General features: G+C 30.5%; 1 protein-coding gene across 1 annotated transcript; it reads left to right on the top strand.

The window, feature by feature from the left end:
* Positions 1–62,708: 62,708 nt before the first annotated feature.
* Positions 62,709–127,755, top strand: LOC119610774 (histone acetyltransferase KAT6A; the record flags this gene model as incomplete). The annotated part of the gene is made up of 4 exons (XM_037966124.1): positions 62,709–62,963; positions 63,033–64,818; positions 124,782–124,933; positions 127,677–127,755. Coding segments are annotated over exons 2-4 (1,707 nt in total), but the record flags the coding sequence as incomplete, so codon positions are not given.
* Between the last annotated feature and the right edge of the window lie 6,207 nt (positions 127,756–133,962).

Below are 133,962 nucleotides of genomic sequence, written 5' to 3'. Positions count from 1 at the left end.
CTATAGATAGACTATAGACTAGACTATAGACTAGGCTATAGACTAGACTATAGACTAGACTATAGACTAGGCTATAGACTAGACTATAGACTATAGACTAGACTATAGAGTAGACTATAGACTAGACTATAGACTATAGACTAGACTATAGAGTAGACTATAGACTAGACTATAGACTAGTCTATAGACTAGACTATAGACTAGACTATAGAGTAGACTATAGACTAGACTATAGACTAGACTATAGACTAGACTATAGACTAGACTATAGACTAGTCTATAGACTAGACTATAGACTAGACTATAGACTAGACTATAGACTAGACTATAGACTAGTCTATAGACTAGACTATAGACTAGACTATAGACTAGACTATAGACTAGACTATAGACTAGACTATAGACTAGACTATAGACTAGACTATAGACTAGACTATAGACTAGACTATAGACTAGACTATAGACTAGACTATAGACTAGACTATAGACTAGAATATAGACTAGACTATAGACTAGACTATAGACTAGACTATAGACTAGACTATAGACTAGACTATAGACTAGACTATAGACTAGACTATAGACTAGACTATAGACTAGACTATAGACTAGACTATAGACTAGACTATAGACTAGACTATAGACTAGACTATAGACTAGACTATAGACTAGACTATAGACTAGACTATAGACTAGACTATAGACTAGACTATAGACTAGACTATAGACTAGACTATAGACTAGACTATAGACTAGACTATAGACTAGACTATAGACTAGACTATAGACTAGACTATAGACTAGACTATAGACTAGACTATAGACTAGACTATAGACTAGACTATAGACTAGACTATAGACTAGACTATAGACTAGACTATAGACTAGACTATAGACTAGACTATAGACTAGACTATAGACTAGACTATAGACTAGACTATAGACTAGACTATAGACTAGACTATAGACTAGACTATAGACTAGACTATAGACTAGACTATAGACTAGACTATAGACTAGACTATAGACTAGACTATAGACTAGACTATAGACTAGACTATAGACTAGACTATAGACTAGACTATAGACTAGACTATAGACTAGACTATAGACTAGACTATAGACTATAGTCTATTCTAGTCTATAGTCTTAAATATAGTCCAAAATCCCATTTATGATTATAATCAAGGCTATAAACTAGAATACAGTCAAAACTTTTAAACGTCAAAAACCTTATCGAAAATGTTTTAAAAAGACTTTTGCCGTGCCCCTCGTTACATAGTTTTAGGCAAAATTCTAACAGGAAATAGTTTTTATTTTCTCTATATTTATGTTAAAAATATTTAAAATTCTTTTATTTAAACCATGTTTAACTTTTGTTTTTTTCTTTGCGCCTTATTTTAAATAAACAAATTAAATTGTTTAACTTTAGTTTTTGTTTTGCAAATAACTGCTTTCTTTAAATCAGTAAATATATACATGATTTTATTTAATGATGTATCGTTAAGTTTAACAACAAACTCATTATAACTATTTGTTATTTGTTTAACTATTTATTTGCCAAAGAAAGCCCTCCTCACCCAGCGTATGGGAAAATGAATTTTGCTCAACCATTAGGTAACACTTTAGATGCTAATTAAATAGTTAGATTTTAAAGACAAAAGTTAAGTAGATATTTTGCTAAAAATTACTAATAATTATTAGTTAAGCATTGATTTGTATTAACTATTTTCGAAGTTATTTAAAAGTACATACTGAGTACAGAAACATGTTTACTTAAGTAGTAATGGAGAAGAAGTTTGAACTATTTTCTTTTGGCTAAATAGCACTTTTGCCAAATTCTGTACTGTCTACTTTTGATTTCTGTTACTGTGTTAGGGTCTTGTAAAATTTAACAAATTTCAATTTCCGGGAACAAATGAAAGTTAAACATGATTATGGCTAATTTGTAGTTAAGAGCTAAACCAACGACCGATCAATTTAAACATCTTACAGATAAGAAAAAGTTCAACAACAGGAAAAATATAAATAAATTAAAAAAAAAACATACATGAAACTAAAAATAACACTTAAGAATCGGCAAAAGTTTATTTACAAAGATTAAAAAAAAAAAAATCAGCTTAAAATAGAAAGTTACGAGATTTGCTAAAAATTTGTCTGTTTTTATTTATTTTTTTTTTTTCAAAACTAATGATTGAACCCATGAATGAATGTTTTAGTCTTTTTTAAATATCTTAAACAATAAAATATTTAACAAAAGACTGCGAAACTTAATCTAAACAGCATCTAATAACAATAGATAACACAAAAAAAAACTACAAAGACATGAAACAAATTGTTACAACGCAAACAAAAATTAAAAATATATTATATATATATATTATATATATATATAATATATATATATATATTATATATATTTACACACCCTAAAGGGGCGATTAAAAATTATGGACAAACGAAGAAGAATTAACTTTTTCTTTAAAAGTTAAAAAAATTGTAACGATTCTTCCGTCGAGGTTTAACTCCTTTTGGGCAGGGCTACCTATTAATTCCGGCCGTGCTCTGGGTTGGGGTGTGTTCTTGCCCAATTAGAGTTACAATCGAATCGAAAACAGAAAAATTTACTTTAGGTAGCAAGAACAGACTATCATAAATTCTACGAAAAGTAATTCTCCATATTAACATAAACAAAATAAAATATAAATAAACATAAATATTAATGAGGACATTTTCCCAATAGAGAGATGGTAACCTCTATTTTATCACTAATCCTCCCACCATGCCGAATTTCATATCAAAGTCAGCCCAAATTACCATACCACCTAGTTTATTTCCATGCTCAGACTTCACCTTTCGTAATTAGTACGCAAAATTATTTAAAATTTCATAATTAATCAACAACAAATTTATTAAACATAAATATGAAAACAAATTAAAACAAGATTATGTTCAAAAATGGATAATATAATGAAATTTGACTAAATATGGTCACCTTATTAAAATGTGACATATGTATGTTATATTAAAGAAATATTTTTGAAAATATAATTTCAAATTTAGAAATTAATATTAAAATTATTTTAATATATGTAATATATGTTTAATTAAGTTAAGTTTATTAGTTTTCTTGTTACTTACAGTTACACTTGCTACTTGTTATCCACAGGCGCCGGAAGATATGAAGCTTGAGTTTTAGCAATTTCAAAATTAAAAGTTTTACGTTATCTGTTTTAACTAATTAAACATATTCTCGATAAATTATCAATGACAATATTAATTAAATTGAAATTATATGTTATTTTAGGTGACCATAACAAACAAATAAATAAATGAGAATTCAACAAAATTAAAACAAATTATTCAAGTATTTTCAATAACTTAATTCGGTTAAATTTAGGTTATTACGTTAAATATAATAATAAAATTAAGAAGATAATTGAATTTAAGTTAAAATATAAAAAAAGTATAAGCTTATTCGATAGCCGTTATTTAAAACAAAAATTGTACTCTTCTTGCTACTTGTCAAGATTTTATCAAAGTTGGGATATTTGACAATAACAGAACGTTGTCAAAATTTGATTTTAAATACGCGATATGAAAATGATTTATTAGACAAAAAGATGATGGTCACTCTAAATTTTGAAGTTTTGAATAATTGGATTAACAAAAAAGTTTGCTCTCAAGGATTTTTCTTTTTTCTTTTATGGTAATTTGTATCCATGAAATATCCTGTTTTAAATTTTGTTCTCCCAAAATGTTCGACTTAGTTGTGCAAAAATTGTTGTTGTAAGTGTTGTATACAATTGAGATCTTTGTTGCACTTCTTCCGAAAAATGTAATTTGGATTCTATTTCTATTCAATCAAATATCTCAATAAAGTCTAAATGACCAATATTCGACAATCTAAAAGAAATGTTAATGATCAATTCAATACAAAATTACCTAATGAAATTATCTGTCTTACCGTTTAATTCAATTATATAAAAATTCTCCTTCGTTATAAAAAAAAAATATACCAAAAATTCTATCTTTATCGAAATTTGATAATTATTTGAAAACGCCTTTCAACTCAACTATATTTTCTTTGAAAATGAAAATTTAATTTTTACATTTTTTAAGTTAGAATGATAAGCCTACTCGATCAAAAGTTGATTTTATTATTTTCCCAATACATTTATCAGCCAAGTTTTCTACACTGAACCAAATTATGGACAACAGTTATGAAGATTAACAAAAATAACATCACAAAGCAGATAAAGTTGATAGATTTTATCGTATAACTTTATCTGAAAAAAAAAAAATATTTCCCGTTAAGGTTCATATCATATTTAGGTCCATATATCTTTTACGTGATATACAGCTATCCTTCCCCCAACTATATCCTGCAATTCATAATTTACTTTACCTATCTTTCTTTTCACTATAGCCTTAATGCCAGTTGGTGCCAGTTTTGCATTGAAGTGGTTAACCAATGAACTTTGAACAAAGTTTCTGCGTATAACCTGCTGTCCAATATTAAATTCCCTATTTTTAGACCTTAAATTGTACGTCCTTGCATTTTTGTCATAGCTTCTTGTATTTTAGTTTTTATTGACTCTCGAAGTATAGCAAAATTATCCTGCCTTTCCAGTTGTGTGTCCGATTCATTTAGTAATTGTAACGTCCTCAATAGTTCAAAATCCTGTCCGTGGTTAATCATTGATTGTCCAAAAACCAGTTCATATGGCGTCCGTCCTGTAGTCTGGTGAACACTTGTCCTTAAAGCGCAGTTAATGCTACTTATGTAAGTATCCCACAATCTTTGATCATTTCTTATATATGACCGTAAAGCCTCATTGATCGATCTATTGACTCTTTCACTCGCATTTGACTGTGGGCTATATGCAGCTGTACATTGGTGTATAATGCCATACTTTTCCAAACAAGCTTCAAACTCCCTACTCTTAAATTGGGACCCATTGTCCGTTACCACAACTTCTGGCACACCAAAACAAGTAAAAATTTCATTTTGCAAATATTCACTAATTGGTCCAGTTACAAATTTCTTTAAGGGTTTGAGGAATGTAAATTTTGAAAAATGGTCTAAAATAATTAAAAGTCCAATGTGTCCTTTACGAGTCCTTGGAAATGGTCCAATTAAATCCAAATAAAGTCTTTGAAATGGTCTCTCTGTCGTAACCATTTCTCCTATTGGTGGTCTTAATGTCTTAGTCGGTGTTTTTGATGTCCTACATAAATCGCAATTTAATACATAGTCTTTTACGTCCGTAACAAGTCTGGGCCAAAAAAAAATTGTCTAATGCGTTGTACTGTCTTCGCTATTCCCCCGTGTGCAGCATTTGGGATATTATGAGCTGCATATATCACATCAGTTCTTAATTCAGTGGGAACTAAAAGTTTCCATGAATCTGAACCATCCAATACGTCCGATGAAAATTTTGTCCGTTTATAAATATATTTTCCTACAACCTTATATTCCGGAAATTCTGTCCTTGAAAATTGTTCCCTCCATTTAGAATACTCCTCACTTTCAAATGTAGATGAATTCAAGTCAACTGCTGGCAAGACTTCTATGTCCAATTCTTCTATAGTATTTGAGTCTTCAAACGCTCGCGATAAAGCGTCGGGAACTACATTTTCCTTCCCTTTACGATGTTCTATGCTAAATACAAACCCTTGCAGCTTTAATGCCCACCTGGCTAATCTACCCGTCAAATCTTTCTGTCGCATTAGCCATTTGAGGCTTGCATGATCGGTGATCACCCTAAATTCTTGACCCTCATATATGCTCGAAACTTCTTTATTGCCAAAATAACTGCCAGACACTCTAATTCGGTAATAGAATAATTACGCTGGGCCTTATTCAGTTTCTGTGACATATAAGCGATCGGTCGTTCATTACCCTCAGCATCAAGTTGTGATAATACAGCACCTACACCCAACATGCTCGCATCACACTGCAAAATAAATGGCTTCGAAAAATCGGCATGTACTAATACAGGAGCTGAAGTTAATTTATCTTTAATCTCGTCAAACGATTTCTGTGCCTCTTCAGTCCAAATAAACTGTTTATGTTTTCTCAATAGTTCTGTCAAGCTAAAAGTTACTGTAGCGTAGTCGTCAATAAATCGGCGATACCATCCGGCCATCCCTAAGAATTGACGTAGTTGACGAACAGATTTCGGCACTGGGAACTCTGATATTGCCTTTATCTTTTCCGAATCGACCTTTAAAGTGCCTTCTCCTACCACGTATCCTAAATACTGTATATTTCTTATAGCAAAATGGCTCTTCCTGACATTTATTGTTAAATTAGCCTTTCTCAATTGAGATGCCACTTCCTTCAAATGTTGTAAATGTTCGTCAAAGTCTTTTGATACTATCAGTAAATCGTCCAGGTATACATAAACATTGGATTTCAAATAATAAGGTATTACAACGTCCATTAGTCTGCACATGGTTTGTGGTGCGTTACACAATCCAAACGGCATCCTATTGAATTGATATAGTGGCCGATTAGGGATTGTGAATGCTGTCTTTGGTTTAGAGGCTTCGTCCAGTTTTATCTGCCAAAAGGCATCTTTAAGATCCACTTTGGAAATAAAAAAAACAGGAGGAAGTCTAGATATAAGTCCGTCTATATTAGGTATTGGGTACGCGTCCTTTATGGTCACGGAATTCAGTCGTCTGCTGTCTAAACAAAAGCGTACTTTACCTGGTTTAACTAATAAAACACCCGGTGATGACCAAGGCGAATTAGGACACTCTTCTATAACTCCCAATCCAATCATGCGATCTATTTCTTCTGTTAGTAGCTTTTCCCTTGCTGGCGATATGGGGTAATATCGTTGTTTAATTGGGGTTGCATCACCAGTGTCAATTCTATGTTCTAATAATGAAGTACAACCTAAACCATCTTTGTCTGAATTTGGAATTGTATCAATTACTGCGTCCAGTTTTCGTTTTTGTTCAGCCGAAAGTGGTATTTGGTTCGAATCCACCCCTATGTCAATTTCACTTAAATTAATTTCGTTACCATAATTTCCTATTAAAATTTTTATCCCAAATTTATGCCAAAAATCCATCCCGCAAATAATTTCCTGCCTAATAGTTGGAATTACGAGAAACTCTATCAATTTAGTCTGATCCTTATACATTATCTCCAAATTTACTGTACCCAAAACTTCCTGACCACGTCCATCAGCAGTTTTAACCTTACCTATACAACGTTTGTACTTCCCATTTTCAATAATTGTCCTTGACAGATCACCTCCGATTACACTTTTATTTGCACCACTGTCCAGTAATGCATAATGGGCCAGATTATCAATCTCCAATAATAAATACGGGCGATTATCGTCATCTTATTTATTATCGATGATATTGTGTACTTTCTAAATAATTTCCGTTTTCCATAAAATTCCTTAATCCTTTTTGAAGCTCTACTTCTCCTCCTACAGAGCTCCTTCAAACTATAATTCTCCAAATCATTATCTTATCGAAATGTTTTATTTTGGTTTTGTCTTTTGTCATATCCGGTATTAAAAATATTTTCCTCGTTATTTAGTTGGTCTGTTGTTTCGGATGTCCGATTTTGGACGTTCGGACACCCTTTATCAAGTTTCCCTTTTTCTTGGAACATGTTGGACAATGTGGCTTATACACATTACTCATTCCACAACCATAACAAAATATAGTACGCTGTTCCAAGCAATCGACAAAATTATGCCCTACTTTTTTACAGTTCCAACATTCATTCCCATCTCTCACCTCACACACTTCCGAACCCTCTCTTCCTCTGTATCTGATTTGTTATCAAAATCTATTTGTGAAACCAAACCTTTTTGAATGGAACGTTTGCCAAAGTTAAAATCTACCATAAACTTTTCATGCCTGCGGACTTCCCTTCTCAATTCCGAAACATGTGTAATATCCAGATGCAATAGTTCATACCTTATTTCCGGTCTTAAATTTCTCAACATTATCTCACATAGCTCCTGATCAGATAATGGCGTTCGAAGTCTATCACACATTAGCATCATTGAATCATAAAATTGATCAAACGTCTCATTTGATTTTTGTCTTCTTCGCCTAATATCATCTTTAATGTCAAAATCTGTATTAAAATCTTTAAACTGTTTCTTTAAAGCATTTGTCAAACTAAACCAATCTATCTCATCTACAGCTCTATGATGGCGCCAGTACCACTGCAACGCTTTTCCATCGAATAATGTATGTGCATGTCTGCACAGAAGATTAAAGTTTCCTCTCAAATGTATGTCCGTTAGTGTTGTTACTCTATATATAAATTCATCTACTGAAATATCTGAAACATCTCCAGAAAACCGAATTCTCCAATTTTTATTATATTCAATATCTTATCTGAGTTATTGTCAAATTCATGATTATCTAAATTTGCAGTTCGATGAGGATTACGATTTTCCTCTGCTGACGAATTTGTAGCTAATAGACGTATACTTTGTATTTCACTAGTTAATATGTTTAACATTTCCTCCCTGAAGTCACACAATGATTCCGTTAGTAAATGTCTCATCCTATTTTCGTCCATATTAGAAGGTTGTCCTGTGTTAGTTACATTACTCGTCTTTGTCTGATTTCTCGTTCTTGGTCTATTAGGTGTCGGTTCTTCTACATTCCTACTTCCCAAATCTTCTGTTGGTTCTCTTATATCTACTGTATTTAAATTCTCTAAACTTCTTGTTATTGGCATTATTATTTATATAAAAAAATATCACTAAACTAAAATTATCAAAAAAAATTATTCAAACTGAAAAAAAAAAAAACAACTAAAAGCTCAACAAAGTATGCAACAATTCAATATTAGTTACTACTTAGTGAAGTCTTTAAGCAATGGAAATAAACTATTGTCAAAAAAAAAAATATAAACTAAATAAATTTTAATATACATATTTCATCGAAAATAGGAATTGTCCAAAATTATCCAGTACAATTTCTCCATAATATCCAATAAAAAAATGTAGTGAATTGAAATCAAAATTAAGAAAATGACCTTTATAATCAGAAAATAGTATAAGGTATCTAATACTATAATAGTCCGAATTACAACCGATCATATCATAAGATAATTGAAAAGGAGAGAAGAAAAACTTTAGATTTCCAAATTATTCTCCTTAAAAAAAAATACATAATGTTTCAGACAACATCGGAATTCTATCCAAAATTAATCCAGAAGAATTTGTAACCTGATATCATCATTGCACATATCAAACTAAAAATCATCAAAACGGTATTGCAACGAATTGTTCCATTAACAAAATTCCTTTAATGAAAACCTTTAGATTGAACTGTCAAACAAAATATGCAAAAAAAAAAAAAACAATAAAAAAATAACAAAAGAATTACCTCCACACCATGGTTCAAAATAAGCATCAGCTACTAGGTTTATAACACGAAAATTTAACAAGTTACGCATGCTGATGCCCCACGTTGGGCGCCAAAATTTCTCTGTAACGATTCTTCCGTCGAGGTTTAACTCCTTTTGGGCAGGGCTACCTATTAATTCCGGCCGTGCTCTGGGTTGGGGTGTGTTCTTGCCCAATTAGAGTTACAATCGAATCGAAAACAGAAAAATTTACTTTAGGTAGCAAGAACAGACTATCATAAATTCTACGAAAAGTAATTCTCCATATTAACATAAACAAAATAAAATATAAATAAACATAAATATTAATGAGGACATTTTCCCAATAGAGAGTGGTAACCTCTATTTTATCACTAATCCTCCCACCATGCCGAATTTCATATCAAAGTCAGCCCAAAATACCATACCACCTAGTTTATTTCCATGCTCAGACTTCACCTTTCGTAATTAGTACGCAAAATTATTTAAAATTTCATAATTAATCAACAACAAATTTATTAAACATAAATATGAAAACAAATTAAAACAAGATTATGTTCAAAAATGGATAATATAATGAAATTTGACTAAATATGGTCACCTTATTAAAATGTGACATATGTATGTTATATTAAAGAAATATTTTTGAAAATATAATTTCAAATTTAGAAATTAATATTAAAATTATTTTAATATATGTAATATATGTTTAATTAAGTTAAGTTTATTAGTTTTCTTGTTACTTACAGTTACACTTGCTACTTGTTATCCACAGGCGCCGGAAGATATGAAGCTTGAGTTTTAGCAATTTCAAAATTAAAAGTTTTACGTTATCTGTTTTAACTAATTAAACATATTCTCGATAAATTATCAATGACAATATTAATTAAATTGAAATTATATGTTATTTTAGGTGACCATAACAAACAAATAAAATAAATGAGAATTCAACAAAATTAAAACAAATTATTCAAGTATTTTCAATAACTTAATTCGGTTAAATTTAGGTTATTACGTTAAATATAATAATAAAATTAAGAAGATAATTGAATTTAAGTTAAAATATAAAAAAAAAGTATAAGCTTATTCGATAGCCGTTATTTAAAACAAAAATTGTACTCTTCTTGCTACTTGTCAAGATTTTATCAAAGTTGGGATATTTGACAATAACAGAACGTTGTCAAAATTTGATTTTAAATACGCGATATGAAAATGATTTATTAGACAAAAAGATGATGGTCACTCTAAATTTTGAAGTTTTGAATAATTGGATTAACAAAAAAGTTTGCTCTCAAGGATTTTTTTTTTTTTTTATGGTAATTTGTATCCATGAAATATCCTGTTTTAAATTTTGTTCTCCCAAAATGTTCGACTTAGTTGTGCAAAAATTGTTGTTGTAAGTGTTGTATACAATTGAGATCTTTGTTGCACTTCTTCCGAAAAATGTAATTTGGATTCTATTTCTATTCAATCAAATATCTCAATAAAGTCTAAATGACCAATATTCGACAATCTAAAAGAAATGTTAATGATCAATTCAATACAAAATTACCTAATGAAATTATCTGTCTTACCGTTTAATTCAATTATATAAAAATTCTCCTTCGTTATAAAAAAAAATATACCAAAAATTCTATCTTTATCGAAATTTGATAATTATTTGAAAACGCCTTTCAACTCAACTATATTTTCTTTGAAAATGAAAATTTAATTTTTACATTTTTTAAGTTAGAATGATAAGCCTACTCGATCAAAAGTTGATTTTATTATTTTCCCAATACATTTATCAGCCAAGTTTTCTACACTGAACCAAATTATGGACAACAGTTATGAAGATTAACAAAAATAACATCACAAAATATAATTGTGATGAGTTTTAAACTAATAATCTGGCTGACTATAGTCAGATAAAGTCTTGACTGTTGTCCAGTCTATAAAGTAGAATTTAACTATATACTAGAGACTCGTCCATAGGTTAGATTATACCTTAGATTATATCCTAGACTAGAGTTAAGACTACGTATTAGACTAGGATCAAGACTATAGACTGGACTACAGTCAAGACTATAGACTCCGCTATAGTCAAGACTATAGACTCCGCTATAGTCAAGACTATAGACTCGGCTATAGTCAAGACTAAAGACTCGGCTATAGTAAAGACTAGACTAGACTCGAATATAGTCAAGACTATAGGCTAGACTATAGACTTGACTATGGACTAGACGATAGACTAGACTTTATTCAATACTATAGACTAGATTATGTCTAATCTATAGTATTGACTATAGTTTAGTCTATAGTTTAGCCTATAGTCTTGACTATAATCTTGACTATTGTCTAGTCTACAGTCTGGACTATAGTTTAGTCTATAGTATTGACTAAGTTTATTTTATAGTCTTGACTATAGTCGGGTTTATAGTCTAGTCTATAGCCTTGACTATAGCCTAGTCTATAGTATTGACTACAGCCTAGTCTATAGTCTTGACTACAGCCTAGTCTATAGTCTTGACTACAGCCTAGTCTATAGTCTTGACTATAGCCTAGTCTATAGTCTTGATTATAGCCTAGTCTATAGTCTTGATTATAGTCTAGTCTATAGTCTTGACTAAAGTCTAGACTATGGTCTAGTCTATAGTCTTGACTATAGTCTAGTCTATAGTCTTGACTATAGTCTAGTCTATAGTCTTGACTATAGTCTAGTCTATAGTCTTGACTATAGTCTAGTCTATAGTCTTGACTATAGTCTAGTCTATAGTCTAGTCTATAGTCTAGTCTATAGTCTTGACTATAGTCTAGTCATAGTCTAGTCTATAGTCTAGTCTATAGTCTAGTCTATAGTCTAGTCTAGAGTCTAGTCTATAGTCTAGTCTATAGTCTAGTCTATAGTCTAGTCTATAGTCTAGTCTATAGTCTATAGTCTAGTCTATAGTCTAGTCTATAGTCTAGTCTATAGTCTAGTCTATAGTCTAGTCTATAGTCTAGTCTATAGTTTTGACTATATTCTAGTCTATAGTCTTGACTATAGTCTAGTCTAGTCTAGTCTATAGTCTAGTCTATAGTCTTGACTATAGTCTAGTCTATAGTCTTGACTATAGTCTAGTCTATAGTCTTGACTATAGTCTAGTCTATAGTCTTGACTATAGTCTAGTCTATAGTCTTGACTATAGTCTAGTCTATAGTCTTGACTATAGTCTAGTCTATAGTCTTGACTATAGTCTAGTCTATAGTCTTGACTATAGTCTATTCTATAGTCTATAGTCTTGACTATAGTCTAGTCTATAGTCTTGACTATAGTCTAGTCTATAGTCTTGACTATATTCTAGTCTATAGTCTTGACTATATTCTAGTCTATAGTCTTGACTATAGTCTAGTCTATAGTCTTGACTATAGTCTATTCTATAGTCTATAGTCTTGACTATAGTCTATTCTATAGTCTTGACTATATTCTAGTCTATAGTCTTGACTATATTCTAGTCTATAGTCTTGACTATAGTCTATTCTATAGTCTATAGTCTTGACTATAGTCTATTCTATAGTCTATAGTCTTGACTATAGTCTATTCTATAGTCTATAGTCTTGACTATAGTCTATTCTATAGTCTATAGTCTTGACTATAGTCTATTCTATAGTCTACAGTCTTGACTATAGTCTAGTCTATAGTCTTGACTATAGTCTAGTCTACAATAGTGCTGATTATAGTATTGGTTAAGTTCAGTCTATAGTCTTGGCTATAGTCAGGTCTATAGTCTTGATATAGTCTTGTCTTTAGTGTTGACTATAGTCTAGCCTATATTCTCGACTAGATTCTAGTCTATAGTCTTAACTATTTTCTTAACTGTAGTCTGGTCTATAGTCTGATCTTGATCTATTCTATAGTCTTGAGTATAGTCTAGTCTATAATCTTGTCCATAGTCTACTCTATAGTCTTGTTTATAGTCTAGTCTATAGTCTTGACCGTAATCTAGTCATATATTAGTACTCATTAGAGATCATTATACAACGGTTTGCGAAACTCTGTCCCAATGTGTTTAAAAAAAGTTTTCCTTCCTCAGTTGTTTTATACAAAAAGCCTTTGAGTTTGGAAAAATGACATTATCCATGTATCCACATCACTTTTAACAACCACACCATGCCATACTACATATAGTTCATTGGGTCAGTTAAAGCGTTTGTATTATCCAAGTCAGTAGTAAAGTCAAAAATGGAAATAGAGCTAAAGAACCAAAAAAAAAAAAAAACAAAAAGTTTCGATTGATGAAGCTTTGTGTGCGTGTGACACTTTGACACATTTGTTTTTTGGTTTTGTTTAACAAAATTTGTTGCATGTTTTGTGGAATCTAAATTTTGCTGAAATGCTTTCCATGCCACTAGCAGAATGTTTAAAGAACGTGGAAATAAAAGCGGCAGCAAAAAAAGACAACAGAAAACTATGGAAACAAATCTTAAATTATTTAATATTAGATTATAGACTAGTCAAAACTATAGAATATAGTGAAGACCCTCCTATATACTAGAAAATCTTCTATAAGTTGTGATATTTAAAAGAAATCGCTTTGCAAAATGTCACTAAAGACAACATTTACATAATTTGATTGATAAATAGTTTTAAATTAAAAATTAAATAAAACTAAACTCTCTTCATATTGTGTGAACTGTAACTAAAGAATTTCTAAAGTACCTCGAAACACTTTAAACAACCCATAAAAGGTGAGAATGGTGTGACCCAATAAAACTGTGGTTTTCTAGTAACAATTTCGCTTAAAGAGCTTCTCTAAACAAGACAATAAAAAAATTACACAGTTACAGTTTTTTTTCCAGTAAGATTTCTTCTAAATATTCAAATACCAAATTTAGTTACACTTTTACTGGGAAATTAAGTACTTTTTTATACCAAAAACAAAAAATAAAAAAAGAAATTTAATAAGATTGTGTGAATTATTAATTTTCTTTACTCTTTTCTATTCAAACTATCTTTAAGTACTTAGTAAAAGTCTGGAGTAGTTTAATCTTAACAAGGGCCTTTTGCATCTAATCTTCAGACTTTGAGTTTGATGTCTCACCACAAAATATTTTTGTGTCTGTTTAGTTTAGTTGGTGGTGGTTAGAAAATCTATTTCTTTTTCTGGTATTTTTCTTCGTTTTGTTTATCTTAATAAAAATTTCTTTATTTATTATGATCATTATTTAAATTATTTTCATCTTTAACATCTTCAAATCATTTGATGGCGAATGATGTTGATCATCATCAGCGTCATTATTAAAAATTTTGTTATTTACGTGGAAAAAGTGTATAATAAATGAAAGTGTTTTTCATGACCTGAATTTTTCTTAAAAAAATATATATTTCTTTCTTATTGTTGGCTTTTTTCGGTTTGTTACAGCAAAAATTGTGAATTGTTTTGCAGTTAGTGGTGCCAAAATGTAAGATACATTTCTAGCCATGTTTTGTATACATTCAATAAACGAACTAAAAATTAAGAAATACTCCAAAAAAACTTAAGAATTATAAAGGGGGTTTAAAGAAGAGGAATATTTGATTTTAATAGTTCTACGTAAAATATTTCAATAAAAATTGTCTTAAAATAGGACTAGCATACAGAGTATTGTCAATTCTATAGTCTAGTCTAGTCTATAGTCTAGTCTATAGTCTAGTCTATAGTCTAGTCTATAGTCTAGTCTATAGTCTAGTCTATAGTCTAGTCTATAGTCTAGTCTATAGTCTAGTCTATAGTCTAGTCTATAGTCTAGTCTATAGTCTAGTCTATAGTGTAGTCTATAGTCTAGTCTATAGACTAGTCTATAGTCTAGTCTATAGTCTAGTCTATAGTCTAGTCTAGTCTTTAGTCTAGTCTAGTTTATAGTCCAGTTTATAATTTAGTTTCTAGAGCAGCTTGTAGTTTCGTCTCTTAACAGGTTATAATTTAGCCAATAGTCCAGTTCATAGTTTAGTGTATAGTCCAGTCTATAGTCTAGTCTATAGGCTAGTCTATAGTCTAGTCTATAGTCTAGTCGATAGTCCAGTCTATAGACTATACTATAGTCTAGTCTATAGTCTAGTTTATAGTCTAGTCTATAGTCTAGTCTATAGTCTAGTCTATAGTCTAGTCGATAGTCTAGTCTATAGTCTAGTCTATACTCTAGTCTATACTCTAGTCTATAGTCTAGTCTATAGTCTAGTCTATACTCTAGTCTATAGTCTAGTCTATAGTCTAGTCTATAGTCTAGTCTATAGTCTAGTCTATATTCTATTCTTTAGTCTATTCTTTAGTCTAGACTATAGTCTAGTCTATAGTCTAGTCTATAGTCTAGTCTATAGTCTAGTCTATAGTCTAGTCTATAGTCTAGTCTATACTCTAGTCTATAGTCTAGTCTATACTCTAGTCTATAGTCTAGTCTATAGTCTAGTCTATAGTCTAGTCTATAGTCTAGTCTATACTCTAGTCTATAGTCTAGTCTATAGTCAAGTCTATAGTCTAGTCTATAGTCTAGTCTATAGTCTAGTCTATAGTCTAGTCTATAGTCTAGTCTATAGTCTAGTATACTCTAGTCTATAGTCTAGTCTATAGTCTAGTCTATAGTCTAGTCTATAGTCTAGTCTATAGTCTAGTCTATAGTCTAGTCTATAGTCTAGTCTATAGTCTAGTCTATAGTCTAGTCTATAGTCTAGTCTATAGTCTAGTCTATAGTCTAGTCTATAGTCTAGTCTATAGTCTAGTCTATAGTCTAGTCTATAGTCTAGTCTATAGTCTAGTCTATAGTCTAGTCTATAGTCTAGTCTATAGTCTAGTCTATAGTCTAGTCTATAGTCTAGTCTATAGTCTAGTCTATAGTCTAGTCTATAGTCTAGTCTATAGTCTAGTCTATAGTCTAGTCTATAGTCTAGTCTATAGTCTAGTCTATAGTCTAGTCTATAGTCTAGTCTATAGTCTAGTCTATAGTCTAGTCTATAGTCTAGTCTATAGTCTAGTCTATAGTCTAGTCTATAGTCTAGTCTATAGTCTAGTCTATAGTCTAGTCTATAGTCTAGTCTATAGTCTAGTCTATAGTCTAGTCTATAGTCTAGTCTATAGTCTAGTCTATAGTCTAGTCTATAGTCTAGTCTATAGTCTAGTCTATAGTCTAGTCTATAGTCTAGTCTATAGTCTCTATAGTCTAGTCTCTAGTCTAGTCTATAGTCTAGTCTATAGTCTAGTCTATAGTCTAGTCTATAGTCTAGTCTATAGTCTAGTCTATAGTCTAGTCTATAGTCTAGTCTATAGTCTAGTCTATAGTCTAGTCTATAGTCTAGTCTATAGTCTAGTCTATAGTCTAGTCTATAGTCTAGTCTATAGTCTAGTCTATAGTCTAGTCTATAGTCTAGTCTATAGTCTAGTCTATAGTCTAGTCTATAGTTTAGTCTATAGTCTAGTCTATAGTCTAGTCTATAGTCTAGTCTATAGTCTAGTCTATAGTCTAGTCTATAGTCTAGTCTATAGTCTAGTCTATAGTCTAGTTTAAAGTTTAGTCTATAGTCTAGTCTAGTCTATAGTCTAGTCTATAGTCTAGTCTATAGTTTAGTCTATAATAGTCTACAGTAGTCTTTAGGCTAGTCTATAGTTTACATTGTAGTCAATTATATAGTCTCGTCTATTTTTCTATTTTTTTTTTAATTGTAAGATTCCAAATAACACCTCCTCGGAAAATAACCCTTTCTTTCTTCAAAACATTAGTACAATTATAAGAAAACAACCTTTTTATTTCGCATGTTTTCAAAACTTTTTCTTGGCTTTAAAAAAAACATTTGAAAAGAGAAAAAAACACAAAAATCCAAAAATAAAAGTTCACATAGGACAACAACACCAAGAAAACTTTTTAAAAGCCCAAAAATTATTTTTTTCAAATGTATGTTATTTTGTTGTTAGTGTTGTATTTTCCTTGGCCATGTTTAGTATTCGAAGTTGTTGTAGTTATTTCTTCAGTTTCTGCAGTTGTTGTTTTTGTTACAGTCGTATACCCACGTTCTTAATTAACTTTTAAAATACACAAATTTTTCGTTTCCAGTTTAAATGTGCATTTTGTAGGATTTTTTTCTTTTGGTTTTTTCTTACACAAAAACATTTTTCTTTTCTGTTTTGCTTCCCTATTACACATTTGTATTGTGTTGTTATTGTTGTTAGGTATGTTGCAAAAACTATCTGTTGGTAACTTTAAGAATTTGTATCTGTTGAATTTGATTTAATCTTTTTGCATGCATTCACTCTTATTCTTTTGGCTTTTATGTCGCACTTGGTTTTCTTCATGCCACAACTTTTGGTGGCAGTTGCAAATGACAAGAAAGAAGTTTTGTGTGACTTTTTCTTTATAGAAGTTAATTACATTCTAAATGTTGTTGCTGCAAGAAGTCTGTGTGACTGTTTTTTCAGAAATCAGTGACAATTGTAGTTAAATGTTGGATAAATATATTGGCCGGGTGGAAACTTATGGTAAAAATAATCACAAAACTATAAACCATAGACTATAGACAAGACTAAAGACTTCATTGTATACTAGACTTTAGACTACACTATAGATTAGACTATAGACTAGACTATAGATTAGACTATAGATTAGACTATAGACTAGACTATAGACTAAACTATAGACTAGACTATAGACTAGACTATAGACTAGACTATAGACTAGACTATAGACTAGACTATAGACTAGACTATAGACTAGACTATAGACTAGACTATAGACTAGACTATAGACTAGACTATAGACTAGACTATAGACTAGACTATAGACTAGACTATAGACTAGACTATAGACTAGACTATAGACTAGACTATAGACTAGACTATAGACTAGACTATAGACTAGACTATAGACTAGACTATAGACTAGACTATAGACTAGACTATAGACTAGACTATAGACTAGACTATAGACTAGACTATAGACTAGACTATAGACTAGACTATAGACTAGACTATAGACTAGACTATAGACTAGACTATAGACTAGACTATAGACTAGACTATAGACTAGACTATAGACTAGACTATAGACTAGACTATAGACTAGACTATAGACTAGACTATAGACTAGACTATAGACTAGACTATAGACTAGACTATAGACTAGACTATAGACTAGACTATAGACTAGACTATAGACTAGACTATAGACTAGACTATAGACTAGACTATAGACTAGACTATAGACTAGACTATAGACTAGACTATAGACTAGACTATAGACTAGACTATAGACTAGACTATAGACTAGACTATAGACTAGACTATAGACTAGACTATAGACTAGACTATAGACTAGACTATAGACTAGACTATAGACTAGACTATAGACTAGACTATAGACTAGACTATAGACTAGACTATAGACTAGACTATAGACTAGACTATAGACTAGACTATAGACTAGACTATAGACTAGACTATAGACTAGACTATAGACTAGACTATAGACTAGACTATAGACTAGACTATAGACTAGACTATAGACTAGACTATAGACTAGACTATAGACTAGACTATAGAGTAGACTATAGACTAGACTATAGACTAGACTATAGAGTAGACTATAGAGTAGACTATAGACTAGACTATAGACTAGACTTTAGACTAGACTATAGACTAGACTATAGACTAGACTATAGACTAGACTATAGACTAGACTATAGACTAGACTATAGACTAGACTATAGACTAGACTTTAGACTAGACTATAGACTAGACTATAGACTAGACTATAGACTAGACTATAGACTAGACTATAGACTAGACTATAGACTAGACTATAGACTAGACTATAGACTAGACTATAGACTAGACTATAGACTAGACTATAGACTAGACTATAGACTAGACTATAGACTAGACTATAGACTAGACTATAGACTAGACTATAGACTAGACTATAGACTAGACTATAGACTAGACTATAGACTAAACTATAGACTAGACTATAGACTAGACTATAGACTAGACTATAGACTAGACTATAGACTAGACTATAGACTAGACTATAGACTAGACTAGACTATAGACTAGACTATAGACTAGATTATAGACTAGACTATAGACTAGACTATAGACTAGACTATAGACTAGACTATAGACTAGACTATAGACTAGACTATAGACTAGACTATAGACTAGACTATAGACTAGACTATAGACTAGACTATAGACTAGACTATAGACTAGACTATAGACTAGACTATAGACTAGACTATAGACTAGACTATAGACTAGACTATAGACTAGACTATAGACTAGACTATAGACTAGACTATAGACTAGACTATAGACTAGACTACAGACTAGACTATAGACTAGACTATAGACTAGACTATAGACTAGACTATAGACTAGACTATAGACTAGACTATAGACTAGACTATAGACTAGACTATAGACTAGACTATAGACTAGACTGTAGACTAGACTATAGACTAGACTATAGACTAGACTATAGACTAGACTAGACTAGACTATAGACTAGACTATAGACTAGACTATAGACTAGACTATAGACTAGACTATAGACTAGACTATAGACTAGACTATAGACTAAACTATAGACTAGACTATAGACTAGGACTATAGACTATAGACTAGACTATAGACTAGACTATAGACTAGACATAGACTAGACTATAGACTAGACTATAGACTAGACTATAGACTAGACTATAGACTAGACTATAGACTAGACTATAGACTAGACTATAGACTAGACTATAGACTAGACTATAGACTAGACTATAGACTAGACTATAGACTAGACTATAGACTAGACTATAGACTAGACTATAGACTAGACTATAGACTAGACTAGTCTAGTCTAGTCTATGTCTAGTCTATCGTCTATAGTCTAGTCTATAGTCTAGTCTATAGCAGAAAATTTATAAAATTTTTAAAAATAAATGGATCTAACACCTGTTTAAGTTTATTCCCTTCACCCAAATTTCCTATTGACCCCTTTTTTAAATATTTAACTTTGTCATTTCATTTATCGTGTCTGGTCCATCTTAAAACACCACAACTAGCCCTTTTTTGCAATTAACTTTCTTCCAGTTACTCATTTAAATACTTTTTGTAAAAATATGTAGTGTGAAAGAATTAAAAAAAAATTAAAGACATTTTTTTCGCTCAACATGTCACGCTTTATTTATTTTTCAATTTCTTTAAAAATTCTTCTTTTTCACTTTACTTAAATAATAAATTTTTATATTATCTAGATTTTGGTTAAAATCTTGTTATTTCTATTCACCAAAAACAAATATTTTTTAAATGATTCGCAGTTTGTTTACACTGTCTGGAAATGAATGAAAGAAAGAATTGGATTTGTAAAATATGAATTTTTAAATTGTTTGTAAAGCGGGTTTTTTTTTTTTTAAAAGCTCTTAAAGCTTCATCTTCAGCAAATTCAAATAAATTATTCTTTGAATTTATAACTGTTATAGGAATTGTTTAATTTTAGTGAGAGTATTATGTTATCTTTTTCCATGTTTGAGTTAATATAAAAAAAAATTAATAAATTTTTTAATTTTGTGGTATTTACGGTTATTGAAGAATTAATTAAGGTTCTTGAGGCAAATGATTTAACATTGTGAAATTTACACTTAATTTAATATCTTAGAGAAGGAAATTTTTTTTAGTGATCGGTCCCTCCATTAACTCGAAAAGAAGAAAATGTTTTCCCATTTAAATAAATCGCCAAAAAGCAATATTGTTTCTTTTGCCATTTGTTGATCACAAAAATGTTACTCTTTCAAAATAGATGTAAAATGTAAATGTCAAGAATTAAAACATTTAACAAGATTAATCCACAAAAAGAAATCTTCTTGTAATAATATTTCATGGTTGTGTAACACAAAACTACTGGTTGGCAACATATGTAATTGTGACAACAAATTAAACATGATGAAAATTACAGAAGCAACTGATAAGGAGTACGAAATTTTTGTCAAAAAAACAGGACCTCATGGAGCTACTTACAAACAAAAGGAAAGAAAGGCAAGCGAAAGGGGGGGACCTGAAAAGAAGAGGAAGAGGAAAAAGCCAGGGGGACAAGGGCAGAGGGGAAAGGCACAACAAAGAGGACGAAAAGGCCGAGGGACAGAAAGGGGGGGAAAAAGGAAAAACGGGCGCAAGAGAGGAAGGGAGCGAAAAGGGGCGAGAAAGAAAAAAGGCGAGCAGCGAGCGAGCGAGCGAGCGAGCGAGCGAGCGAGCGAGCGAGCGAGCGAGCGAGCGAGCGAGCGAGCGAGCGAGCGAGCGAGGAGAGCGAGCGAGCGAGCGAGCGAGCAGCGAGCGAGCGAGCGAGCGAGAGCGAGCGAGCGAGCGAGCGAGCGAGCGAGCGAGCGCGAGCGAGCGAGCGAGCGAGCGAGCGAGCGAGCGAGCGAGGAGCGAGCGAGCGAGCGAGCGAGCGAGCGAGCGAGCGCGAGCGAGCGAGCGAGCGAGCGAGGCGAGCGAGCGAGCGAGCGAGAGAGCGAGCGAGCGAGCGAGCGAGCGAGAGCAGCGAGCGAGGGAGAGAGCGAGCGAGCGATCGAGCGAGCAGCAGCGAGCGAGCGAGCGAGCGAGCGAGCGAGAGAGCGAGCGAGCGAGGAGCAGCTAGCGAGCGATCGAGCGAGCGAGCGAGCGAGCGAGCGAGCGCGAGCGAGCTATCTATCGATCGAGCGATTATCTATCTATATCTATCGATCGAGCTAGCTATATCTATCTCTATCATCTACTATCTATCTATCTATCTATCTATCTATCTATCTATCTATCTACTATCTATCTATCTATCTATCTATCTATCTATCTATCGACCTCTTTAACTTAAATTTTTATCATAAACCAAAATTAAAATTTTCATTTCAATAAACGTCAAAAATCAAAAAGAACAGACAGTCAGTCATATTACCCATTTGATGACAACATTAGCGATGTCTTCGATGACATTCGATGCACTCGTGGAACATGTAATTAATAGAAATGAAAAATGTTAAGCTTTCGCAATTAAATGTAAAATTAAAGAACAATTAAGAGATGACATCAAAACACAACAATAAACAATAGCAACAAAAACTACAAATAACATCATTAGCCAGCCCACACATCAAATTATATTTAGAGAAAAGAAATATGAAAAAAATGCAAACCTAGATACAAACTTGTATGAAGCCAAGGAAATAAATGTAGTGGAAAATAATTTCCGACTTTTATAAAAAAGTTGTATAATACAAACGGTGATGATGGAACTAGTAGGACACTACAGCCAATGAATAATAGGTCTATTTTAAAATTTCTAGTTGATATTAATCAGTCAGAAATCAGATTTCCTTGATGCAGTTGTCTAGCAACACAAACACTTTAACTATTTTTTCGAAAATTAGTTGCCCTGAGGCTTGTAAATCAAATTCTTGCTCTGTGAGACCTGGTTCTTTTTTAAATGTACAAATTAAAATAATTCTTCTCGTTACCAACCTTTTAACTCATTTTTAAATACTTCAATTCAATGCAATGTTCATAAAAAACTATTTATTCTTGCATTTTCATAATTTCAGTTGGGCACAACATTTCCTGAAAGGTGCTGCTTTTTCATAATGTGTTTGTTATTAAAAAAAATTATATAGAGGGGAGAAAAATTGCATTAAAAAAAGTTTTTCTACCAACCAACCAACCAAACCACCAACTAAACAAACAACATCGAATTGCAATGAAAATTTTACTGAAAAAATATAAAAAAACATACAAAGGGACCAAGGCAGACACGACCGCTACTGCTGTAGTTGGTTTATTTAGTTGATGGAATGCCGACAGCATAGTGCTTAAAGGAATGAATTCAAAAAAGTCTTAGAAAATAAATACAATGTGCCAACAGATCCTGTTAGAGCTTTCCCGTTTTTATTTCCTATCTGAACCTTTGCCAGCTTTCGGCTGGGGGTATAGAACTTAAGCCCGTTTAGGCCGAAGGTGATGCTTCGGTGGGCACTGAATCTTTTTTCGAATGCTCCTCTTGCATTATGTTATACACTGAGGAAGCCGGTTTGGTGGTGGACTAAATCTGGACCACCTTGTTGGCACCTGAAGCAGGGGTTTCGACATGATTTGATTCTGTAAGGACCTGGGGAGCCTTTGAGGTATCTGATTTTGAAGAGGGTACCAAGCTCGGTTTCTGATCGCCTACCGGCTTGATCGATTTAGTTTTTAGCGCACTAGTAGCTGATCGACTAGCGGAGCCTGGTGCTTCCACCCTACTAGTCGAGGTCTGTCGCTTACAACGTACTGCAGCCTGATGACCGACGTTGTAAGCAGTTGGGTCTTAGGGATTATTAAGCCATTTACCGAATACGCAGGGTATGTTTTTCTATTGGACATTTTTTAAGTGTTGATAAGTTGCATTTTAAGCCTACTGCCAGGACACTGCTGATGGTCTGCGACTGCCGCTCCACAGGAGACAGGCGCAGACCATCAGCAGCTCAATATGAGTACAGACGCTGATGTATTTCGGAAATTTAGACCGACGGCCACCATTTGCAAACAAAAGCCGTTAACGGCCAACGGACTTTACGTTAGTTAGTCGCTCCAACTAGGAGAAACGGACGCAAACTAATAGGGGGAAAATTCTTAGTTCGTACTCAGTTTAGACATGGGTGGCCCTACCGGTATATACAAGTCTATACCGCAGGCTCATCCAAACCTCTACGCACTTAAGCCCTCGCATCGCGACAAGATGACTTCGCTTTCACAAAAATGTTTCAAAAAATTTTCAAATTTTCTCTTTTTATAGAAACTTTTCAAAATTTTTCTCTCTTCATAGAAAATATTCAAAAAATTAACTTTTTATAAAAAAATTTTCAAAAATATCTCTTTTTATAGAAAATTTTTTATAAAATTTCGCATTTATATATAAGAAAATATTTCATAAATTTTTTTGAAAATATCTCTTTATAAAGAAACTTGTGAAAATTTCTCTCTTTATAGAAAACTTTTCAAATTTTTTTTTCTTTTTATAGAAAATTTTTCAAAAATGTCTCTTTTTATAAAAATTTTTCAAAAATTTCCTTTTTTATAAGAAATTTTTCAAAAATTTCTTTTTTTTTTTATAGAAAAATTTTCAAAAAATTTCTATTTCAAAAATTTTCAAAAAATCTATTTTTTTTATAGTAAATTTTTAAAAAATGTCTCTTTTTATTGAGAATTTTTTAAAAATCTCTTTTTTATAAAAAATTTTCAAAATTCTTTTTTTTATAGAAAATTTAAAAAAAATTTCTCTTTTTATAAAAAATTTTTCAAAAATTTTCATAAAATTTCGCATTTAATAGAAAATATTTCATATTTTTTTTAAATATCTCTTTATAAAAAATCCATTTTTTTATGGTACATTTTTTAAAAAATTTCTCTTTTTTATTGAGAATTTTTCAAAAAATTTTATAGATGATTTTTCAAAAATTTCTCTTTTTATTGAGAATTTTTAAAAAATTTCTCTTTTATAGAAAATTTTTCAAAAATTTCTCTTTTTATAGAACATTTTTAAACAAATTTCTCTTTTATAGAAAAATTTTCTCTTTGGATAGAAAACTTTTCCAAAATGTTTCTTTTTTTAGAAAATTTTTCAAATATTTCTCTTTTTATAGAAAATTTTTTCAGAAAAAATTCTCTTTTTATAGAAAATTTTTAAACAAATTATCTTTTTATAGAACATTTTTTATATTATTTTTTGTATCTAGATTTTTTTTTTCAAATTTTCTCTTTTTATAAAGAATTTTCAATAAATTATCTTTTTTTTTGCAAATTTTCTAAATGTTCTCTTTTTAGAAAAATTTCGAAACTTTCTTATAGAAAAATAAAAAATATTTTTTTATATAATTTGTTTTAAATATCTCTTTATACATAAAATTTTTTAAATTTCCCTTTTTATTTAAAATTTTCTCCTAAAAGAACTCATTCCTCTTCAGCCCTGTTCAAAGCATTAGTACATAGTGTTTACATGAAAAAACAATAATGAAAGAAAGTTAAGGCATGTAAATGATGCGCATTTGTGTAACTATTTTCTTTAACTATATTTTTTTCCTTTTCAACATTGCAATTATGAATGTTTTTTGTGTAATTTTTTCTTCATCACTTTATTTCATCATTGCATTTTGACTTCCATCATCATTCCTGCTGGCTGAAGGCAAGCGAGATTTTTCTCTAGCATTTAGCACGATAAACTTTAGGGCCACAAGTTGGAGAAATTAAAAAAAAGTAGCGATGAACTTAAAAAAATATTTAAGACATCAATCAAATGGAAGGGAGGATGGAAAGAAGGAGAAAAAGTGACACAGCAACCATGACAATGTGTCAAATTGTTGGGGAGCTAAGAAGTTAGAGAGGGTCGGTGAGCTGGCTGCCTGCCAGTGACACAGAAGAAAAAGGCTATTTTATGGGGACAATAAGAAATTAATTTTAATGTATTTTTTTTTTTTTCTATGTCTCGCTTGGTTCGTTCTTAGAGTCCAACTAAAGTATTTGTGTTAATGAATAATGGTATGGGGAAGATGTAGATGTAATTAAGGTCTTATAAGACACAGATATTTTTTGATTTGCTGACATTTTTTTTGCCTTAATGTGGCGTCTTTGATGGTTTTAATTGATATAATATGTTTTATTTTTAGCACAAATATTTTAGGAATTAAGGAAAAAATATGGAATGTGTAAGCAATTCTGGGCCAATATATATAATACTCACAAAAGTTTAAAGTCCACACTTACCTGAAAAGAGAAAAAAAAAAAATATTAAAATTATTAAATTTAATTTTAAGTTTAAAATTCAAATTCTTAAAATTTTACTTCAAAATTCAACCACATATACATATATTCCCTCTCAGAATTTTTTTCAAACAGATCAATAATTTAGGTTATATGGCTATTAACACTGGTTATGAAATTTCATAACTTTGGTAAAATTATTTTTTTTCATAATCAACTTCATTCATCATTATTATGCTCATCATCATCATTATCATCTTTTATTTCCTTTTTAATTACAAACAACAATGTTAAATGGCTTGAAGGCAATATACTTGTATTTCGAAGAAAAGAAAAACCTCTATGAATGTGTTAGATATTGTGTCCAACAACAATAAAATGTTACGGTTTATATTGTCATGTTATTTAATTAAATGTTTTTTTCTATGTTTAACTTGTTGGTGTAGAAGTTGTTTATTGTTCAAGTACTATAAATACAAGTATGACAGACAGACAGATGGACGGACGGACAGACGTTTGGACACACCGCTAGACATACGAAAAGATCACAACACTTTTGAAATTATTACTGTTTGACTGCATGACGAACTGTTAAATATATTTTTTTCTAAAGTTTTTTTTTGTTTTTTGTTGAGATTCATTTCATTTTGTCAAGTTGTCATGTTATGCCATGCAATCATTATCATTTTATTTTTAACAATTATCCATCAAACATCCAATTAATTTTTACACTTTGTTCATTTCCTTATGGTTTTAAATCAAAATTTTATGTTTTTTTCTTTATATTCTCATTTAAATTTATATTCTTTTTTTCTTATTAGCCCGCTATTGTTATTTAATTTTAGGGGTTTTCAACCAGATACATTTCTCGAAAATGTCTTCTTATATAGAAAATTTGATGGCAAATTTGTAATAAACTACACCACTATAGTGGGGAGGGTATTATTATGTTTGTGCTGAGGTTTGTAACACTAAAAAATATTGGTCTTACAACCACCTTATAGTATACCAATCGGCTCGAAATCACTTTCTGAGTCGATTTAGCTCTGTCCGTCCTTCCGTCCGTCTGTCTGTCATGTAAACCTTGTGTGCACTCTACAGATCACAATTTTCAAGATAAAGTATAAGATAAAGGACGAATTCTATTGAAAATGGTTAAAATCGTTCCATTATTTCATATAGCCACCATAGAACGTTTCAAATGTTTGTTTTTTTAATAAAATATTCAAAATTTTTAGAAAATTTTCTTTTTTAATAAAATTTTTTCGAAAATGAAATATTCTCTTTTCTATGAAAATTTTAAGAAATTTTTCTTTTTTTCTTATTTTCTCTTTATAGAAAATTTTTAAATTCTCGTTTTTATATAAAATTTTTGATATTTAATTTTTATATAAAATTTTTAATTTTTTTTTTTATTTTTCTGTTTTCTATAGAAATTTTCAAAATTTTTCTTTTCTACAGAAAATTTTCGATATTTTCTCATTTCTATAGAATGTTTTCGAAGTTTTTTCTTTTCTATATAAAATTTTTGAAATTTCCTTTTTTCTATAGAAAATGTTCGAATCTCTTTTCTATAGAAAATGTTCGATATTTTGTTTTTTTTATAGAAAATTTTCAAAATTTTTTCTTTTCTATAAAAAATGTTTGAAATTTTCACTTTTCTATAGAAAATTTTCTAAATTTTTTTTTTCTATAGAAAATTATCAAAATTTTTTCTTTTCTAAAGAAAATTTTCGAAAATTTATATTTTTTCTCCTTTATAGACATTTTTTCGAAATTTTCTTTTATAGAAAATTTTCGAAATTTTCTTTTATAGAATATTTTCGAAATTTTCTTTTATACAAAAATTTGCGAAATTTTCTTTTATACAAAATTTGCGAAATTTTCTTTTATACAAAATTTGCGAAATTTTCTTTTATACAAAATTTGCGAAATTTTCTTTTATACAAAATTTGCGAAATTTTCTTTTATACAAAATTTGCGAAATTTTTCTTTTATAGAAATAATCAATAATCTGGTGGACTGCTTTGGAAAAAAAATATCAAACTACTACAGGAAGTTCAGCGTACATGCTGCTTGGGTATAAGTGGTCCCATGTGTACTACATATTTAAGAAATGAGGCGGCGCTTACAGCCGAACGGCTCTTTACATTAGGCGAACTGACCTAAGCGGTTATAGGACAGGACAATGTATTTTGGACACATTAGAAGGTTATACACAATCATCGGACGGGATCGCATACCAGACACAGAGTATGTCGAAAACTTTGAAACGCTGATCCCAGATAGAATGTCTTGGTCAAGCGGAACATTAGAACAAATACCAGTAAAGAATCCGTTGTTAGACGGATGTTTCTAAATAAGGGGACAATGTGGGCTTGGGCCTATTAAAGACCCCAGAAACTGAAATATACTACCGTTTTACCTAATCATAACACAAGCTTCCAGGCAAAAGTCCGAGCAATAACGGAATGTGTTAATTGGATTAGAATAAATATGGTGCCCACAGGGCTTAATATATTTACCGACAGCCAGCAGGCAATTTATGGCGATAGCCGCATGGGATTTGTAAGAAAGCTTTAACTGATTATTCTCTTAGAGGTAATCTTCACATCATATGAGTAGCAGGTCACTCGGGAAGTAGTCGGCAACGAAAAAAACGAATGTAATAGCCTTAAAAGAAAGGGAGCTCGAGGTAGATAACCTGGTTGAGAGAATCCCATAAGGCCTTTTAGAATAATGAAATGATGGTAGAACCACAAAGATCCTATGGGGGTAACCCTGACGAGAGCAAAACGAGAAATCTCCTCAAATGTTCTATAAATAGAAATTTTCAATATTTTCTCATTTCTCCTCAAAATGATCGAGGCTGCGGTTAGTGTGATGGTACGTATTGTGAATGGATACACAGGATTACGAGCACATCATACAAGATGGACGTGCGGATTCAGACGAAACTTTGGAGCACTTTCTTTGCCACTATCAGGTATTCGGTGAAGTTAGATCCAAGTTTCTTGAAAGTGATGTAATTCCGGCAAAAGATTTCCATCTGCTAGTTAATAAGGTCGACAAACCCTGTCCGAGAAGTATGATGTCACATAAGAAAAAAACAACAACAGTTATTTATTACTTTTTAAATCAGGTGTAAATTTCCACAGTAGTTTTTTTTTGTTTCAACATTAGTTTCGGCTATTTTTATTCTTATTTAAAAAGTAATAATTTTTATTTATTACAACAAATACAAGTACATCATTTACTTTTTATACATTTACACCAAAGTTCATATGTACTCTTTCTAAAGTCAATAGACTCTACGGCGATTACAGCTAGTTTGTGGTAAATTTTACTGTACTATGAGTTAACTGTCCGATACAACCAGTTTTAAATTATGAAATTGTTTAAAATCGTATGTAATAAACGAAATAAGTTAGATGTTTTTCTGTATTTTTAAGGTTGTTAAACCTTTCTTAAGACATTTTTTTAATTCTTTTTCAAATTCTAGTTTACCCAAGGCTGGGGTCTGGCAGTTACATCATTAGGAAAACTTAAATGAGAAAAGCTAGTAAAGTATCTTCTTTAAAAACAAACAAACAAACATACTCTAGTCTATCAACTTAATTCCGTACATTTAAAACAATTCTATAAATACATTCATTTTTCCACAAGTACTTTTCTTTTTCTTTCTATTTCCATATAATTAACAATTTAAAAACAAGCTGGTATAAAACAACAACTAGATATTGATAGATTTTTATTTTCTTATATTCAGTAACGTCGTTGTTGGCTCATGTTGAGCCAGTTAAAAACCATTTCTAGCCATGGTAAAAAAAAGGCCAATGAAAGAATCCAATAACTTTCAACATGTGTTTAATGTTGCACATTCTTCTTCTGTTGCCGTTCTTGTTTTAAATTTAATTTGTTAAGCAGTTATATAATCAATTTAGTGAAAAAAAAAAGAAAATATCATTGAGAAAAAAAAATATGTATAATAAAAATAACCAACAGTTTTACATGTTGTAAATAGTTTGTAGTTGGACTTGAAACTGTGCAACACTTAAACGTAAATTACACATGTTGCTTTATTACCACACTTTACTACTAACTGTTCAGTCACAAAAGGTATGTATGTGCAACACTAAAAGTCATTGATGTTTGTAATTTAAACAGATTTTTTGAGATTTTTGTGTAAATCTGTTTAGATCGCTTGAGATTTTATAGAAAAATTAATTTGAATTTCTTAAAAATTAAAATTATAAAAAATTTTCAATAAATTTTAAAGAAAATTTGATATCAATGTTTTGTTTTAAAAGAAAAACAGTGATTAATTTTTGAGTTAAAAAAAATTTGCTATTAATTTTCTATTAAAGAAGATTCTACGATCAATTTTCTATTTATAGAGAATTTGCGATAACTTTTTTATTTATAGAGAATTTGCGATGAATTTTCTATTTAAATAGAATTCAATTCAAGGACATTCTGTAATCAGTTTCTACTTATAGAAAATATGAGATCAGTTTTCTATTTATAGAGAATTTGCAATCAATTTTTTTTTTTTTTTTTTTGAAATATGCAATCAATTTTTTTTTTTTTTTGAAAATATGCAATCAATTTTCTTTTTATAAGGATTTTAGATCAATGTTCTATCTACAGATAATTTGCAATAAATTTCTTTTATAGAAACCAAGAAACTAAATAAGAACTAAACTAGAAGTGACTAGACTTAAATGGATTGAACTAGAACTGAATAGAACTGAACTAAAACTGCTCTAGAACTGAACTAGAACTGAACTAGAATTGAACTAGAACTGAACTAAAACTGAACTAAACTGCTCTAGAACTGAACTAGAACTGAACTAGAAACTGAACTAGAACTGAACTAGAACTGAACTAGAACTGAACTAGAACTGAACTAGAACTGAACTAGAACTGAACTAGAACTAAACTAGAACTGAACTAGAACTGAACTAAAACTGAACTAGAACTGAACAAAGAACGTGAACTAGAACTGAACTAGAACTGAACTAGAACTGAACTAGAACTGAACTAGAAACTGAACTAGAACTGAACTAGAACTGAACTAGAAACCGAACTAGAAACTGAACTAGACTGAACTAGAACTGAACTAGAACTGAACTAGAACTGAACTAGAACTGAACTAGAACAGAACTAGAACTGAACTAGAACTGAACTAGAACTGAACTAGAACTGAACTAGAACTGAACTAGAACTGAACTAGAACTGAACTAGAACTGAACTGAACTAGAACTGAACTGAACTAGAACTGAACTGAACTAGAACTGAACTAGAACTGAACTAGAACTGAACTAGAACTGAACTAGAACTGAACTAGAACTGAACTAGAACTGAACTAGAACTGAACTAGAACTGAACTAGAACTGAACTAGAACTGAACTAGAACTGAACTAGAACTGAACTAGAACTGAACTAAACTAGAACTGAACTAGAACTGAACTAGAACTGAACTAGAACTGAACTAGAACTGAACTAGAACTGAACTAGAACTGAACTAGAACTGAACTAGAACTGAACTAGAACTGAACTAGAACTGAACTAGAACTGAACTAGAACTGACTAGAACTGAACTAGAACTGAACTAGAACTGAACTAGAACTGAACTAGAACTGAACTAGAACTGAACTAGAACTGAACTAGAACTGAACTAGAACTGAACTAGAACTGAACTAGAACTGAACTAGAACTGAACTAGAACTGAACTAGAACTGAACTAGAACTGAACTAGAACTGAACTAGAACTGAACTAGAACTGAACTAGAACTGAACTAGAACTGAACTAGAACTGAACTAGAACTGAACTAGAACTGAGAACTGAACTAGAACTGAACTAGAACTGAACTAGAACTGAACTAGAACTGAACTAGAACTGAACTAGAACTGAACTAGAACTGAACTAGAACTGAACTAGAACTGAACTAGAACTGAACTAGAACTGAACTAGAACTGAACTAGAACTGAACTAGAACTGAACTAGAACTGAACTAGAACTGAACTAGAACTGAACTAGAACTGAACTAGAACTGAACTAGAACTGAACTAGAACTGAACTAGAACTGAACTAGAACTGAACTAGAACTGAACTAGAACTGAACTAGAACTGAACTAGAACTGAACTAGAACTGAACTAGAACTGAACTAGAACTGAACTAGAACTGAACTAGAACTGAACTAGAACTGAACTAGAACTGAACTAGAACTGAACTAGAACTGAACTAGAACTGAACTAGAACTGAACTAGAACTGAACTAGAACTGAACTAGAACTGAACTAGAATTGACTAGAACTGAACTAGAACTGAACTAGAACTGAACTAGAACTGAACTAGAACTGAACTAGAACTGAACTAGAACTGAACTAGAACTGAACTAGAACTGAACTAGAACTGAACTAGAACTGAACTAGAACTGAACTAGAACTGAACTAGAACTGAACTAGAACTGAACTAGAACTGAACTAGAACTGAACTAGAACTGAACTAGAACTGAACTAGAACTGAACTAGAACTGAACTGAACTAGAACTCAACTAGAACTGAACTAGAACTGAACTAGAACTGAACTAGAACTGAACTAGAACTGAACTAGAACTGAACTAGAACTGAACTAGAACTGAACTGAACTAGAACTGAACTGAACTAGAACTCAACTAGAACTGAACTAGAACTGAACTAGAACTGAACTAGAACTGAACTAGAACTGAACTAGAACTGAACTAGAACTGAACTAGAACTGAACTAGAACTGAACTAGAACTGAACTAGAACTGAACTAGAACTGAACTAGAACTGAACTAGAACTGAACTAGAACTGAACTAGAACTGAACTAGAACTGAACTAGAACTGAACTAGAACTGAACTAGAACTGAACTAGAACTGAACTAGAACTGAACTAGAACTGAACTAGAACTGAACTAGAACTGAACTAGAACTGAACTAGAACTGAACTAGAACTGAACTAGACTGAACTAGAACTGAACTAGAACTGAACTAGAACTGAACTAGAACTGAACTAGAACTGAACTAGAACTGAACTAGAACTGAACTAGAACTGAACTAGAACTGAACTAGAACTGAACTAGAACTGAACTAGAACTGAACTAGAACTGAACTAGAACTGAACTAGAACTGAACTAGAACTGAACTAGAACCGAACTAGAACTGAACTAGAACTGAACTAGAACTGAACTAGAACTGAACTAGAACTGAACTAGAACAGAACTAGAACTGAACTAGAACTGAACTAGAACTGAACTAGAACTGAACTAGAACTGAACTGAACTAGAACTGAACTAGAACTGAACTAGAACTGAACTAGAACTGAACTAGAACTGAACTAGAACTGAACTAGAACTGAACTAGAAACTGAACTAGAACTGAACTGAACTAGAACTGAACTGAACTAGAACTGAACTAGAACTGAACTAGAACTAACTAGAACTGAACACTAGAACTGAACGAGAACTGAACTAGAACTGAACTAGAACTGAACTAGAACTGAACTAGAACTGAACTAGAACTGAACTAGAACTGAACTAGAACTGAACTAGAACTGAACTAGAACTGAACTAGAACTGAACTAGAACTGAACTGAACTAGAACTGAACTGAACTGAACTAGAACTGAACTAGAACTGAACTAGAACTGAACTAGAACTGAACTAGAACTGAACTAGAACTGAACTAGAACTGAACTAGAACTGAACTAGAACTGAACTAGAACTGAACTAGAACTGAACTAGAACTGAACTAGAACTGAACTAGAACTGAACTAGAACTGAACTAGAACTGAACTAGAACTGAACTAGAACTGAACTAGAACTGAACTAGAACTGAACTAGAACTTAACTAGAACTGAACTAGAACTGAACTAGAACTGAACTAGAACTGAACTAGAACTGAACTAGAACTGAACTAGAACTGAACTAGAACTGAACTAGAACTAAACTAGAACTGAACTAGAACTGAACTAGAACTGAACTAGAACTGAACTAGAACTGAACTAGAACTGAACTAGAACTGAACTAGAACTGAACTAGAACTGAACTAGAACTGAACTAGAACTGATCTAGAACTGAACTAGAACTGAACTAGAACTGAACTAGAACTGAACTAGAACTGAACTAGAACTGAAATAGAACTGAACTAGAACTGAACTAGAACTGAAACAAGAACTGAACTAGAACTGAACTAGAACTGAACTAGAACTGATCTAGAACTGAACTAGAACTGACTAGAACTGAACTAGAACTAGAACTGAACTAGAACTAAACTAGAACTATATATTAGTAAGAAATTTACGATCAATTTCATACTTATAGACAATTTTCTATTTGTAGGAATTAGCTATCAGTTTCATATAAAAATATAAAGTTTGAGATGCAATTTTCTATTATAGAAATTTGAGATCAGTTTTCTGTTCATACAAAACGTATGAGCAATTTATATTTATATAAAATTTGAGATCGTTTCTAGTTGTAGATAATTGGCGATCAATTATCTTTTTATAAGAATTTTTATTTATTAGAATAGTTGTGTTCATTTTCTTTACAGGAAAATTGAAATAAGATTTCTGTTTATAAAAATTTAATGATCAATTCATATTTATAGAAAATTTTAGATCAGTTTATTTTAAAAATAAATTTTGCGATAAATTTTCTTAAAAAGTTGCTATCAGAAATAAGTGATCTTGATTTCTAGCAAATTTTCAATAAATTGTCCACTTAAATAAAAAGGTTTCATTTCAGTGTATTTTTTACAATTGTTTTTCCAAGAAAACTGTAAACAGTTTCCAAATATTTTTCTAATTATCTAAAGAGCTGCAGTACATCATAACCTTCCTTTTTAACTTAAAATCAAATTAAATATACAACTAAGAGAGATAAAGAAAAAGTAGCTATTTGATGAAAAATCATACTTTCTTTTCTTCAAAATAAAATTTTCACATACTTTTGACATCAATTCACCTCAATTTAGCACCAAAAACGAAAACAACTACAAAAGAAACAGCAGCAAATACGAATCACAAAAAAAAATGATTGATATGAAATTGAAATAAAAAGTGGTTGCAATGATAAATTGACTGAAGATGATGGCTACGGTTTTGGTGGAAAGGGGGGTATAAGGAGAACGGAGGGAGTATTAAGAGTAATAAATACAATGGTATGTCAAATTAATGGTAAAAATTGCTCATTTAGAAATTGATGTCATTGTGGTTGATTTTTCTTTTCTCTCTCTTACTCTCCTTAATTTTCTCAACTTCAAGGCCCTTGCTTGGTAAACCAAAACATCTCCCCGCACCCTGAACCTCTTCAACGAATGCCACAAACTCATTATGAATTTTCTCCTTTTTATGGAAAAATTGTGTAGTTTTTTAACGTTTTATGTTATTTTGTTTGGATACATGAAATCAACACCTCATAAATCAGTAAAAAATTACTGTTAGTTGATTTTAATGGTGGTGTTGGGTAGGCAGGCAGGCAGCCTGGCAGTCATTATGACAAACAAATGAAGATGAAACTTCAATTGTGGCACTAAAAACGCAGCAGCAGCAACAATACTGGAAACTAAACACACAGTTTTTTCGAACTTTTTTCATTCATAAATGCAGTGAAAAATTGAGGAGGAAAAATTTTTATGGTCGTACAGTGGGATAGAATTGGAATTTTGGTTAACATAATAAATTTTTGTCCTGAGAAAACGACGTTTTCGAAAATGTTATAAAATATTTTCTTTCGAACTGAACTAGAACTGAACTAGAACTACAACGGAACTAGAACTGAACTAGAACTAACTAGAACTGAACTAGAACTGAACTAGAACGAACTAAAACTGAACTAGAACTGAACTAGAACTGAACTGAACTCGAACTGAACTAGAACTGAACTAGAACTGAACTAGAACTGAACTAGAACTGAACTAGAACTGAACTAGAACTGAACTAGAACTGAACTAGAACTGAACTAGAACTGAACTAGAACTGAACTAGAACTGAACTAGAACTGAACTAGAACTGAACTAGAACTGAACTAGAACTGAACTAGAACTGAACTAGAACTGAACTAGAACTGAACTAGAACTGAACTAGAACTGAAATTAGAATGAACTAGAACTTGAATAGAACTGAACTAGAACTGAACTAGAACTGAACTAGAACTGAACTAGAACTGAACTAGAACTGAAACTAGAACTCGAAACTAGAACTGAACTAGAACTGAACTAGAAACTGAACTAGAACTGAACTAGAACTGAACTAGAACTGAACTAGAACTGAACTAGAACTGAACTAGAACTGAACTAGAACTGAACTAGAACTGAAACTAGAACTGAACTAGAACTGAACTAGAACTGAACTAGCAACTGAACTAGAACTGAACTAAGAACTGAACTAGAACTGAACTAGAACTGAACTAGAACTGAACTAGAACTGAACTAACTGAACTAGAACTGAACTTACTAACTGAACTACAACTGAACTAGAACTGAACTAAACTACAACTGAACTAGAACTGAACTAGAACGAACTAGAACTGAACTAGAACTAGAACTTAACTAAACTGAACTAGAACTGAACTAAAACTGGAACTAGAACTGAACTGAACTGAACTAGAACTAAACTAGAACTGAACTAGAACTGAACTAAACTAGGAACTGAACTAGAACTGAACTAGAACTAAACTAGAACTGAAATAAAACTTAACTAGAACCCAAACTAGAACTGAAAAAGAGAGAATATTTATTATTTAAAAAGAGGAAAATTTATCAAAAAACCAACAAAAATTCCATAATGGCAAATATCAATTAGATAGAAAAAATAACAAAATTTTAAAAATTTCTAAATTAGAGAATTATATGAAAATTCTTTATTACTATATACCTCCTCTAAACCACGGTTTATCAAAAGTTTTTTCATCATTCGAATTTATCATGAGAATCTAATAAGTACTTTGACTAACTTTAGTAAAAGTATCATAAAATTAAAACAAAACAACAACATAAATTTTATAAAATGATGAATAAATGGAGAAAAAACAGAAACAAATCATGCGAATAAGAAATTAATCAAACGTGAAGTTAGTCTGTTTATAATATTTAATATATTTTTTTTTTTTTTTTTGTTATTATTAATTTTTTTGCTTTCTTCAAACTTAATAAATGTCTGGTGGTGTTGGTTGTGATTAAAATCACAGAGAGTGAGTGAGGTGAGCTAAAATGAAGTGAAGTGTAGTAAACTGAGGACGATGATCATTATAATTATTATTTTGCGGCTTTGTTTGAAAGAAGATGATGACGATGATCAAATGTCAAATACAATAAAATCTATAGAAAATATTTTCTTTTTTTACTCATTTTGTTAGAAATGTCTGTGTTAAAATTGTAGTCAACAGCAAAAATTTAAATGTGTTGCTGCCAATGTAGTTACCAACATGCCATAATAAAACCATTGACCCACTTAAGATGATTAACCAAAATAAAAGAAGGAGAAAAAAATATCATTAAACAAACGTGCAAAATAATAGACAACTGGCAGCAATATAAGCAAGAAAATAAGGCGTCGAGAGAGAAATAAGTAGTAAAATAAATAGAAAATAAATTCACACGTTTAGATGCCTTAACTCCACAATTTAAATAAATAAAAAATCAATTATCATTTAAAGAAGTTGATAATGAAGTTGGTAGTAATCCATTCAACTCATCGATTTTCATCTTCTCTAAAATGTCATAAATATTCCAGATGATGTGATCGTGTTGTTTTAATATTATAATATGTAACTCATACAGATCATAATACATATATTCACTCAAATAATCAAGTATTGTATATTTTTTATAAAATAAATTCCTGTCTATTTTTCACACGCACAAATTTCAATTGAATTCCTATATTGATTGATTTATCATGGGAATTGAATTTGATTTGTCACATCATCGCCTAAATATTAGTCGTTATTTAGAGGATTTATTTATCCAAAGTTGTATTTTAGTTCAGTTCTATTCAGTTCTAGTTCAGTTCTAGTTCAGTTCTAGTTTCAGTTCTAGTTCAGTTTCTAGTTCAGTTCTAGTTCAGTTCTAGTTCAGTTCTAGTTCAGTTCTAGTTCAGTTCTAGTTCAGTTCTAGTTCAGTTCTAGTTCAGTTCTAGTTCAGTTCTAGTTCAGTTCTAGTTCAGTTCTAGTTCAGTTCTAGTTCAGTTCTAGTTCAGTTCTAGTTCAGTTCTAGTTCAGTTCTAGTTCAGTTCTAGTTCAGTTCTAGTTCAGTTCTAGTCAGTTCTAGTTCAGTTCTAGTTCAGTTCTAGTTCAGTTCTAGTTCAGTTCTAGTTCAGTTCTAGTTCAGTTCTAGTTCAGTTCTAGTTCAGTTCTAGTTCAGTTCTAGTTCAGTTCTAGTTCACTTCTAGTTCAATTCTAGTTCAATTCTAGTTCAGTTCTAGTTCAGTTCTAGTTCAGTTCTAGTTCAGTTCTAGTTCAGTTCTAGTTCAGTTCTAGTTCAGTTCTAGTTCAGTTCTAGTTCAGTTCTAGTTCAGTTCTAGTTCAGTTCTAGTTCAGTTCTAGTTCAGTTCTAGTTCAGTTCTAGTTCAGTTCTAGTTCAGTTCTAGTTCTAGTTCTAGTTCAGTTCTAGTTCTAGTTCAGTTCTAGTTCAGTTCTAAGATAATTTTCGCGCTTATTTCCTCAAATATTTCAACAATATCCCTGGAATACAAATGCAAAATAACAAATATCATGTATTCAAATACAACTTGCAGTGACCACTAAACTTTTTAAACATTGAAACACCAAGTGAGTTTCAATTAATATCAACTAAATTGTAATGACATTTGTAAAACTTCCGAAAGAACAAATGGCTTCAACTTAAATACAAATGGCCGCTGCTCACTAACTATTAAAAGAATGAACAAAAAAATAAAAATGAATTATTGTTGTTGTAGTATTTCTTCTTGTTGTTGGCATCAGTTAGCCAAGATAAAAGAAATATTGTCTAATGAGCATGTATCAAACGATCAAACAAATCTAAACATAAGATCTTCAATAAAGATCACTATCGTGGCCAAAAAGAGTAAGCTTGTGCAAGCAAGACAAGAGAGCCTGTTTGATCACTGGGGCAATAAGAGTGATTTTATTTTTTCTATTTTTATTTTATGATTTACCACCGTTAGTTACATTGTCACTATTAAAAATATCACATATTTTTTTTTTTTAACCAGATGTTTCAGGTGGTTCATACTGGTCTAGTAGTATGGTGGGAACATGGGAGTTTAAAGAGAGTGTGTGGCTGTATAAATATGTATTTAAAAATGATCATTTTCTGTAGAAGTAGAGGCAGCAAATAAAAATCCAGCAAAAAAAGACATTGCAAAGGAAATAGGTATGATATAGAATTTACTAAGCAATAATATATACTGAAGCGAAGAGAAAAGTACTAAACGAAAGGGATGTCTATAATAAAACAACTAATTTCTGAATTACAAATTCCACCTATTTTCCACTCTAATGGAAGTTCCTTTCTTTCGCTGGGACATTAAAAGTATGTCTATAAGTCAGTATGTCTGGTGGTCTATTACAGCAGGTTCAAAAGAAAATACTTCCATATATTTTACATACTCTACTCCATCTATAGTTTATGCGATCAGCCAGTGTTGCAACAATGACAATTATGAATGTACGTGATCAGTTTTGTTTGTAGATAAAAATAAAGTGCATCGAAGTTTAAAATTTTTTAAGTGTGTATAATAATTTGTCATTTGCATGATTATTGACCATCTAACAATGAGAACGGATCATTAATAAAACAAAAGCAACTGCAAAAAAAATAATAAAAAAATAATTTATACTATTTTGTGGCATATTCGTAATGATGATGGTAATACACATCGCCATCATTATTAACATCATCGTTATCATCTGCCTACTCGAAGCTGCCAAGTGTCAGTAGACCGGAGTAATGAATCCATCATTAAAATTGACTGATATATAAAAACCGGCTATAATTAACAAACAAGAATTTTACATGAAAATGTGACAGGGGGTTGTAATTTTCAACACACTCTTTTAACACATTCTTTCGTTTTCAACAAGTGCAAAAGCGAAAAATTGAAAGAAAAAAATTTCAAACATTTTTCATATTATCAATTGATGTATCATCACCACCACCACATGATATAATTATAGTCACCGTAATTATTTCATTTATTTTTATAATTTTATTGTTTTATATTTGTTAATTAGTTCGTGGCGATCGTGAGGGGTCAGTGATGGACTAACTTAGGTGGATTTCAGATAGACTAGATATATAGATCTGAACTAGAATATAACTTGAATAGAATTAAATGCGAACTAGAACTGAACTGGAACTGAACTAGAACTGAACTAGAACTGAACTAGAACAGAAATAGAACAGAACTAGAAACAGAACTAGAACAGAACTAGAACAGAACTAGAACAGAACTAGAACAGATCTAGAACAGAACTAGAACAGAACTAGAACAGAAACTAGAACAGAACTAGAATAGAACTAGAACAGAACTAGAACAGAACTGAACTAGAACAGAACTAGAACAGAACTAGAACAGAACTAGAACAGAACTAGAACAGAACTAGAACAGAACTAGAACAGAACTAGAACAGAACTAGAACAGAACTAGAACAGAACTAGAACAGAACTAGAACAGAACTAGAACAGAACTAGAACAGAACTGAACTGGAACTGAACTAGAACTGAACTGGAACTGAACTAGAACTGAACTAGAACTGAACTAGAACTGAACTAGAACTGAACTAGAACTGAACTAGAACTGAACTAGAACTGAACTAGAACTGAACTAGAACTGAACTAGAACTGAACTAGAACTGAACTAGAACTGAACTAGAACTGAACTAGAACTGAACTAGAACTGAACTAGAACTGAACTAGAACTGAACTAGAACTGAACTAGAACTGAACTAGAACTGAACTAGAACTGAACTAGAACTGAACTAGAACTGAACTAGAACTGAACTAGAACTGAACTAGAACTGAACTAGAACTGAACTAGAACTGAACTAGAACTGAACTAGAACTGAACTAGAACTGAACTAGAACTGAACTAGAACTGAACTAGAACTGAACTAGAACTGAACTAGAACTGACTAGAACTGAACTAGAACTGAACTAGAACTGAACTAGAACTGAACTAGAACTGAACTAGAACAGAAATAGAACTGAACTAGAACTGAAGTAAAACTGAACTAGAACTGAAGAAAAACTGAACTAGAACTGAACTAGAACTGAACTATATCTGAACTAGAACTGAACTAGAACTGAACAATTTATTATTTTATATTTATAAACTGATGGATTAATGAGACCACAGTGAATTGCCTATAACCATTCTATGATCTACACATTCAAACATAATGAATGAAATTTTTACAAATATCAAACATCAAAAAAAACTGAAAATCTACAACGGGAAATTAGCACTTGTTTATGTATGAGTTTATAAAAAAAACTTATACAAAAAAAAAAGTTCACACGCAACGCATACAATTACTCGTGTTGACAGTTGTAAAATAAACCAAAAATAAAAATGTGTAATAATTCTTTTAATAGTCACAGAAAAAAAAAACTATTTTTTACGATTCTTATTAAGGCGTTTTTATCTCTTTTAATTATATTTCTTTTCTTTTAAACTAAAGAATTTTAGTTGAAGTTTCTTTTAGGTGGCAACGCTGCTAGTTTAGTTTTTATTATTTCATGTGTGTCTTATTGTAAAGTTTTTATGGTTGTTATTTTTGTGTGTTGTTGTTTTAAATTATTTTCTTAACGGCTTTAATTGTTTTGAGATTGTACAATAGTTGCATATGTGTGGAATAATTTTTTTGGTGTACAGTTTTGGTTAAAAAAATAGCAGACTTGCAGACTTACCACTTTATTTAGTTCGGTTCTAATTCTGCTCCAATTCAGTTCTAGTTCAGTTCTAGTTCAGTTCTAATTCAATTCTAGTTCAATTCTAGTCCAATTCTAGTTCAGTTCTAGTTCAGTTCTAGTTCTAGTTCAGTTCTAGTTCAGTTCCAGTTCAGTTCTAGTTCAGTTCTAGTTCAGTTCTAGTTCAGTTCTAGTTCAGTTCTAGCTCAGTTCTAGTTCAGTCCTAGTTCAGTTCTAGTTCAGTTCTAGTTCAGTTCTAGTTCAGTTCTAGTTCAGTTCTAGTTCAGTTCTAGTTCAGTTCTAGTTCAGTTCTAGTTCAGTTCTAGTTCAGTTCTAGTTCAGTTCTAGTTCAGTTCTAGTTCAGTTCTAGTTCAGTTCTAGTTCAGTTCTAGTTCAGTTCTAGTTCAGTTCTAGTTCAGTTCTATTTCAGTTCTAGTTCAGTTCTAGTTCAGTTCTAGTTCAGTTCTAGTTCAGTTCTAGTTCAGTTCTAGTTCAGTTCTAGTTCAGTTCTAGTTCAGTTCTAGTTCAGTTCTAGTTCAGTTCTAGTTCAGTTCTAGTTCAGTTCTAGTTCAGTTCTAGTTCAGTTCTAGCTCAGTTCTAGTTCAGTTCTAGTTCAGTTCTAGTTCAGTTTTAGTTCAGTTCTTGTTCAGTTCTGGTTCAATTCCCGTTCAGTTCTAGTTTCAAAAAATCCATTAAGGTCTTTTAAAGTTAATTTTATCGCATATGACCTTCGTTAAAGAATTAGTTTTATCTTCTCGATTATAGCACAGTCGACGCTTACTTATAAGTCATGTTTGATTTTGCCTATATTAGATACGAAAATTTATTAAAACCCTTAAAGAAAATTCTGTGCTATTCCTCCGACCCTTATTATATTGAAATTTTCGACTGTAGTTAAGTAGTTGTTAATCGCGTGAGTATGTGTCTTATATTTTCAGCGTTATTTTCGTGGTTTTCTTGTATGTCCCTAGAAATGATTTAAGTGTTACGAGTATTATTTCTTTTTATGTAATTTTCCAAAGTTCTTTCAACAAGTTGTACAATTTTTATTATTTGTTGTTCAGGTTTTACTACTATGGGTCATAAAAATTTAGGTTGTTGCACCGTTTTTTCGCTTTAAGCATACTCGTCTATCGTATGTTAATTGTTTGTTGTTATTTTTTCGTAATTTATATCCAAAAAAATAACTAATGTTTTGGGAAAAAAAAACAAGTATGACGACGACTTAAAGAAAGTTCAATGACATGACATTTTCGGTTGTTAAATAAAGGTTTGTGGTAATAATTGTATTTGAACTGATTAAAGTAATGAAATATGATTATGATTTAATTTTCTTACTCTTAGGTTTTCGGGTTGTACTCGCAACATTAGAATTTTTTTTTAGGGTCTTCATTGACATGAAATGTGTTGTGTGTTGCATGGGATGTGTAGGTATCTGTTGTGCTATTGCATGTTTTTGTTATTTAATAATTACAGTTATTGCTTTTTCGAAATTTTCAATTTCAAGTTTAAAATGCTGTAAGCGGTTTTCTTTCTTTGTATTCTTTCGAACATGTTTTTTTTTATTTTTTTATTTTTGCTTCTAACGTTTCTATGAAATAACAAGAAGTCATTGTCTAAGTATGTTTTTCAATAGACTTGAGAAGGATGTGAATGTTGCATGCATCTCTAATTCTAATATGATGCAAATGTATGCAGCATATAGCAATTATAGTGAAGATTTTTTGGTATCGAAATGACTCGTTTGTCATAAACAATGTAAATAGTTTCGGGGGGCTTTCTAAAATGTTTAGACAATAATAATGCTGAAGAAGATATAATTGAAAAGAAATTGAGTGTAATAGAAGAATAACAAAAAAAAAAAAAAAATCACCTGCTTTGAATGGAAATTTTGGTATGTAGAAAATTTTGTTGAATTGCTATTATTAATCTTGACATACATCGATTATTAGCAAATTTTAAGAGAAAATTAAAAAAAAAACTGTATTAATAAAGATTAATTTAACAGAATTTTAAAGCAGTTATTTGATAATGAACTTTTTTTTCAGTTTTAGTTCAATTCTAGTTCAGATCTATTTCAGTTCTAGTTCAGTTCTAGTTCAGATCTAATTCAGTTTCTAGTTCTGGTTCAGTTCTAGTCCAGTTCTAGTTCTAGTTCAGTTCTAGTTCAGTTCTAGCTCAGTTCTAGTTCAGTTCTAGTTCAGTTCTAGTTCAGTTCTAGTTCAGTTCTAGTTCAGTTCTAGTTCAGTTCTAGTTCAGTTCTAGTTCAGTTCTAGTTCAGTTCTAGTTCAGTTCTAGTTCAGTTCTAGTTCAGTTCTAGTTCAGTCCTAGTTCAGTTCTAGTTCATTTCTAGTTCAGTTCTAGTTCAGTTCTAGTTCAGTTCTAGTTCAGTTCTAGTTCAGTTCTAGTTCAGTTCTAGTTCAGTTCTAGTTCAGTTCTAGTTCAGTTCTAGTTCAGTTCTAGTTTCAGTTCTAGTTCAGTTCTAGTTCAGTTCTAGTTCAGTTCTAGTTCAGTTCTAGTTCAGTTCTAGTTCAGTTCTAGTTCAGTTCTAGTTCAGTTCTAGTTCAGTTCTAGTTCAGTTCTAGTTCAGTTCTAGTTCAGTTCTAGTTCAGTTCTAGTTCAGTTCTAGTTCAGTTCTAGTTCAGTTCTAGTTCAGTTCTAGTTCAGTTCTAGTTCAGTTCTAGTTCAGTTCTAGTTCAGTTCTAGTTCAGTTCTAGTTCAGTTCTAGTTCAGTTCTAGTTCAGTTCTAGTTCAGTTCTAGTTCAGTTCTAGTTCAGTTCTAGTTCAGTTCTAGTTCAGTTCTAGTTCAGTTCTAGTTCTAGTTCTCTAGTTCAGTTCTAGTTCAGTTCTAGTTCAGTTCTAGTTCAGTTCTAGTTCAGTCTAGTTCAGTTCTAGTTCAGTTCTAGTTCAGTTCTAGTTCAGTTCTAGTTCAGTTCTAGTTCAGTTCTAGTTCAGTTCTAGTTCAGTTCTAGTTCAGTTCTAGTTCAGTTCTAGTTCAGTTCTAGTTCAGTTCTAGTTCAGTTCTAGTTCTAGTTTAGTTCTAGTTTAGTTCTAGTTCAGTTCTAGTTCAGTTCTAGTTCAGTTCTAGTTCAGTTCTAGTTCAGTTCTAGTTCAGTTCTAGTTCAGTTCTAGTTCAGTTCTAGTTCTAGTTCAGTTCTAGTTCAGTTCTAGCTCAGTTCTAGCTCAGTTCTAGTTCAGTTCTAGTTCAGTTCTAGTTCAGTTCTAGTTCAGTTCTAGTTCAGTTCTAGTTCAGTTCTAGTTCAGTTCTAGTTCAGTTCTAGTTCAGTTCTAGTTCAGTTCTAGTTCAGTTCTAGTTCAGTTCTAGTTCAGTTCTAGTTTAGTTCTAGTTCAGTTCTAGTTCAGTTCTAGTTCAGTTCTAGTTCAGTTCTAGTTCAGTTCTAGTTCAGTTCTAGTTTAGTTCTAGTTCAGTTCTAGTTCAGTTCTAGTTTAGTTCTAGTTCAGTTCTAGTTCAGTTCTAGTTCAGTTCTAGTTCAGTTCTAGTTCAGTTCTAGTTCAGTTCTAGTTCAGTTCTAGTTCAGTTCTAGTTCAGTTCTAGTTCAGTTCTAGTTCAGTTCTAGTTCAGTTCTAGTTCAGTTCTAGTTCAGTTCTAGTTCAGTTCTAGTTCAGTTCTAGTTCAGTTCTAGTTCAGTTCTAGTTCAGTTCTAGTTCAGTTCTAGTTCAGTTCTAGTTCAGTCCTAGTTCAGTTCTAGTTCAGTTCTAGTTCAGTTCTAGTTCAGTTCTAGTTCTAGTTCAGTTCTAGTTCAGTTCTAGTTCAGTTCTAGTTCAGTTCTAGTTCAGTTCTAGTTCAGTTCTAGTTCAGTTCTAGTTCAGTTCTAGTTCAGTTCTAGTTCAGTTCTAGTTCAGTTCTAGTTCTAGTTCAGTTCTAGTTCAGTTCTAGTTCAGTTCTAGTTCAGTTCTAGTTCAGTTCTAGTTCAGTTCTAGTTCAGTTCTAGTTCAGTTCTAGTTCAGTTCTAGTTCAGTTCTAGTTCAGTTCTAGTTCAGTTCTAGTTCAGTTCTAGTTCAGTTCTAGTTCAGTTCTAGTTCAGTTCTAGTTCAGTTCTAGTTCAGTTCTAGTTCAGTTCTAGTTCAGTTCTAGTTCAGTTCTAGTTCAGTTCTAGTTCAGTTCTAGTTCAGTTCTAGTTCAGTTCTAGTTCAGTTCTAGTTCAGTTCTAGTTCAGTTCTAGTTCAGTTCTAGTTCTAGTTTAGTTCTAGTTAGTTCTAGTTCAGTTCTAGTTCAGTTCTAGTTCAGTTCTAGTTCAGTTCTAGTTCAGTTCTAGTTCAGTTCTAGTCAGTTCTAGTTCAGTTCTAGTTCAGTTCTAGTTCTAGTTCAGTTCTAGTTCAGTTCTAGGTCAGTTCTAGCTCAGTTCTAGTTCAGTTCTAGTTCAGTTCTAGTTCAGTTCTAGTTCAGTTCTAGTTCAGTTCTAGTTCAGTTCTAGTTCAGTTCTAGTTCAGTTCTAGTTCAGTTCTAGTTCAGTTCTAGTTCAGTTCTAGTTCAGTTCTAGTTCAGTTCTAGTTCAGTTCTAGTTCAGTTCTAGTTCAGTTCTAGTTCAGTTCTAGTTCAGTTCTAGTTCAGTTCTAGTTCAGTTCTAGTTCAGTTCTAGTTCAGTTCTAGTTCAGTTCTAGTTCAGTTCTAGTTCAGTTCATTCTAGTTTCAGTTCTAGTTCAGTTCTAGTTCAGTTCTAGTTCAGTTCTAGTTCAGTTCTAGTTCAGTTCTAGTTCAGTTCTAGTTCAGTCTAGTTCAGTTCTAGTTCAGTTCTAGTTCAGTTCTAGATTCATTCTAGTTCAGTTCTAGTTTCAGTTCTAGTTCAGTTCTAGTTCAGTTCTAGTTCAGTTCTAGTTCAGTTCTAGTTCAGTTCTAGTTCAGTTCTAGTTCAGTTCTAGTTCAGTTCTAGTTCAGTTCTAGTTCAGTTCTAGTTCAGTTCTAGTTCAGTTCTAGTTCAGTTCTAGTTCAGTTCTAGTTCAGTTCTAGTTCAGTTCTAGTTCAGTTCTAGTTCAGTTCTAGTTCAGTTCTAGTTTCAGTTCTAGTTCAGTTCTAGTTCAGTTCTAGTTCAGTTCTAGTTCAGTTCTAGTTCAGTTCTAGTTCAGTTCTAGTTCAGTTCTAGTTCAGTTCTAGTTCAGTTCTAGTTCAGTTCTAGTTCTAGTTTAGTTCTAGTTCAGTTCTAGTTCAATTTTCTAGTTCAGTTCTAGTCAATTCTAGTTCAGTTCTTAAATTTTTAAATTGTTTTTGTGTTTTTCGAGAAAAAATGTAGTTTTACTGAATTAACATCAAACTTTAGAAAGTTCTCACACAATAATCCCCTTAAGCCTTAAATTCATTTATTATTACTTAAAAGCCCAAAAATAATAGTTCCTCTTAGAATTATGTTGCTTAAATACAATATTGTATGTAATGCCCCCTTAAGGTGCAGCAACATAAAATTTTATTAACCTTTTTCTTAAAGAAAACAAAACTTCACTTGTTTTGTTCTTACAGTTTAAAAAAGAATTTGTTTGGTGCAACATTGTTGCCTCAATCTTGATAACAAAAACTCTTGTTTTTTGTTAAGTTGTATTTATCATTTTCTATTAAGTGCAATTTATAATGGCAACCGGCAAGGAAAGTATTGTTGCGTTACATACAAAATACTTCTAATGGCAAAAAAAAAGGTTTCAACATGCAATTGGAGTACAAATAAAAAAGTACATAATTGATATAGAAACATAATGATTGTGACAATCAATATTTTATAATGGGAAAGAAGAAACCAGAAAAAATATGCAAAAAAAAGTAAAACATTAGAATTAACTTATTATTAATGTGACAAAGAATAAAAATATAATGCTGGCTCAAATCATGACGATCAGATACGATCAGAAATCTTCATTTTAATTTTATTTCGATTGATATTGTAGTCCTAATTGAGGGTTATTGTGGCTTCATTTCAACCCATGTCTATATTAACATAAAAGATCACATAAAGAGACCTGTTGTTATTTTTTTCTACTTTTGGCTTTTTTAAATTCGTTACCTTTATTACCCTTAATAACAACTTAATTATAACACTTCATATACTTTTTTATTACATTAGACAATTACTAATTATGTATTAACATACGTCTAACTTAAATAAAATGTTTTTTTATCTCATTGTATGTAGATTATTTTATAATTTAATTAAATAGGTGTTTTTTTCTCTTTAACATCAAAAATTTCTTTAAAACCCATAAAATTCGCTTTCAATTTATTTATTATGCACTCGCTGTTTTTTTTTTCTTATTTTTTTTAAATTTATGATTCTCGGTGTTTTTTGTGCATCTAAAATTTTATTTTTTTACTTTCTAAAGACTTTTTTGTGAAACTTTTTTTCATACAACCTTTTAAACAACAATAAACTATTGTTGTAATAAATGCATTAGTGTATTGTATTAGTTTTTTTCGGTTTTATTACTTTATTTCTTTCAAGTTTTTATGATTCATTATCCATCGCCTTTAAATTTATAGAAAAAAAGAGATCATGATCTTCATTTGGGTGCATCAAAAAGTCATTATTAGCCAAAAGTGTTTAAGAGTTGCGGCACTCAAGTCACTCACTCTCAAAGTAAAATAAAAACAAACTAAATCAAAATGGCCTTTATTTACAAAAAGATTTGAATGAGGAAAGTTTTTAAAACTAAAATTTAATTTTGGTTATTTATGCACTACACCAAGCAGTTCATCATAAAGAACTGAGTGATCCTAGTCTATAGTCTATAGTCTAGTCTATAGTCTAGTCTATAGCCTAGTCTATAGTCTAGTCTATAGTCTAGTCTATAGTCTAGTCTATAGTCTAGTCTATAGTCTAGTCTATAGTCTAGTCTATAGTCTAGTCTATAGTCTAGTCTATAGTCTAGTCTATAGTCTAGTCTATAGTCTAGTCTATAGTCTAGTCTATAGTCTAGTCTATAGTCTAGTCTATAGTCTAGTCTATAGTCTAGTCTATAGTCTAGTCTATAGTCTAGTCTATAGTCTAGTCTATAGTCTAGTCTATAGTCTAGTCTATAGTCTAGTCTATAGTCTAGTCTATAGTCTAGTCTATAGTCTAGTCTATAGTCTAGTCTATAGTCTAGTCTATAGTCTAGTCTATAGTCTAGTCTATAGTCTAGTCTATAGTCTAGTCTATAGTCTAGTCTATAGTCTAGTCTATAGTCTAGTCTATAGTCTAGTCTATAGTCTAGTCTATAGTCTAGTCTATAGTCTAGTCTATAGTCTAGTCTATAGTCTAGTCTATAGTCTAGTCTATAGTCTAGTCTATAGTCTAGTCTATAGTCTAGTCTATAGTCTAGTCTATAGTCTAGTCTATAGTCTAGTCTATAGTCTAGTCTATAGTCTAGTCTATAGTCTATCTATAGTCTAGTCTATAGTCTAGTCATAGTCTAGTCTATAGTCTAGTCTATAGTCTAGTCTATAGTCTAGTCTATAGTCTAGTCTATAGTCTAGTCTATAGTCTAGTCTATAGTCTAGTCTATAGTCTAGTCTATAGTCTAGTCTATAGTCTAGTCTATAGTCTAGTCTATAGTCTAGTCTATAGTCTAGTCTATAGTCTAGTCTATAGTCTAGTCTATAGTCTAGTCTATAGTCTAGTTTCTATAGTCTAGTCTAGTCTATAGTCTAGTCTATAGTCTAGTCTATAGTCTAGTCTATAGTCTAGTCTATAGTCTAGTCTATAGTCTAGTCTATAGTCTAGTCTATAATCTAGTTTAGTCTAGTCTATATACAAGTCTATGGTCTAGTTTATAGTCTAATCTAGTTCACTCTATAGTATAATGATGTAGCATTTAAAAGTCGTCTGGACCGATTATACATAAATTTAAAGTATTTGGAATAGCAAGAAAAACAAACAACTATTGAAACGAACTTGAACTTTGAAAAAATTTGTTTTTGTTCATCGTCAGCTCCAATGAACAAGTTGTACAAAGAGTCTAATCAGATTTCTTTCGTTAGCTCAAATGGACTTGATATGATAATCTTATACCCAACAAACACAAAGACAACAAACTCCAATTTATAATCAAATATATTTAAAAATTTTAAACGTTTGATATTAATGAGAGAAAAAATTATTCTCAACAATTTCGCTAATACAATCCAAATTGAGAAATATGATTATTTTTAACATTTTATCAAATATATTTATAATTATATCACAAATTTATTGTAAATAGTAGCACGCGAAAACATTGAGAATGTCTTAAGTCTTTAAGAATCACCATTGTATTGTGTTTTTTCTACGTGTCCGTTGGGTTATTGCTGAAGTTAGTTGCTTTTGTAATAAATACTGGCAATAATTTACTAAGTTGTTATTTGTAGTTATTGTTGCAACATTTGCTGTTTTCTAGGCAACATACCAAAAAAACAAAACGTAGATCTCAAACGAATTATCAAGCCATATTTTAAATTGCAACATTTGCATCTTGTTGCTTTTTTTTTGAGTGGCCAGGCAATCAAAATCATTGAACTACTTACTAGTAGTGGTAAGTAGTTTTTTTTTCTTTTTCATTACTAAAAATTTTTACTTTTTATGGCACTTAATGCAGTGAGTTTTGCTATCATTACATTTTTCAAATACATCAGGAAAATGTACAAATAAAAAATTTTAAAAAGAAAATTTTTGATAAAATTGTTGAGAGAAAACAAAATCTGCTTAAAATTCCTTACAGTACATGGGTTAGATTTGTCTTCATATATTTTATTAAACTACCATAGACTAGACTATAGACTAGACTATAGACTAGACTATAGACTAGACTATAGACTAGACTATAGACTAGACTATAGACTAGACTATAGACTAGACTATAGACTAGACTATAGACTAGACTATAGACTAGACTACAGACTAGACTATAGACTAGACTATAGACTAGACTATAGACTAGACTATAGACTAGACTATAGACTAGACTATAGACTAGACTATAGACTAGACTATAGACTAGACTATAGACTAGACTATAGACTAGACTATAGACTAGACTATAGACTAGACTATAGACTAGGCTATAGACTAGACTATAGACTAGACTATAGACTAGACTATAGACTAGACTATAGACTAGACTATAGACTAGACTATAGACTAGACTATAGACTAGACTATAGACTAGACTATAGACTAGACTATAGACTAGACTATAGACTAGACTATAGACTAGACTATAGACTAGACTATAGACTAGACTATAGACTAGACTATAGACTAGACTATAGACTAGACTATAGACTAGACTATAGACTAGACTATAGACTAGACTATAGACTAGACTATAGACTAGACTATAGACTAGACTATAGACTAGACTATAGACTAGACTATAGACTAGACTATAGACTAGACTATAGACTAGACTATAGACTAGACTATAGACTAGACTATAGACTAGACTATAGACTAGACTATAGACTAGACTATAGACTAGACTATAGACTAGACTATAGACTAGACTATAGACTAGACTATAGACTAGACTATAGACTAGACTATAGACTAGACTATAGACTAGACTATAGACTAGACTATAGACTAGACTATAGACTAGACTATAGACTAGACTATAGACTAGACTATAGACTAGACTATAGACTAGACTATAGACTAGACTATAGACTAGACTATAGACTAGACTATAGACTAGACTATAGACTAGACTATAGACTAGACTATAGACTAGACTATAGACTGGACTATAGACTAGACTATAGACTAGACTATAGACTAGACTATAGACTAGACTATAGACTAGACTATAGACTAGACTATAGACTAGACTAGACTATAGACTAGACTATAGACTAGACGACTATAGACTAGACTATAGACTAGACTATAGACTAGACTATAGACTAGACTATAGACTAGACTATAGACTAGACTAGACTATAGACTAGACTAGATAGACTATAGACTAGACTATAGACTAGACTATAGACTAGACTATAGACTAGACTATAGACTAGACTATAGACTAGACTATAGACTAGACTATAGACTAGACTATAGACTAGACTATAGACTAGACTATAGACTAGACTATAGACTAGACTATAGACTAGACTATAGACTAGACTAGACTAGATAGAGATAGACTAGACTAGATAGACATAGACTAGACTATAGACTAGACTATAGACTAGACTATAGACTAGACTATAGACTAGACTATAGACTAGACTATAGACTAGACTATAGACTAGACTAAGACTAGACTATAGACTAGAGATAGACTAGACTATAGACTAGACTATAGACTAGACTATAGACTAGACTATAGACTAGACTATAGACTAGACTATAGACTAGACTATAGACTAGACTATAGACTAGACTATAGACTAGACTAGACTAGACTATAGACTAGACTATAGACTAGACTATAGACTAGACTATAGACTAGACTATAGACTAGACTATAGACTAGACTATAGACTAGACTATAGACTAGACTATAGACTAGACTATAGACTAGACTATAGACTAGACTATAGACTAGACTATAGACTAGACTATAGACTAGACTATAGACTAGACTAGACTAGACTATAGACTAGACTATAGACTAGACTATAGACTAGACTATAGACTAGACTATAGACTAGACTATAGACTAGACTATAGACTAGACTATAGACTAGACTATAGACTAGACTATAGATAGACTATAGACTAGACTATAGACTAGACTATAGACTAGACTATAGACTAGACTATAGACTAGACTATAGACTAGACTATAGACTAGACTATAGACTAGGCTATAGACTAGACTATAGACTAGACTATAGACTAGACTATAGACTAGACTATCGACTAGACTATAACTAGGTATAGACTAGACTATAGACTAGACTATAGACTAGACTAGACTATAGACTAGGACTATAGACTAGACTCGGATAGACTATAGACTAGACTAGACTATAGACTAGACTATAGACTAGACTATAGACTAGACTATAGACTAGACTATAGACTAGACTATAGACTAGACTATAGACTAGACTATAGACTAGACTATAGACTAGACTATAGACTAGACTATAGACTAGACTATAGACTAGACTATAGGACTAGACTATAAACTAGACAATAGACTAGATTATAGACTAGACAATAGACTAGACTATAGACTAGACTATAGACTAGACTATAGACTAGACTATAGACTAGACTATAGACTAGACTATATACTAGACTATAGACTAGACTATAGACAGACTATAGACTAGACTATAGACTAGATTATAGACTAGACTATTACTAGACTGTAAACCAGACTATTACTAGACTGTAAACCAGACTATAAGCCAGACTATGGACTATAATCTATAGTAGAGTAACGAAATTTCATATTTTCTATCCAAAACCTACAGGGTTTTTTGGGAAGAAGTCTTGAAATGTTTCCTTGTTGTTGCTGAACTATGTTTGCAAACTATTTTTCTTACACAAAAAATGTTGTTGTAATACTTACTACGATTGCCTGCCTTGTGGCATTTTATAACATTTTCTAAAGTTGTTTCTGTAAATTTCAATGAATTTGTGGCATTTATTTTGTATTTGTGATTTCTAAATAAAACTCATTCATACACTTGTGTTTGGCCTCATATGCTTAAACGTTTCATTTTTCCTTACATCTTGATATTTATTCTGAAGGAACTTTGGAGGTAATTGTTGGAAAACATTAAATATCGTATAAATGCTAAATTGTTGCTAATGTTGGTTACATCCTCCAAAATGAAGCAGGCAATAATGAACATAATATTCAACATTTTAACATTTGAACACATGTAGTGTATAAGAAGCCGCCTCTAAAGAAATGCATGTTGCCATGTAAGCGAAGTTGTTGGATGCAAATATTTGTGTCTCTGTGGTAAAAAAAAAATATTACAGAGTTTTTTCTTCTACCATTTTAGTTCTCTAGTGAAGTAATTGATGCCAATATATGTTGTATGAGGTAGAGCATCTAATGTGGTAGAAGTTGTGGCAGGCATACTTAATATTTAGCACGGAGTACTGGTGGTAACTAGTAGCAGTTGTTGTAGGTAGCATTATTTAATTCGATTTCTATTCTAAATACTTATTCAGCTGGTGAGAATCTCTATTTACTTAGCTACTTCTGTCCGTCTTTATACATGCCACATAGTTATTCTTTTTAATAATAAAATATTTATGTTGTACGAGAAGGAGTTTGAGTATCATAAAGTTAAATGTAAATTTAGTTTAAAATGTGGTTGGAAATTATGTCGAGATTTTTATTAAGTCAACAACTGTTAAATATTCTACTTTTTTTAGATGAGAATTTTATTAAGATAGCAAATAGTTGAATGAAAATAGAATAGAATAGAATTTTTTTTTAATTTTAATTTAGCAAGAATGTTGCACGCACTTTAATCTAGACTGTACCCAGCAAAATTTTTACTTACCCGGTAAGTAGGCAAGTAATATTGGAGCAAAGTGTAGGTACTTCCTTTTTGGGTGAATAACTACTTATTTTTGTTTGACGATGACCAAAAAATAACTGGTTACAAATGTGCTTACCCGACTTTTCCGGATTTAAAACCGACCTTACAGTTATTTTCTGTGTTTATTAGTATATTCTATTACCCAATGCCCCATTAACAAATTGTTTTATCGTGCTATTTGGAATAGTTTTTACATGAAGGTACAAATCAATATTTCTTCAAAAATCTTCTAATATCGACTTGGCTTAAAACCATTAACCAATTCCTTATTAGACATACCCTCTATACATCTGGCAACAAATCCTACCCAAAAAAAAATTAAATAATTTTATTAATAAAGACCACTCATTACCAAGTAATGTGTGAAATAACTACATTACCTACAATACTCATTACCAAAATTTGAAAATATTTTACTGGGTAAGTTAAATATAACTCGAAATTAATCTTTGTTTGTATTTGTTCTTGGTTTTAAGATCAACATAAAATGTTGATCCATATCGAGGGGAGCCCTTGTTGTTATTGCTCTCCCGGGAAAGAGATGCTACCAGTACCTTTAGTCTACAGAGACTAGAAACTAGAACTTATCTGGTACTATGGGAGTCATATGCCCGTACAGTTCTTCGCGACTAAATCTCGAGACCTCGACCATTAACACCCACTACTGTGATACGCATCTCTCAAGGCTACTTCGGGGAAATGACAAGTAATGCGCAACTATTTTGCAAAAGAATATCAATATTCCCCTAGCTGAGGAATCGAACACGATCGCGGAAAGGGACACAAAGAATCGGATCTCAATTGATCGAATATAACATGTTCCTGGATTTAAATTCTTTAAGACTTCTTAACGAAGTCTTCTGTTTTTAGATTAAAAATGTTAAAGAGAATGTAAAAAATGTTAAGGATCACCGATCGATGTCATTAGAAACAAATTGGTGAGAGAAATATTAATGATCATTAATGACGATCTTATTCTGGACAAAGATGTTAAACTAAAACTATTAATTTTTCTTAAAGAAATGATAGCGATCGAGAAAAAAAATTATCGTTTAAAACTTGAAAGTTGTTGAAGACTTTGAAGTTTTAAAAAGATCGAGTTGATTATTCGCAGATCAACAAAGCCATTGAAAATTTATGAAAATTGGTGTTTTTTTTTCTCGATCACAAGTTTTTTCTTCGAAATTAAGAGCTGTTCATGTAAAATATTCGGTTTTGGAGAGAAATACTAAGAGATCACTTTCTTTATAAAAGTGTTGAAAGTTGAGAAATACGATCACAGATCGACGCCTGTTATCGTGTTCTAATTTACAATTATAATGAGTATACATATTAAGTATAAGTTTTCATTGAAAGTTATTATGAGAAATTTGAATGATCACTGATCATATCAGAAATATGATCACATATATTGATTTTTTAATCATTTGATAACTTTATTTAAAATCGATTTTGATGAAAATATTTTGTGATCACTAAGTGATCGTATTATAAGTTTACATTGAAAGTTATTATGAGAAATTTTGAATGATCACTGATCGAGTTGTTATTTCTTATTTTGAAGGCTTTGAATTTTTATTGAACATATCAATTGCGGATGATCACATGCTGCACTTTTACTCATTTATGGATTTATTTTTTGAGATGTTGTCTTATATTTATTTAAGAATCAATTTCAGTAAAAACTTTTGGTGATCACTAATCGATCGTGTTGTATTATTACTCATTTAATGTTATATATTTCAAATGTTTTGAGAATATTTGAAATGTTGAAATATTTTTATTTAAAAATCGATTTTAATGAAAATATTTGGTGATCACTAATCGATCGTATAATAAATTTATATTAAAAGTTATTATGAGAAATTTTAGTGATCATTGAAGATTTAAAATTTTTATAAATGAGATCAATCACGGATGATCACATGAAGCATTTTTACTCATTTTTTGAATTTATTGTTAATATTTATAATGTTGAAATATTCTTATTAAAAAATCGATTTCGATGAAAATATTTGGTGATCATTAATCGATCGTATTATAAATTTATACTGAAAGTTATAATGAGAAATCTGTTCTGAGTTCGCTGATCGAGTTGATGTTTTTAATAAAAAGTTTAATTTTCGAAATTTTTGAATCTTTATAGAAGATATCAAACACGGATGATCACGTGCATGATCACATAAAAAACTTTTACTCATTTAGGATTTATTTTTGAAAATATTGGTAATATTTGAAATGTTGAAATATTCCTATTAAAAAATCGATTACGATGAAAATATTTGGTGATCACTAATCGATCATATAATGAATTTATATTGAAAGATATACATACATAATGAGAAATTTGAAAGTTTGCTGATCGAGTTGATGTTATTAATAAATAATTTTAATTTTTATAGAAGACTAGCTATACCCAGTGTGCTTTGCTACCCTAAAAGCAATGTAAATTAAAAAACACTATACCAAATGTTCATATTGATTTCAAAGTTTTCGTGCAAAATTTGAGGATTTTTGCTATAATAGTTTCCCAGACATACGATTTTTTCTATTTTATTAATATGGCGGTTCCATTCACCCTAATGAAAGTCCGCTTTTTTCACCAAAATGTTCAGATGGATATAAAAGTTCTTCGTGCAAAATTTGAAGAAGCTAGCTTTATTAGTTTCCCAGATAAACGAATTTTTGTATATTTTATTCATATGGGAAGTGCAACGCCCCCATTGGTAGTCTACCAATTTATTACCCAAAATGTTTAAAATTCTAACTCAAATAGTTTCCCAGATAGGCGAATTTTTGTATTCAATATATATGGGAGGTGCCACGCCCCTACTGCTATTCCGCCCCCTTTTTCCTTAAATAATCACATTGACACTAAAGTGGTTCCGACAAAATTTGAGGACTCTAGCTGTTATATATTCTCAGATATACGGATTTAACATTTTATTCTTATGGAAAGTACCACGCCCACTATAGCCATTCCGCCCATTTTCTCAACAACTATTCTTATGGACTTATGTATTAGTGCAAAATTGTAAGATTTTAACTACAATAGTTTCCCAGGTAAATTAATTTTAGTATTCCTATGGGGGTGCCACGCCCCCTATTGCTAGTCCGCCAGTTTTTTGTCCTAAATATTCCTGTCGATACTAAAGTGGCTCCGAAGACTCTAGCTGTTATACTTTTACAGATATACTAATTTAAGATTTGTTCATATGGGATGTGCCACGCCCACTGTAGCTGGGCTGTTCATTTTGTCAACATGTGTTCATATGGATGTCAAAGTTGTTCATACAAAATTTGAGGCCGTTTAGCAGTCTATAGACTTCAAACAAACCCACAAACAAACAAATAAACACACATTCATTTTTATATATATACATATCAATCACGGATGATCATGTGAATGATCACATGCTGCACGTTTACTCATTTATGGAGTTATTTCTTGAAATGTTGACTTATATTTACTTAAAAATCAATTTCAATCGATCGTGTAACTTATTTACAAAGTTAAGGAAGCTTAAAGCTTATTAAATGAACTTTATTTAGTTCATGTAATATTAATCCGCATTAATTAACTTATATATTACTTTTTAAATCCCTAAAAACAAGCTTAAGATTAATTTGAAAAAAACTATAAAAGTTCAAAAGTTTTCTTTAACAAAAGAATAACACCAACAAGTAAAAATAGCGTGCAACAAGTAGCAGGCAATTTCTTTATCTATAAGACACATTTAAAACGCAGATAAAGATGATGATGTGTTTTAGAAAATAAAAAATAACAATTTCCCACATTATCTACAAAAAAAAATGAATAAAATTGAAATACAAGAAAGAAATACAAAAGGTTAAAAACTTTTACAATCAAATCTAATAATAATGAAAAAAAAAAAAATTCAAAATAAAATTAATTTAATAATAACAATTTTTAGAATAAGTTTAAAGTTAAATAACCCCTTTTTAAAGAGCATTAGACAATACTGTACGTCCGTCCTTCCATCCAAGTGTCTGTCCATCCGTCCGTCCTTCCATCCAATTGTCTATCCATCCGTCCGTCCTTCCTTCAGTACCACATTGTTTTTTTTTCGATTTTTTTTAAGAATAAAAGAAACGGTAACTTTTTTTTTGTTTTATAAAAAGTAATTGTTGCTACATGCAACAACATGATTTCTTTTCTATTATTATTATTTCAGTTACTGTTGTGTGTATTGTATTATTAATCAAATCAAATTATTAAAGAAATTAACAAACAAATGAAAAATGAACTTGAAATGAACCGAAGTTGGAAGAAAAAATCAACCTTTTTTTAATTAATGTGTGTAAATTATAGACAAAATTAATGAACTCAAACTATTTTGAATTGAATAAAAAATAAAAAAAAATATTTTCCCAAAAGTATTAGATATAAAAAGAAAACTAAAAAAAAGAAAAACTTTGAATATCAAGTTCATACTAAAGTTAGAGAAATAACAATTTCTCAACTTCGTTCTCGTTTATAAATTTTAAATTTGAATTGAAAAACTATTATTTTTCAAATCGTTTCTCTCAAGCAAGTGGCATTTAAATGAATTAAGAATATAAATACCAAATTTCAAACCTCTAATTCTAATTTCGGAAACATTACACAATTATCTTCTATTTCAAATAAAAACTAATTCTAGTTCCCCTTATTTTCGACCCTACAAATAAGGAAGTCTGCAACAACAAAACAGCAAAAATGTTTACAGCAACTTCATAAACAAAAAAAAAATGTTATAACAGTAGTAAGAACAACATAAACCAGCAACACCTAACAACCAACACATAACAGTAGCAACTGGAAAAATCCAACAGCAAACCATTTTACAAGATCAACTTATACCAACAACAACCAAACAACATCGACTCGAGAACAACTACACCAAGACAAGGTGTAAATAAACAAGAAACAAACATGAGAGACCTACGTTTATTATTATTATGTTTTTTTTTATAGTCAAACACTTCCTTCCACCTAAAGTCATTGGATAAGAAGTCTACTTCATAGTGACTGCAGCCAAAAAAATGCCTGCATGCGCTGTAACAGATGGGCAACCAAAGAATGCAGTAAGAATGAATAGAAAAAGCTAGAAGTTGTAAGTTGGATTAAAAAAAAACTGAAAATAATAAAAGCAGATTGTTAAAAAAACAATTTTATGCTCAAGTAACTGCATTTGGGAGATCGGTACATACGGACTTTATAGAACAGTACGTGGATTAAGTCGAAATTATAGTATTTTTTATATACATATTTACATATAACGAACTTTTATTAGTGAGTTTTGATTAGTCCACTAGTCATTCGACTAATCTATAGAGTAGTCAATAGACTAGACTATCGACCATCGACTAGACTAATCCATAGACTAGTCAATTGAATATTCCATAGACCAGTTTATAGACTAATCTATGGGAAAACAAGAAACTAGTCTGTAGACTATTCAATTGAAAACTCAATAGGCTAGTTCATAGAAAAATTAATAGACTAGTCAATAGAATAGTCCATAGACTGGTCAATAGAATAGTCCATAGACCAGTTCATAGATTAATCTATGAGAAATCAATGAACTAGTCCGTAGACTAGTCAATAGAATACTCAATAGGTTGGTCCATAGACTAAACAATGGACTAGGCAATCGACTAGTCAAAAACTAATTATTTCACTACTCGATAATATTCGATAGTATTCTATCGAGTAGTCAAATAATTACTTTTTGGACTAGTCCATTGTTTAGTCTATGGACTAGTCTATGACACTAGTTAATATAATACTCAATAGGCTAGCCCATAGACTAAACAATGGACTAGTACAAAAACTAATTATTTGACTACTAATTGACTAGACCATGTAGTAGTCAATAGCCTAGTCCACAAACTAATGAATAGTCTAGTCCATCGACTAATCAATACACCATTTCATAGACTAATCCATTTGTAGTCAATGGACTTTTCCGTAGACTAGTCAATAAAACACTTAATAGGTTAGTCAATAGGCTAGTCAATATACTAGATATTAGACTAGTCCATAGGCTTATTAATTGATTAGTCGATAGACTAGTATACAGCCAATAGATGGACTAGTCATGGATTAGTCAATAGATTACCCCATAGACTAGTTCCATTTCATAGACTAATTCATATGTAGTCATTGGACTAGTCCGTAGATTAGTCAATAAAGCACTCAATAGGTTAGTCAATATACTAGATATTAGACAAGTCCATAGGCTAATTAATTGATTAGTCGATAGACTAGTATTCACCCTAGTCAATAGACTAGTCCGTAGACTGTTCAATAGACTTGTCCATAGACTGTTCGATAGAAGAGCTAATGTACTAGTCAATAGATTACCTCATTGACTAGTTCATAGAGATGTCTAGTCAATGGTATACTCAACAGATAATAGACTAGTCCATAGACCAATTGATTGACGAGTAATTGAGTAAACCCTAGACTAATCAACAGACTAGTCAATATACAAGTCCAAGGATTCGTCAATGTAGGCTAGTGCATAAACTACTCTATAGACAAGTCCATAGATTAGGCAATGGTCTATTCAATAGACTAGTCCATAAACTTTTCGATAAACTAATCTACAGACTAGTTAATGGACTAGTCGATATAAAACTTAAAAGACTAGTCAATAGACTAGTAAATGAACTAGTTAATAAATAACTAGACTAGTCAATAGACTAGTCCATATAGTAGTCTAGTCCATGGACTACTCAATAGTCAGTTTATACTATAAAAGTTTTACTAGACCATATAAGTTTGTTAAAAAACCCTAAGAAGGTACCACTTTTGAACCCTTTATTGATGCATATAAAGTTCCTGGAGTCCTTTTTAACCCCAGAGTGAGCGTACAGCACTTAGATACGTATATTATACTTCAAAGAACGACCTCCGTTAATAAGCCAGGAGTAGGAGGGATAAGGAACCTACCTACTCCTCCTAAAGGTTAGGAATGTCAGGAATGAGGAAATCCTGAAACACATGCGGACTAATAATAGAACTTTATCGATAAACCAATAAGGGAATGATATAGAGAACTCCTCTATATCCAGCACCGTTTATCCTCTCAAATAGATCTTTCATCGGAAACATTCATCGGGCACATTCACAAAAGATAAACGTGTGGATTAGATGGCCCGTACACTTCTTACTAACTCTCATTCGCAACATATAGTTCCCACAATAACTCCTTTATGGGATACTATTCAGTAGCAGACATCATCGGAAACTTATCGCGAAATATCTTTAAACCAACATTATTTTACCACGATTTGGATTTCAACTGTACCTCGTTGGAACCTCGCCAATACAGGGTGAATACTAAAGAGTAATTAACTTCTATAGTAAGATAGATGATGTTCTGGTCAAATTGAGAGTCAAAAAGGACGGAGAAGTTATTTGACTCCTGCAGTTGCTAGTTACGGCAGACTAGAGTTAGTTACTAGCGTGCGTCTCTATAACCCGAAATTTTAATAACATTAAGGTGAGGTTGGTCCAAAACATTGACTTCTTTTGAATTTTTTAAGCTATTTTGTGTAGATAGACCGGCTCTTTTACCCTTAAAAATCGACACAGAAAAAGTTGCGGAAGAATTCCCTTAAGGATTCGCATTACGTACTAACCGGGAAAAAATGAACCTAGGGCTCTTAAAATTCTTCTACACCTTAATAATTTTATCAACAATTGGCCACACGAAAATTGCAACATTTCGTAGAATCTTCATAACAAAAGCTTAGAAAAACAAACGTTTAAATAAAAAAATATTAAAGAGAAACTTAAAAGAGTATAACAAAAACTTAAGAGCATTGTTTGGCTTAAACACTAAAGAGAATAAAGAAAGTGCTGCGCAACTAGTGGGACAAACCAAAAGAAAGTCGCATGAGGTAGTAAACATGTTTGAAACGATCAACTGGACTGGTATGATAGAAATTTTAGTGTGAACTATATGGTATGGCTTAAACCTGCTTTTATACCAACTATTATGAACTTGGGAAAAATCTAAAGAAATGAAACAACAACAACAACAATAAACAAACACAATTATTTTAGAGTCTAGTGTAAGCTGTTGGGTGAATTTTTTTTCTTTTGTATTTTGTAAACCAGGTTGGAGGAAAAATTTTTAAAAGACGCTGCAAAATCTAAACATAAAACATTTGTACCACGGCGGTGCTACTAGTTACAAGTCTAGCGGTTGTAAAAATATTCAAAAGAAAGAAAAAAAGTTTTGCGGGATTTGAAATATTATATAGAAAAAAGAAAAGATTAAGCAAAAAAAAATTGAATTGAAAAAGAAAAAAATTAAAACGTTAACGGTTCGTAAATTGGCTAAAACTAAAACTTGAACTTTCTTCTTCAACTGAAAAAAAAATCTTGTTTTATTTTTTGTTTTTGCCATTAGTTGAAGTTGTTTTAATGTTTAAACGTGAGTTGGATTAAATTCAGTTTTTTTTTTTTCATTTAAAACCGAGTGTAAAGTGGTTAGAAAATCCAGAATAGAAAAAAAAAGAGTTTTTAAATAAAACAAATAGCACAAAAAGGAATATAAGAAAAAAAATCTTGAAATTTAGAAAAAAATAAAGTAAAAGATATAAGAAACAAAAAATCCAAAGAGATTAGTTACTGGCACGACGTTTTAGACTTAATAAAAAAACAGTTAGATGACATTCATTTTACCATAAAAAAATTACAGAATTTGAAAAATAATACCTTAAAAAAAAAACAACAAAAAATTGTGGAAAATTAAATTTTTTAAAAAATATTCTGTGGAAACATAAAGAGTGTTGAAATTCATAAAAAGCATCATGGGTTACAACTTTAGAGTGGGTTTGCTGTTACTAACCTTTGCGGGGCTGTATTGTCTAAGCGAGGCCAGTGAAAGCGACAATTATCCTGGAGTTATAGAGCTGGTGGGTTATAGCAATCGAAGAGCTAGAACCTATTATGCCCCCACCGAAGACAAACCTACAGCAGCGCCTGCAGCGGCCAAAATGCAGGCTGATATTGAAACGGTTAAACAAAATATTGAAAAATATAATAAACTTTTGACTTTGGATACAAAAAATCTGCCCGAATCCCAAAAGGATATGTTGGAGAGAATTGTAGAGCGGGTGGCTAGGCTTAAGGAATCTTTGGATATAGCAGAACCGGTTAAAGAGAAAACAAATGCCACCAAGTCCTCGGACACACAAGAAGATAAGTCTGAGCCTAAAGAATTAAATGAAGAGGAGGAGGAAAATTCCACTTTGACGCCCACATCCATGCCCACACGTTTTGAGGAGTTAGAGGAAGAGGATAAAACTGAACCTACTTTAGTATTAGATGAAACCACATTGCTGCAGTTGCAAACATCTATGGATAAATTGGCGGCAGCTCAAGCAGCCGTTACCTCTCAAGCCACACAAATGAGAGAATTTCCCACCACCACCGAAATGATGCCCGAGGAAAATTTGGACGAAGAAGAACAGCAAACTACTGAAAGTCCCGAGTCCGAGGAAGAATATGAAGGCACCACCTTTGAACCCTCTACCGATACCACAGACCCAGCTGAACAATTTGTGGCTGCCAGATCGAATAACAATTTAGCCGGCATAACAGCCGCTTCAGATGAAGCAGAAACTATGGCCACCTTAAGCACTACAGTAGGCAGTCAGAGAACCTTAACCACTAGTGGTAAAATTACAAAAAATCGTGCCACCAAAAGACCTCATGCAGCTAATAAAAATAATAATGCCAAAAGACGTCCTTCCACCTCCTCCGCTAGCTATAACAAGAATAGCAATACTAAGCAAAAAATCCCCTCAGGAGTAACACAACCTTCGCTGCAACAATATCAAAAGATATCACAAAAACCTCAACCACTGACCAATCAATATCAACAACCTTCAGTCCAACAATATGGTCATCTACCACAACCCAGTCTACAGCAGGGTTATCAATCTCAACCACCCAAAACTGTCTCTCCTTCAAGTATTTCTTTGGATAAATATAATACTGGCAGTAGTTCTTCTGCCGCACCCGCTAACATAGCCGCCTCTTATGGTATTAATCCTGCTTCGGTCTCTGCTCCAGCCACTTCTTTACCAGTCAACAGCTATGGCTCTCCTTCGTCGTCGTCCTCATCATCATTGTCATCTGCTGCCTCAAGTGCCAGTCAAGATTTAGTTTATGATTCTCATGTTAATACTTCGGCCATAATTGATAGTTTAAATAATAATGCTCGTGAGGAATACTATCAACAGAAACAATCTCTAACAACGGGAGTGGTAACTAAAGATAAGGTGAGTTTTGTATAAAAAATATATATATTTTTTTTTAAATAGAACATGGATACTGTATCCATGGCAAACACAACAACAACAATATTAATTGAGCAATAATAGAGAATATTTTTTTCGCATTCAAATATGAAGATCATTTAAATCTAATTATTTTGCTGGATAAGCAAAGCTATGATTCATAGTAATTTTGCAAGACCACCCGAACTCTAAATTATCCTTACTTATAGAACTTTCCAGAAATTCTTAATATTTTAAATGTTTCAAAATAGAACTTTCAATCATTTTGCCTTGCAATATTAATATTATAGAATACATAGTAATATTGCAAGACCAACCAAACTCTTGTATTGCAATTCTGCAAGACTAAATGCTAAACCGTGCTCAATCAATTTCATTTAAAATGTTCGAGCAAAATAGTACTAAACAATTCTGCAAGATTATTTGCAACAGGCAATTAACTACGCAATTTGGATAAAAAGCATTGCAAGTTTACAAGATCATTTTCATTAAGTAATTCCGTGAATATCATCTTCTTTTAGGATTATTCTGTGGACTAGGATTAATCTGTCAACTAGTAAATGTACAAGTCTACGGACTAGCCTATAAGCAAATCTATGGACTGGTCTATTAAATAGAGTATAGACTCGTCTATTGACTAGTCTATGGACAAGTCTATGGATTAGTCTATTAACTAGTCTATGGGCAAGTCTATGGACTGGTCTATTGACTTGTCTACGAACTATTGATTAGTCTATTAACTAGTATATGGGCAAGTCTATTGGCAAGTCTATGGACTGGTTTATTGACTAGTCCATTAACTGGAGTATGGACTAGTATATCTATTGACTTGTCTACGAAATATTGATTAGTCTATTAACTAGTATATGGGCAAGTCTATGGACTTGCCTATTGACTAGTCCATTAACTAGAGTATAGACTAGTCTATTGAATAGTCTATTGACTAGGCTATTGACTTGGCTATTGACCAATCTACGAATTAGTACTAGTCTATTGACAAGTCTATGGATTAGTCTATGAGCAAATCTATTGACTTGTCTACGAAATATTGATTAGTCTATTAACTAGTATATGGGTAAGTCTATCGGCAAGTCTATGGACTGGTCTATTAGTCTATGAACAAGTCTATGGTGTAGTCCACGAAATAGTCTATGGGCAAATCTACGGACTAGTCTATTGACTTGTCTACAAACTATTGATTAGTCTATTAAGTAGTATATGGGCAAGTCTATGGTCTGGGCTATTGACTAGTCCATTAACTAGAGTATAGACTAGTCTATTGACTAGTTTGTTGACCAATCTAGGAATAAGTCCATTGACTAGTCTATGGACAAGTCTATGCATTAGTCTATGGACTAGTCTATTGACTTGTCTACGAACTATTGATTAGTCTATTAACTAGTATATTGGCAAGTCTATGGACGTCTATTGACTTTTCTATGAACTAATCTATTGACTAGTCTATGAGTTAGTACATTCACTAGAGTATAGAATAGTTTATGACTAATGTAAGGACTATTCTATTGACTACATAGTCTATGGACTTGTGTATAGAATAGTCTATTCACTTACCTATAAATTAGTCTATTGACTTATCTATAATCTAGTCTATGAGCAGTCTATTGACTAGTCTATGGATTAGTCCATGAACTAGTCTATGGGCAAGTCTGTGGACTAGACTATTGACTTGTGCGCGAACTATTGATTAGTCTATTAACTAGTATATGGACAAGTCTATCGGCAAGTCTATGGACTGGTCTACTGACTAGTCCATTAACTAGAGTATATATTAGTCTATTGACCAATCTAAGGACTAGTTTATTGACTAGTCTATAGACAAGTCTATTGACAAGTCTATGAACTAGTCTATGTGCAAATCTATGGACTAGTCTATTGACTTGTCTACGAACTATTGATTAGTCTATTAACTAGTGGGCAAGTCTATCGGCAAGTCTGTGAACTAATCTATTAACTAGTCTATGAGTTTGTACATTCAAGGACTAAGGCCTATTCTATTCTATTATATTCTAGTCTATATACTAGTCCATTGTCTTGTGTATAGATTAGTCTATTAACTAGTCTAGGGACAAAACTATTGAGAAGTCTATGGATTTGTCTATGAACCTATGAACTAGTGCATTGACTTGCCTATTGTCTATTTTATAGAATGTCTATAAACAAGACTATTGACTAGTCAATGAGTTAGTCCATTGACTAGTGTATAGACTAGTCGATGGACGAGCCTAGTCTATTGACTAATGAAATGACCATTCTATAGACTATTCTGTTGACTTGTCTATGGACTAGTCTATGGACTAGTCTTGCCTATAAATTCGACCATTGGCTGGTGTTTAGACTAGACTATTGATTAGTCCTTTGGCAAGTCTATTGATGAGTCTATAAACTATTCTATTGACTAATCTATGGACTAGCCTTTTGGCTATTCTATGAACTTTGGACTTGTCTATTGACTGGTTTTGCTAATAGTCTATGAATAGTTTATAGACTAGATTGCTATAGGGCTAGTCTGTGAATTAATCTCTTAACTAGACTTTTGAGAAGTCTAAAGGCAAGTCCATTGATTAGTATTTTGATCAACATATTGACCATATTATTGACTAGTGTATTGATGAGTCTACGGACTGGTCTTATGGACTAGTCTATAAACTATTCTAGGTATTAGTGGCCTTTAATGTCATTACATGTGTGTTTTGCTTCAAATTCAATTTCGAAGCTTCTCGTTAGCGTACCAAAGAGACGAAGTACTGGTCCAACAGACAACATAATTTAAATAATTTACTTAATAGTTGCATCAAAAAATTCCCATGAATACAAGGAAACATTAGTAATATTACAATCATTTAATTTAACTATCATTTTTTAAATTACTTGACATCTACTTAATGACAGCTTGGTTTCAAAATGAATAAAAAATCTTCTTATTTTCCCTATTAAGAGTGTCCCAAGTAAATTGTAGTTAAAATTTGACATAAAAATCGTGCTTAAAATAATGTCTAAATATTAAATTAAGAATAATAAAATAGTGTTAAGAAAGAGAAGAAAAAAATGAAGAAATAACTATGAAAATGTCATTAGTAAAATGACAAAGAATTGGACTTAAGTAAGAGAGATAATGGTCCCCGAGTGTTCTAGCTTAAATACTTTGATGATATATTCTAAATGAAAATTGTGCTGAAATCACTTAAATCCCCTTATAACACTGGGTACAAAAATATAGTTTTAAAATCTTTAATTAACATTTTTAAATAATTTTTCATGTTTTAAAAATTATGAAAAAATACTTGCTAAAATTTTTAAATTATCACCTTATGTCAGTTTATTGAATGATGGCAATTTTATATTTTATTTTCCACTTTTTTCCAATTTGTAGATTTTTTTATAACAATTTGAAAAAATTCTATAGATGACAATTGTTTAAGCAATAAAAAATCATTTGCTACCAACAGTTAACAGCAGCAGCAGCAATAGCAAATAACTAAATATTACAACTTGCAACGCCAAACACTTATGACGACGGTTGAATGGTTGAATGCTTAAATACTCTGCTGTTGATGCTTTTTAGATTCTCGAGAGTTGTTTGTTGCATGGTTGGTTTATCACCATCGTAGCAATAGTTTGTTTGCAGCACTTTAGCAATTGCTCTTATGTTAAAAAAAAATATAGTAAAAGGAAAAACATTTTTGTTGTTTTTTTTTTTTTTTTGTAATGTTAAACAAGTGGCGTTTGCCAAACGTTTTAGAAAGAAAATTTTTGCTTTTCCTGTTCGTATAAAATGTTTATGAGGCATTCAGATGAGGACAACGTTGTTGAGGATGATGATGATGTTGATGGCTAGAGAGTTTATATATGTATGTGTATCTATATAGAGCTCAAGGTGTTCTAATAACTTTGGTTGGTATCAAAAATACCAAAAAAAAAAAAAAAACTATAACTGAACCATATAGATTTTTTGTTAACGGTGGATTTATTGTAGAGATTTGTTTTTATGCCTCTTGTTGCAATTTTTGTTTTTTTTTTTTAATTTTAGTTTATTTGATTTTCGTTACTACTTTTCGTTTTAGTCAAGGATAATTGTATTAATGTTTTCTTGTAGCCTGTAAACTGTGCTAATCTTCTAACTTTGTTTCTTTATTTTAATGTTTTTTTTTCTTGCTGTTGGAATTTGTATGGAAATTTGTGGCTTTTAAAACCATTTGTTTATATTTGCTTGATCATTTAAAAGCTTTTTTTAAGCGTTTTTTGGTTTTCGTTTTAGTTTTTAGAAAGCGCTAATCTAAACGAACTATTTTAAAAAGATTATATTTAGCTGGTTGTTTAAGAAAATGTATATGAGAACTCTTTTAGTTAACGGTGTTTTTTTTTAAAACAGTGGACAATCAAAAGTTATTGAAATGGCCAAATCGGTCTAAAATTATTGAATTATAAGCTGAAGCACCAAATACTTGTTAAATAAAGTTTCAATAAAGCTTTTAAACACGATTCGGTTCAAGTTCAGTTCTAGTCCAGTTCTAGTTCAATTCTAGTTCAGTTCTAGTTCAGTTCTAGTTCAGTTAGTTCTAGTTCAGTTCTAGTTCAGTTCTAGTTCAGTTCTAGTTCAGTTCTAGTTCAGTTCTAGTTCAGTTCTAGTTCAGTTCTAGTTCAGTTCTAGTTCAGTTCTAGTTCAGTTCTAGTTCAGTCTAGTTCAGTTCTAGTTCAGTTCTAGTTCAGTTCTAGTTCAGTTCTAGTTCAGTTCTAATTCAGTTCTAAGTCAGTTCTAGTTCAGTTCTAGTTCAGTTCTAGTTCAGTTCTAGTTCAGTTCTAGTTCAGTTCTAGTTCTTCTAGTTCAGTTCTAGTTCAGTTTCTAGTTCAGTTCTAGTTCAGTTCTATTTCAGTTCTAGTTTCAGTTCAGTTCTAGTTCAGTTCTAGTTCAGTTCTAGTTCAGTTCTAGTTCAGTTCTAGTTCAGTTCTAGTTCAGTTCTAGTTCAGTTCTAGTTCAGTTCTAGTTCAGTTCTAGTTCAGTTCTAGTTCAGTTCTAGTTCAGTTCTAGTTCAGTTCTAGTTCAGTTCTAGTTCAGTTCTAGTTCAGTTCTAGTTCAGTTCTAGTTCAGTTCTAGTTCAGTTCTAGTTCAGTTCTAGTTCAGTTCTAGTTCAGTTCTAGTTCAGTTCTAGTTCAGTTCTAGTTCAGTTCTAGTTCAGTTCTAGTTCAGTTCTAGTTCAGTTCTAGTTCAGTTCTAGTTCAGTTCTAGTTCAGTTCTAGTTCAGTTCTAGTTCAGTTCTAGTTCAGTTCTAGTTCAGTTCTAGTTCAGTTCTAGTTCAGTTCTAGTTCAGTTCTAGTTCAGTTCTAGTTCAGTTCTAGTTCAGTTCTAGTTCAGTTCTAGTTCAGTTCTAGTTCAGTTCTAGTTCAGTTCTAGTTCAGTTCTAGTTCAGTTCTAGTTCAGTTCTAGTTCAGTTCTAGTTTCAGTTCTAGTTCAGTTCTAGTTCAGTTCTAGTTCAGTTCTAGTTCAGTTCTAGTTCAGTTCTAGTTCAGTTCTAGTTCAGTTCTAGTTCAGTTCTAGTTCAGTTCTAGTTCAGTTCTAGTTCAGTTCTAGTTCAGTTCTAGTTCAGTTCTAGTTCAGTTCTAGTTCAGTTCTAGTTCAGTTCTAGTTCAGTTCTAGTTCAGTTCTAGTTCAGTTCAGTTCAGTTCTAGTTCAGTTCTAGTTCAGTTCTAGTTCAGTTCTAGTTCAGTTCTAGTTCAGTTCTAGTTCAGTTCTAGTTCAGTTCTAGTTCAGTTCTAGTTCAGTTCTAGTTCAGTTCTAGTTCAGTTCTAGTTCAGTTCTAGTTCAGTTCTAGTTCAGTTCTAGTTCAGTTCTAGTTCAGTTCTAGTGCAGTTCTAGATCAGTTCTAGTTTAGTTCTAGTTCAGTTCTAGTTCTGGTTCAGTTCTAGTTCAAGTCCAATTCTAGTTCCGTTCATTTCTAGTTCAGCTCTAGTGCAGTTCTATATAAAGCTATTAATACATTTGTTAAAAAGTTTTTAAAAAAGTTAGTTGAAAAACTTTTCCTATTGCTTGTTTATTAGAAAAGCTTTCGATTAAAGATAATCGCATTAAAAGCTCACTTAATTTTATTGCAAATTTCTATAAATATCACTAAGTCCTTACAAAACTAGTTAGTTAAAAGCATTGCATGTGTGAATGTGTGAAAATATCAGCAAATCTCAAACAAAGTTTTAACCAATTTTCCACTTTATTTATTAGCATAAATTATAAACTAGACAACATGGAAAAAGTCAGATTTACCAATAATTCAATTAGAAAAAAAAAAAACATTTCTTTGCAACATTGTATCATATTTCCAATTCTTTTCACCAACCAACCACCAACCCGTTTTCGCAACCATAGAAAAAATTATCAAGCTGCATTCAAAGAGATCAATTCCAACACCCAGTTTATGAATGCATATAATTCATACAATTATTTTTCACAAAATGTACAAATATGTAATTTTTTGTGGGAAATATTTTTTGTCAATTACAATTATATTTTGGCGATTTTTGTTAAAGATTTCTTTAACCAAACCCAGCTGAAAATTTAGACAAAAATGTATGTTTAATTCATAAGAGAAATGCTTAAAGCCAATCAGCCCACCACCAGGCACCACAATTGATTTTTCTTTGATTTCTGTTTTTGGAATTTAATAATAACTCAATTTTCTTTTTTTTTTCTTAGTTTTAAGTTTTGTTAGATACAAAATTTATAAATTTTAAACATGTATTCGCCTACATTTTATGGCAAATTTGTTACTACTGACCTATAAATTGTTTTGTATGCCATCATGCCGCAACATTATTATTGAAAACAAGCTGTTTTTTTTTTGTGCAATATTTTCCAATCGTCTTCAATATTGCAAGTTGCATGCCACATAATTTTGTGTTTCTGTTAAAATAACAATTGTTTTGTATGATTTTTGTGTTGTATTTGTAGACTTTTTTCTTTGTATCGTTTTTTTTTATTTATTTTATAAACAAAAATTGACTTCTTGTAACTATTTTTTTTTTTTCGGTTTGGTTTGAACTGAAGTGTATTGAAGTGTAGAAAAAAATTGTTATTGAAAGAATGAGGAACAAAAAAATGTAAAAAGAAAACGCAAAGAATAGGCACACAGACAAGTCAGACGACAAAATTTCTTCAGAAGTGTGTTATGAAAAAAAGGCATGTTTAGAAATTTTTTGTTGCGATGTAAGATTACAAAGTTACCCTATGGAAGTCTTAAGATGTTATTAACGCTTAAGAAAAAGCTTATTAACTTTCCAGACTTCCATAAAGTTTCCAAAAAGCTTTTCTCAATAATAACTAAATTAAAGCTTTATAGAGATTTTCATCAATAAGATTTGAATTTTTGTAATAAACTTTCCAAAAGCTTTTGCCAGTTTCTATTAAAAAAGCTCTACATAAAGCTTTGTTACTTGTTAAATTATGATGCTTGTGTATATGTTTATTTTTGCTAGTTTACAAATTTTTCGATACAAATTGCTTTAAAATCATGCTCTGATAAGGTTTGCTTAAAAAGCTTTCGATAAAGTTTATTTAAAAAGCATTAAACAAAACTTATTTAAAATGTTTGAAGAGCTTTACCAAAATTTTTCCTTTAAAGGTAATACAAAAAGCTTGACACCAAACTATTAATTACAATTTCATAATAATAGTTGTAAAAGCTTATTACGAAAGCTCTTTATGAAGCTTATTTTAAAGGCTTTTTCGAAGCTTTCTATAATGCTTATACCTATTAAGCTTACTTCAAAATCTTTAAAAAGCTTATTTAAAATGTATTCTACAAAGCTCATTTTAAAAGGTTTTTATATATAGAAAGCTTATTTCAAAAGCTTTTTAGAAAGCTAGATATATAGAAAGCTTATTTCAAAAGCTTTTTAGAAAGCTAGATATATAGAAAGCTTATTTCAAAAGCTTTTTAGCTTATTTTAAAAGGTTTTGATTTGATTTATTTCGAAAGCTTTTTATAGATGTTGTTTCAAAAGCTTGCTATTAAGCTGATTTCTAATATCTGTTATAAAGCTTTTTTCAAAATCTTGCAATAAAGTTTATTTAACAGCTTTCTATAATACTTATTTCTAAAGCTTTCTCATGTCAAAAGCTTTATATAAAACTTATTTCAAAAGCTTCCTGTAAAGATTATTTCAAAAGCTTTTTTAAGCTTATTTCATAAATTTTCTTTAAAGCTTATTTTAGAAGTTTTCTATAACTATTTTTTTAAAAGCTTATTTCAAAAGCTCTTTAAATGCTTTTTTTGTGTTGATTTAAAAAGCTTTTATCAAACTTATTCCAAAGCTTGTTATAAAACTTATTTCAAAAGATTATATAAATCTTATTTCAAAAGCTTTTTATTCCAAAAGTATTCTAAAGAGCTTACTTCAAATGATGTCTATAAGGCATATTTCCAAAGCAATCTATAAAAGCTTTTTAAAAAGCTATATTTTTATTTAAACAACTTAAAGCTTTATTCAATCAATTAAAGCATTAATTCTAGTCGTTCTATTCCCTTTCAAAATTCCAGTCTCTACATGATGATGACAATAAATCATATTTGGTGGTTTTTTCAGTTCACATTTGTTGGTTGTTGCCAAGTCATTTTGTTTTTCTTTCTTCAAAACCACTTTTAAATTGTTTATACTCAATATTGATATTATGGCCGGCCAATATCTTTAGGCCAATAATAATTGCGGTATTTCTTATTGAAAAGCCAAACACACTTGAACAAACTTAATTGAAACTTTTTCAATAAGTTGCTCGCACATGAAAAAGAAGCCTCTAATCCAATCATTGTAATACTTTATTAGTAAATAGACGATGACGAAAATTATAGTGAAGATGATGAGGCTGAAGATGACATGATTTAACAAACAAGAGAGGCTTTACCAAAAAGCTTTATTCTAGCAGGTTTATGTTTTTTTGTATAATTTTACTCACGTTCATTAGCAATGAAATCATGATTTTCAAGTGGTATTTCTTTGGTTGGCTATTTAGACATTTGAGTTGACACAAATATTTAGCACTTACCTGAAAATAAACAAGAGGGAGATAGATGGTTAACAAAAAAATATTGTTTAAAAGAATACAAAAAAACAGAAGATAACAAATTTTTAATTAATTAATTGATAAATTTAGAAAAACTAAAGAAGTAGAAGCCGTTAAGAATAGAGATTTTATGAAGCAGTTAACTAATTGACATAATCATTAATAATGATGTAAAAGTTTGAACTTTTAGAAATAAGTTCAGATTTCTTTAATGGATTTCTTTAAAGCTTGTTTGGTAGAATGTGTAAAAGTTTGAAAATGATCAAAATGTTTTATGCTTTTTGGTAGTGTTAAACATAATTATGTAATTAATTACTTTAATAACCACCAAGAAGCATTTTCTAAAAGCTTTCTACGAAGTTAATATCATAAGCTTTCTATAATGTTTATTATTTAAGTTTTTGCTATAAGCTTTCTACAAATATCATTCTAAGAGCTTTTCATAATGCTAATTAAAGCTTTTCAAAAATCGTTTCATAAGCTTTTTATGAAGCTTATTCTTTTCTTTATTAAGCTTATTCCATAAGCTTTCTATACAACTTATTCCATAAGCTTTCTATAAAACTTATTCTATAAGCTTTCTATAAAGCTTTTTCTATAAGCTTTCTATAAAGCTTATTCTATAAAGCTTATCCTATAACCTTTCTAAAGCTCATTCTATAAAGCTTATTCTATAAGCTTTTTATAAAACATATTCTGTAAGCTTTTTGTAAAGCTTTTCATAAAGCTTTGAATAAAGCTTATTGAATACGCTTTTTATAAAGCTTATTCTATAAGCTTTCTATAAAGCTTATTCTATAAGCTTTCTATAAAGCTTATTCTATAAGCTTTCTATAAAGCTTATTCTATAAGCTTTCTATAAAGCTTATCCTATAGGCTTTTTATAAAGCTTATTCTATAAGATTTTTTAAAGCTTATTCTATAAGCGTTTTTAAAGCTTATTCTAAAAGCTTTTTTAAAGATTATTTCATAAGCTTCTTATAAAGCTTATTCTATAAGCTTTTTTAAAGCTTATTCCATAATATTTTTTAAATCTTATTCCATAAGTTTTTTAGATCTTATTCTATAAGCTTTTTTAAAGCTTCCTTTATAAGCATTTTAGAGCTTATTCTATTTTTTCTATAAGCTTTTTGTAAGCTCTTTATAAAGCTTATTCTATAAGCTTATACCTATTATAATTCCCGAACAAAGCTTATTTTTATTAAGCTTCTCCTATAAAGCTTACTTCTATTAAGCTTCTACTATAAAGCTTTTCGAAAGCTTATTTTATAAGCTTTTCAGAAATATCCTAAAATAACCATTTCGAAAAGCTTAATTCGAAGTTTTTCTTAATGTTTTGTTTATTTTGTTAAAAGCTCTTTTTAAAAAAATATATTTTTAAAAGCTAAATTCTTAAAATTAATCTTCAAAAATAATGCAATAAACTGTTAGTTTTAGCTCCCCTCATAACAGTAACCAAAATAAATTGTTATAAAATTTTATTGTTTAACAAATTCTAAAACAAATTATGTTAAATTTTCAAATTAATCAAAATGTTAATTTGTTTTTTACCACAATTCTAACTGTCTTAAACTAAACAAAAATCTTAATGTTGATATTTTTGCACTACTGACACAGTTTATTTAATTTTTTCTCCTATTTTTTACTTTTACACATACATATTGATTCAAACACTAATTTATTTTAAAAATACTAGGTATTTAACTCATAAATATTTATACAAAAAACAATAGTCAATCTTTCATTATCAGTTACACAAACGTTCAGTCGTCATATTAATGTTCTTTCTCTCTCTTAATATTCTGTCTCCCATTAATCATGGCATGGAATTTTGACTGTTGACTGTCTGTTTTGGTTTTCAAAAATAACTTGTATTAAGTATGATTGTGGCCAATTGACAACCAGTTTAAAAACTGTTCACCTGTTCGTCTGTTCTGTCTATCTGCCACATTCTCCCAAATGATGTTGTTTGTTTGTTTGAAAAATATAAAATTGTTTAAAAAGAATGTTAATAGAACAGAGAATGAATATGAATACAAGAGCCATCATAGATATGCTTTTGAATTAGAGAAATAGAAATAGAATTATGTAAAATATTTTAACGGTTTTAAGGCATAAATTAAAGAATAGATAGATTAAAAACAGTTCGTCTTTGTTTTGTTTGTTAGTTGTTGTTTAAGGTTTTTACACTTGTTTTCTCAACTTGGTTGGTTAGAGTGTGAGAAAAAAAGTTTATTTAAAAGAATTTTAATTAATTAAGATTTCTATAAAAATTGAGAGAAAAGAAAATTTAATTTTTTAATGAGCAAATGTTCGAAATTTGTTTATTAAAGGGAATATGTTCTTCAATTTTCTATAAAAAAAGGAATATGTTGGAAAATTTTCTATAAAAAGTGAAAAAATTCGAAAAAAAGAGAAACTTTTCGAAAATTGTCTATAGAAAGAGAAAATGTTCGAAAATTGTCTACAAAAAGAGAAAATGTTCAAAAAATTTCTATAGAAAAAATATTCGAATTTTTCTATAGAAAGAGAAAATGTTTGAAAATTTTCTATTGAAAGAGAAAATGTTCGAAAATTTTCTATAGAAAGAGTAAATGTTCGAAAATTTTCTATAAAAAGAGAAAATGTTCGAAAATTGTCTATAAAAAGATAAAATGTTCGAAAATTTTCTATAGAAAGAGAAAATGTTCGAAAATTATCTATAGAAAGAGAAAATGTTCGAAAATTGTCTATAGAAAGAGAAAATGTTCGAAAATTACCTATAGAAAGAGAAAATGTTCGAAAATTCTCTATAGAAAGAGAAAATGTTCGAAAATTGTCTATAAAAAGATAAAATATTCGAAAATTGTCTATAGAAAGAGAAAATGTTCGAAAATTATTTATAGAAAGATAAAATGTTTGAAAGTTTTCTATAGAAAGAGAAAATGTTCGAAAATTATCTATAAAAAGAGAAAATGTTCGAAAATTGTCTATAGAAAGAGAAAATGTTCGAAAATTGTCTATAAAAAGATGAAATGTTCGAAAATTTTCTATAAAAAGATAAAATATTCGAAAATTTTCTATAGAAAGATAAAATGTTCGAAAATTTTCTATAGAAAGAGAAAATGTTCGAAAATTTTCTGGAGAAATAGAAAATGTTCGAAAATTGTCTATAGAAAGAGAAAATGTTCGAAAATTGTCTATAGAAAGAGAAAATGTTCGAAAATTGTCTATAAAAAGATAAAATATTCGAAAATTGTCTATAGAAAGATACAATGTTCGAAAATTTTCTATAGAAAGAGAAAATGTTCGAAAATTTTCTATTAAAAGAAAAAATGTTCGAAAATTTTGTATAAAAAGAGAAAATGTTCGAAATTTTCTGTAGAAAGAGAAAATGTTCGAAATTTTCTGTAGAAAGAGAAAATGTTCGAAAATTTTTTATTGAAAGAGAAAATGTTCTAAAATTTTCTATAAATAGAGAAAATGTTCGAAAATTTTCTATAGAAAGAGAAAATGTTCGAAAATTGTCTACAAAAAGAGAAAATGTTCGAAAATTTTCTATTGAAAAAATATTCTAATTTTTCTATAGAAAGAGAAAATGTTCGAAAATTTTCTATAAAAAGAGAAAATCTTCGAAAAATTTCTATAAATAGAGAAAATGTTTGAAAATTTTCTATAAAAAGCGCCTTTCTCTTTTCGAAAATTTTAATAAAAAACATTTTCTATAGAAAGAGAAAATGTTCAAAAATTTTATATAAAAAGAGAAATTTTCGAAAAATGTCTATAAATGGAGAAAATATTTGAAAATTTTCTATAAAAAGCGACTTTCTTTTCGAAATTGTCAATAAAAAATATTCAAAAATTTTCTATAGAAAGAGAAAATAATCGAAAATGTTTCATAGAAAAAGAGATAATATTCCAAAATTTTCAATAAAAAAAATGTTCGCAAATTTTCTAAAAAAAAGAGAAAATATTCGAAAATCTCTTATAAAAGGAGAAAATGTTCGAAAATTTTCTATAGAAACAGAAAAATTTCCATAAAAAGAGAAAATTTTCTATAAAACAGAAAATGTTCGGAAGTTTTCTATATAAAAGAAAATTAAAAAGAAACAATCTCAAAAGTTTTCTATAAAAAGAGAAAATTTTTGAAAATTTTCAATAGAAAATATAAATGAATATTTGAAAGAGAATAAGATCGTTTAGTATTCATGTTGCACCAAATCAAAAGTTACCTGTTGAGCTTTTGACGCCATAACTAACAAATAGTTAAAATGTTAATTATGTCAATCTTGTTTCCAAATACAAATAAAACCTAACAATTTCCATTAAATAAAGTCTAATTGAAATTTATGCATTTTCTTCTGAACTAAAAACAACTTTAGGTTTGAAAGCTTGTTTTTAGATTTTTATTATACTCTGTAACAGAACAATAAAAATCTTTTAAATACAATCAACTAAATAATTAACAGTTAATTTTAGAAAAAATCATAAATTAACTTTTTAAATAGAAGAAAAAAAATAAAACAAAAAACAAACCTAGAATTGAACTGAACTGAACAGTAGAGAAATAATACAATCATGAATAAAATTTCCATAATTATAGATTTATGACTTAAAAAAAGAAAAAAAGAGAAAAAATAACACAGCAGTCGCATAAGGCAATATCAGCCAAGCAGCCAAACAGTCATAATAACAAGAGATTTAAATTGGCTTAAGAATAAAAGAAAAATTGTATTTTAAAGCTTAAACAGAAAAAAAAAACTATGAAAATAATACGTTTTTTTCTGGTTTGAAAAGAATAATAACAATAGATTTTATATTGCATTCTTTTGTACTCTTAGTAGAGTAAAAAATAAAATAGAACATCATAGAATAGAATTAAATTATAATCATAATATAGTTAGACAAAATTCCCCCTAAAGCTTTTCTTTAAAGATAGAAATATGTTTTTTGTCTTAAACCTAAAGCTTTTTTTGTTTTTGTTAAATAGCAAAAAAGCATACATGATTTACAGTCTAGTGAAAAGCTAAGAGAGAGCGAAAAGTGGTTAAATTTAAGGAATACTATAACAGACCTCCTCTTTTGTATGCCTCCTCTTTTGTATGCCTCCTCTTCCATGGCCTTGCCAAACTATTACTTACAGATCAATAAACTTTATAGTTAAATATTTTGCATTTTTTTTTTTAATATTGAGAGAGAAAATCTTCGAATATTGTATATAGAAAAGAGAAATATTCGAAATTTGTCTATAGAAGAGATCATTTTGTGGCCTCCGGTAGGTTAGTGGTTAGTGTTCTAGTCTGGTAGACCGGAGGTGGTGGGTTCGATTCCCACCTGAGGCACTGGTTAAGGAGCGCACAACAGGCCCGATAGAGGCCTAGGTGTATTTCTTCGGATTTGATGTATATTCATCCTCCTTTCAAACTAACTAACTAACTAAGAGATCATTTTTCTAAAACCAAAAAAAAAAAAATTGGAAAATTTAAAAAAAAATAAAAAATTTCGATAATAAAATTTTTCTATAAAAAGAGAAAATGTTCGAAAATTTTCTATGAAAAAGAATAAAAGTTCGAAAATTTTTCTATTAAAAGAGAAAGTATTCAAAAAATTTCTATGGAAAAGAGAAAATGTTCGAAAATTTTCTATAAAAATAGAAAATATTCGAAAATTTCCTATAAAAAAAGAATATAAAGAGAAAAAATTCGAAAACTTTATATGAAAAGAGAAAATGTTCGAAAATTTCCCATAAAAAGAAAAAATGTTCGAAAATTTTCTATAAAAAGAGAAAATTATCTATAAACAATTTTCTATATAAAGAGTAAAAGTTCGAATATTTATATAAAAAGAGAAAATGTTCGAAAACTTTCTATGGAAAAGAATAAAAGTTCGAAAATTTTTCTATTAAAAGAGAAAGTGTTCAACAATTTCTATGAAAAAGAGAAAATGTTCGAAAATTTTTACGGAAATAAGAAAATGTTCGAAAAGTTCCTATAAAAAGAGCAAATGCTTGAAATTTTCTTATAAAAAGAGAATATTTAAAAGAAAAAGTTCGAAAACTTTATATGAAAAAAGAAAATATTCGAAAATTTTCTATAAAAAGAGAAATTTTTGTGTATAAAGAGTAAAAGTTCGAAAATTTTCTAAAAAAAGAGAAAATGTTCGAAAACTTTCTATAAAAGGAGAAATTGTTCGAAAATTCTCTATATAAAGTGTAAAAGTTCGAAAAGTTTCGATGGAAAAGGGAAAATGTTCGAAAATTTTCTATAAAAAGAGAAAATATTCGAAAATTTTCAATAAAAAGAAAAAATATTGAAAAATTTCCTATAAAAAGAGAAAATGTTTGATCATATTCTAAGGAACAGAGAAAATTCTCTCTATGGAAAAGAGGAAATGTTCTAAAATTCTCTATGGAAATAAAAATGTTCAAAATTGTTTTATAAAGAGAGGACAAATGTCCGAAAGTTTTTTATAAAAAGATATAATGTTCAAAAATTTTCTATTTAGTAAAATTTTTTTAATTTTCTATACAAAGAGAAAAATTTCTAAAATTGTCTATAAAAAGAGTAAATGTTCGAAAATATTCTACATAAACATAAAATTTTTTATAAAAAAAGAGAATGTTCGAAAGTTTTATATAAAAAGAGAAAAATTTTAAAATTTTTCTATAAAAAAATGTTCGCAAATTTTTTATAAAAATAGAAAATTTTTGAAAATTTTTGTTAGTCTGTGATCGACAAGACCAATCTTCTCGATAAATTGTATCAATTTGCAACCAAAAAATATTTCTCTCTTACAATAATTCCCACAAAAACCCAATACACGGAGTTAAAATTTTCCCACAGAAATTACATTTATTTTTTTAACCTTCAATCTTCAGTATAAGACAAAGTTACAAAGTTGCCGACATTAATCTTTAAAATATTTAGACCATAAAATTTGTATCGTTTATGATAAAAATCAACAACAATCAAGATACAAAAAAAAAGAGAAATACATTTGCACATTGAGTTATTTTTAACTGATTTGTGTAAACTAATTTTAAAACGTGAAAAGAATTTACAAACCAAAACAAATTTTCAAATAAAAAAGACTAGTAATATGCAAACACAAAACAAAACAAAATAGAAAAAACGTAAGTCAATCTTTCTAGTTTTGGGCAACAAGTTATAGGGACACTTGAACATAGAGAGACAGACGAACAGATATAAGGAACAAAAGAAGTTTTTTCGGGGAACATTGAATTAAAAAAGTGAAATGTTGTTGTTGAAGCAATTTTCGATCTGGAATTGCTTTGTTTTGATACCCTACAAATGGAATTTTTAAAAAATTTTGTTTAAAAGAAAAAATTGGGAAATTTTGTACAGAATATAAAATTTCTAAAAAAAATAAATTTCGAAATTTTCTATAGAATGTAGAATTGTTTGAAAAATTTCTACAACAGGAAAGAAAATGTTCGAAAGAGAAAATGTTCAAAATTGTTCTATAGAAAGAGAAAATATTCAGAATTGTTCTATAGAAAGAGAAAATGTTCAAAATTGATCTACAGAAAGAGAAAATGTTCGAAAATTTTCTATAGAAAGAGAAAATGTTCGAAAATTTTCTATAGAAAGAGAAAATGTTCGAAAATTTTCTATAGAAAGATAAAATGTTCGAAAATTTTCTATAAAAAGAGAAAATGTTCAAAAATTTTCTGTAAAAAGAGAAAATTTTCAAAAATTTTCTAAAAATAAGGAAAATCTTCGAAAAAGTTCTACAACAGGAGATATTGTTCGATAATTTTCTATAGAAAGAGCAAATCTTCGAGAATTTTCTATAAAAAGAGAATATTATTCGAAAATTTCTTAAAAAAAAATATTTAAATTGAAAACTTATCAAAAAATGTCGACCTTTATCGAAGTAATTTATAAATTTGTTGTTGTATTGTTTTAAACATTGTTGTACTTCTTGTTATTATTGTTCCCTTAAAAAAACCAACGTTTGAACAAGTTTTTCTTTAAAAAAACAATATTTTTCCATTTCATTCTATTTCCAAAAGGCAGAGTAGAGTAAAAAGATCTTGATTTTGTTTTTAACCTAGAAAATCAATAAACCATGAATTGAAAGTAAAACATAAGTTGTTGTTGCTACTGCTGCTGTTGTTGCACAGAAAAAGGAAGCAACAACATGTCAACAACAATAGTACATATGACCAATAGAAAAACATTTCAAAGAAACAGCAAGAAAAATGTTTTATTATTGTATTGTATGTGTTTTAACAAGAAATATTGAAATTTTTACAAATATTATGAAATTGATATCGACAATAAATTGTCAATAAATTCAACAGTAACTGGTAAAATTGATTGTCAATTGATTGGATATGACAATAAAGAAGCCTTATTTTGAAGGTTTGTTGAAAGAAAAATTACTAGAATTGTATTGAAATAGAAAGAGATAAATAAAGATTAAAATGACGCATAAAGATTTAAATTGAAAATTTTTCAAAAAATAAAGAAAAGGGAAATATTTAGAAAATTTTCTATAAAAATATAGTTTTTCGCAAATTTGTTTATAAAAAGAGACATTTTCGAAAATTTTCTATAAAAAGCAAAAATGTTCGAAAATTTTCAACATAAAGAGAAAATGATCGAATATAATCTATATAAAAAGAACATTTTCTATAAAAAGAGAAAATGTTTAAAACTTTTTTATATAAAGAGAAAATGTTCGAAAGCTTTCTATAAAAATTTGTATATAAAAAGCGAAAATTTTCGAAAACTTTCTATAAAAAGAGAAAATGTTCAAAAAATTTGTATAAAAAAGAAAATGTTCGAAAATTTTCAATAAATAGAGGAAATGTTAGAACATTTTCTTTAAAAAGAGGAAATGTTCGAAAATTTTCTATAAAAAGAGAAAATGTTCGAAAATTTTCTTTAAAAAGAAGAAATGTTCGAAAATTTTCTATAAAGAGAGAAAATTTTAAAAAAATTTCTTTAAAATTAAGAGATGTTCGAAAATTGTCTATAAAAATAGAAAATGTTCGAAAATTTTCTATAAAAAGAAAAAATGTTCGAAATTTTTTTACAAAAAGAGAAAATTTTCAAAAATTTTCTTTAAAAAAAAGAAATGTTCGAAAATTTTCTATAAAAATAGAAAAATGTTTTGCAAAAAGAGAAAATATTTGAAAATTTTCTTTAAAAAGAAGAAATGTTCGAAAACGTTCTACAAAAAAGAGAAAATGTTCGAATTTTTTTTACAAAAAAAGAAAATGTTCGAAATTCTTCTATTAAACGGGAAAATTTTCTATAAAAAGAGAAAATATTATAAAATTTTCTATAAAAAGAGAAACAATTCGAATAAAAAGAGCTTGAATATTAGACTATGACTATAAATTAAAAAAAGGAATTCGAAAATTTTCTACAAAAACATGAAATTCTGTTAAAAAAAAATATTAAAGAAGAGAAAATTTTCGAATTAAAATCTTTAGAAAAAGAAAATTTTCTATAAAAAGAGAAATTTAGAAATAGAAAAAGTAAAGTTTACAAACTTTTTCTATAAAAGGGGGAGATTTTAGAAAATGTTCTATAGAAAACAGAAGTTTTCGAAAATCTATTATTTTTATACAATTTTTCAAAAGTTTTCCATAGAAAGAGAAATTTTTGAAAATTTGCTATAAAAAATAAATTTTTCGAATGTTTTCCTTTAAAAAAAGATAGAAAGATTTTGATATAAAAAGAGAAATTTTTCAAAGATTTTTATAAAAAAAAATAAATTTTCGGAAAGTTTCCCTCTATAAAAAAAGAGATAATTTCGAGCAAAAGAGAATTTTGCGAAAATTTCTCTATGACAAGGTCATGCTCTGCCTATATTTGCTCTAGAGTTAAATTTATTTACTCGGTGTTAAATTTATTTTTACAATCTTATATAATTTCAAGGCTTTCAAAATATAAATTTAACACTAGAGTGAATGCATTTTCATTTTAATAATAAAAATATAACTGCATGTTAAATGTATAATGTTAATAATATGACCAATTGTTATTATTTGTTTAACATTATTTAGCATTTAACTGTTAATTGTTAAACAATTGCCAACAATTTACATGCCACAGTGATTTTCTAAAAAATTGCATGAAAAACTGTATTTCATTAAAGAGGAAGAAGGTTGAATTTCATTCTAGCAAATACAAAGTTTTAAAAAACATAATAAAATAAATTATAAATAATTTACTTTAAATTAAAATTAAATTAAAACTTTTCACTTTTAATAGAAAAAAAATAATTGTGTTATTTTTGCTGCTTTTACAAGCGGAAATCTAATCAATCATGCAAAAACCTTTAGGAAATTTTTATTTTCTTTTTAACAAGAAAATGTTTTTTTTTTTCTTTTATTTTTATCTAGATTATTTATTTAAAATGCTTTCATTTCTTTTATGTTTATTATAATGATTTTTTTTATTGCTAATGTAGCCTTAATAATCTTTGCTATGGACTTATATTAGTTGGTCCAACCATCCATCCGTCCGTCCGTCTGTCCGTCTGTCCGTCTATCCATTCATCTATTGTTAAACTGTACTCTCCATTGCTATTGCGGTTAATTTCTAGTTCAATGCCAACCAATAACGACACTCTCTGTTTTAAATACAGATCTCTATACTGCTCTTCGGTTTTCTCTATTTCTTTAATCGTTGTTTTTGTCTTTTTAAATCTATTTTATATGCATGTCTTTGTTTAGTACATATTTTCCCTTAAGGTTAATTTCGATTTTCTTTTCGATTGTTGTGGCCTTAATGGTGGCATCATGTTGTTTAGAAAATAATAAAAGACAAAAAAAAAAACGTTTTTAGTGGTTTCATCTAAACAAACATTTTTAAACACGAACCAAACAAACTTTAACTGGGCTTTTAGATCAAAATAAACGTTTTCTTTTCAACTGAAGAGATTTTAACAAAACCCCAAAGTGCTTGTTATTGGCTTGTAGTTTTCTATTTAGAAAATTATAATTGAGTGTAGAAAATTTTCCACAAATTTAAAAAAAAAGGTGAAAGAGAAATGAAAGTAAAATTTTGTGTTGAAAAGGAAATTGGAATAAATGTTATGGGATTTTACAATTAAATTGACTTTGACGAATGTGAAATGTTCTAGTTTTTGGTGAAGACAGTTCAAAGTTGGGATCGGCTGAGAGTAACAAATGAGCTCTTATCAGTGTTGCCTATATTTTTGTTCACCATTTTCCGTAAAACCGTGCCACAAAACATCTAGAAATCGCCACATTTAGAATATATAGTAAGCTATAGACTAAACTACTGGACAATAGTCTAAACCATAGACTATAGACTAGAGTAGACTAGAGTAGACTAGACTATAGACTAGACTATAGACTAGACTATAGACTAGACTATAGACTAGACTAGACTAGACTATAGACTAGACTATAGACTAGACTATAGACTAGACTATAGACTAGACTAGACTATAGACTAGACTAGACTATAGACTAGACTAGACGATAGACTAGACTATAGACTAGACTAGAAACTAGACTATAGACTAGACTATAAACTAGACTATAGACTAGACTATAGACTAGACTATAGACTAGACTATAGACTAGACTATAGACTAGACTATAGACTAGACTATTGACTAGACTATAGACTAGACTATAGACTAGCCTATAGACTAGACTATAGACTAGACTATAGACTAGACTATAGACTAGAACTATAGACTAGACTATAGACTAGACTATAGACTAGACTATAGACTAGACTATAGACTAGACTATAGACTAGACTATAGACTAGACTATAGACTAGACTATAGACTAGACTGTAGACTAGACTATAGACTAGACTATAGACTAGACTATAGACTAGACTATAGACTAGACTAGACCAGACAGACCAGACCAGACCAGACCAACTAGACTAGACTAGACTAGACTAGACTAGACTAGACTAGACTAGACTATAGACTAGACTAGACTATAGACTAGACTAGACTATAGACTAGACTATAGACTAGACTAGACTATAGACCAGACTAGACTATAGACTAGACTATAGACTAGACTAGACTATAGACTATAGACTAGACTATAGACTAGACTATAGACTAGACTATAGACTAGACTATAGACTAGACTAGACTATAGACTAGACTAGACTATAGACTAGACTAGACTAGACTATAGACTAGACTATTGACTAGACTATAGACTAGACTATTGACTAGACTATAGACTAGACTATAGACTAGACTATAGACTAGACTATAGACTTGACTATAGACTAGACTATAGACTAGACTATAGACTAAGACTATAGACTAGACTATAGACTAGACTATAGACTAGACTATAGACTAGACTATAGACTAGACTATAGACTAGACTATAGACTAGATTATAGACTAGACTAGACTATAGACTAGACTATAGACTAGACTATAGACTAGACTATAGACTAGACTATAGACTAGACTATAGACTAGACTATAGACTAGACTATAGACTAGACTATAGACTAGACTATAGACTAGACTATAGACTAGACTATAGACTAGACTATAGACTAGACTATAGACTAGACTATAGACTAGACTAGACTAGACTATAGACTAGACTATAGACTAGACTATAGACTAGACTATAGACTAGACTATAGACTAGACTATAGACTAGACTATAGACTGACTATAGACTAGACTATAGACTAGACTAATAGACTAGACCTATATAGACTAGACTATAGACTAGACTTAGACTAGACTATAGACTAGACTATAGACTAGACTATAGACTAGACTATAGACTAGACTATAGACTAGACTATAGACTAGACTATAGACTAGACTATAGACTAGACTATAGACTAGACTATAGACTAGACATAGCTAGACTATAGACTAGACTATAGACTAGACTATAGACTAGACTATAGACTAGACTATAGACTAGACTATAGACTAGACTATAGACTAGACTATAGACTAGACTATAGACTAGACTATAGACTAGACTATAGACTAGACTATAGACTAGACTATAGACTAGACTATAGACTAGACTATAGACTAGACTATAGACTAGACTATAGACTAGACTATAGACTAGACTATAGACTAGACTATAGACTAGACTATAGACTAGACTATAGACTAGACTATAGACTAGACTATAGACTAGACTATAGACTAGACTATAGACTAGACTATAGACTAGACTATAGACTAGACTATAGACTAGACTATAGACTAGACTATAGACTAGACTATAGACTAGACTATAGACTAGACTATAGACTAGACTATAGACTAGACTATAGACTAGACTATAGACTAGACTATAGACTAGACTATAGACTAGACTATAGACTAGACTATAGACTAGACTATAGACTAGACTATAGACTAGACTATAGACTAGACTATAGACTAGACTATAGACTAGACTATAGACTAGACTATAGACTAGACTATAGACTAGACTATAGACTAGACTATAGACTAGACTATAGACTAGACGATAGACTAGACTATAGACTAGACTATAGACTAGACTATAGACTAGACTATAGACTAGACTATAGACTAGACTATAGACTAGACTATAGACTATAGACTATACTAGACTATAGACTAGACTATAGCTAGACTATAGACTAGACTATAGACTAGACTATAGACTAGACTATAGACTAGACTATAGACTAGACTATAGACTACTAGACTAGACTATAGACTAGACTATAGACTAGACTATAGACTAGACTATAGACTAGACTATAGACTAGACTATAGACTAGACTATAGACTAGACTATAGACTAGACTATAGACTAGACTATAGACTAGACTATAGACTAGACTATAGACTAGACTATAGACTAGACGATACTAGACTATAGACTAGACTATAGACTAGACTATAGACTAGACTATAGACTAGACTATAGACTAGACTATAGACTAGACTATAGACTAGACTATAGACTAGACTTAGACTAGACTATAGACTAGACTATAGACTAGACTATAGACTAGACTATATACTAGACTATAGACTAGACTATAGACTAGACTATAGACTGACTATAGACTAGACTATAGACTAGACTATAGACTAGACTATAGACTAGACTATAGACTAGACTATAGACTAGACTATGACTAGACTATAGACTAGACTATAGACTAGACTATAGACTAGACTATAGACTAGACTAGACTAGACTATACTATATAGACTAGACTAGACTATAGACTAGACTATAGACTAGACTATAGACTAGACTATAGACTAGACTATAGACTAGACTATAACTTAGACTATAAATTAGACTATAAATTAGACTATAAATTAGACTATAAATTAGACTATAAATATCTATATAGAGACTATAAATTAGACTACAGACTAGACTATATTATTAATTGTCATTCCAAAAACGTCAGATTTGACGGGAAAAACGTCAAATTGGCAACAATGACTCTTTGTATGTGTGAAAGCAGGAGGGATAGTCGATCATAAGAGAGCTCTTTGTTTATCACTGTTTTGATGCGTTGATTATGATTACAAAGAAAAATATTATATATTTTATTTAAAATTTATTTAAATTTTACAAACATTTTACAAATATTTTACAAATATTAAAAGAATATGGCTCGTAGGACGAAATTTTGTAGATTAATCTATTACGTTATTCTATTGATTCTATTAAAATTTTAATTAAAAATTTTCTTTTTGTCTTTTTAGGTATGTTCATCTAAAAAATATAAAATGTTTAAAAAGTAAGTTAAGTTAAAATTTTTAAATTATACGAATAAATGGCAAACCTTCTATTCGGTTTTATTACAATCCCAACAAAATTTCTCAATCAAGAGTTTTATGCAAAATTTTTATTTGCAATAGCTTATCGTATTTAGAAATTTTGTGACGTGAAGATATCGGTATGTAATGAAAAAGAGATGGAATATCTTTGGCGTTAGAAGAGAGTATTTATAATCGATCAGTGTTCTTGTGAATGGGCATGGTTCACAGACCAGAGTCCTTATTTGCTAAACTAGAATAGAATTTTAGATTAAAATCAAATATAAAGTCTAGATCCTATAATAAAAAGACATATCCCGAACAGAATTTTGTTGAGTAGTTGCTGTAGCAATGCAAAAATTATCGCAATACCGATGTTAATAACAGATTGTTGAGCCTTAGACTCTCTTTGGGAAGTCTTCAGTCAATTATTGACTAAATTCTTAATGATCTAGTAGAGCCATTGATTTTTTTCGGGGAAAAAAACTATATAGTGTGAATTTTAGTTATTATATTACCTACAAAATTTTTCCTGGATGAATCCTGAGCGCCATATATTTAGTTTGTTTGTGTTTAGTTGTTCAGAGGGACAGATATCGAAAAACCGATGTTAGGAAAATTACAATTGTACATGTATCTTACAAAACAATTAAACATTTTTTTGTTGTACTTTCACTCTTGTCTTTAGTAGATAATTCTATATTTTAAACATTTCTTTTAAATTGTACATGCACTCTCACCTGACACAAGTCCAATACTAGAGAGATAGAAAAAATTACACAAAATAATTGAAAGTTAAATGAAACATTTGCACGTAAATCGACATGGGGAAACGCATAAACGTAAACAGTATTTTTGTTTTTGATTTAGAAAGGTGGGTGTACCCACTGGGTCACATCCCAAGGAGTGTCAAGTAAATATAAAATAGCAAAAGTAAACATGATTGGAAGAAAACAATTTGGGGCAAGATAATAACAGGAAAGCAAAGAGCAAATGGTTTGATTAGACAAGAAGTAGAGAGGGAGATCTTAATAGTGAACTTTAAATTGATTTTTAAAAAAAATAAAATTTAAAGAAATTTCAAAAGTTTAAGGAAATAAATATAAGTTTTTCCGCAGTCAAGGGTTAAATTAAGCAATTTTCATATAATAATTATCAATGTCCCCTCTATAACAATTGTCTGATGTGGTGGGTACTGATGTTGACTATTTTTACTGGTGGTGGTGATGATGTTCTTCTTCTTAAATTATAATGCTTCCTGTTGTTTTACTCAAAAGATTTGTCTTGTTAAATTTAAATTGCTAATCACTGATTTAACATTCTGCATACATGCATTTTATTTTATTTTAAACAACAAGACACTCACAACTATGTGATGTGATGGAGTATTGTAAGGCAGGAGCAGCATTTTAAAGGAATATGCAACATGCATATTATTTTTCTATTTTGGCTTGTTGTCATCATATGATGGGGGTTTTATTCCTACACATGCTGGCTGCATCTACAATTTCTCTTTGGAGGTGTATTTTTTTTCCTTTGTAGATTTCTGATGCTTAGCTTACTCCTTTTTGTATATCTGTATAAAAATCCTCTTTTTGTCGTATATTTTTCTTTTTTCTCATAAATAATATTTTTATTTTAGAATTTCATACAGCAAAAAAAAATATAGAAAAAAAAAGAAAGAAAAACTTTATGTAGTATGAATACCTTTTTAGCTGCTAGTAAGTTTGTGCGGTTGAAAATGGTCTTTAGGGGTCAGATGGTATCTCATAAATGTTAAATTTTATGCGCACATTCTATTTGTACTGAACAAAAAAAAAAAACAAGAAACGCAAAAAAATGTTTGCATTTTTCATAACTAAAGTTTTTTTTCTTTATCCAGTTGTCTTTCTTGTTTTACAAATAAAGAAATCTTATAGTCCAGTTGGTTTGCCTGACCATTTGGAGGATGCAGATGGTTTTTAAAGGAATTAAATGTTGAAGTTTTTATTGTTAAATCATGCGGTAAAAAATCATCGTGTAACTATAGATCAATCTCTAGCTTGGCTAAAGTTTTTATAGATCAATGGATAGGATTGTACTAGGGATGCCAAACGGGAATTCCCGATTCCCGAAAATCCCGGGATTTTCGGGATTTGAAAGTACCGAAAACCGGGATTTTAAAAAATTAAATCCCGGGAAATTTCGGGATTTTAAAATCCCGAATTTTTAAGTATTTTTCCGCTATTTTATACATTATAAAGTACTAAATAAGAGAATTTAAAAAAAAAAAAAAAAGTAAGAGTGCTATATTCGGCTATGCCGAATCTAATATACCCACCATCAAACCGTATGCCGTAAAAGGAATGCTTTTCTATAAACATCAGGGTGATATTACTCATCAAATTTACTGATAGGACCTTATATGAGAGGTAGGGTGAATCATTGTACGTTTTTATAAAACTTTTCATAATTTTTTTAGACCAATTTTGGTTCATACACTTTCCGGTAGGAAGATTTACGTTCCTATAAAAGTTTCTTAGCTTTTGGCGAGTAAGAAACTTACTTATCTCAAATTTCATCTCTACACTCGTACTTGTAAGCCAGTAATGAGCGTTAAAGTATTTATCTGGATGGGACCTTATGTAGGGGTAGGGTCAATTATGGACCGAACCACATAAAACTTGGTAGAGAGATTTTGACTCGCATGAAACATATGTGTATCGAATTTCATCGCTATTTTTAAGCCAGTAATAAGCGTTAAAGTCATTTTTTTAACGGGACCTTATATGGGGGTAGGGTCAATTATGAACCGACCCACATAAAATTTGGTAGAGAGGTTTTGGCTCGTCAGGGATTTACTAATATCAAATTTCATTGCTATACTAAATAGGCATAGATACTATCGGATATATAAAAATAACAAGTACGAAAATATAGGCGGGCGAGGCCGACCATATAACCCCATACACCAGTTATGAGAGTAAAATGTAATTTAGTTTTCATAATAAATGTATACCTCGCCTCCGATATATTCTAGCACTTTATTGTTAAAAAACTATTTTTCTGAAATATGCTTGGGGGAAGGACGCCATCATATGAGTCGATCCTCATAAAATTTGGAGGACGAATTTACGGTTACATAAAATGTTTTATGCTGAATTTCATTGCGACAGTTCTCTTTTTAAGCGAATTGTGGACACTAATTCTTTTTTAAAGCTGTGTTTTGTATGGGGGCTCGGATCAAAAGCCCGATCATTTCAAATTTCATCAGCGTATTTTAGGACAGTATAAAACAAAAGCACTACTCCGGAGAAACCCAATATACCATCCCTACTAAGGGTATAAAAAGGGCAATAAATAGGCATTGATACTATCGAATATCTATAATGGAAGTCAACCTGTCAATAAGATGGCGAGAAGATAATTCCCTTGGTTAGTGAACACGGAATATAAGGTGGAGGAGATATAGGTGCAGTACAGGTGCTCTATGTAGCCTCGTATGGATCCCCATTACACATACTATTTAAATATTATTTGGAAACCATTGTAAATTTGGATATCATGGGTATTATTTTAGGTTGTTATTCTACTATTCAGTGCCTGGGATGGAAAGATTTTTATTCTAAGTATGTACTTTGAATTAATTTGTTTTTCTTTTCACAAAATGCTTATTGGAAGGTAAACACCTACTAAGAGTATTCATATTGCAATATGAAATAAAACGTTTTATTTTTGTCGGTAAATTATTAAGATTTTTTAAATTTTTTTTATATTTTTCGGGATTTAGAAATCCCGAAAATCCCGGGATCCCGATATCGGGATTCCGGGATTTATTTAAAAATCCCGAATCCCGGGATTTCTAAAAACCAGTCCCGATTGGCATCCCTAGATTGTACATAAATCAATATATAGATTTGTTTATAGATCAATCTACAAATTTGTCAATATATAGACTGGTCTATAGGTCAGCCCCAAGACTGGCTTATAGATCAATCTATACTACAGATTCTATAGACATGTCAACAGATCAATATATAGGCTTGTCTATAGATCAATCTATAGACTTGACTATAGAACAATCTACACACTTGTCTATAGATCAATCTACACACTTGTCTATAGCTATATCTATACACTTGTCTATAGATCTATCTATAAACTTGTCTATTAATCAATCTTTTGACTTGTGTGATCTATAATCTATAGACTTGCCTATAGATCAATCTATAGACTAATCTATAGATTTGTCTGTAGATGAATTCACAGACCAGTCTATTGATCAATCAATAGACTTGTCTATAGATCAATCTATAGACTTGTCTATACATCAATCTATAGACTTGTGTATAGATCAATCTATAGACTTGTGTATAGATCAATCTATAGACTTGTCTGCTCCATAGATCAATCTGTAGACTTGACTATAGATGAATCTATAAACAGGTCTGTAGGTTAATCTATAGACTGGCTTTAGACTTGTCTATAGATCAATCTATAGACTTGTCTAATGATCAATCTTTAGACTTGTCTATAGATCAATCTTGTCTATAGATCAATCTATAGACTGGTCTAGAGATCAATCTATAGGCTGGTCTATAGATCAATCTATAGACCGGTCCATAGATCAATATATAGACTTGTGACAAGTCTATAGTCTATTGATCAATCTTTAGACATGTCTATAGATCAATCAATACACTTGTCTAAGATCAATCTATACACTTGTCTATAGATCAATATATAAACTTGTCTATAGATCAGTCTATAGACTTGTCTATTGATCAATCTGTAGACTTGTCTAGAGATCAATCTATAGACTTGTCTAGAGATCAATCTATAGACTTGTCTAGAGATCAATCTATAGACTTGTGTATAGATAGACTTGTCTATAGATCAATCTATAGACTTGTCTATAGACCAATCTATAGACTTGTCTATAAACCAATCTATAGACTGGTCCATAGATCAATCTGTAGATTTGTCTATAAATCAATCTGTAGACTTGTCTAGAGATCAATCTATAGACTTGTGTATAGATCAATATATGCACTTGTCTAGATATCTATACTATGATCCTATAAACTTGTTTATATATCAATCTATAGACTTGTCTATAGATCAATCTATAGACTTGTCTATAGATCAATCTATAGACTTGACTATAGATCAATCTATAGACTGGTCTAGAGATCAATCTATAGGCTGGTCTATAGATCAATCTATAGACCGGTCCATAGATCAATATATAGACTTGTGACAAGTCTATAGTCTATTGATCAATCTTTAGACATGTCTATAGATCAATCAATACACTTGTCTATAGATCAGTCTATAGACTTGTCTATTGATCAATCTGTAGACTTGTCTAGAGATCAATCTATAGACTTGTCTAGAGATCAATCTATAGACTTGTCTAGAGATCAATCTATAAACTTGTCTAGAGATCAATCTATAGACTTGTGTATAGATAGACTTGTCTATAGATCAATCTATAGACTTGTCTATAGACCAATCTATAGACTTGTCTATAAACCAATCTATAGACTGGTCCATAGATCAATCTGTAGACTTGTCTATAAATCAATCTGTAGACTTGTCTAGAGATCAATCTATAGACTTGTGTATAGATCAATATATGCACTTGTCTAAAGATCTATACTATAGATCCTATAGACTTGTTTATAGATCAATCTATAGGCTTGTCTATAGATCAATCTATAGACTGGCCCATAAATCAATCTGTAGACTTGTCTATAGATCAATCTGTAGACTTGTCTAGAGATCAATCTATAGATCAATATATACACTTGTCTAGAGATCAATATAAAGACATGGCAATAGATCAATCTATAGACTTGGCAATAGATCAATCTATAGACTTGACTATAGATCAATCTATAGACTTGACTATAGATCAATCTATAGACTTGACTATAGATCAATCTATAGACTTGTTTATAGATCAATCAATAGACTTGTTTATAGATCAATCAATAGACTTGTTTACAGATCAGTCTATAGACTTGTCTATATATCAATTTATAGACTTGTCTATGGATCAATCTATAGACTGGTCCATAGATCAATCTATTGATCAAGCTTTAGACTTGTCTATAGATCAATCTATAGTCTGTACTATAGATCAATCTATAGACTGTTCTATAGATCAATCTATAGACTGTTCTATAGATCAATTAATAGACGGGTCCATAGATCAATCGATAGACTGATTCATAGACCAATCAATAAATTGATCTATAGATCAATATATTGTCCGATCTATAAATCAATATATTGTCCGATCAATGGAAATTTTATGACCTTCCTCCTTTACTTCTCTGCTCTCCAAAATATGACTACATAAATAGCAATGCCAATTTTTATTCAGTTAGTTGTAGTATTAGTATTTCTCTAAAAAGTTGTTTTTTTTTTTTTTTCTTTTAAAAAATTACGAAAACTTTTTCAAGTAGCGCTTTTTCTTTTTAAATTCAATTTATGTAAAAAAAACAACATAAAATAAAATCTTAAGAGTAAAAAACCCAAAAAAAAATAAATAACAAAAAGTTACTAAGTGCTAGACAAAGCAGCTCTTAGTACCACCATCACTACCACCACCACTACCACCGATCTCTCAAGAAACGCCATCAATCAAATTGTTATTTGTAGAGTTTATAACAATATTTCTATTTTCTAACGATTTACAAAAGGCAAAAAAAAGAAGAAAAACTACCAAAGTAAAACGTATTTAGAAAGGAAGATGATCAGCAGCAAGGCAGGCATGTTAAGTTTACGATACAATAAATTTTCCATTTCAATTTGAAAAAAAAAATATTTTATAACGCAGCATACGTATGACAATGGCAAAGGAAAACGTTATGAAATGAAAATGAATTAAAGTGTCAGGGGAAATTAGTTAAACGAAAGTTTTAAAGAAAAGTTTACTTTTAAAAACCGTATGAAAACTTGTATATATAAATATTAAATTATTCGCCAATCAAACAGTTTTGTTAAGACAACTGAATTTGTTTGCAGAGTCAGCTGCTTAAGTTACAGCAGCCAAACTTCTGTATTGCTGCAAACGAAAAATTCATTAAAGTGACTGCAAATTTGTTTAGTGCAATTAAGATATATTTATTGTCCTTTTTTTAATCATTATTAATGTGTTAAACATGGCAATTAAATAATAATGTCGTCTGCGAAATTATCATGAAATTTATTATAGAGAATTAAGATTAAAACTTTTTTTTCAACACCATTAAAAAAGCATTTTTTTTTTTGTAAAAAGGTTGACTTTTAATTACCTTTTAAATAATGTTACAACTTTAGAACAAACCAAGAAAATAAATTTAAAATAAAGAAAAAAATCTAACCAGTTAAAAAGATATTGGTCCAGCTACTTTACTAACAGCATTGACTATTTAGGAGGACTTGCTGAGTTGTGGTAATTAAGCACAAGTAAGCTAGAAAATCTTGTAAAAATAACTTTCTGGCAGAGTTGGTTGCCTCAAATTGTCAGAATTCTAAAATAGTAAAACTAAAATTTAATTTCATCCCAAAGGAGTGAATATTTTTAGAAATTGAAAAATCTCTTTATTTTTCTTTTTTGTGGGAAACATTTTATTGAACTTTGAAGTCATGTTCGACTGTAAGTTAGTTGGCAAAGAAAATAATGTTTTTCTGTTCCTCTAATCTACACATTGTAGGATGAATGATTAAGGTTTTAAGAGCAAATGAATTAAGTTCTTTTGGATCTTAGTTACCCAGCAAACAAAAAGTTAACAATTTTTAATAACATGATGTTTCTTTTTATAGAAAAAGACTGGTCTATAGACTAGATTTATATATAGTGATCTATATGGATTAACAAATAGACAAATAGTGATCTATAGTTGAGACCCTATAAGCAGATACATAGCCTATAGATTGATCTATATACCAACCTATAACAGATTGATTAATCTAAAGACCAAACTATAGACTGAATTATTGACCGACCTTTATATTGATTTATAGACCAATATATAGATTGATCTATAAAACAGTCTAAAGTTTGATCTGTAGAACAGTCTGTAGTTTGATCTATAGACCAGTGTATAGATTGATCTATAGAACAGTCTATAGATTGATCTATAGAACAGTCTGTAGTTTGATCTATAGACCAGTGTATAGATTGATCTATACACACAGAAAACAGATCGATTGGAAATCGGTTACCATGATAAATATTTAGTTAAATTAATTAAAATTGTATCGCTGTTATTGAAAAACTGTATAATTAACCGATTTTCTATACTCAGTATTAAAAAACCATAATAATAATCGAATTGTGGTTTTAACAATTTCCAAATCAATAATTTGAACTGAATTGTATCGGTTATTAAATTCTTTTGTTAATTCAGTAAATGCAGCCGAATTTTATTTAGGATTAAAACTTTAGAACATCAAATATTAGTCGCTGTAACCGAAAATCAGTAGAAAGTAAAAAATATTGATCATTGCAACCAATTATCAATTGGGAAAATTATTTAAAATACTATTGCGGTTAAAGGAATCAAATTCGGTGTTCACAACCGATTATTTGATAATTATAGTTGACGTTAACAAAAATAAATAAAATAAAACGAATTTATAATTAAAAAAATTCTAATTACATTTGAAGATAACTTAATGCTGATAAAAAAGGTAATGTTTAGTCCATTATATATCTTAAAATCTATTGTGGTTATTTTCAATAATTTTTAATCATTTTACAGCAGCGGAAAAGCGTGGAAAGGTAGCTTTGGAAATGTTGGACAGTATGAAGAGCAAAATCCCAACTACATACCATCAAAATCTCAAAACAAGAAGGGAAATGTTGCTGGTTTATATTTATAAGTTTGTATTTACATACATACATATTCATATTTTATTGTAAATGTTTTAAACAAAATAAAATTTATTTTAAGATACACATAATCCACAAATTGGTTTTCAATAAATATTATTTCAGTTGCGTATACCGATAATTTCAATCCAGATTACCGAATAATAATTTAAAATAGTTGTGTACACCATATATTCAGTAATAGTAAACGAATTTTACAGTAATTGTAATCGAATTATGGCATAGTTGTGAGAACCGACTGAATTCGATTGGAAACAAATTCGGTTGTCACAATGAATCTGTTTTCTCTGTGTAGAACAGTCTATAGATTGATCTATAGAACAGCTTATAGATTGATCTATAAAACAGCCTATAGATTGATCTATAGAACAATCTATAGTTGAGACCCTAGATCCATGGCCAGTATATAGATTGATCTATAGAACAGTCTATAGATTGATCTATAGAACACTCTATAGATTGATCTATAGAGCACTCTATAGATTGATCTATAGAACACTCTATAGATTGATCTATAGAACAGTATAGATTGATCTGTAGAACAGTCTATTGATTGATCTATAGAACAGTTTATAGATTAATCTATAGAGCACTCTATAGACTGATCTATAGAACAGTCTATAGATTGATCTATAGAACAGTCTATAGATTGATCTAAAGAACAGTCTATAGGTAGATCTACAGAACAGTCTATAGATTGATCTATAGTACAGTTTATAGATTTATCTATAGAACAGTCTAAAGATTGATCTATAGAACAGTCTATAGATTGATCTATAGACCACACTATACATGGATCTGTAGACCACTCTACAGATTGATGCATAGACCTGTCTATAGATAGACTTTCCATAGATTAATCAATTGTTTGTCTACAGTTTAATCTATAAATATGTTTATAGATTGATCTACAGATAAGTTTATAGATTAATTTATAGACCACTCTAGAGATTGATCTATAGCTCTCTCAATGGATTGATGTACAGATCAGTCCATAGATCGATCTATAGAATGATTTATAGACCAGTCTGTAGATTGATTTTTAGACTAGTCTACAGATTGTCTATAGATCAATCTATTGTTTGTCTACATATTGGATCTATAAATATGTTTATAGATTGATCTACAGATACATTTATAGATTGGTCTATATTACAGACTACATTGATTGATCTATAAACCTGACTATATATTGATCTATAGATCACATTTTAGATTGAAATTTTATGGACATTTCAATAAATTCTCTATTTCCTATAGAATACCCCTTATATTTCCTTCAAAAACATTCTCCATAAGCATGAATCTGGGTATTTAGATATATATTTTTTAAATTCCCTTATTTTCCATTTATACATTGATGATGTACTACTACTACAACTGACTTTATCATGATGTTGTTTCTTGCCACTATTTGCTGTAATTGTAAATTGTAGTTGCTGTTGAATATTTTACACACAAACTGGAATTTATTTATGGTCGGTCAACTTAATATAGTTGCAACCATTACATGTGGATAAACGAACATAAGTTTACATGAAGGGTTTTAACTCATCATCGTAATGACTTGGAAAAAGGATTAAAATCATCACTTGTGTTCTTTATGTGCGACAGTATGGTTGGTTACCCATTGCATGGGATTAAACAAAAGCTTTGTAAAGCATCAACGAAGCGATCTGTTGTTGGAAACCAGAGTAAAAAAAGTGTTTAAATATTGTTGAAACTTAATTCATCATTAAGCTTAAACATATGATGAACTTTAATCTGTAGTTCTTTAAAGGGAAGTTACTTACAAACGAAGGGGAAGAATACCACTTGTTTGAAAGTCGAAAAGAAGATTTTGAGGATTTTTAGAAATTATACAAAATTAAATGAGAAAAATTGTGTCAAATGTTTAAGCTATTTTTAGCATTTAAATTTCATAAATTTCCACATCTTTAGTAGAGGAAAGAACCATCACAAGACCTAGAGGAACATTGATGTTAATGAAAAAGGGCGTTGATTATTTTTCAACAAAAAAAAAAGACACTCTTGTAAATTAACAGACAAAATAGAGTTGTTAACAAGAATGACACAACTCTAGGGACTGGGACAGACATTCCCCCACATATTTTAAAGTACATAGTTTTAACAAGACTGCGACGGACTGGCATTATATGATTAATTAGTTGGAAAATTTAAACAATGACTAAGTAAACGATAAGTTTTTTGTTTAGTTACACTAGGGAAAATTAGCAATTAAAGTTAAGAGTTTAAAATGAGGTTTAAATTATGAGCAAATTTTTAAATATACTTACATAGACGTTGAATTGTATTTGAAATAGGACACTTACCTGCAAATAAAAAGGAGAAGAGAAATATTATTAAATGTTTTAGAATATTTTTCAAGAAAGAAATTCAGTTTTTCTCAAACAGGGATGGGAAATTCAGTACTACTTAATTTATCTACATCGAAAAGATTGATCTATACTCAACTCTATATTTCTACATACTGATCTGCAGACCAATCTGGTATATTTGCCTAGATTTATCTATCGACCAGTTTGTACATCAGTTTATAAATTGATGTACAGACAAGTATATAGATTGATCGATCCATAGACCAGTCCACAGATTGATCTATAGTCCAATCTATATATTGACATATAGACCCGTCTATGTATTGACATATAACCCACTCTTTAAGTTGATTTATAGACCAGTTTATCGATTAATATATGGACCATTCTATGGGTTGATCTATAGATTAGTCTATAGATTATATAGACAAGTCTACAGAATGATCCATAGACAAATCTATAGAATGATTTATAGACCAGACTTTAGACTGATCCATAGACCAGTCTATAGATTGATCTATAGAACAGTCTATAGATTGATCAATACACCAGTGTAAAGATTGATCTATAGACCAGTGTATAGATTGATCTATAAACCATTGTGTAGATTGATCTATAGACCAATCTTTAGATTGATCTATATACCAGTCCACAGATTGATCTATAGACCTATAGACCCGTCTATGTATTGACATATAACCCACTCTTTCAGTTGATTTATAGACCAGTCTATAGATTGATCTATAGACCGGTCTATATTCTATGGATTGATCTTTAGATCAGTCTATAGATTATATAGACAAGTCTACAGAATGATCCATAGACAAGTCTATAGAATGATCTATAGACCAGACTTTAGACTGATCCATAGACCAGTCTACAGATTGATCAATAGACCAGTCTATACATTGATCTATATATCTGTCTATTGATTGATCAATACACCAGTCTAAAGATTGATCTAGAGAACAGTCTATAGATTGATCTATAGACCAGTCTATAGATTGATCTATAGACCAGTCTATAGATTGATCTATAGACCAGTTTATAGATTGATCTATAGACAAGTCTCTAGATTGATCTTTAGAACAGTCTATAGATTGATCTATAGACCGGTCAATAGAATGACCCATGGAATAGTCTATAGATTGATCTATAGACCACTTTGATTGATTTATACACCAGTCTATAGATTGATCTAACGACCAGTTTTTATAATGATCTATAGACCAGTCTATTGATTGATCTATACACCAATCTATTGGTTGATCTATGGACCAGTCTATAGATAGATCTTTAGACCAGTCTTTAGTTTTATCTATAGACCTGCCTGGTATATAGTGATTTATAGAGCTGTTATAGATTGTTCTATTGGCCTGTCTTTAGATTGATCAATTGACCAGTCTATATACTGATCAGTAGACCAATCTAAAGAATGATCTATAGACCAGGCGATAAATAGACTAGTCAAGATGTTAATCTATAGGTTTGTCTTTAGATTGATCTATTGACCAGTCTATATATTGATCTGTATACCAGATCTCTCTATGGTTGATCTATAAAGTTATCTATAGGCTGATCCTCCTTTCAAACTAACTGTAGGTTGATCTAGAGACTAGACTGATTTATAGACCAGACTATACATATATTGGCCATCCTATAGATTGATCGATATGAAGACCGGCTTATAGTTTACAAATAAAACATACATTTCATATAAGGACCTAATAATCCCGATTTTTACACTCTCCGCCCGTCCGTCACTTAGTCTATACATTTCTGTTTTATAACATGAATTTCAATTTTAATTATAAATGACTTATGGTTAACTATTACTATACGTTTAGACGCAGTCTATAATAATTTCAATTTGTTACAATATTTTCAATTAAAATTCTCTCAGCATTTTTTCATGTTGACTTGAAAACTTGAAGCAAACAATATATTCCGTTAAAAGAGTAGCATAAGACTACTACTGTTACAACTCAAAAGAACACACCGAGTTGAAGTTTGAGTTATACTTGTAGTAGGAAAAAGATACAGATACATTTACTTATATCTATCAAGATTTATGTATATAGATACACGTATTTTTATACATGATTGATTTCATACCGTAATAATAAATATTTTCAGTTTTTTGTTTTCCAACCACAATCATTTATTATCTTTATGGTTAAAATCTTTAAACTGTATGTTTTAGTTTTATTTTATTACACTTTTTCTTTAATTTTCTTTTTATTGTTAGTATGTGTTAGTGTGTGTGTATCTGTAAGTTTTTCATTAACATATTAATGATTAGGTTCTAACACCTTTAGGCTATTCCCGTCATTCCCGTAAAGTATGTGTATACTGGGCGTAATAATGATTTTTTTTAAAAACCCGTAATTAATCATGAATTGTTTAACAGCTTTCTGTTCTTGTTAAGGTTAATTATATAAGTATTTTATTACCTTATCAGTTTGAATTAAATATTTCTTAAGTGGGCTTAATAGCAGAAACTAAGATTGATCAAAGATAACTTATAATTAGTTTTTTTTTGTTTTCAAAAGGAAATTATATAAAAGTTTTAATGATTTTTTAATATGAAATATAATTTAGAAAATTAGCTGGTAAGTCTCTAGGCTTTTTGATATAAAATTTAATTGCTTAGAATTTCTTAGCATCATATGATTCCTAGTGATTCCCAATCTTCTATCTTTATTGAATACTCTAACATACTGAAACATGTTTTATTTTACTCTATTCTTTTAATATACCTTTGCATCCTTTATTCATCTCTTTGCCCTTTTGCCATTTATATCAAAGACAATTTATTGGACATTTTATATGGCAAATTGTATATTTTTTATTTTTCTTTTATTTAAAAAAATTAATATTGACTTTATTTTCTTAACATGCTTTATGGAAAATTGTAACTGTGAAATCTAATATTTTGATTAAGTGCTGTAAACTGAAACTGTTTTCAAATTTGTTAAATTGTAACATGGCGTAGTAACAGTTGGTTATAGCAATTTACTCACTTTGGTAGCAAAATGATAAATTCAAAAAAATCAATAAATTGTCATGAAGTTTAAACATTTTTAATCGAATCGGTATGAATTCTTTTAAGGAAGATATTATGTTATACAGATGCCTCTATATACTATTCTATAGATTCCTCCATGTACTGGTCAATCTATAGATTGGTCTATAGATCTAGCTATAGACTATTCGATATATCAATCTATAGATTGGAGTATAGATCAATCTATAGACTATGGATCAATCTATTGAATGGTATGCGGATCAATCTATGAACTGGACTGTAGATCAATCTATGAACTGGACTATAGATCAATCTGGTCTACGGATCAATCTACAGTCTGATCTGTAGATCAGACTATAGACTTGTCTATACATCAATCTATAGACTTGTCTGTAGATACATCCATAGACTCGTATATAAATCAATCACTAGACTTGTCTATAGATCAATCAATAGGATTTTTCATAGACCATTCTATAGACTTGTCTATAGATCAATCTATAGACTTGTTTATAGATTAATCTATAGACTTGTTTATGGATTAATCCATAGACTTGTCAATAGATCAATCACTAGACTTGACTATAGATCAATCACTAAACTTGTCTATAGATCAATCAAAAGACTTGTCTATAGATCAATCTATGGACTTGTCTATAGATCAATCTGTAAACTTGTTAATAGGTCAATCAGGTCGGCAGATCAATCTGGACTGGAATATAGATCAATCTATAGATCAATGTATGAGCTCAATCTATAGTCTATGGATCACTAAAGTCTGGTCTCTATCGGACTATAGATCAATCCATAGACTTGTCTATAGATCAATCAATAGACTTGTGTATATATCAATCAATAAACTTAGATACAGATCATTCTAGTCTACAGATAATCTATGGACTTGCCTATAGATCAATATATAGACTTGTCTATAGATCAATCTATAGACTTGCTATAGAATGATCTATAGATTTGTCTATAGGTCGTTCTATATACTTGTCTGTAGATCGTTCTGTATACTTGTCTATAGATCATTCTATAGACTTTTATATAGATCATTCTATAGACTTGTCTATAGATCATTCTATAGACTCTATAGATCATTCTATAGACTTCTATATAGATCATTCTATAGACTTCTATATAGATCACTCTATAGACTTGTGTATATATTGCACTATAGATCATTCTACAGACCTATCCATAGATCGTACTATAGACTTGTCTATAGGTCATTCTATAGACTTGTATATGGACTTGTCTATATATCATTCTATAGAATTGTCTATAGATCATTCTATAGACTTGCCTATAGATCAATCTATAGACTTGTCAATAGATCATTATATAGACTTGTCCATAGATCATTATATAGACTTGTCTATAAATCGTTCTAAAGACTTGTCTATAGATCATTCTATAGACTTGTCTTTAGATCATTCTATATACTTGTCTATAAATCATTCTATAGACTTGTCCAAAGATCGTTCTATAGACTTGTCTATAGATCATTCTATAGACTTGTCTATAGATCATTCTATAAGCTTGTCTATAAATCATTCTATAGACTTGTCAATAGATCATTCTACAGACTTGTCTATAGATCGTTCTAAAGACTTGTTTATAGATCATTCTATAGACTTGTCTATAGATCATTCTATATACTTGTCTATAAATCATTCTATAGACTTGTCTATGGAACATTCTATAGACTTGTCTATAGATCATTCTATAGGCTTGTCTATAAATTATTCTATAGACTTGTCTATGGATCATTCTATAGACTTGCCAACAATCTATAGGCAGGACTAAACCAGTCTATAGTTTAATCTAACAGGGCTATAGATTAATCTATAGGCTGGTTAATAGATCAATCTAGTCTGTAGATCGTATAATACCCAACAACAACTTAATGTTTAAAGTAATAATCTTAAGTAAGTAAAAGTTTTCATATTAAAGCTATAAGAAAATGCCAATATAACAGTTTCAACAACAATATAATAACTGTTTTATATTTGTTACAAAAACAGTTGCAATTTTATGGAAAAACATAACTAATATGTTAAAACCAAAACCGATATAATAGAAAAATTTTACTTATGGGAAATATGTAAAGTATACAAACAATTTTAGACAGCATAAACAAGTACTTGATAATAACAGCTTTTTGTATTAAACTCTTATTAAGCCATAGAAAATCAATTAAACTCTTATAATAAAGCAAACCTTACAATTGCAATTTTAATAGCAAGTGGAAAATTTAAATTAACATTACTTTTTATAACAGTTTATACTAAACGCTTTATTACTTTATAAAGCATTAGCATATTTCTTTTACTAATCATAATTATATCATAATTATAAGGAAATATTAAATAAAATTGAAATTTAATCTCAATTTCCTTTAAAGAAAAAGAAAAGAATAAACTTTCCACAGCATTTCCTGCTATTGACAATTAATGAAAATCTAATTATTACACTACTAACAGCTTAATCTAAACAAAATTTTTTTTTAATTTGTTTCCATTTGCTTTGTAAAAGAAAAAAACAGTGGAAAAGTGTTTATCATGCAGAGAGCAAATTCCTACTTATATTTCACGTAATAGACTTCTTTACATTTTCTAAAGATTTCGAAAGATACATTATATTTTCTTATATAATTTCTTAAGAACTCTATAATTATACGCATAGAATATGTGAGTGTGTGTGTGTATAAATGAGTCTTGATCACAATTAATGTTGCATTAAAAATGAAATTAACTGAAATTATTTAAGGCACTCAGCTTAGCAGACAAATAATCATTTTTGACATGGAATAATGCAATCAATTTTGATGATAATGATGATTTTATTTTCACATTGTAATCAGTGAGAATGAAAATGAAAAAAACCGTGGAATGTTATTGCTACAGGTAGTGAAATTAGTTTAAGGGTTAAAGTTATGATGAAACACAAAAGGGGAAGTATGTCCCAACCCCCAACTGATTTCATAATATAACTCAGTAGACCCTCTTCAAATTAAAAAAAAAGGTTTTCGCTTCAAAAGTTCTTATCGTTCACTGAGGATTCCTTCCCCTTTTCATTAAAACCAAGTGTTTATATTCTAGTATATTGTCTTGAGATGCGTGCCTTAATGGTTTATTATGATGGGTTTTATTATTTTTGTGGCATTAAACTTTAAACCGTTTAACATTTTTCTTGTCATAATCATTGTAACCATTAATGTTGTCGTAATTTTCCAATGACTGAAGAATGAATGAATACTAGGGATGCCAAACGGGACTGGCTTTTACAAATCCCGGGATTCGGGATTTTGAAAATTGCAATCCCGGGATCCCGGGATATTTCGGGATCCCGGGATTTTTCGGGATCCCGGGATTTTTCGGTATTTCGGGATTTTACGGGATTTCGGGATTACATGAATTTAATTATTTTATATATGAAAATCTTTAAATCATCATATTTGTAAAGAAAATTGTTTAATTTTGTGGAAATTTAACAGACAGAAGATATATTTAAATTAAAACAATCCAATTAATTCCAATTTTTAAATAAAAACTTTCAGAATTGCATAATTTCTGAAACTTTTTAAATACATACTTACTTCCTAAATAAAAATAAATATCAAGTTCCGAAATTAGACATAAGCACTTTTTAAAACCTCCTACTGTTCCATGTGAACTAATAATTATAACAGATACCAATTCAATTATTCGAACATCAATTTAGAACCTATTCTTTGAAAAATATTTGGAATTTTACTCAAAATACATATTAGTTTTGGAACATATTATTATATTCGTAGTATTAATTTAAAATTTTAGGTGCATTCAGAACAAGGTAATTTACCTTTACCGGTATCATTCAGATTTGTAGAAAGTTAGAAATGTAAAATCCTCTAGTATTGAAAAATAAAGTTTGTATTCGACTGTGCCGAAATTAAATACACACCATCAAAATATTGTAATGTATTGATATTAATATCAGCATCAATGTGATTTTCAGAGGAGGTCCAATTAGGTTTTTTTGTGTCAATTTTGGTCCAAATTTGCAGCCCAAATAGAATGAGTCTTCTAACTCGTGTTTTCAGCTTACAGACACAGAATGTGTATACTTTTTGGGTCGGTCTACGACCAACATTGCAATGTGCTAACAAGTAAAAAGTTATAGTTGGGCGAAGCCTACCATATAATACCCTACACCAGTTATAAAAATAAAATGTGATTTATTGTTCATAATAAAGCATCTAAGTTGAATTGTACCTTGCCTCAGATATAATTTAGCTATTTTTTGTTGAATAAAATTGTGTACATTTAAGTCATATTTCGAAGGGGGCTTTGCATAGGGGCTAGGGTCAAATGAGGCCGCATCATCAAAAAATACATCAGGGTCATGAAGGCTAGTATAGAACTTGGTTTTGCAGCTTTTTGTCGAGTTACGAGTATATTGAACATAATTATGAACTTAAAAACCCTATTTCAGTTGTATGGGGGCTAGGTCAAATATTGGACCGATGTTATCCATTTTCAATAGGATCCGTCTCTAGTACAATAGAAGATCATGCAAAATTTCATTGAATTATCTTCAAAATTGCTGTAGTTTGATTACAAGGTTTACACGGACGGACGGACAGACGGACGGACATAGCTAAATCGACTCAGAAAATGATTCTGAGCCGATTGGTATACTTTAAGGTATAGGACCAATATTATTGTGTGTAACAAACATCAGCACAAACCCAATATACCCTCCCCACTAAAGTGGTGTAAGGTATAAAAACGAAGTGAATAAATAAATTTATATGTGCTATGTGTATGGACTCATACCACTTTAAAAAATAAAAGGTTCAAATATGTATAAAATTAGCTCTGCGGAATTTTGTTTTGCATGAGTCAAAAATAAAATAAGATCGTAATTTTCAAATTAATGAAAATTATGGCTCAAAAAAAGAAAATAAAAACAGTTTTTTGAAACAAATCCTAATCCCGAAAAAATCCCGGGATTTATTTTCCAAATCCCGGGATTCGGGATTTGCCAATCCCACACATAGAATGAAGTATAGGTATAAAAAGTCTTTTCAAAAAAATGACAAAAAAAGAAGGGGCTTATATCTAATTAAATGTAATAAAAGTCATTAAAGCAATGAAATTACTAGTTGTTAAAATTGACCCTTTATTACGAAGTTGTTTAATTGCTAGAAAACTATTCAATCATTCTAAGACTGGTCTATATGTAATCAATCTATATACACTGGTCTATATAGGCAATAGATCGCTATATACTCTCAATCTATAAACTGGTCTAAAGATTTCACTATAGACTGGTCTATAGATCCCTCTATAGACTGGTTTATAGATATCTCTATAGACTAGTTTATAGATCTCTCTATAGCCTGGTCTATAGATCTCTCTATAGACTGGTCTATAGATCTCTCTATAGACTGGTCTATAAATCTCTCTATAGACTGGTCTATAGACCTCTCTATAGACTGGTCTATGGACCTCTCTATAGACTGGTCTATAGACCTCTCTATAGACTGGTCTATAGACCTCTCTATAGACTGGTCTATAGACCTCTCTATAGACTGGTCTATAGACCTCTCTATAGACTGGTCTATAGACCTCTCTATAGACTGATTTACAGATCTCTCTATAGACTGGTCTACAGATCTCTCTATAGACTGGTCTGTAAACCACTCTATAGACTGATCTATAAATCTCTCTATATACTGATCTATAGATCTCTCTATAGATTGGTCTATAGATCTCTCTATAGACTGGTCTATACATCTCTCTAAAGACTGGTATATAGATCTATCTATAGATTGGTCTATAGATCTCTCTATAGACTGATCTATAGATCTCTCTATAGACTGATCTATAGATCTCTCTATAGACTGATCTATAGATATCTCTATGGACTGATCTATAAATCTCTCTATAGACTGGTCTATAGATCTCTCTGTAGACTGGTCTATAGATCTTTCTATAGACTGGTCTATAGATCTCTCCATAGACTGGTCTATAGATCTGTCTATAGACTGGTCTATAGATCCCTCTATAGACTGATTTAGAACTCAAACTATAGATCATTCTATGGAATGGTCAATAGATTAAGTTATCAATATCTAGGCGGACTTTAAGATAAATTTAGAGATCAAACTATGCACTGGTCTATAGATAAGTTTCAGATCAGTATATATATATATAAATAAAGAATGGTCTACAGATAACTCTATGGTCTATAAATCATTCTAAAGATTCTATAGATCTCTCTTTAGACTGATCTATAAATGTCTCTATAGACTGGTCTATAGATCTCTTTATAGACTGGTTTCTATAGATTGGTTTATAGACGTCTCTATAGACCAGTCTATAGATCTCTCTATAGACTGTTCTATAGATCTCTCTAAAGACTGGTCTATAGATATCTCTACAGACTGTATCTCTCTATAGACTGATCTATAGATCCCTCTATATACTGGTCTATAGATCTCTCTATAGACTGGTCTATAGATCTCTCTATAGACTGGTCTATAGATCTCTCTATAGACTGGTCTATAGATCTCTCTATAGACTGGTCTATAGATCTCTCTATAGACTGGTCTATAGATCTCTCTATAGACTGGTCTATCGATCTATACATATATCTAGACTGGTCTATAGATCTGTCTCTAGACTGGTCTATAGTTCCGTCTTTAGACTGGTCTATAGATCTGTCTATAGACTGGTCTATAGATCTGTCTATAGACTGGTCTATAGATCACTCTATAGACTGGTCTATAGATCACTCTATAGACTGGTCTATAGATCACTCTATAGACTGGTCTATAGATCACTTTTTAGAACAGAATTTAGAACTCAAACTATAGATAATTCTATGGAATGATCAATAGATCAAGTTAGCAATATCTAGGCGGATTTTAAGATAAATTTAGAGATCAATCTAAGAACTGGTCTATAGATAAGTTTCAGATCAGTCTATATATAAATATAGAATGATCTACAAATAACTCTATGGTCTATAAATCACTCTAAAGACTGGTCTATAGACCATTCTAAAGACCGCTCTACCGATATCTAGACTGATCATAAGATTAATGGACTTGTATATGGAACATTCCATAGTAAAGTGTAGCTCAATCTACAGACTGATCAATTTATCTTTAGTTCATATTATTTATTGTAATATTAAAAAATATCTCCATTTTGTTATTATTTGGTGTTAGAAAACAGATATTTCTGATTATTGGATTTCCACAAAACTGATAAAAGACAAAATTGAAACATCTGCTCTAACCAAATACGCTTAGAAACCAGTCGAGCAAACATGTTTTTGAACAAATCTGTAGGAGTGAATTATTAATTTTTCTCTATTTCTATTTCTTTTACTATTATTCTATACATTAAATCTAACCCCAAAGTAAAAAAAGAAAATAAAATAAATTATATATTATTAAAAAGAAAATAAAAGAAAGAACTAACTAACATACAACCCAATAAACATAAATTTAAATAAGTAAAAGAAAAACGTTAGAAGCAATGGCTTCTTAAACTTCCACAAAGCTTTGCATACAATTTGAGATTGAGTAAAGAAAAAATAAAAAAATGTTCTTATATTTAAGATCAAATATTTTTTTCAAAACTTTCGCAAACTTTAAATATTTAAATAGAATTTAATTTCCCAAAACATGATCATGTTTACTGGGTTTTACACCCATAACTTTATGAAGTGGGCGTTGTTGTTCGTTCGCTGTTGCCACACTAACGCTACTTACTACCAATTGTTGCTTGTAACTTCTAATATTTACTAGCATAGCATTTTGTGTTCCACCAGAGCAGCATTACGGTTTCTAGAGCTTCCACAATAACAACACAAAAAACTTACAAAAATAATTATGAAATTTTTCATGGTTTATGAAAGCAAAAAATTATCTAGCAAAATAGTGAAAGTTAAAAGTTTTTTTCTTTCTCTAACGAAAACTCTGCAATATTGCAAATTATTTATTAAGAAAATGTAAAAAAACACACAGAACCATGTTAAACAATTGAAAATTAATCAAATTTTTTCCTCTTTTTTATTTATTTGCAGGTAAGCAAAATAAGAATTCAATGGAATTTTCAGCTATAGCGTGAAGGAAAAATTAATGTTTTCAAAACAACCATAAATTACCACCATTTCTATAAGCCAAAAGAAGATGAATTTCATTGATGTTTTTTTCAGAGGAATTGTTGTTGGTGGTGTTGACCGGAAAAGAAAAAGCTTATTGTATGTAAAAATGTTGGAAAAAAAGAAACTATAAAAATTGGTATAAAGGTATTTTTTTTAAAGAAAAAAGTAACACAAATATTAAACTTTAGTTGCGAGTAAGAATAGTAAGGCAACTGTAAGTTGAAGAGAAAATTTTCAGATTTGAAAATCTATAGACTGGGGTATAAATCACTATATAGTCTCCTCTAAAGATCAATCTTTAGACTGCTCTATAAAACAATCTATCGACTGGTCTATAGATCAATCTATAGCTTGGTCTATAGATCAATCTGTAGCTTGGTCTATAGATCAATCGATAGACTGGTGTATAGGTTATTGACTGGTCTATAGAGCAATCTATCGACTCGTCTATAGATCAATCTGTCGACTGGTATATAGATCAATCTATCGACTGGTCTATAGATCAAAATACCGACTGGTCTATAGATCAATCTAAAGACTGGTCTATAGATCAATCTAAAGGCTGGCCTATAGATCAATCTATAGACCAGTCTATAGATTGATCTATAGACCAGTCTATAGATCAATCTATAGACTGGTCTACAGATCAATCTATAGACTGGTCTATAGATCAATCTATAGACTGGTCTATAGATCAATCTATAGACTGGTCTATAGATCAATCTATAGACTGGTCTATAGATCAATCTATAGACTGGTCTATAGATCAATCTACCGACTGGTCTATAGATCAATCTAAAGACTGGTCTATAGATCAATCTATAGACTGGTCTATAGATCAATCTATAGACTGGTCTATAGATCAATCTATAGACTGGTCTATAGATCAATCTATAGACTGGACTATAGATCAATCTATAGACTGTTCCATAGATAAATCTTTAGACTTGTCTATAGATCAATCAATAGACTGATCTATAGATAAATCTTTAGACTGGTTAATATATCAATCCATAGACTGCTCTATAAATCAATCTATAGACTGGTCTGTGGATCAATCTGTAGACTAATCTATAGATCAATTTATAGAAAAGTCTATAGATCAGTCATAGCCTGGTTTATAGATAAATTAATAGACCATATCTATAGACAGATCTATAGACTGGTCTATAGATCAATCTATCGACTGGTCTATAGATCAATCTTTCGACTGGTCCATAGATCAATCTATCGACAGGGTCTATAGATCAATCCATCGACTGGTCTATAGATCAATATATGGACTGGTCTATAGATCAATCTATCGACTGGTATATAGATCAATCTATCGACTAGCCTATAGATGAATCTATCGACTGGTCTATAGATCAATCTATCGACTGATCTATAGAACAATCTACCGACTGGTATAAAGATCAATCTATCGACTTGGTCTATAGATGGTCTTTAAATCAATATATGCCCTGGTTTGTAGATCTGTATATAGACTAGTCTACAGGTTAATAGACAGATCTGGACCTTTAGATCAACCTATAAACCAATCTACAGATCATTCTATATACTAGTCTATAGATCTACATATATATAGACTTGTCAACAGGTTAATAGACAGGTCTGGACCTATAGATCAACGTATAAACTGATCTACAGATCATTCTATACACTGGTCTATAGATCTACATATATACATTTATATAGACTACTCAACAGAGTAATCTAGATACGGTATAAACAGATCTGAATAAAATTTTAATCAAATCCCTTTTAAACGTTTGACTTTTAACATGAGGTTTTGTCAATTAAAATAAACAATTTAAGCAATTTCCCTACCCCTTGACCATAGTGCAACCGCTTCATTTCAATTCAATTTGTTCTACTACACAAAAACAAAAACAATTTTAAAATTTATTTCAATATTAATAAGTATTACGATATTGTGCTCAATTTTATGAACTAGTTTCAAAGTTAGTTGAAAAAAAAAAAAAAAAACAGCATGACCATCATCATCTCCACAACTCTTCCCTCCCTAAAACTAACATAATCATCAACTCATCTGCCTGCCACTTTTATATATAAGGTGCCACTTACTTTTGCAATGATCGTGCAGCAACACTTTATAGAAGATCTTCGTGTTTTGCCACAACCACAATATGAGGGGGAATAAAAACAACTAGCAGTAAATGAAAAGTAACCTAAAATGCGTGTTGTCATAATAGAAATGTAACAACACTATAGTATACATATAAACAAGCAGTACATAATGTTGCATGCCACACTATATAGAAATTAGAAAAAAAAAAACAAAATAAGAAAAGTTGCATTTCTTTGCCTAGAAAGAAGGAAATAATAAATGCGGCCATGCAAAAAAAACTGATGAAGAATACAAACACTTAAATATACCAGCAAACACACTGATCTCAAATGCATACAATATCAATCGATGGCTATAGATGAATGTATAAATCAATCCATAAACTGGTCTTTAGATCAATCTATAAGCTGATCAATAGCTCAATCTATAGGCTGGTCTATAGATCAATCTATAATCTAGTCTATAGATCAATCCTTAAACTGGTCAATAGATCAATAGACAGATCAACAGACCATATATAGACTGGTCTAATGGACTTTTTTAAAGATCATTCTAAAGACTGGTCTAAAGATCAATATATAGACTGGTCTAAAGATCATTTTATAGACTGGTCAATAGATCAATATTCAGACTGGAATACAGATCAATCTATAGACTGGTCTATGGATCAATATATAAACCGTCATACGAATCAATCTATAGACTTAAAGCCTTTAATGTCACTGGTCTATAGATCAATCTATCTGATCTAACTGATCTATAGATTAATCTATAGACTGGTCAATGTATCAATCAATAGACTGGTTTATAGGTCATTCTAGTGATCAATATATAGACTGGTAATCATTAGACTGGTCTACTGATCTATAGATCAATCCATAGACTGGTCTATAGATCAATCTATAGACTGGTCTGTAGATCAATCTATAGACTGGTCTATAGATCAATCTATAGTCTGATCTATAGATCAATCTATAGACTGGTCTATAGATCAATCTATAGACTGGTCTATAGATCAATCTATAGACTTGTCTATAGATCAATCTATAGACTGGTCTATAGATCAATCTATAGACTGGTCTATAGATCAATCTATAGACTGGTCTATAGATCAATCTATAGACTGGTCTATAGATCAATCTATAGACTGGTCTATAGATCAATCTATAGACTGGTCTATAGATCAATCTATAGACTGGTCTATAGATCAATCTATAGACTGGTCTGTAGGTCAGTCTGTAGACTGGTCTATAGATCCATCTATAGACTGGTCTGTAGATCAATCCATAGACTAATCTATAGATCAATCTGTAGAATGGTCTTTAGGTCAATCTATAGACTGGTCTATATATCAATCTATAGACTGGTTTATAGATCAATCTATAGACTAGTCTATAGATCAATCTATAGACTGGTCTATAGATCAATCTATAGACTGGTCTACAGATCAATCTATAGACTGGTCCGTAGGTCAGTCTATAGACTGGTCCGTAGGTCAGTCTATAGACTGGTCTATAGATCAATCTATAGACTGGTCTGTAGATCAATCCATAGACTAATCTATAGATCAATCTGTAGAATGGTCTTTAGGTCAATCTATAGACTGGTCTATATATCAATCTATAAACTGCTCTATAGATCAATCTGTGGACTGTTTTATAAATCTAGTCTATTGATCAATCTATAGACTGGTCTATATATCTATCTATAGACTGGTCTATAGATCAATCTATAGACTGGTCTATATATCAATCTATAGACTGGTCTATATATCAATCTATAGACTGGTCTATAGATCAATCTATAGACTGGTCTATAGATCAATTTATAGACTGGTCTACAGATCAATCTATAGACTGGTCTATAGATCAATCTATAGACTGGTCTATAGATCAATCTATAGACTGGTCTATAGATCAATCTATAGACTGGTCTATAGATCAATCTATATAGACTGGTCTGTAGGTCAGTCTATAGACTGGTCTATCTATCATTCTGTGGACTGTTTTATAGAACAGTTTATAGACTGGTCTACAGATAAGTCTGGTCTATTGATCAATCTATAGACTGGTCTATAGAGCAATCTTTAGATCAATTTATATATCAGTTGTAATTTTGATGTTTGTTGGGTGGCATCCAGCCAACACAAATATTTTCATACGACAAGATTTGATAATATCTCATCATGTAAAAAAGAAAAAAATAAACAAGAAATAAAGCATTTTTTCCACTTCTTTGTTAACTCCAAGTGTTAACAACTTTTACAACAGAATAGGAGGAAAAAACTTAAATAAAAACTGAAATAATAATAACAAACACCTAAAGTGTGCAAACTTGAGTGACATGTAATTGGCGAGATTATTAGTGCAACATTTCAAAATGTTACACATGTTGCAGTCGTTTTGTTAAGGATTTAACTTAGTTTAGTAAAGTTAATATTTGTAGCAAGTTTTTAGAATTAATGTTAAGGCAACAAAATTTAAAAAAAATTTTACTTTTTTAAGTCCGAGGACAGCTGAAGACACTGTTCTATATTTGGGATAGCAAAACTAACAATTATTTGCTAAAGTTAATAAATTTTAAAACTCCAAACAATTATCAATTCCCCAGCTCTAAACGAAAATATAGACCAAAAACATAATTTACTATAAACTGGTCAAAGAATGACACATTATCCAATTTAACAACTATCTACAGAAAACACACTTTTACAAATTTAAGACTAAATAAAAAAACGCGTTTTTTCTTATCAAGTTTTTTCTTAGAGACTGTGCATCTATCTGGCTTAATGTAATCAGATGCCATCACAAATAGACACACACACAAGAAATAAGTAAAACCAAAAACAAAACAAAAAAATTAAGAAAAAAGTGTGGCATAATTGTATGTTTTGCACACAAACAATTGTAGCAAGTTGCATTACTTGTTGCCATTACCAACCACTACATCTCGTTGTAGACAAGTTTTATCAATTTGTCCATGACAACATTGGACACAAAACATTCCATTATTTTGTCAAAGAGTAGTAGTAGTAGTAAAATACAGACCGGCTGTATGACATCAATGGAATCTAGTTTATTGTACAAACAACAAGAAAAAAATCTATAAAAATAAAAATAAATTGTCGTATATAGAGCAGTTTTAAATTGCCATAAATGTCATTTATTATATTATTTATTTATGGTTTTATTGATAATTTTTCTCTTGTTTGCTGCAATATTAGTATTTTTTTATAATTTATATATTTTTCGACAATTTATATGATTAATTGCGTATCTTAAATACAAAAATTTTATTTTTAACTTTATTTATATGTACGTGTTATTTATGTGATAAATGTGTTTTATAACGAAATTATTAACACTCATACGTAATGGTGGCAATATGAGTAAATTTAATTAATATTAATTATACGTGGTGTGGGCTGAAATTATAAATAATTGTATTGCTTCATGTAATATTTAGGATATTTTAAAGAAATTTTAAATATTTGCTTAAATCATTGTAAATAAATTGAAGTCTCTAGTTAATCTATAGACCAGTAGAAAGATTGATGCACTGATCAGGTTAAACTCTCATATATAGAGCAATCAATAGATTGATGTGTTGCCCAGCCTAAAGATTTGTTCTATAGGACAGTCCATAGATTGTTCTAGAGATCAGTCTATATACTGATCTATAGATCAATCTTTAAACAGTTCTATAGATCAGATTATATATTGATCTACAGATCCATTGATTTATTGGCCAGTCTAAAGATTGATCAGTCTATAAATTATTCTATAGATCAGTCTAAACATTGATCTATGGATAAGTCTAAAGATTAATCTATAGATCAGTCTAAAGATTAATGTACTGGCCAATCTAATGATTGATTTATAGATCAGTCTATAGACTGATCTATAGACTAGTCTATAGATTGGTTTATAGATCGGACTATTGATTGATCGATAGATCGGTCCATTGTTTGATCTATAGATCAGTATTAGATTGATATATAGAACAGTCTATAGATTGATCTAGGAACCAGTTTATTGATTGATCTATAAACCAGTCTATAGGTTGATCTATAGAGCAGTCTATATATTGGTCTATAAACCAGTCTATAGAGTGATCTATGGACCAGTCTATTGATTGATCTATATACCAGTCTATAGATTGCTCTATAGACCAGTCTATAGATTGATCTATGGACCAGTCTATAGATTGATCTATAGACCAGGCTATAGATTGGTTTATAAACTGATCTATAGTCCAGTCTATAGATTGATCTATAGACCAGTCTGTAGATTGATCTATAGACCAGTTTATAGATTGATCTATAGAGCAGTCTATAGATTGGTCTATAAACCAGTCTATAGATTGATCTATGGACCAGTCTACTAATTGATCTATAGACCAGTCTATGGATTGCTGTATAGTCCAGTCTATAGATTGATCTATGGACCAGTCTATTGATTGATCTATAGACCAGTCTATAGATTGGTCTATAAACCAGTCTATTGATTGATCTATAGACCAGTCTATAGATTGATATATAGACCAGTCTATAGATTGATATATAGACCAGTCTATAGATTGATCTATGGACCAGTCTATTGATTGATCTATGGACCAGTCTATTGATTGATCTATAGACCAGTCTACAGGTTGATCTATAGACCAGTCTATAGATTGATCTATAGACCAGTCTATAGATTGATCTATAGACCAGTCTATAGATTGATCTATAGACCAGTCTATAGATTGATCTACAGACCAGTCTATAGATTGATCTATTGATCAGTCTATAGTTTGATGTATAGATCTGCCTATGATTTATATTTAGATCTGTCTACAGATTGACTGGTCTATGGGTCAAGCTAAAAACTGGTCTGCAGATCAAACTTTAGATAGATTAATCTCTACTCTTCATTTACAATCTAGCCTATATATTAATCTCTATACCAATCAATCGATTGTAATAAAGGAATAACTATAATTTATAATCCAAATTCACTGAAATCGCTTCTAAAAATTGTTTTCCTCTCATTTTCTAAACATTATAAATTACTAATTTCCCAGCTAACCGTTAAACTTCTTGTAGTAAATTTATCTTTTTTCTGCATCTCTAATGAAAGTAAACCGTAATGTTTTTTTATTTTCCTTAAAGAAGATTATATCTATAAAAAGTTAAACTTAACTTAAGAATTACAATATATTTATTTTTTTGTAGCTGTAGCCTCTAGCAAAAGTATTCTTTAAATGCTTTCAACATTTGCTAACACTCCTCTGCTCTTTTTTTTTCTGAACTTGTCTTACTATGACTTTTTATCTACATGATTTGAATTTTAATGTCGGTTGTATGTTTTGATGAAAGTTCTTATCGCTCTTTTTTTTCAGTTGTTTCAAATGTACAATTACCTGTATAATCATTAAACTCTCATCAACATCATCATCTTTTGGTTTTTTTGTGTAAACAATTTTGCTTTTTGTTTGAATAATTATTCGCTTTCATTTTTATTATAAATTTTGTTGTTTTTTTGCGAAAGAAAAATTAAAAGTAATCATAGAATACATAATGTTTCTATAATTATTTGTTGCGTTTTTTTTTCGACTCCAAACACTTTCACACATAATTGTTAATAATTTTTCAAATCTTGATTAAAATTGTTGGTGTTGAAAAGTTTTTAAACTAGTTAAACGTTATAAAGAAATTATTTTTATCAAATATATTTCAACAATCCAAATTTAAAATAAATAACAAATTTTTGAACAAAAGTTTAAGATAAAACTGTTTATTTTTGTGATGTGATGGCTTTTCTGAGTTTTTAGCACACCCACCAACATTTTTCCATAATGTTTATGCAAAGACTTTTGACATCAATTTTACACACCTTGTTTCTAAATGTTTACTGTAAAGGATTTCTTTAAATAAAATATTGTAATGTTTATTTAAAATTTTAATTTTAACAAAAAAATAATTTTCTACTTTCTGCTAAAATGACAAAACCAAAAAAACTGAAGTGAAGTGTCGACTTAAACGAAGAAAATACTTAAAAACCAAGCAATAATTATTACAAAACTTGAAATCTCTCATGACTTTAGCCGTGACCTCGTGTCTTTTAGTTAGACAAACTATGTTAATAGTTTTTCGTTTTTTTCCCAATTTTATTATTTTTTTGTTAAGGTGATTTACACTTAACAAACACACTGGACTTGAATCGACGATTTTGAGCTTGACACACAATTCAAGTACGTACGAGCAACAAAATAAACATTTTTGTGGCAACTAAACGGCTGCAAAAAGAAGTCAACAACGTCTGGACAGACAGGAACCAAATTAACACACATAAATTTGATGCATACTTAAAGGGAACTTTTTAAAAGAAGCACCAAAAACTGCTCAAGAGCAGCAACATACATTGATAGAGCATTTATCGATAGTTAAAGGATGCACTCTATAGGTTGGAAACAGCATGGGTCACTGACTAGACTATGACTAGACTATGACTAGACTATGACTAGACTATGACTAGACTAAGACTAGACTAAGACTAGACTATGACTAGACTATGACTAGACTATGACTAGACTATGAGTAGACTATGACTAGACTATGACTAGACTATGACTAGACTATGACTAGACTATGACTAGACTATGACTAGACTATGACTAGACTATGACTAGACTATGACTAGACTATGACTAGACTATGACTAGACTATGACTAGAATGACTAGACTATGACTAGACTATGACTAGACTATGACTAGACTATGACTAGACTATGACTAGACTATGACTAGACTATGACTAGACTATGACTAGACTATGACTAGACTATGACTAGACTATGACTAGACTATGACTAGACTATGACTAGACTATGACTAGACTATGACTAGACTATGACTAGACTATGACTAGACTATGACTAGACTATGACTAGACTATGACTAGACTATGACTAGACTATGACTAGACTATGACTAGACTATGACTACACTATGACTACACTATGACTACACTAAGACTACACTATGACTACACTATGACTACACTATGACTAGACTATGACTAGACTATGACCAGACTATGACTAGACTATGACTAGACTATGACTAGATTATGACTACACTATGACTACACTATGACTACACTATGACTACACTATGACTTCACTATGACTAGACTATGACTTAAGAAACAAAATCTTTTAAAAATAATCTATTTTACATTTGAAGAATCAAACTTTCAAGTCAGTCTCAACTCGCGATTTCTTTTTCAACTTTTTCCTTCCTCGCCATTGACTACGCTTTTATAACCATATAAAAAAGTTGCACACACTTAATGTTCCCGGAGAAAACAGCACGAATTGCATATTAAAATAAAGAAAAATATTCACTTTTTTCCAAACCCTCCTACAGGCGTCCCCCAGTTCTTGCACAACTACTACATTTTGTTGAAAATATGTACTATACAAACAACAAAAGGTTAAAGTTCAGCTCCTTAATAGGAAAACGAAGACGTTAGGTTAGTAGTCGTAAGTTGTATGAAATGTTCAACTAGTTTTATTTTCGTACATTTTTAACGATTCACCACTACTCGAGTGTAAAATGTTTATGCACATTTTAACTTTTTGCTTTAAAAGATTTTTATTTTTATGATAGACAAAAATAGCAAAGAATCGTGTCTTGATTTGAGTATAATGATATTAAAACTACATTACGAGTAGTGTAATGTAAACGGAAAAAAATGTGTATGTTTAAGGTAAAAAAAAAATGAAACTTTAAGGAAATTTGCTAAAAATTAAAACAAAGAAATACATTAAAATTCATTACGTAGTAGCTGTTGCAGTGAAATAGAGAATAAATAAGAATTAAATTGGTTTAAAAATAATTTAAGTAACTAATTGAGGGGCTTGAAACTTAACTAGCGAATAGACTATAGACTAGGCCATAGACTATAATTATAGACCAGACTATTGACCAAACTACAGAATAGACTCTTGTCTAGACTATAGACTAAACCATAAACTAGACTATAAACTAGACCATAGACTATACTATATACTATTATTTAATGTACAACAATTACTTTCATTATTAATTTATTTCTCTCTATATTGTCTTCAAATTTTCACAATTACATTTAATAAATGTGTTTTAATTTTTCAATTAAATTTTCACAAAATACAATTAATGTATTGAAAAGACACAGGTGAAATTTATGCAATCAAATAGCATAAAAATAATACTACTTAGATTAATCGATATTATAACTAATTTATTAGTTAAATAATAATTTCTCTTCACAATAAATAAATGAATAAATAATGTGTTAAAAGACAAGAAAAAAAGCACAATAGAGTAGCTTTGGCAGCATTTAATTAATTGTATTATTAAAATAAAATAATTTCCCAGTGAATGTGTTTAACAAAAAAAAAAAAAAAAAAAAAGACAGCAGCTGAAATTGGTTTTCACATCAACTAGAGAAAGCTTAACTAAAATAATCACAATTTGCAACTCAAGATACATATTTACAAGATAATATTAGTATAAAATATTTCTTTTAAAATAGAAATTAATATTATTTCAATTAATAAATTAATTTCCATGATATTAAAAAAACAGTGTTGCTTTCAGTCATTGGTTGTTGGAATAGACTATAGACTGGACTAGACTATAGACTAGATTATAGACTAGACTATAGACTAGACTAGATTATAGACAAGACTATAGACTAGACTGTAGACTAGATTATAGACTAGACTATAGACTAGACTAGATTACAGACTAGACTATAGACTAGATTATAGACTAGACTATAGACTAGACTGTAGACTAGACTATCGACTAGACTATAGACTATACTATAGACTAGACTATAGACTAGACTATAGACTAGACTATAGACTAGACTATAGACTAGACTATAGACTAGACTATAGACTAGACTATAGACTAGACTATAGACTAGACTATAGACTAGACTATAGACTAGACTATAGACTAGACTATAGACTAGACTATAGACTAGACTATAGACTAGACTATAGACTAGACTATAGACTAGACTATAGACTAGACTATAGACTAGACTATAGACTAGACTATAGACTAGACTATAGACTAGACTATAGACTAGACTATAGACTAGACTATAGACTAGACTATAGACTAGACTATAGACTAGACTATAGACTAGACTATAGACTAGACTATAGACTAGACTATAGACTAGACTATAGACTAGACTATAGACTAGACTATAGACTAGACTATAGACTAGACTATAGACTAGACTATAGACTAGACTATAGACTAGACTATAGACTAGACTATAGACTAGACTATAGACTAGACTATAGACTAGACTATAGACTAGACTATAGACTAGACTATAGACTAGACTATAGACTAGACTATAGACTAGACTATAGACTAGACTATAGACTAGACTATAGACTAGACTATAGACTAGACTATAGACTAGACTATAGACTAGACTATAGACTAGACTATAGACTAGACTATAGACTAGACTATAGACTAGACTACAGACTAGACTATAGACTAGACTATAGACTAGACTATAGACTAGACTATAGACTAGACTATAGACTAGACTATAGACTAGACTATAGACTAGACTATAGACTAGACTATAGACTAGACTATACACTAGACTATAGACTAGACTATAGACTAGACTATAGACTAGACTATACACTAGACTATAGACTAGACTATAGACTAGACTATACACTAGACTATAGACTAGACTATAGACTAGACTATAGACTAGACTATAGACTAGACTATAGACTAGACTATAGACTAGACTATAGACTATACTAGACTAGACTATAGACGACTATAGACTAGACTATAGACTAGACTATAGACTAGTCTATAGACTAGACTATAGACTAGACTATAGACTAGACTATAGACTAGACTATAGACTAGACTATAGACTAGACTATAGACTAGACTATAGACTAGACTATAGACTAGACTATAGACTAGACTATAGACTAGACTATAGACTAGACTATAGACTAGACTATAGACTAGACTATAGACTAGACTATAGACTAGACTATAGACTAGACTATAGACTAGACTATAGACTAGACTATAGACTAGACTATAGACTAGACTATAGACTAGACTATAGACTAGACTATAGACTAGACTATAGACTAGACTATAGACTAGACTATAGACTAGACTATAGACTAGACTATAGATTAGACTATAGACTAGAATATAGACTAGAATATAGACTAGAATATAGACTAGAATATAGACTAGAATATAGACTAGACTATAGACTAGACTATAGACTAGACTAGACTATAGACTAGACTATAGACTAGACTATAGACTAGACTATAGACTAGACTATAGACTAGACTATAGACTAGACTATAGACTAGACTATAGACTAGACTATAGACTAGACTATAGACTAGACTATAGACTAGACTATAGACTAGACTATAGACTAGACTATAGACTAGACTATAGACTAGACTATAGACTAGACTATAGACTAGACTATAGACTAGACTATAGACTAGACTATAGACTAGACTATAGACTAGACTATAGACTAGACTATAGACTAGACTTTAGACTAGACTATAGACTAGACTATAGACTAGACTATAGACTAGACTATAGACTAGACTATAGACTAGACTATAGACTAGACAATAGACTAGACAATAGGCTAGACAATAGACTAGACTATAGACTAGAATATAGACTAGAATATAGACTAGAATATAGACTAGAATATAGACTAGACTATAGACTAGACTATAGACTAGAATATAGACTAGAATATAGACTAGACTATAGACTAGACTATAGACTAGACTATAGACTAGACTATAGACTAGACTATAGACTAGACTATAGACTAGACTATAGACTAGACTATAGACTAGACTATAGACTAGACTATAGACTAGACTATAGACTAGACTATAGACTAGACTATAGACTAGACTATCGACTAGACTATAAACTAGACTATCGACTAGACTATAAACTAGACTATAGATTATACTATACTATAGAATAAACTATAGACTACACTATATAAAACAGTACTTATTTTTAGTCCCTAACTGTAGTGCAAAATATTTTATCTGTTCCACCTACAAAAATTTCCTATGAAGCATATGCGCAAATAATTAAAATTGTAAAATTAATCTGGTATTTAAAGGTAAAAATAAAGGTATTATGTATTGACATTTCATATGACAAAATATATCTACTTGCCACAAAAACACATTGTTGCTTTCAATACAGAAAAAAAAAATATAAAAACTTGTGACAATTCCATAATATATTAAAGTACACATAAAAAATTAACTTTTGATAGCAGGACAAAAATCATTGCAACATAGTACGCAAGGATATTACACACACCTGATGGAATACAATCAATTTTCAATTAAAAAATCGTATTAATGAAAAACTCATAAAAAGTGAAAATACGCTTAAAATCCACATGCTCAACGGAGTGATATTAATAACAAAAAAAAAAATAAAATGAATTGGAATTATTAAATATAAAATTTTAATATTTTACTTTTTCTTTTCTTGCAGAAACCCGTAACTGGTGCAAAACCCACAAAATATCACTATTATCCACACAATCAACACATTTATTTATTGCCCGAATGTGCCATACAACAGGTCTGTAATGCAGTCTATGTGCGCTTAAATTACACCCAACCACTGTGTGCCTGTCCATCGAGGTAAGTTTAGTCCATGGCTAAATAATAACAAAAGATTTGCCATAAACTAACCTAACAAAAAAAAAACAAAAGTACTAATACAGTGGAGGAATAGAAATCCATAAAATAAATGATCAAAGACAAAACAAGCAAGGAAAAGTTAAACAGGGTTCAGGCAATTTTAGAAATTAGGTTTAGAAGAAATCAAAGCTGAACTGTTTACTAATGTTCCAGAAATTTTGTATTTTTTGATATTTTTGTAGATTTTTTTTGAAAACCAAATTTTTCTTGAACCGCTTTGATATCAATAACCACTGGCTTACTACATAAATTTTTATTTATTTGAAGATTTCTGCTTTTATTTGTTTCCAACTCTTTAAGATTTAAATCACTCAAACCGAATGCATATATCCATTCATTCATTTTAACATCAACGTCAGTCATCCTCATCATCAGGGGATGTTAAAGTATAAAACCACAAATACTTATTTGGAATACCCTACATTATGCTTCTGTGGTAAATTAAATGAATATGAAAAATGTGGCTAATAATATTAGATCTGATATAGTATTACTGAGTACATGTACATCAAGAACTGAATTAGAACTGCACTGAACTAGAACTAAACTAGAGCTGAACTAGAGCTGAACTAGAGCTGAACTAGAGCTGAACTAGAGCTGAACTAGAGCTGAACTAGAGCTGAACTAGAGCTGAACTAGAACTGAACTAGAACTAGAACTGAACTAGAACTGAACTAGAACTGAACTAGAACTGAACTAGACTGAACTAGAACTGAACTAGAACTGAACTAGAACTGAACTAGAACTGAACTAGAACTGAACTAGAACTGAACTAGAACTGAACTAGAACTGAACTAGAACTGAACTAGAACTGAACTAGAACTGAACTAGAACTGAACTAGAACTGAACTAGAACTGAACTAGAACTGAACTAGAACTGAACTAGAACTGAACTAGAACTGAACTAGAACTGAACTAGAACTGAACTAGAACTGAACTAGAACTGAACTAGAACTGAACTAGAACTGAACTAGAACTGAACTAGAACTGAAACTAGAACTGAACTAGAACTGAACTAGAACTGAACTAGAACTGAAACAGAACTGAACTAGAAACTGAACTAGAACTGAACTAGAACTGAACTAGAACTGAACTAGAACTGAACTAGAACTGAACTAGAACTGAACTAGAACTGAACTAGAACTGAACTAGAACTGACTAGAACTGAACTAGAACTGAACTAGAACTGAACTAGAACTGAACTAGAACTGAACTAGAACTGAACTAGAACTGAACTAGAACTGAACTAGAACTGAACTAGAACTGAACTAGAACTGAACTAGACTGACTAGAACTGAACTAGAACTGAACTAGAACTGAACTAGAATGAACTAGAACTGAACTAGAACTGAACTGAACTAGAACTGAACTAGAACTGAACTAGAACTGAACTAGAAACTGAACTAGAACTGAACTAGAACTGAACTAGAACTGAACTAGAACTGAACTAGAAACTGAACTAGAAACTGAACTAGAAAGATCTGAAACTAGAACTGAACTAGAACTGAACTAGAACTGAAACTAGAACTGAACTAGAAACTGAACTAGAACTGAACTAGAACTGAACTAGAAACTGAAACTAGAACTGAACTGAACCTGAACTAGAACTGAACTTACTGAACTAGACTGAACTAGAACTGAACTAGAAACTGAACTAGAACGGAACTAGAACTGAACTAGAACTGAAACTAGAACTGAACTAGAACTGAACTAGAACTGAACTAGAACTGACACTAGAACTGAACTAGAACTGAACTAGAACTGAAACTAGAACTGAAACTAGAACTGAACTAAGAACTGAAACTAGAACTGAACTAGTAGAACTGAACTAGAAACTGAACTAGAAACTGAAACTAGAACTGAACTAGAAACTGAACTAGAACTGACTAGAACATGAACTAGAACTGAACTAGAACTGAACTAGAACTGAACTAGAACTGAACTAGAACTAGAACTAGAACTGAACTAGAACTGAACTGGAACAGAAGTCTACTACTGCAGACGTGTAAGCTGTCATAGACGGGAACGACAAGGGCTTGATTTTCTGCTAAAAATTGAAATATATAAAAAATTTACAACAAATTCGAAATATCGCATTTTCGAAAAATTCATCTGAAGAACGGTTATTCGGCTCCTTATATTTTTTCCTCCGAATATAGTGTACTCTATGACAAACCATTATCCCCACAAAGCATTTCAACCTGAGTTTATCATTTTGAATAGACACAAACATACATCAAACTGAAAGTTATATGATGCTGGTTTTCTATTCCCTCCAATAGTGATGGCTTTACCACACAATGATGTGAACACTTGTGCAACTAAGAAAAGGATACTACTACTCGTAAATCCAGATGGATGTACGACTGAATACATTTGGAAAAACAACAAATGGATAAATGTACTGGTATAAATATAGTTAGAGAAATAGACAAGTAAATGTGTGGCTGAGAATGTAATGTAGATAGATGTTTGTCTTGTGAGTTTAGAATTTAGTTTTGCAACAATACCTCTGCCACATGTTACAGGTCCAAAGTTAAATTTGTAGTGATTCCTTAATAGTTAAATGATTTAATATTTGCGTGTTTAACTCACTTTACTTTATTAACATTTTGTATTTGTTGTTTCTATTTTAAGTAAATGTATTTTGGCTTTCACTTACTTCTTCATCTTCTTAATACAGATATCGTGATCCCTGCTCAGCTAGTTTAAATGAAGATGATCAACACACCACAAAATTAGTAGGAGATGGCAAGAAGAAGGTAAGTCTCTAAATCTTTATTTGGAAGAAACGTTTGTCTAATCTTTAATCAAATATCACATACAACAATTACATTTGAAATAAAACTGTCAGTCGTTGTTTGGCTACGGCATTATTCTTAAGAATTGTTTAGAACTTCTTTGCTATTTGGTAAAGATTTAAGTTGCAGCACCTTATTTTTTGCTGTTTGTGATTTTTTGTGTGTCTTTGGACCATTTTGTTAATAAACCAAACTGTCAGTTTATTTACAAAAATGGTAAAATATCTTAATCTTGTTGGAAAATTAATTGAAGAATGTAAACAACACAGTTGTATGGTGGAAAAGTTATGGGTTTTTAAAACTATTATGGATTTTTTAATCTTACGACCGAGTGTATCTGTATTGTAAAAACAGATTGACTAAAAGGAACCAAATTTGGTGGCAGCTTAAAGTGTCACAGGTGTTTGGGGAATTGTTTGACCTAAAATTCTTTAATATGGTCTGGAGAGTGATGGATAGATTATTTTTGTTATTCTTTTGTGAAAGAATAGAAATTGGACCACAACTATTTTTAATTTTTATTAAAATTTTTTTGTGTATGAAAGATTGAGTGGCCCCCGAAAGGAATTTTCATATATGTACAAATATTATATAATTATGGACCGATTATATCAGATTTAATTTGGAAAATTGGTGAAAGACTGTCCGATCAAAGGGTATGGGGTCCGAGGATATCTGAGGCCTCTAAAAACTTGACTTCAACAATAATAAGGCCAGACGGACCTCTTTTGTTAAGTTAACTTCTCTATCTAGAAGGATTCGGAATATATACTTTAGAGGACCTGATTGCTGACTAAACAAAACAGCTCGCGTTTGTAGGAAACCGCTAACAACTACTCCGGAACTGAACTAAAACTAAACTAGAACTGAAATAGAACTGAACTAGAACTGAACTAGAACTGAAATAGAACTGAACTAGAATTGAACTAGAACTGAACTAGAACTGAACTAGAACTGAACTAGAACTGAACTAGAACTGAACTAGAACTGAACTAGAACTGAACTAGAACTGAACTAGAACTGAACTAGAACTGAACTAGAACTGAACTAGAACTGAACTAGAACTGAACTATAACTGAACTAGAACTGAACTAGAACTGAACTAGAATTGAACTAGAATTGAACTAGAACTGAACTAGAACTGAACTAGAACTGAACTAGAACTGAACTAGGACTGAACTAGAACTGTAATTTAAACTTTTTAAAGTAAACACATCCAACTTCACTTAACCAATTCATCATCACCTTAACGCACAACCCTCGCATATTATATCCTTTTGCAACGTCTGTCCATCTATTAACTACAAATTATTTGCCACTTGGTAATCAAGCAAATCTAGTCGCTATTAATTACAAATCATAAACGGAAATCAAAAATAGCACGGAAATATACAGATGTTCAAATTTGGTACACAAAAACCACAAGAAGAAGAAAAGAAGCCTACACACCATTCAGCGTTGGCCAGTTGCATGTTCTAAAGCCTGAAATTAATTTCGAAATAATATGTTGCACTTTAAGCTGGAGTAAGGATTAAGATTGATTGTTTTTGAAAGCTTAAAACCTTTTTTTTTCAAACACATGAAGAAGAAGAAAATCTGAAAACACTTTTATTCTTTGTTCGTAACCAGTAGCAATTGATGTAAAAATGTATTAAAGAAACACAACTCAAACATAAAGCCAGGACGGACTGCAGCATGAAAAAATAATAAAAGAAAGATGGCAGCAGCAGCCGTTGGAAATTATCGAATGAACACGTCTTGTCTTGCCACCAAACATGGTTGCTTTAGACCAAGTCTAAATCTTAAACTAAGAAGACTTTGGATTTAAAAATATTTTTTTATTATTATTTCCATTTTTCTATTAAATTGCTATTTTGTAAGAGAGCAAAAAAACATAACAATCTGATTATAGTGGTTTTAATACTTTGAACTAAAATGAAAAAATGTTTGAGCGAACAAAATACAAGACCAAGATCATTTTTTTTTTTTTTTTTTGTGTTGAACAAAAGTGATCTTTTGTAACAAGCATGTAATTGAGAAGATGACGACGACGTTGAATGCGAAACAACAAAGTTATAACAACAAAAAATAGTTATAATAGAAAAAAATTCTTTATTACTACATTTGAAATTGATGTTGGACTCAAAGAAATGTTCTTTTATTCAGTAAATGGAGATAGATGGATGTAACAAATGTTACGACTACCAAAAAGAATTATGTATCAAATGTATATGGAATAACTCTAGCAGCGAAACACTGAGTGAAATTTATCTAAGGGGGAAAGAAATTCAATTTGAGAAAGATCTCGACAAAGTGTGTACAAAGTTGTTTGCTTTAAGTTTATGTTAATTCACATTCGGGTTTCGCATAATCCAAATCTTGGATGGTTGCATCGTTAAGCTTCAGAGAAGTATCCTAACAGTGGTATAAATTTTCAAACCCCTCAACTAAAGCTACTCATTAGTAGTTGTCTTGCGCGGCAAGCAATTTTAATTTGATAATCATAGTTCGTGAAATCGTTTCAATTTCAGACTTAACAGGACAACTGGTACTCAGTCAAAACTTTTAACACGATCCGCTGTTCGAAATGTTCTATCGAAGTCTTTATTCGATTAGTTCATTCTTAAGATGTATTCTCTTTGACAGCTTTCTAATTTTGAGGTGTCTTTACAAGGATCTCAAAAGTTCCTTGGCATTGCAGATCACAAGAATGAGATATTGGGATTGAAGATAGTAAATTCGAAAAAAAGTTCCGAAGAGACAAATGTGTTAGTTTTGTTCTAGACTACCACGAATTTTGACAGATCCGCTTTGAATGTCTGTAAAAAGAAATCGAGACCTGATCAGTAACCAATACGAAAAGTAGTAGAATCGATATAGAACATTCATTTCGTCCCACCCAGTCGATTATTCGTCGTACTCATGGACCCGTAGTTTAATAATCGTTTGAAGAAGGAAACAATTGATATATTCGTGGAATCGTATGACTTCATTGAATTGTCCTGAACATCAAATCTGATGACATTATCAGTTAGCCAGAGGTCTGCTACGCACATTCTATTGTACTCGTCAAAGACAACAACTGTGTATCTGAAATCATTAAAGGTTGTCCGATTCACTTTGGAAATAAATTAATTTTATGTGATCAGATGTACCTAGTGAATTAATCAATTAGTGAAAACTTTATGACAAATAGTTACTTCAGTTGTGTTGAATTTGCATTCCTAACGTTTGATGGCCTAATTGATAACCATTTAGTTACCGAAGAGTTATTGTAATCAATTTTGCTCGTGATAGTATGCAGAAGAACCCGAGACAGACGATTCTTGGCCGTACTTATGAACCCGAATTTAGGCAAACTTTTGCCTTGCAAATTTTTTAAATGTAGAATGAAACAATTGATATTCGTGGTATCGGATGATTTCAATGAATTGTCAAATTCGATCAGGTCTACAACCGTTATATTTGGTATATAAGTAGCTCCGAAAACTTGAATCTCATTCGATTAAAGTTTGCCTACTCAGTGATTGTAGTTTTAATCAAAGATTTTTTTCACCAAAAATATCTACAGGTTCATTAGAAGATCATGCATTTTGAATTCTTCATAAACTCATCAGTTTACAAAAAGCACCAGTGTGATGATATTCTGAAGATCTAGAGGCTATCGTTTCCTTAGCTTGCAAAAGAAGCAGGACTTTAGCGAATTTTTGAAATAAGAAAGGATCGTAGTATCAATTTTCATCCATGTGTCATATGGAATTTAAAATTAGATTATGCCGGTCAGTTGGACGGACCTTTTTTCAAAACATTCCACTAACCAAGTTTGCAGTTTCAATTCAAAATTTTCCACAGGAAACAGTAACAAATCCACTCTTTTGTTGTGAATTTTCAATAGACGTTTTGAACGGAATGATTAGTGGTAGTATTTGTCTCTCGAGAAGATATTGGAAGATGACTTCTAATATCAAGCGTTTTCTAAACTTTATTAGAAGAAGTTTTCAGATATTTTCTAAAAGATTAACACATTAACTATTTTGATATGGAATTTGGGACTTAATACCAATAGACTTTTTTGCAGTAGATCTTTTTTATAGGATCACAATCGATCACAAATAATCTACCTTCAAATAAATCACCCTAACTGTTACCCCAATATATCCCGCTTTACTTCACAATATTTTTTCTTTCACTCTTAATGTTGTGTTATGGAATGATGGTGATAGTTTTACGAGTTTCTAGATCTTCTTATACCAAAAACTTTTATTATATTATAAAAGGTTACACAGTGGTAGGTATTAGAGTTTATAGTTACTTTTCTTTTTTTTTTTCAACAACAATTCTAAACAGAAATAATAAAAAACTCAAGTTTTCTTGGCGAAAAAAAAAATATAAAAACATGTGAAAAATATTGCTCACTAGAACATTTGAAGATGACTAGAACAATGACGATCATGATGATGATGATGACTCTGTACTAGAGTTCTTGTAGTTACAGATTAAACAATAACAATGGTTCAAAATGAATGTAAGACTACTCGTAGTAGTATGTCTAAAACTGAATTAAGTTATAAACTTTTGTAATGCCAAAGAAATCATTGTTAGAAAATGCTGAATAAGACAAACATAAAACAACAACTTAGAAGCTAAAAGAAAAGATGACTTTATAGGGTCAGAATACATAAAAAGAAGAAATGTCTGATGTGAAAAATTTATATAATTTCTTAATTCGCAAACACACACACACACATGTTACCTTCTAGTCAAAGAGTTACTTTAGTTTTGCTAACTATAAGAACCATCAAAGTCATTTAATGTTACTGCAAACAACTATAATTTACTTCAAAAAAAAGTGGCAGAGCTAAAGTAAAATTTGTTGTGGCAAAATGTTAAGGAAGTTGAAATTATTTTAAATTTTTATTATGTAAAAATTATTTTAGTAATAGTGCAAGTTAAGCACTTATTAACCATTTAAGTGTACATAACTATAATTTTTATTAACTCCTTGAGAATGTCTAAAAATGTTGACTAGTTTTGTTAGAGATTTTATCAGGGAACTTATTTGAATAGTTGTACACACAAGCATGTTTAACGAAGATGAATGGTTAATGTTATAACCAGTGACTGTGTTCAGATTATTGTAAACATATTAGATTAAGCATTTTGTCAAGGGAATAACTTGTAAAGGAATATAAACATAATTTTAATAGTTAGGGTCATAATAAGTATAGGATAGACTTTCGATTGTAGCAATAAAGAAAAGATGTTGGATAAACAGTAATCCGCAGCCCTTTTTGGAACCCAATTTATGTTTTTGCTTACAGAGAACATATTGTTGTAAAATTCAACACAATTAGTGTTCTCTTGATGAAATTTATTAAATGAACTCATAATAAAGATCTCTAGGAATCTCTGCATAAAAATTGATCAGAAAAACGATCTAGACAGAAGCATTTCGAAATTAAGACTGTTTTAGTCGTCAAGGACAAAAAGTCGAAGTGCTTTACGTGAACACTTGCAGTGTTGGCCTTATATCACGGTTGTATTTTTACCAACACATAGTGACGACTCATTACCGCCCCTTTGTGCTTCTTACACGCCGGTGGCAATTACATGGTTCCGGCGTTTCAAGTACAAACATATTGCTCAAGTACTAATCTCTGACCATTACTTAACTTCCGACATGCAAAGACATAACTTTCGTTTATAACCATGCAGATGGGATGGCCTCTGTTGATTCGGCAACCGCCGACCCAAATACGAATCCAACAAATAAGCCGAGGACTTATTCTTACTCACTGTGGTAAATCAGGTATGAACAGAGCAATCCTGGGCATACCCAGACAAGGAAAATTCAATGATATCATTTGTATAAGATACCTTACATCCATCACCATTCACACTTCTCATTCATCCGACTTCCCAGCACACTTCTCATTCATCCGACTTCCGACACACTAACTCTAGGTATAAGGGTAGGGTGGGGCCTGCATACCCCTACATTCATCCCATATAATAGACACTTAACACCAACTCATTTTACAACGCTTAGTCCCACAATCACTACTCTGTAGGCGGTCTGTTGTCTCGACAACAGCACCGAAATTATACCGAATTATAGATTTTACCGTGTATCAGTTCCCAACATTCTCTTCCCACGAGTTTGGATGT

Source organism: Lucilia sericata, unplaced genomic scaffold (assembly GCF_015586225.1).
Source record: "Lucilia sericata isolate MDLA Ls3-8-SP2 unplaced genomic scaffold, ASM1558622v1 Contig001274F_arrow, whole genome shotgun sequence".
NCBI lineage: Eukaryota > Metazoa > Arthropoda > Insecta > Diptera > Calliphoridae > Lucilia > Lucilia sericata.
Note: the sequence above shows the minus strand (reverse complement) of the source record. Positions and strands in the feature narration are given on the sequence as shown.